The sequence below is a fragment of the Dicentrarchus labrax genome, unplaced genomic scaffold (assembly GCF_905237075.1).
Source record: "Dicentrarchus labrax unplaced genomic scaffold, dlabrax2021, whole genome shotgun sequence".
NCBI lineage: Eukaryota > Metazoa > Chordata > Actinopteri > Moronidae > Dicentrarchus > Dicentrarchus labrax.
Window position 1 is genome coordinate 19,873,919 of NW_026136707.1, and position 144,179 is coordinate 20,018,097.

The following is a 144,179-nucleotide window of genomic DNA, read 5'->3' on the forward strand; positions in this document are numbered from 1 at the left end:
ATCATAGATGGTGTCTCTACTATAGAAGACAGCGAAGTCCTTGGTCCCTCGCTGAAGCGCAGCGCTACAAACCCCCCTGAGGATGTGGGCAGCGACCAGGTGACCCAGGAACAGCAGTGTGATACACCTGCAGAGGGAGGAGCAGACTCTGCCGCGGTTGCTGCCATCTCTCTCAGCAAGACCCCCATCATGAGGATGAAGACCAAATCTGAGCCCAAGAGGATCGCTGTGTCCCTGAAATCAGCAGACGAGGCGGTGGAGGGTTTTGGAGGGGGTGGTGAAGGAGAGGTGGGAGGAGAGCAGGAGCCCATCGAAGCTCCTCTGGGGCCGATGACACCTGTGGAGATGCTGCTGCATGACTCCATGAAGCTCGGGGGAGGAGGCTTGCTGGTCGGCCCGCCCTCAGAGCAGCAGAGGAAATCATCCACTTTAAACCCCACAGTTCTCCCCGCTGGCCTGGCACAGGTAGGAGGTCTCGATCATCAGGATATAGTGGATGCATTGCAACAGCAGTGACATTTTTTTTTTTCAGACTCAGCAGCAGCACGGACACTTAAAAACGTCTTGCTGTAATGTTAAATATCCCCAACAGAGAGGTTAGATGTCAACTTCAGCTACAGAACAGCAGCCCTGCAGCTCATAGATATTCACTGTCTTGTTCAGAGACACTTTGACAAGACAACAGCTTACCAAACAGGGCTCTAGCAGTGTCTCACCTTTGCCCCCATGTAGCATTATCAGTCCAGACCTGTCATATCTCCTCTCTCTGTCTTTCTCTCTTTCAGGTGCTTTCTGCTTTCCAAGCCCAGCACAGTGCAGCAGCAGCAGCAGCAGCAGCAGCTCAGCCTCAGCTACTGATTCCCCTCAGCAGCATCCCCTCCTACAGTGCAGCTATGGACACCAACCCTCTGCTGGGCAGCACATACAAGAAGTTTCCTTACCCCTCCATGGCTGAGATCAGCAGCCTGGCAGCACAGACACAGTTCACAGAGGAGCAGATCAAGGTAGGTGAAAGTTGTTCCGGTTAATTGCCTGTGCTCACAAAGTCTGTTCTAAGATAAGATGCTTCAAACAGATACGATATAAGTATATGCTCCTTATTCTGTATATTTTGTCAAAAGCCACCTCAAATCTGAATTCAAAGTTTAAGTCTGAAATATACTAAATTTTACCTTTGCCTTGCATATTTTGGAAATGGTGGAGTCAAATGTACTTTGTACACCAGGTGTGGTTCTCAGCCCAGCGGCTGAAGCACGGTGTGAGCTGGACTCCAGAGGAAGTGGAGGAGGCCAGGAGGAAACAGTTTAACGGAACGGTGCACACGGTGCCTCAGACCATCACTGTGATTCCTGCTCACCAACTCTCAGCAGCTGCCAATGGCCTACAGTCCATTCTTCAGACCTGCCAGATAGTGGGCCAGCCCGGCCTGGTGTTCACACAGGTAGGTAAGGAAATAAAACACGACATATCTAACAAGACTTGGCTTTGACCTGCCCTGCCTTGAGCTTAAGACTGGTTGGACCTTGAAGTGCTTTAGTTTAATTAAATTTTTGATGATGCAGATGATCACAACAGTCTCACAGACCATGCTCTAAATGCTGTGTTCGCTTATAGCCCAGCAGGCAGTATGTATGTTACAGCTGTGAAACAACATCTATGGAGTTAACATTAATAACATATCACACACACAGGTCTTGTGAAAGGAATAAGTGAATTGTTAAACTCGATTTGCTGTGTGAAATCTTTGTCACTTAGCTGGATGTTCTGATCTGTGTTGATTTTGGTCTCTGGCCAGACTCTTACAGATTAGAAGAGAGTCAATAATAATCTTGCCCAAAAAGTGACACAAGTACTACACATCCAAAAACCAGTTTTAAGGACCGTTTCAAACAGTAAAGTGTTAATGACTAAATAACGACTTTAAACAACCAATACGTCTATGTCTGGCTATATGTCTCATCTTCATATTCTGTGCGTCATTATTCTCTGAATGTGTGTAGGTCGGCCCAGGAGGGAACCTTCCGGTGACCAGTCCCATCACCCTGACAGTGGCAGGGCTGCCCAGCCAATCCCAAAGCTCCAGCAGAGTTTCCTGCCAGCCCACCCCAACAAACAGTGAGCTGAAAAGGGCCACCACTGTCCAGCCTCCCTCTCTTTCCCCACAGGTAAGGACAGCACCTGTTGCTGCCTTTTTTTTTTGCTCTTGTGCTCTCAATTGCTGTCAACAAGCAAGTTTCTAATTTCTAACCCAGTCAGTCGACAGAATTACCACATGGTGTTTTTCATCAGTTGTATGTAATGTATCCACGTACATTCACAAAAGTTGCACACATCTCATCTGTAGCCATGTTGTCTTTCTCCTAGCAGGTATTTAGTACTTCTGTATGCCTGTAGAAACCCTTGTTTAATCTATAACTCTCCGCTTCCATTTCTAAGGAGAACTCGGCCCTCAGTGCTGACACATTCAGTTTGCGGCCTAAGAAGTCCAAAGAGCAGCTGGCAGAGCTTAAAGCCAGCTACCTGAAGAACCACTTTGTCACTGATGCAGAAATTGCCCGGCTGATGAAGCTCACCAACCTGACAAAGGGAGAGATCAAGAAGTGGTTCAGTGACACCAGGTACAACCAGCGCAACTCTAAGAACAGCCATGTCATTGTTTTCCATGACGGTGGGGGCAGGGGAAGTGGCAGCTGTAGTAGCAGTGCTAGCACCACCATTGTTATTGACTCGAGCGACGAGACCCCCACATCTCCCCTTCCTCCACGTACTCCTCCTGTGAAGGAGAGGGAGACGCGGCCCAAAACATGGAATCCGTTCCCCGATTTTACCCTGCAGAAGTTTAAGGAGAAGACTCCGGAGCAGCTGGTGGTGCTGGAGGAAAGTTTTGAGAAGAGCAACAGCCCTTCAGATGAAGAACTGAGCCGCCTGAGGTCAGAGACTAAACTGACACGGAGGGAGATTGATGCCTGGTTCACCGAGAGACGAAAAATGCCTTCTGTTAGCACTTCTTCCCCAGATTCTTCAGAAGGAGGAAAGTTGGAGACAGACGGAGCAAAAGCAGGAGAAGGAGGAATAGGAGCGAGCGCTTCTTCTCCTTCTGCTTCCTCGTCTCGTAAAGGTAGTCAAACTCCTCCTGGCGGTCGCATTAAGCAGCTGCCCACCAGCAGCAGCAGCAGCATCAAAGACATGAAAGATAAGAGTAAAAAGACTCCAGAGCAGCTCCATATTCTGAAAAGTGCCTTTGTGCGGACCCAGTGGCCCACACCAGAGGAGTACGACCAGCTGGCAGAAGACAGCGGCCTTCCCCGGTCCTACATCGTCAGCTGGTTTGGGGACTCTCGGTACTCATGGAAGAACAGTAACCTGAAGTGGTTCTTCCAGTACCAAAGTGGCAACATCGAAGGGCCAAATGGTGGAGGAGGCAATAAAATGGGAAGCAGCAGCAGCACCGGCCGGAAAAGACGCGCCCGAAATCGTGGTTGGGGGCGGTCACGAACCAGAAAGCAGCCAAGAAGGTCCGCCTCCTTCAGCGCAGATGTCGATAGAGCGCCCCCGTCAAAGAAATTCAAGAGTGGGAGGGAGATTCTGAAGGAGTACTACCTAAAGCACCGTTTTCTCAATGAGCAAGACCTGGATGAGCTTGTCACCAAGACCAACATGAGCTATGAACAGGTAATGAAACAATGTTTTTTAACTGGGATGTGAGAGAACTTGCATATGTGTCACTGTATTCTGTTATAATCAGCTTCTGACCTGTCAGCCAGGACCTTGTTTCCCAAAAGCTTCTTTTCAATTGTAAGATCCAACTCAGTCCAAAAGCATTGTAATTTAAGATGCTCTTTACCCACTCGTAGAAAGCTAAGAATGTCTTTAACATGCATAGACTAACAAGTCAGTCTCTAAATGCTTCCCTCAATAGAGACTGAGCCCTGCATAAAAAAAACCTGCATTGTAGAACCAATTCAAGTCTTCAGGGCGGTGGCGTGGAAGTCGTGTGCTTGTAAACACTGTCGTACTATATAACATTGCTCAGGACATCCATTTTCCATTGTTTTAAAAAGTGGTTTGATGTATCTCCAGTTTGTTTCCCTACGTAGTTCTCACCGCTGTTCAAGCAACTCATTTGCATTTAGAAATCCCCAGACATTTGGTAGGCACTGAGATCTATGTTCTCTCTTCTTTTCATTTGAGGTGCAAATGTTATTTTCTCAACTCCTTATACTGTATAATCAAGTCAGTATTATTTATACAGCAAAATATACAAATTTGGTCTCTAAACATTTACAGGGCTTTATATTATACAGTAGTTCTAATACAGAAATTATGCCAGAATTACATTCCCAATATATGACATATATATTCATGAAAACTTATACGAACCATCACTGCTTGATTAACATGAATTATAAAGGAAAACTGTGGAATGACTACTGCAAATGAAGCTTCGCTGAAAACTGGGATTTTATGTATTACTGACATTATTATATAGCATGGGTAACAAAGACTTTTGTGTATTTAAATTTAAACAGATTTATTGAACCACTCAATTATATTTCCATGCATCTAAAGGTTATGTAAACGTCTGATCTAAAACAACCAGCTATCTAATTCTGATAGAGAATACTAAATCCATTTTATTTTGATTCATTCATTTTTTCTGCCTAAAACAGCCACATTTTAATATATTTTGTCCTAAAAAATGTGTCTAACGGCATAATGCAAACTCATCTTCATGTCATAAAGACATGTTAACAACATGTTAAGTGTTAACAGCCACTACTGAGTTTTTTTTTCCCTCCAGAAACTCTTGTGTATTGGTGGTTTGGATTGAAAGCTCTGACTGTGAAAGATGAATCGGTCCCTCCTATCTAAATTCCCAGAAATATCACAAAGGACATGACCTTGGTATCCTCACACTAGTAGCTGCAGCTCTGCTCTCAACACACAGTTGAAGTGTTTCTCTCTCCGTCAATAGGTGAGGGAATGGTTCGCCGAGGTCCAGCGACGCTTGGAGACCGGGTCAGATCCCTTCGAGGAGCCGGCGTTAGGAAGGACAGATGGAGACAAGGGAGGAGAGGAAGAGGGAGCAGAGACACGGGGAGAGGCGTCGACGGCCACCGAGGAGCAGACCGGCGCAGGGATGGGAGACGAAGATGATGACGATGAAGGAGACGAGGATGGCGACGGCGATGATACGGACGACAGTGAGGTTTGGGAGCCGTCACGTAGCGTCAGGAAGTCCTTGTCAGTTTCTGAAGACTAATGATTGTGGGAGGCAAAGTGAAACATTGCAGAATGTCACAAGAGAAATACTGTTGAACCAAGTCTTTTTACCACTGATGTGCATGTGTACTCATTTGCAACATTAATTCACTGTATTTTCAAACAATTTCTGAAACACATGAGACTAACAGATGGACTATTAGCTTTAGCTCACCCTCTTAATCTTATTTACTGTAAGTAATGTGTAACAGTTTAGACAAGAGTCATGGTAAAGAAGGAAAACCTTAAGTGGCATACCAAACTTTGGTAAAGCTTAAGATTCAATACACAATATTTTGTGAAAAGGAAATACCATGAAGTGCTTCAAGCTGAGATGAAGATGGAAACTGTGGAAATAGTTACCCAAAAAGGTGATGTATCCAGACACATCCATACATCATTATTTTTTAGGAACAACCGACGAATGCCGACTGTTGTAGATGAGAGATTTTAGGAGGAATTAACAGTTTTAATGTCCGCCATGCCCCTTGTTAAATTTGCACTCTTTGCTTGCTTGAATGAAGTCAGCAAAGGCAGACTTATTTACACATAATGCTGCATTTCCTTGAGAAAGAGTGTTTGTTATAAGCACAGGCCTAATTTCAAACTTCTATCTCCAATGTTATGAATGTTTCACCCCTGGTCCCAAACTATGAGCGCGCACAGAGAAAAAAAAAAAGACTTATCTGACGTGTTTACAAAGGTGCTTAAAAATGTATCACAGCTAGATGTCACTTCTGAGCAACGTCCCCAATGAAACTGACATACATCTATTTGAGGAACTGGTTGGTTTATGTTATACAGTATCTTTGTTTTTTCCTAACACCAGTGAAGGTCGTAAGGACCAGATACGAATCAGCAGGTTGTTTGCGCTCACATGGATTGATAATGACTCTGAAAGTCAGGCATTTTATCTCAATATGAGACAAAGTACCTTAATGCTGAATGAATGCCAATGCCACGATGCTTTTAAACAACACAGGATGTCTACTCAAGTCTTCCCTTTATAGTGGCTTGTTGTTTTATGAGTATTATTAGTATTATAGATTTTTAACTGAACACCTACAGATCTGATGGAAAAATGCCACAGTATGTGTTTAATATGCACTGCTATCAATGTTTTTAAACTAATTTTCACCTTTTGATAGAAATCCTGTGCTATTATGACCTTTTTTAAAGTTTTTTTTGTTATGTAGATTCAGACAGTGTGATGCTGTTGTCCTAAAGTTGAATGTGTTGGCTCCTGAACAGTGAGCTACAGTTTGAGGCAGAGGCGCTGTGAGACACACATGTGGGTCCTCTGAAATAATCATAGAAACAGAAGTATTTAGCTTAGAATTTACTGATGGTGGGCCTCTGATGACTGAATTTTAAGATGGGGATGCAGCATTGCAGAGTTTTCTTTAAACCATGTAAACGTAAGCACCAGCTGCAGCTCCCGTGTAGATTTAGATCAAGTCAATCCACAGGTTATCACCTTTACAAGACTGCGATCACCACCAAATCACCAACACCTTGCCTTTAGGTTTGGGCTCATCTGCTCATGTCAAAAACAAGGCCTGTGAATCATTTTGGGTCTCGACCCGTACTTTAAAGAAAGACTGTTTAACAGCATTTCAAATAATAATTTGAGTCCAGTCTGCACTGAAGAGAAAAACGTGAAGCACCTAAACTAAACTTTTTTAAAAATGCACTTTGTCCACTTGTGTACATTGTGGACTGAATCCTGATTAGGCACCTTAATCTCTTATTATACCATAAAATGGCTCTGAGAGACCAAATCTGTTTTGTATGACTACAAACTGAACCAGTGTTTTGCCTTTTTTTATCCTCAGTGTGTTTTCAGGAGGAGGAATAAATTGATCCACTTTTTCTAATAATATGTGTTGTTTCATAGTTGGATGTTTATGAGGCTCATAAAACTAGTAGAACAATCACACGCAATGCTTTCTTTCGCTAAATTGCACAATTTGAGCCCCATTTTGAATCCTTTCTCCTTTAGAAAATGCACATGTTATATTTGTTGTGTTTTTTATTGTTGCTTTAAATTGTGGGAATTGTCTCCCATCTCCCCTCTCTGCTCCCACATACCCCTGTCAGACTCTATACCCCCCTCCTCCAGTCCACTTTTGGAAAATGAATGCCTAGACTCTTGATGTGCACTTCCCAAGACATGTTTCTGTAAACGTTAGCGGCGTCCTATTGGTTCTCTGTCTCATTCAATTGTCTACAACACAGGCAGACAGACAGGCAGACAGACAGGGCTATAGGAACATCTTCAAAAGACTGAAACTGTTCAGAAAAATTTTCTTGGAAAATTCACTTTCTCTGTCAAAGGGATTGTTGTGATGCCTGAAGAAACAGCATAGCATTCCCTCTGTGGCGGGAAGCCTACCAAATAACGCTCCTCTTTCTAACTGTTTTCCTCAGACTTTACCGCGGTAAATCGACAGGACAATAGACTGACAACTGTCTTGACTACAGTTCTTCACAAATAGGGGGAGAGACTCTGATGAAGCTTTGCAGATAAACCTATGTGCCTACACGGCTCGTACGCTTGTTTGAACAGAATTTCACCAACTCTCGACAGAAGGTGATGGGAGAGAACTTGTCAGTGCTTTGAAAAATCCCACACTGTTGGGGGATTCTTAAGGGAGGCTTGTTCAAACTAAGTTGTGATGCATGACCGAGCTCTGCTTTCTGCTGACGCTAAAAGATGCCTAGTTACTCTGAAGTTGACGTTGGAAACTTCTGTTGTAAGTCCTTAAACAGATACCTTGGTGTTCAGAATTGTATTGTGTTTTTCCACCAGGCACTTGTCACACATCATGTTGTCACTTCGATTTTAATGAAACCAGTGTTGTCTGCTAGACGTAAGCTAACTAAGATAGCTAGTTCACAGCAACTGAAGGACAAATCTGAAACTGAAATCTTGATACATTTTGCATAATGTGACAAGTGCCTGGTCATGAAAAATAAATTCAAAATGTTAAGGTATACCTTTTGTCTAATACTGCATGCAATAACCAAGACGAACAACCGCTCATTTGTACATACAATATTCTGGGTTGGTATACTTGGCACAGTAGAAGCTTAATCTGGGATTAATTCTTTGTGTAGCTTTAATAATAACGGTTACCTTGCATCACCAAGTTAACTGCAACTATGGACCTGTTTTCTTCCGTTCATGGACTCTGGAAATATTTATTGAAGTCTTGTCACTGTTAGCTTGGACAGGCTTACTTCAGTTAGCCAGCTCCTTTTACAGCAGCATTTTAAGCAAAGAGTCCTTTGCTCCAAACCGGCCATTATGCCCAGCCATTTTGTGCCCTTTTGCGACCATTTGAATCCCGGTACTTCACGTGCTAATTTCTACATGTGCTAAAAACTGGCTGTGTCCACAGTTAGCTTGTTTTAGTCCACAGGTTAGGCTTATACCTGCCTCCAGGTATCCAACCCACAGTCTTTTACAGTGTGCTCATTCTTTACTATAGTCAGTCTGTTTTGAATGGTTTTATATGTTTCTATCTATGAAAACTGTGTCATTACAACTCTTTCCAGACATTAGTGGATTGTTTGTTAACAAGACAGACTCATACAATATGTACAATAGAGTAGTGTTTTTGAAATAGAATCAGTTTAAGAGTTCAGCCAGTGTTGCCCAAGTGGCTTTTTGGTACTTTGGTTGCAAAAATATAGAATCAGAACTCAATAGAAAAGACACACTATTGTCTTGTTAGCACTGGGAAAACATTTTTCTTCTTAATAATGTGTCAAAAAAGTTAAAGCTTTACAACTAAGCTGTTTCATAAACATACATTAAATGTTACAGTAAAATGATTTAACATCACAGTTACTTAAAGGGGCCCTCCATTGATTTTACACATGAACTAGGAGGGCGCTGTTTTGTTTCTGCAGTGATGTTTGAGGTGGCTGTTGTTGATGTTTTGTTGTAGACATTGCACACCATTCACTTGAAATACAACAGGTTTACACATGCTTTACAAATTCAGTTCATTTCACCATAGACTGCTATAATTGACCTTGATCTCGCAATGTAAACAAAAGTTAAAAATAACACGTGTATCTGCCTCGTGATTCGGATCCCGTCTGAAATTTAATGGGTTCTTCCTCAGCCCACTCCACTAAATTGATGATTGAAATCATGAAAATCAGAAACGTTTTTATGTAAACCTACTGACAGACAGACAAACAAACAAATAAACGAAACATAACCTCCTTGGTGGAGGGATGTTATGATACTTGTCGTTGAAGAGTACTACTCAGCCTATGAAAACACAGCTGGAAAAGACTTTTCTCGTACGAGTCCCCCTACTTTATGAAATGGCAGTACTAATTCACTAGAGTACCCCTTTAAAGATTTCCCTTCCATTACACTTAATATTAGCCCCATATTAGGGGAATGATAAGAGCATTGGTAGAAACGGAACCAGCCTGGCTCCACTTTAATATAATGGTCTAGTAAAGCTGTAAGATCTAGAAAACTCTACCTTAAATATCAATCGTGTATTTAAAGTTTTCCCAGGTTGCTGAGGTGCTGTGTCTGCTCCCTGAGTCATGATTTTATATTCAACAGTCATCATGTATCCCAGTTAACTTTGTGCAGTAGAGCTAAGAGCTAACATTGTGATCTGAGTAGTTTACCTGCTGTCCTATTGTGCACATAATGTCATATCTGTATCCTTCGCTATACTTCTGCTATTTAGTCCTCACTTGTTTTCTGTATTTAGACAGGTAGTTGGTTGAATGTTTCTTACAGCAATCAGAGATTAAAATGTTTTCACTATACAGTAGCCAACTTTTTTTGGCCAAAAAATACACCTTGTCAGAATTGTAATATACTGTACGTATAAATGGAAATGTGTTTTTTTAACTCATTGACAGTGGAATTTTCACTTTCTGTTTTTTCTGATCTCATTTTTTTTAATCTGTTGACAGTTTTTACCCCAAGCTATTACTTTTGAAGAGCTTGCTTTGCTTTTAAACGTAAAATGGACTTTTTTTTTTCTTGTTACTGCTTCAATACATACCTGTTTTACTGGATGTGTCAGTGATTTCTCAGTTCTTGTATTAAGATACAGTTGGCTCCGTAGACACAGAGTGTGGGAAGAACACAATGAGAGTGTACTCTACCTTAATAAATCAGTTGGTGCTCATTTAAAGGCAACAAACATTTACTGTGCCGTTTTAAAATGTTACTCCTGACTAACCTAAATTTAGGTTTTTAAAAATAAGCTGTGATCTCTGTCCTGTTAGAAAATCCACCATGAACTGGTACGCATTATCCCGTACTCCTGATCGACGACTATTGTGAGAACAAAACTGACTTACTTGATGTTGGACTTTTTGCGCAGGATGCGAGCAAAGATGACAACGTTCATTCCTAAAACTGCTCAACAAAAAAGGTCAAACTGTTATTCTGTGTCTACGGAACTGACATTTCCACCTACATTAAGTTATTTCTACACTCTGCCTGTACGTCTGAAATCTGTTAAAAACTGAGAGTATCTGTCATAAAGTTTGATTAAACACGGTATGTATGTGCGTCTGCCTCTGCAGGTTTGCTTCAGAAAGCTATAAATTCCTTTAGTGGCCCCTGCGACCATCAGCTTGTAGCTACCAGCTGTGAGGCAGACAATATGTGCAATGTTAATTTAAAATCATGGCTGTTTGGAGGCTCTGGCTTGATTTAGAAAAGATTTATATTTTATACTTGTTTGAGGACAAAACCCAATAAATTTTGATCAAAAGATGTGCACTTGCAAGCAACATTTTGCGTGTTTTGCTTTGAATAAATGTGATGTGAAGCAGTCATGCAGAGAGGGAAGTAGTGCATTGTGTCCCATTAAAACCTACACCCTGCCAGTCATTCACCATTGATTACTTTTGAGGTTTAACTATTCATCCCCATAGCTACTTATTAGTTATTTGATGAATGATTGTTTTGGTGTGGCAGTTTGCGACACACTTCTTCACACAGATACATTTATCGTCACTGTTAATAGGATATATTGTAATAGTGTTTTAACTAAACTCTCAGTGGTGCAGTGCCATATACTAAAAATACATTAAATCAAATCTAATGTATTTATAAAGCACATTTAAAAACAACCCCTAAAAAGGGCTGTACAGACCAGACCAGTCACATTGTTCTTTTGTATGGAAAAGATAATGAAATTATTTTGCCAGTAAACCTACAAACTAAAGCACTTTTCCCTGAAGCAGGGGGTTTAGATTTGAATTTGAATATGAAAATAAAATGTATTTTATACACACAACTTCCTCTGTTTAAGACAGAAGACCATGAGATATTTGCATGAGCTGGAACTTATAGAGGCAGCAGTCAGGAAATGGAGATGAATACAGAAACAGTCAGAGGGGGCCCTCATATAAAAACCACTGTGGAGAGACAAAGGTGAGTGAGGTGAGTACAACCTAACTGGACAATTTCTCCACTTTTGTAATGTGACAGAGTCCTCTTTTAGATGCAGGTAGATACACATATGCCATTTAAAAGAAACTGAAAGCTTTATTTTCTGATCTCACTGTATCTGTCTGTGTACAACATTCAACTTGTCCACAGTGATATTTTCTCTTCCACAGTAAAGATGCTGTGTGGTCTATTGATCATCTCTCTGTCAGTGGTCTTTTAAAGGATCAAAACATAGAATGAGACCTAGGGCAAGTACACAAAAATGTGAATCATGGATAAAATACTTGTCGTGTTTTACTGTAAACTGGATTTGACTCTTTAGACATTTCATCCCATAGAACCACAAACATGACTCCTGCCCTTCCTGTTCTCTCCCACTTTTTGCAGGTTTATCTATTTCTGTCCTTTCTGTTAAAAACATCACAAACTAAAAACTTTGACTTTCAGTGTCAAAGCACAATGTCAGGGTGCTACATCACTGTGTTCTCACCTAAAGCCATTCCTTTAGTTCTGTGTGAAGTGTGGATCTACAGCACAACACAAGGTAAAATAAATGTTCTCATTAACAAAGTGAGTTGCTTAGTCAGTGCAATGCTCATATACAGTAACTGATGGATAGCCAGAGAGGAGGTAATGATGATCAGGTAAACTGAAAGGTCTCCTTTACAGTTAAATGTGGACAAAAAGTGTATTAATACAAGAGCAGATACCATTATGACAGTAAGATATTTTACATATTAACAAAACTTCCCTCATTTAAACAAACTGACATCTGTAAATTGACATAATGTATGTAGAGTAGACAAATTGTTCAAGCTAACTATTGGGGGGACAGAAACATGGACCTGGTCTCCATCCTTGACGAAGAGACCCAGGCCTGGGCTGAGCTGGAGGCCAATAGGGACGACAGTGCCTTTGTGTGGCTGGCCCTTCACTACACCTGCACCCAGGAGTTCTGGTTCTGGGTCGATAATCATCACGTATAATTTAGTCGCTGGGCTCCAAACATTAAAACAGAGTGGATGGAGACACAGGAGGACCATCTCTGGTTCAGCATGTCTGACTACAGGAAGTTTAATTTCATCTGTGCAAAGTAAGAGCGTAAGTCACTGTTGTGCTGTGACAAGTTCTCCTCTAATATTAGGGTGAAGGGATCAGGCCCAGTGCACAGAGAGAGGAAACAGAGCATTTTCACTCTCATCTGAAGCATAAACATGGCTGACAACAGATATTACCTGTTTTGAACTAACAGTTTATTTAATGTGAGATTGAAGTTGTCTCAGTGTATTCTTCATTTGTAACTCATGATACTGTAATATGATTATATTATACAATCATATAAAAACATTTGATTTAGATTTGTACTGATGGATTTTGGGATATTTAGAAAATGTTTTAACCTTTGTTGAAAGTGGATGCTTGGCATTTTAACGGGCCGTCACTAATTTTCTGTTGTTTGTAGCTCTGCTGTGAAATATGATGAATATATCAGACATTTTTGGGATGTCTGAAATGTACAGAAATTGAAAGAATGCATTTGTGTTACATTCATATGAATTAATGCCATTCATATTAAAGACGTTTCATGTTGCCACATTCATTGTGTATGTCTTTGCTGATAGAAAACACGTGCACTGGCAGCCTGAGGTGTGTATTACTGACTGAATGGCATTTATTAGTTATTTCCTCAGAAAGCAGAAAAATACATGAAAGTACTGATTAGGCTATATTCATGTATGGCTTCACTTTTTTCTATTTAGTGTCGAGTCTTCATAAAAGTTTAGATATATTTGAACAATTGTTTTCATACTGATGTGTGCTGCCTGCTGCACTCCCCCGCCGTGATCATAGGTCGGAACCTTTCTGCCCGGAACTATTATCCCCGAATACTGTTTTAGTCGTGTGCTCTGCATATAAACACCGGGTAACCACGAGGGTGTAAACAAACAGTACATGCGTACCATTTGCAGTTTTTCCAGACACAGGTACATATTGAAATCTGGTGCTTGATCGTGTTTTCGGGGCCGGATGGAGATATTAGGAAGCACGTTTGACGACTCTGTGTTTTCGGAGGCGAGGGACCGAGTGTCGGTGGCTCTGTCGTCTTATAACGCCAAACTGTGTGAGCCAGAGGTGAGCTCAGTGGTTATCGTTACACACAGCTGGTCATCGTTACACACAGCTGGATGTGGACGAGGGGAGACCGTCCTGGAGGCTTTGAGACGGGAGAGGCTGTGGAGAAAAACACGCTGCTAGCTAGCTTGCTAGGTTGGATTTGACCAGAAAGGAAGAAAAAAATAAAAAATAAAAATACGCACAGATTCAATTCATCACAGGAAATACAAAAGACAAGAAATAAATAGTGTACTGTACGATTAAATAAAATAAACCAAACGGTAAATAGCATGTAACACCACAAATAGGATTAAAACATTACACATTTATATCTTGTATGTTAATAAACTGACTCATGGGTAAGTAGCTCTCTTTAGCTGGAAGATAAAATACCTAAAACCTCTTCTTGTATCTAAATACTAACTACGGTGACCTTTAACATGTGGAGAAACACTGTTAGCCACTGTTTAATTGACACTTGGTTGATATGTGATATGCTTCAGTTTGTAATATTGCTGATATCTGTGGCACTGAGTGCATTGTGCATCAGGGAGCGGACTGAAATGAAGTGTTTTTAAAGATGGTGTCTTCTTGTCTGTCCTCTGGTTTCTCTCTGCAGTGGTTCTGTGAGAGTGCAGCTCTGGACACTGAGGATCCTCTGGAGAAGCAGAAAGTCTATAAGTTTCGAGCTGACTTGGCTTTGAGACAGGGGGACTATCAGGTAATTAAATGAGTCAGTCCTCTCTCATTTATGACACTTATTAAGGACCATTGTGATGTTTCTGTACAGTGAAGTTGGAGGAAAGTCAAAGAAATGAATGTGCTCAGTTCAGTGTCATGAGCCAGTCTTTTAATGTTTCTGTAAATCTACGATTGAGATACAAACATACAGGACTTGAAGCCAACAGGCCTATTCCTGTAATAGACACAATAACATCTTCCACCCAACTAAAGACATGTGATTAATAGCAGAAAATTAATGTATTTATAATCATAATCAGTGTGTTTTAAAGCAACGTTTCTAGAAAACTTGAAAAAAGGTTTCCTTGCTATGTAATTATACACACACTTGACTCAGTATACATATAAATAAGTCAGTTGTTTTCTTCAGTACTCTTAGGGTAATAGTTCTAAAAGAAGCTGCTTGAGGCTCATAACCTTTTTGCCTGCTTTCATTCACCACTCTGCATTGCCCACTATGTGTGTCTCTCTTCTCGTGGTGCGGTGGGTATAGAAAGCTTTGGATGCGTACAGCAGCTGCCTGGAGTGGATCGCTGACAACAACCTGACAATCAGAAGAGATGTACTGGAGGGAATGGCCCGCTGCTGCACCAAACTGGGACAGCGAGACAGGGCGCTGGACTTGGCTGACTTACTGGTAATTCTTCTATGAGCTTTTCCTGAAAGATTGTCCACGCAGAACAGTGTCCCATACAAGTGACAGTGACGGGAACAACGTGTTGTCATTGTGAAATCCTTTATATATATATATCACACAGTGTTGAAGATGTGTCATGAAAGTCATGAAACTGATATGTGTGTCACCATTTTTAAAACAAAAAATCCTACAAAATGTACTCAACTCCTGATCATTTCTCAGAGTACAGCGTTGTTTTATTCCTACCGTCGTTGGTTGTGCTGTAAAATCCAACTTGCCAAATCTTAAAGCCTCCTTCTGGCAGCCTTTATTTTTGTCATTTGCTTCAGCTTTATGAGCTAATAAAGATGAACATGTCAGTGCTTTAGTGTGCCCTAGGAAGCTTGAATAGTGAAATATAAGGAATATTGTTAATACACAAATAATCACATTTGCTTATTGTTGGTCTTGTGGTTTAAATTGATTTAAATTGTCCACCAGCATAGCTCATTTGTGTAGTTGGTTAAATCGTGGCTGTTAAGAGTCCCACTAGCACATGAACGCACCACCACTGAAGACATGAATAGAAGTAGATGAAATGTTCTCTGATAGATGACCTATGTGAAGCTGCATTAGTTTACCTAAAGGACAGTAAGAAATCAGTGTAAAAGGTTATGCTTAGAAAATGACCAGCACTCTGTAGTAATGTGCATTCAATCTTTCTCCAGAGCAAAGATGCCTCCAACACCTGTCACCTGACCAGCCTCCTCCTGCTCAAGGTCAGCATTACCCACACACAGAGTGTTGGTTCCAAATCATTCTATGGAAATGTAATGCCATTATTATTTAATTGATCTTTAAACTTTTACTAAAGGTCAGCATCTACCAGCATTTTGGAGGCGTAGGATCCAAGATGTCCTCTCTGCAGCAGCTGTGTAACCTGCTGCCCTTCAACCCCTGGCACTGGTACAACCTCGGGCAGACGTGTCTGCAGCTGCTGGAGAGCGACAGAACCACGGGTAGGCTGGCCTTCATTCATTTAAAATGTCAAGATGAAAGGTGAAAAGTAGCTGCTTTAACGCAAAAGACAAACTTCTGATGAAAAAAAAACATGTTTTCAAAGTCAAAACTGTAACTATTATTAAGGGAGGCATATTGGTACTCGGTATCGGCAAGTACCCAAATGTAAGTACTTTACTTAAAGTGGTATTCTGCATTCCTGATGATGAATGAAAACTCTAGCTCTTTTTAAGTTTTATTTTTAGCCAGCCTTGTGGTCTGATGTGATCTGCTATATTCACCTTCACTAGGACCGTGTTCCCCACAGAGGTGTGAATCAGCAGAGCAGCAGCATGATGAAGTGACTGAGGAGCAGCAGGAGGAGGCAGCAGAGCTTGATGAGGACAGAATCTGGCTGAAAGCTTGCTCCTGTTTCATCAGGACGAGGTACGGCACAGTGATGATTGTAATGATATTTCTTACTAATGATGTAAAACATGAACTCAGTGTAAGGGTAACTTGTGATACCACAGTTGAATGTGTGCCATTTGTGTATTTACAAAGAGCTGAAATCATAGTCTCTTCTGTCTCCGTCAGACTCCTGTTGAGAATCCTTCGGCAGCAGCAGTCCTCCTTTGTGCTGCAGCGCAGTGAAAAAACCCTACAGACTTTAGATGAGGTGTTGCAGCGGCTAAATCCCAAAGAAACAACCCTGCAGGCTCTCACTGAGGTGAGGACTCATTCCTGATTTTACATAAAGTGTTAAGGCATGAAGTTCAGCCAGTTTAGTGTTAGCCAAGGTTTGGGGCTGAGTTAAAGTCAGCAGATAGTTCTTACACTGTGAGACGCTTTCAGTTTCTTTCTTCTCCATCTCCCAGGTGGTGTCAGAGGACCTGATCCCGGAGAAGATGAGAGAGGACTATCAGGACGGGGAGAGTTTGGCTAGTGTGTGTCTGCAGAACTTCAGGGACCGCTGGTGGAACAAGATCTTACTGACTGGCGTGCTAGAGACTGATGGCCCCCAGCGTCAGACAGACACAAATTATTGATGCTCCAGTGATTCCTGGCTGTTTGCAGAAAGAAAGGACTGAAGATGGTTCTGTCACTGTGTTGATCCAATCATAGAGCAAAAGAAATGGACCGAATGAACCGAGTCAGACCCAACTCCTAAGACAGAAGTGGAGACATTAGGTCTGCTGGGCCTCACAACACAAGTCCCCATACATGTGAAAGTACACAAGTCACAAAAGCAAGTTAAATGTTTACTTTTAACACTGACAAACAAAAAAAAATATTCAAATATATTCAAAAGTATAAATCACACGTGTTTCATGTTCGCCTCTGAACTGCACAGTGAATGTAGTCGGTAATAACTTACTATATCCAACAAACCAGACAGACACAGATAATGTTTCATCCACTTTATACACTGTGTGTTATATAATGTATGGCAGTGATTCTGTTCTGCATTGAGACTTTTTAAATGTTCTGCCTAAAATGTAACATATGCCTTAACATTAAAATAATTTTATTTTGTATCTGAAATATTGTTGCTGAAGTAGCTGAAGACATTTTTAACATGTATTATTGTTAGCTCCATATGTGAGTCTGTTCCGGTGCCTTGCTATTGTGCATGCTAGCATAGGTCACTTAAATTCAGCAGAGCCGTTGTTCACATTATTACCACCTGTGCTTCTGTCAAATCAAAATGTCTGCTGTGGGAAAAAGGCCCATTAGTAGCTGTTCACAGAATTAGGAACTGGCACCCTTTTTATTCACCTCTCAGTCTTTGGACAGTTTCCACTGTAACTGAAGCCAGGTAATAAAACAGTATGTCTTAAATTTGAATGTAAACTATGAATCTAATAGTTTAAAGAGCAGCTGGTAAAGAGAGACTATTCTCTTTACATGGGTAATAAAAGGCTTCAGACATGGTACACCTACAGTAGTGTAGGTGTGTACAGACAGCTCTGTTGTTTCTGTGGTGGCGGCCCAATTAACACCTTGGTGACGTCACGCAGCTCCCAGTGTATCTCACCCAGCGGCAACTTGAACTCAAAACACCTTGACAAAGGAAAACCACAAAATGACCTGAATACATTTGATAAAACTCTACAGTGTTTGCTTAATTAAATTTATATCTTTTAAGAAAATAAAGATTTTTTTTATGCTATGCTACACACATGAAAATCATCTAAAAATAGTTCACACTTCTGTCTTAACTCATAATTTTGTAGAAATAAAGTAGTAGTTTAATCATTTCATAAGTGTTGCACAGTAGAATATACACAGCATTTCATATGAACAGATGAGTACACTGTCTCATTCCGTTCCTCTGCAGTCTGTATATTTCTCTCAGGTCTTGGTTATGTTTGGGTGAAGAGCTGCTCCTTTGAAGCCTGCAGGGTGTCTGTCAGTCATGCTCTAGCTCCTTCCCAACGAAGTATTTATGGTGCTGTAAAACGGCCTCCAGCCTGTCTGATGTCCCGTCCCGTAGGTGGCGTTAAAGGAGCTGTAGCGAGCCAAAGGTCTGGGTCTTGCACTGTGACCCTGGGGTGTCCAGTTCATTGTTGGAGGGGGCTTCACCTGCTGGGAGGTGTGGGGCTGTACGTGAAGTTTAGCTCCTGTAGTCGGTGCTGACTTTGAACCTGGGGCCTCTGTGGTTGGGTGTGACTGTTGGTGCCTCTGGGGCTGAGCTTGCCTCATGGATCCCATAAAGGACACTTTTGTTTGCAGTCCAGATGTGTGTCCTCTTGGATGTGTTAAAGGGAACAACAGGCCTGTATTTGCTTGTTTTTGCTGTGATGTGGAAGGAGAACGGCCATTGGGATAATCAGGTGGAAAGTCCATCTTTGGTTTAAAGTTCAGGGAGCAGTGCCATTGTCGTCTTTGTGTGTTTAGACCTGCAGCAGCCCCCAAAGGCTTTGTCAGTCTGTCTCTATTCTTCTGCTGAAACACAGGACCTTCAGGACCCACATCATGGTGCTCCACATTTAAATTTGTCTTGAAAGGTGATTGGTAATGGACAGTCCTGTGCTGTCCTTGTGGGGGGGAAGCAGCGTGTACAGGGTTTGACTCTTGAACCCTCACATTATTTTTAGCTGTAGTGGTGACGGTGAGCTGAGACTGAACGTGTGAGACATGGGTCTGACTGAGAGGGTTTGAGTGGCTCTGGATCTGGTTTTGATTCTTCTCCAGAGGTTCCACATTTGTTTGTGCACCATGCTGGGTGCAGACAGCTCCCACTGTATGCTTTGGCTTCCCCACACACACGCTCTGCAGTGCTCCTGGTTGAACCAGAGGTTTTGGGTGCATTTGTGTACCAGTGCCTGCTCTGTGTAGTTCTGGGCTACGTGGATTGGATAAAACACGCTTTTCTGCTTTTGTCTGGGTGTTTTGAGCATCTTCATTCCAAGACCCGTGGCAAGCTGTTTTGGTCCGGGTTGATTTGGACTTAATGACGTCAACGTTATCTTTTTGAGCTGCATGGGACGTGGTGTGACGACGGAGAGTGTGAGGCACAGTGATATAAGTGACAAAGCCAGGGACTGGTTTGGAGCCAGAGTACAGCCTGTGGAATTCCTGATGGAAAGGTATGACCGCGCTGCCCTTTAAAAGAACAGCGAGACTGCGATGGACCTGCCAGGACAGCCAGGAGAAACTGAGGAGACAACGTACGCACGCACGCACATACGCACACACAACAGCATTAATGATAGAACTGAAAACCAAACAGAGAACAGACAAATAGACATACACTGAAAAGAACATAAACAATCAAATAACAAGATTTGCTATTTGAAAGTTTGTTAATTTGCATACATTCTGTGTGTGTGTGTATGTGTGTGTGTGTGTGTTTGCATCTGTGTGTGTCTACCTGTATGAGCCAACCAGCACTTCAGTCCAGTCAGCGACGATAAAACTCTCAGCAATCTGACCAGTCAGCTTCCTGCCTGTCTTGGCGCAGTAGGTCTGTCCATCCACACTGCGTACTGACAGTTTCTACACACAAACAGACAGTCGTTATTCAGTATGTATAATTTGTTGTCGTTTTTCACTTGTAGAAGCAGTGTGGTCCGTTAGTTAACTGAGAAGTTGTGATGGTCTGTCAATTGTCTTTATCACCCAGTTATTAGTTATAGTCATTTTGCACTAAACTGTAGATGTTTGAAAAAAAAGCTAGTGACTGCAGCAGCCAATGAAAAACATATATAAGTGTAAGTATAGCATACAAGTGCAAAATATATATAAATATATTAAATATGATGGTATTGAAGATAAACTACTGCAGTGTAACTCAATAGTCATAACCAATAGTCCTAAGTCCAATAACATCTTGCACTGATTTAAAATCAAATTGTCCCCGTGTTCAGCACACATTAAGGCCCAGCTGAATGTCATCAGTCATTTAGGCTACACACGTCAGTGGCTGCATTGTATTCTCAAAAATCCCCTGATTTTCCAAGAGCAGACTCTTCATCAGCATGCCGAAGATCGAAGGCCAGCTTGTGAGAGAGAGATAAAAACGGAGACGTCAGGAGACAGCACTTACAGTCTGCCTTGTACGGTGTCTGCGTGCTGCTGCAGCAGGGATTAACTGGGTTAGTGGTGGGAGAGGAAGGGGGTGTGTTGCTAATGATCTTGGGTGTTTGGAGGGTTCTGGCTGACATCACATCCGCCCCAAAAACCAAAGCCTTGACGCACTTTCTTGTTTTCTGCAGTGAGTTTATGCAGTTAAAGCAGCTAAAATTTTACCTTTTTAGTCTGTAAGACAGTGAGGCTTTGGATTTGAGTATTTTTAAAGTGGTGTGTGCTTGTATGGGTGTTTTTTGGAAGGCGAGGCATGTTCTGTAGCTGAATGACCTCCGGGAGAAGTGTGACGCAAAGGAAAACCTAGCTTGATTAATTTATAGAGGGATAGAAGTTGAAATAGGAAAAAAGGAAGGAAACAAACTCACTGGGAAGTTCTTGCTGTTGAGTTTGAGGTCCTGCCACATGCTGACAAACAGGTTCAGGTTGAGATGATCCAGCAGCAGATGAACTGACACGTTTCTCTTCCTGCTCGCCTCCAGAAGGTCACACAGCAGCTCTACGTCACTGAAGTTGTCCATCACTATGGCTAAGACCTGCACAGACAGATATCACTCACTGTGTAGCTGACTTTCCAGCACATAAGATCAAATAGCAACATTTTCCATCATCTCTCACATGTACAGGCAAGCGTGTCATGTTCCTTTTTATATAACACATGCATGTGCAGGCGCATGAAGAAACACACACACACTGCACTCACACACACCTACCATTGTAGGCTTCCTGATGAACTCTCTGACCAGGTCTTTAATGCCAGCTGCCCTGCTATCAGTCTGGAAATAAACCTCAATGCTGGGCTTGTCCAGGATACAATCAGTCCTCTTCACATCTGGAATTAACAAAAACATGATCAGAGATGGCGGCAAATGAGAACGGAAAAGATCAAAAACTGATTTGCCAATAAAGTGCATTCTGCAGGATTTTAACTCCACAAATATCAAGAGTTAACCACCAGAACGATTGTACTTAAGCACATGTATCAGAGAAGTTTTTTGTAATGTAATAGTTGTCTTCCATAAAAGTTTCCTTCTCCCAAACTACCTTTTAGGTTGCTAAGGTCCAAACCTGCCACGGTAGGATCACTGTCTGTGGACATCCCAGGACATCGTGTGGCAGACTGTGAGCCAGCAGACAAGCTGTCTAACTCTTCGTCATCATCTTCAGATACACCAGGATCAGCTGCGTAAAGCACAAAACCCTGCATAAAGCTATGGCAAATACAAAGCAATACAACCAATCATTCTTTCTTATACAATGAATCAAACTGATGTCTTTTCTGTGTTTTTAAAGACAACAGGCTCCAAAGAGCAGAGCCCTGTTTCAGAAAGCAGGTTTAGTGAAAACTAATCTCCAGTCCAGGGTTAAGCTCAGAATCTGTTAAACCTACTTTCTGAGACAGGCCCCAGGACAATGTGTAAAAACAAACATTTACAACCTGTGCTGCCATCCCTGCTATTTTCCAGGATGTAAACTTTCTCCAGCTCTGACAGAAAGTCCACTTCTCCCTCTGCGTTCAACACCTCGTGGTATTCCTCCAAGCCCCAGCTGAGCAGGGAGTCCACTGCCAGCCGAATGCTCTCGTTGTGGCTCAGGTCCAACGTGGGTCTGCTGGCTCTGAAGTCATAGTAAGAGGAGGAAGGGATGCGAAGGTCTTGAACACGTCGTCTTACCTTCCCCTTGGGATCTGACCTCATGTACCCAGCCATGGATAAAGGACTGAAATGCACGTCTTGTTTACTTCAGACAACGAGTTGTTGATGTTGCCACGGTGCATGAGCCTCAGAGCCTGAATGAGTCGGTTACCTGCACGTCTCTGACATTAAAGAACTACTGGTTGGAGAGACCAACAAACCCCACCCCCGCTTAGGGCCAGATAGTGATGAGTGATGAGAGTTGACAGGTGATAGTTGAGAGCAAAGGTCAGGCAATTAGATGTTGATGAGACCATCTAATGCAGGGTGAAAAGAAGAGAGAATACAAGAAATGTCCATGTATAAATGTAGCAAATATATATTTAAAGTCATTTAGTGTAATTTGGCTTTAAGACGTTTAAGATGTTCCTTTACGTCTGTGAGGCACCAGGTATGTTTCTGGTTGTTGATTAATCAGGTCAAGAACAAAAAAATATTTTCCAGAGACGGAGTGATTCAGAGCCGGTGAGCAAACATAAAAGGTGGGCGGAGGGAAAGAAAAGAGTGAGTGACAGGAATGAGAATGGCTGTCATTTCAGCACATGTCAAACAACACCTGGATGCTTAAAGGACCTTAAGCAGGCAGATAGTTGCAGGCACACCTAGACAGACCAGAAGCACACAGGTCCTCATCTGTTGTACACCAATTACATAAACCAAAATGTCTTGACATAAACAGAAACACAGAACATGAACACCCTGAACTAGATTTGTATATTGCAAGTTGTTCAATTTGAAATACACTCTACTCTGTTTATAGGAAATGGCACCTGGAGCTGTAAACAGAGCAAACATTTGAATGCCAGGAGTTTGAAGAGCTGCATCACAAATCAATTACTGCTACAATCACTGTTCTGTTGCTCACCAACAACAACAGATAAGAAGTAATGCATGTAAATATTCAAGAAAACAATGAAACACAAGGTTTTTTAAAAACATTTTATCTAAAACTGGTTTTAAATAAGACAAATCATATACAGTTCATTCAAATACAAATTCAAAATGGAGCATCAGTGCAAACATTTAAAAATATATATAGTGTACAGCTGAACAATAACTGGAAGATGGTATAATAAAAAAAAGTTGGATCCTGTAGGACTGACACAGGCTACACAGCACAAAACACAGAAGATGAACCTGTTTCTATCCTTACAGAGAACCAGTCAGAGTGCTGCTGTTTTGATGGAAGAGATGGGTTTTCATGAGACTGTGGTTGATGGTAAACAGTTAACTTGTTGATTCTGGTTGCATTAATAATATGTAGTTTTAGATGGAGGTAAGGTATAATGAAAGCGGTGAACAGATAGCAGCTAGCCGGTATGCTCCTCAGTCTGAGTCATTGTTTCTGTTGTTCTAGCTCGCTTGAGACAAGAAGATGTTTTTCTGACAATATGACGACAGAGATGTGGTCACTGGGACACGGAGGATAGTGTTTGGACAGACTGTGAGGAGGCAGAGCTGCCCTCTCTGGCTCTGGCCGCCAGCTTCTGCCTCAGTTCTCTGATGTCCTTCAGCAGTTCTCTCTCGCTGCTGTCTAGCTGGGTCCGACCTCGGTCCAAGGAAACTGACAGAGGACAAAGACAGAAGGAAATGTAGAAAGATTATTCAAACAAAAACTCAAAATAATGATCATATTACGTAGAGCTCCAACAATAAAACAAGTTGATTGACAGAACATTACATGGCAATTGATTATTAATTAAGTACATTTTCAAGCAACAGTCTTCTAATCTTTATCTCTTACATGAAGCTTTTAGAAAACACTAATCTAAAAAGACTCACAGTTGGTGGAGGTGCTCTCTGAAGGTGAACTGCTGTTCAGACACACCATGTTGGTTCCTGCCTGCTTTAGGGAAGTGGCAGAGTTGGGTCTGACTGCTGGACCGGTAGTACTGGTTCCAACAGAAACAGCAGTGGTGGCACTGGGTCTCTGAAGAAGGCCTCTGGTCTGACACGGCGACCTTATCCTCCTCTGTCTCATCCCATCTGGCAGAAAGCAAACACTGTAATGTTAGATCCCCGTCTGGATAATGGACAGTTCACAGACAAACTAAACTGGTGTGTGTGTGTGTGTAGTAATACCTGTGTCTGAAGACAGGGGTTGTCTCTGCTCCTGTAATTGGGCTCTGGTACTCATCACTTCATCCCACTGTGTACAATTACAAGGAACAGTTAGTGTTTCATACACTCAGATGGTAGGATGTTGTGTTTCTTAGTGAGAAACACAAATATAAACCTTTTTTTTATCTTAAAGGTTATTTGGTAGTACATATTTTAATGGCAACGGAAAAGCTCATGAATTCAGTCAACTGTACACAGACGAGCCAATACAACGTGTAAATTGATGTGTTGACAAACACACTTGTTTCTCTCACCTTCTTTCCTGCCACATCTATCATGGTGTCAGCCAGTCTCTCCTCCTCTGCCAGGGTTTGCCTGTGAAGCTCTGCCAGTCTCTCCCTCTTCCTCTCCTGCTCAGTATCCACCTGCTGCAGGCGCTCCGCCACCTCTCTCTGCCAGTCCGACTCCAAGCCCAGCTGGCACGCGTCCGCCAGGGACTCCTCTAGGGCCTGCATGTGTGGAGAGAGAAAGTTAAAGGACCACAGGTACCTTTGCCAAAATCAGTGTTTGGATGACTGCGTGGCTTTGATGGTTTCTTGTAAAGCCAGATGGACGTATGAGTGCATCAAGATTGTTTGCTGTCAATATTACTGCACTGGCTCCGCACTAGGTGTCACTCACCTGCATGTTTGTTTCTGTGTTGTGTAGCAGCTCTGTGTAACTCTCTTCCTCTCTTTCTGCCTTCCTCATCCTCATCTCTACCTCCTCTTCAACTTCCCGTCCCATACGATCCTGCTCCTTCAACAGGTGCTGAGGGAAATCATGGAAAAACAACAAACCTGTGAGTGACTTTGCTTCCAAAAACTCTGAACAGACAGACCCATGATTTTTATCAAATGTCGATCAATTCAATGTCAGTGGTAACATTTTATGCTTCCGGGTATTTCAACTGCAAACATCTAGGTTTAGGAGAGTCATTATTGGAGAAATAAGTCACAGAGAGAGAGAAAGAGGGAGAGGAAGGGAGGTAGAAATCAATCCAAAGAGGAAGCTAGGAGAGAGGAAGGAAGGCTGAATGCAACGTGTTTGTCACCTGTTCAAATCGTCTCCTCTGAGCCTCCAGCTCCATCTGTCTGACTTCTAAATCCTGGACTGCTGCAGCTGTTTCTCTCTCTCTGAGATCCATCTGTAGCACAACATAAAGGTTACAGTTGGGGTAGTACTCAAACATGAAGGTTATTCAGTCCATGTCCATTTAGCGTGATAAACTTGTTTTCATTTTGGGAAAAACAGTAATTTGCTGTTGCTTAAACCTAAAAACACTGTTCATCAGCTTGAAATAAAAATGCATTGAAAAATATTTCAGTGTTTCTGGCAAAAAGAAGAGAATGATAGGTTGTGTAATAGACAAGCCTCTCTTGCTTATGTGGACTCTTTATATGAAAAGACGTTATCAGGTTGAGTTTACCTTTCTGCTGATCTCCTGATCTAGCCCTTGGATCTGTGTGGCTCTCAGGTCCTGCTGGTGACTGAGGAAACGTCTTCTAGTTGCGTCCAGCAGCTGTAACTCCTTCACCTTCAGCTCTCTCTTCATGGCTCCCAACCTGGAGAGGACAGAGCGTTGTCAGCAGCCAACTCTGCTAAATCACATCATAGATAAACTATGGAGGAGTGAAGTGTCTTGTGCTTTTTACTTCGCCCTCTGCTGTGTTAGTTTTTCTTCTTCTTGTGCCAGGATGTTTCTACGCTGTTCCTCGGCCTTCTGCAGCAGCTCCTGTGTTCAAAGTCCAAGGATTCAGTTCACTATATTTCCATTTCAGGTTTTCATGTATAATTAAACTATATGTGGAAGCCAAGCTTACATTAAAATCTATTTCCTAAAACAAATTTTGAAAACCACATCTACCTGTTGTGCATAATAGGCCTCCTCTTCAGCTTGGCGACGCACAAAATCTGCACGCAGGGCTGACACCTCCTGCCTGATGAGACAAACACGCACACACATTTCATCTGTTGCTTCTTTTCTGTCTGTCTACCTTATTAACACGGTCAATACACTCTTTGTAATCTCACCTCTCGCGGAGATACTCCATCTCCTGCAGTCGTATCTTCTCCCTCTCCCGGCTCTGGTATTCCACTATGAATTCTGGGTAGTGGTTGAACACGGGGTACTGGCCTTTGGTCAGTGGTGTGAAGTCAGAAAGCATAGTCCTTGGATGGAGGTCAGCTGGTGTGTTGCCCATTAGCCGGTAGGCCTCCTTTATCATGGCTCCCACATCCAAGTTGTTCCGGTGGTGGAAGAAATACTGAACGGAAACGAAAAAGATTGATGGAGGAGGAGAAATGGAAAAGTTAACTGACTGACTACAGGGCTGACTTTATTTTCAGAGGAGAAGGTAGTTACCTCAAAGTCCTGTTTCTGGGAGCAAAGCAACAGAGGCTCACGGCAGCAGGTGATGTAGGCCACACAGGCCATGAGCAGGAATGATGGATGGTTGGAGAAGATCGAGTCAAAGAGTCGGAGCCACTCATCACGAGTCAAAACCTCTGAGAACAAGGTCTCCAGCAGGGGCCACACATAGAGCTGCCACAGATACAGAGAGACGTGATAACACGTGTAAACGTAAACAGGGCAGAGACATGTGATCACATGTTTCAGGACAGCTTCTCTGACCACTTGTGTACCCTTCTCCCCCAGTTGTGTGCAGCTGTGTACTGCTACTGTTACCTGTGAGGTGATGCCACAGTCCACCAGGTGCTGCAGCAGTTCCTTGTCGTGATGAGCCAGAACGTTCTCTGCCATGCTCAGGATGTTCAGAGGAGGGTTGGGGAAATACTCGAACCAATGCTGACACCAATTCACTGGACAAACAAACATCAGTATTCAGCAGACTGATACCTTGACTTTGCCTTAAGACATTTAGATAACTGATAAACAGCGCCACAATTGGAAAACTTCAATTAAGTTTAGACTTAAAATAGTTTGAAATCCTTTTCTTAGACGTTATGCTTATTAATTTAAAAGTAGCAGAAACATTCTCTACACATAAAATTGCACAAACCTTGAAGTAATTAAAGGTATTTTAAAAGTTTTAAAGAACCATGGCTGTTGTTTTAATGTTGGTGTATAATTGCAACCATTAAGTACCTATAACTGTGGCCACCACCTCGAAGCAGAGCATTGGGTTGTTCTGGAAGAGCTTGACGAAAGGGAAGGCTATCAGGGGAAGGTACTCCACCTCCCCAAATATGGCGGCCCAGTGAGCTAAGGCAGACAAAACCCTGTGGAGCAGAGGAAAGGACCAAATAATAATAAATAAATAATAAAAATCCTTTAACTTCCAAATCCTGCAGTTACAATGTGTTTTTTTTATAAAAAAAAGCTTTATTATAAGGAGTTGCAAGTGTGTGTGTGTGCGTGCGTGAGTGAGAGAGGGTACCTCTGCAATCCCCTCTGTAGCTTGTGACTTTTGATGGGGTATTTATCATGCAGAGTGAGGTAGGCTGAATGCAGGCCTTTATCAGTCAGACTACTGTATGCCGCGTGGTTCTCTGGGAGACACAACAAAGACCGCCATACAAACATCCTGCAACATGGATGCACAAATTAATCATGTAAATATTTAACACCAACAAGTGTTAAAAAGTTGTCATGATGATACTCCTATGAAAGAAATCTTCACCTGTACTTAGCAGGATATTCTCCAAACGCCTTGAGCAGAGCCACCAGTCTCTTCTTATTCAGACCAGCAGGTAGTTCATTCTAATGACAGACACACAAAAACGTAAAACAACAGAGGTAAATTAAGCACTTATCACACCCAGTCAGATGGAGGTAAATGCTTTGTGTGTATTTCTGGTTAAACATCTCTATGATAAACTGTAAACTTTTCATCAATTTCAATCACTCTACATTACAGAAACTCCAGGAAAACTCAATTTGTATCAGGACATAGGTGTGCATTGTTCCCACCTCTTTATCCTCCGCTGTAGACCCAGCAGGGGGTCTAAGTGTCTTCACCTGTGTCCGCCTACCAGAGCTCTTGGCTGGTCTCTGAACGACCTCCGACCTAACTTTGACCTTTAGGTTAGACAATTCCTGATCAGCTTCACCGCCAGAGACTACTGCTACCCGGGAGGGAGGAGGCTGGGAGATGGCGAGAGAGACACACACGCAATATGAATACACGTACAGATCAATATCTTTTTATCAACACATCAACAAATAATAATACTCGACTGTCACCTTGTTTAATTCCTGTGTGAGACTCTGAACGCTGTACACATTGATGCTGCCGTTATCCATAATGGCCACTACATGTCGGCCGTTGGGGCTGACTGCCACTGTGGTGATGGCGTCGTCATGGGAACCCATGTGGAAAAGCAGTTTGCAGGTGTGAATGTTAATGAAGCGCATCACGCCGTCCTGGCTCAGTACGCCTAGGGTCTGCAGAGAAAAAAAAAATAACACACAGAGAACACAAGCTTATTGTGGAGAAAAAGTTAACATGTTAAACATAAACATGGTAAAAATTTGAAATCAAACAAAACGAGACTCCGGAGCAGGAGAACAGAGGTGTTTGAGTACCTGGCTGGCTCCTCCGTCAAAGCTGTCGGGCAGGAATTCCAGCTGTCGGACGGTTCGGACCTGCGTGGGCATCTGAATCACCCTTACCAGCTGTTTGCTCTCCAGACACCACAGGTGCAGCAGGTTGGAGCGTCCACCAGCAGCAAGGCTCTTACCATCACTGCCAACGCAAATCAGGTATATTAGTGTTTGATGAAGCCCTCTGATCCGTATTTATTTTATCTTTCATTGTGCTTATGAACTGTTTAGAGGTTAAAAAGGGTTGGGAATGTAGTCATGAAGAATTCAACTGAGAAGCTACATAATTAGTGGGTTAGTGGGTGTGACGTGAGAGACCCACCGTGTGACAGCAAAGGCCTTGTAGGAGATTTTAGGTCCGCAGTCGGGGACAGGGAGCTGGTATTTGCAGAACAGTGTGTCGCTCTCCCAAGCAAAGATGGAGTCATCACTGAAACAGCTGAGGATGGTGTTACTGAGAGGCAGAAAAAACACCTGCAACACAAACAAGAGTGTGCCGTGACGACAATGAAAAGGGGGAACAAATTTAGTGCATACCATAAATGTACTGGCTATATGGTATTAACAAAAAACCTAAATCCTAATTTAAAAAAAAAAAAAAACAACATGACTCAATCCTCAGATAAACTGCTACTATTTGTAAATGTGGTGTGTCTGAATGTTTACCCTCTGAATGCCAACAGACTGTCTGATGTTAAGCTTCCTCTTCCTCTGGAAGGAGTCCAGGTCCCAAAGCTGAGCCGTGTCTGAGGACGTGCTGATGGCGTAACGACCTGAGCTGTGGACAGAGATGGATGAAACTGCTCCCTCATGACCCCGCATCCAACTGACCAGCTGCTTTGTGTCTGAAAGAGAGAAAATGATACAATAGCGAGTTTCATTAAAAATGTGAACCCAAAAACAGAATACACCCATAGAATGACTATTAAAAGACCTGTGTGAATCCTACCTTTGTCAAAGCACTTGATGGTGTAGTCAGCCAGGGCCACAAGGAACTCTGTGGTCCTGCGGAGGCTGAATGCCAGAGCAGTGCAAGCCTGACCTGTCTTCTGCACCAGACGAAATCTGCCCAAAGAAATAAGCAGTGAAAAACACAAGTTCAGATAAAGGTGAAAGCATGCTGGTATTAAGGGTAAGGAAAACAGAAACAGAAAGGAAGACCATTCATGATTGAATCATGGTCATGTCCTTGTAGATGAAAAGAAGATGGATGTATTTTTCCTCTTTTCTGCTCTAAATAGAGCATTCAGGTTAGAGAAGAGATATATAAACATTAAATGGGTAGGACTAGCATTAATAGGAAATGTGGACACAATGGAGACAGTAAGTGGACCATAATATTTGTGAATATGTCATAATTCCCATGTAACTAATTCTTGTATTAGTAATAAAATATAATACAAGTTATAAACAAAAAACACTGTATTATTTTGGGGCTTTTGATCCTACTCAATCACCTGTTTCTACTGATGTCAAAGACATAGATGTTGCCATGGTGATCACCAGCCAGGAAGGAGTCTCCTGTGGTGTCAAAGGCCACATGGAGGAAACGCACCGTCTTGGCCTGCTGAGCAGTGCGGATCACCGTCACTAACACTCTGAGGAACACAAACAACACACATTAAAGGGGAAGCGCACACACTGAGAGAGTTCATATGAACAGCATAACATGTCAGTGAATCATGGCTGCTCTCTAGTGGTTGTAATACACCCCGAAATAGATGGCTGAACAATTAAATGCAGCTTTCCTGCAACAACCAAATCCACTTTGAGGCTGCTGTTACTCTCTCATGCCCCAAATAGTTATTGGGATCTGGCACTAATGGCATTTTTGACAATTATCAAATAAAATGTTATGTTAATTGCATTGTTGTCTGTTATAACTTTATTCTTGTTGTCACTTGTGAGTTGATTTGCCGAGTACTTTTATATTTTAAGTTGTTTGTATTTTCTAACTGCATGTTTGTACTGTATTTTTGATGTTCAGCACCCCAAGAAGATAAGAGGCACATACATGTGTTTTTAATTGGGATCTTTACATAAACAATAATCAAAATTATTGCAAATGAATTTTCTTTTTAGATCAACTAATTAATTAATTGAGTAATTGTTTCAGCTCTACAACAACTTCCTGATTACTTACCAAGCAAGCTATGAGAAATATTAAATAATAATCTGGTGTTAGACGACTTATCAGCTGTGATTTGCTTTGCTTTAAATTTTTCTTGCTCTTAAAACAGCGAATTGATATGATTTCCTGGACTCGATTTTACTCTTATAGCTTTAATACAGATTTTATCCCCAGCCACAACCTTAGATTAGACTGAACCCTACCTGCAAACACTGACAGGTAATACAAATAAAGAATATATCTCTACTCAACAGACATCTTACATCTTTATCCTCCAACCTAATACACTGAGTTATCTAGGTGGGATACATAATCGTATTAAGAAGAAGAACAACATTAAAAATCTAAAGTGGCATCCTTTGGGAGAGTACAGTATTACAGTAGTAACATTGTATTGGTGTTTATTTAGAGTTGGTACTTGTATGAATGTACAAGAGAGCAACAAGTGTGACTGAACATAAGATCAATGTTATGTTGAGGCTGTTCAGTGCATGTTACAGATAAATCTTACTGCATTCAATCTATCAGGTTCACAGGAGAACTAATAGAGCATCATCGAGATACTTCAGACAACTTACCCTTTGCCTGCTGTTGGTTTTCGATGCCAGACTTTCCCCTCTTCTTTGTTTCCAATGTCCGTCACCTCCATTTTAAAGACGTCGGTAGAAACTCGGAATGAATTGAGGAAAACAGAAGAATATCCCCCTTTTACGTTACTTGCGTTAAAGTTACTGACCCAGCTTACAGTAACATGGCTAGTTACCGGGCTAGCCAGCTAATCTCTTCACAGGCGGAGCAAACAGCGCGAAATTTGAAAGAGCAACATTGAGTATATTTAGTTTGAAGTTACGAGCAGAGAGGCCACACAGCTCAGCACCATGTAGTGTTAGTCAGAGTTCAACAGGCACAGTTTAACAGACACTACGATAACACTTTCCTTCAACTTGTCCCAGGAGTTTTTTTTGTTTGCTTGCTCGGAGAGGACGGTTATTTTGTCGCTCAAGGTTGACGTAAAAGGTAAACAGACGCGTGCATTCTGGGAGTTGTAGTTCAAAACACGAGTAATGTTTCAGCGACGGCGCAAACCAAAGTCTGCCACTCGAGAAAATATACAATATTAAACTGTTTCATGTAGCTTTTTATATATTTGTTTGTACACAGTAGGCTAAATTATTATTCCTCCGTTTTAAAGTGTTACTTTGCTGAAGGAAGCTTCTATTTTCCATAAATTTTACTTCCCAGCATGAAAGCTTTAATGCTGTTACAAATCTTTATTTGCACTACTATGAATGCAGCTCTGGATATTAAATGAATCTTTCATTTACATTTTATCCACAGGTTTCCCAATTATATATAAAAAAATATGAGGTTGTGCCAATAAAATACCCAACACAAAACCACCAAATATCCAGAAGAAACCCTTTTGATAAAATGAATATATAAGATAGTAAATTTACTTTAACCTCACCATGTACATTTTCTGAAGTGTGTTTGTATTATATAAAGTGTCCTAATAAAAGGCCTCATTTTCAAGTTTATGAAACCCAGATTCCAGACCATAAAAAGCTATTGAACAGGCTCTCTGGCCTTCAGTGATTATGGGGAGCAGTTACGTCTGGAGGAAGCAGACAGTGGAGCCTCACAGACTCGACACAGCAATCATTTAAAGTGGTGTGAATGGTAGAAGTGCACAGCTAGGTGAACCACTGGGGCCCCGGAAAGTAGGGTGCCAGCTTATGGGTGTAGACCATTGGTGGACAGTCACACACTTCCTGGAACATGCTGTGCAATACCAGTCAGAGTGCATTAGCCTCGTCCCCTCTCTAGGTGAACCAATCACCTGCCCAAAGAAATAAGCAGTGAAAAACACAAGATCAGATAAAGGTGAAAGCATGCTGGTATTAAGGGTAAGGAAAACAGAAACAGAAAGGAAGACCATTCATGATTGAATCATGGTCATGTCCTTGTAGATGAAAAGAAGATGGATGTATTTTTCCTCTTTTCTGCTCTAAATAGAGCATTCAGGTGAGAGAAGAGATATATAAACATTAAATGGGTAGGACTAGCATTAATAGGAAATGTGGACACAATGGAGACAGTAAGTGGACCATGATATTTGTGAATATGTCATCATTCCCATGTAACTAATTCTTGTATTATTAATAAAATATAATACAAGTTATAAACAAAAAACACTGTATTATTTTGGGGTCATAATATGTGAATATGTCATAATATGTCAAATGTGTAAAAAAATATGATGCAGGCTTTTATACAATTAAGTACTGTATAAAAGCCTGCAGTACAAGCCTTTTTTTTTAGTGGACTCAAATGGGGTGGGTGATAATACTCATAAAGTGTTTGTCACTATGACTGATCCCTTTACACAAAGTAATAGTTGTAATATTGATATTAATTAGAAAAGCTTTAAATTAATAGCTAATGTCTGAAATGTTGTGACCCTCTTCCTGGCAATCACAACCCAGAGTTGGGCTTCTATTGCCTTTAATTGTTAGAGACAGCTGAAGGTAGACAGGAAGGGGGGCAGAGAGAGAGGATGACACGCAGCAAAGGGCTGCAGGTCGGACTGGAACCCTGGGCCACTGCAGCAAGGACTCAGCCTCGGTACATGGGTCGCCAGTTCTAACTTACCAGACGCCCTAATTTTTGTATTTTTAACTATATATTATTTACTCTGAACACAAAGAACTAACCTAATATCTAAATCTGCCAGATTTACAAAACAACATCTGAGATGAGTATCTTCATTTTAAATGAAAATAATAATTCAAATTATCTAGGTATATGTGTCTGCTCTCATTCACACTTCCTCTTTATTCTCTCTTTTCTGTCATTGCAGGTCATCTGTTTCTTATTTATTCTGATCGGACAGCTGACAACAGTGCTCTAAATGTCTACTTTAGAGAGCTGTCATTTAACATTAAAATATAAAAAGTAGCAATGATCCCTCAGTGGTGATTTACAGAAGTCACTCTTCGGTAATTTCTCCCAATCAAGTTGGTTCCAACCAAAAATAAGGGCACTATAGAGAGTAAACCTTCGCCCAGACGCACTGTATATTGTATGGAAGCCTATTTCTGCCAATGTGACAAAATAAAAAGATTCATTATATTGAGAAACCTTCTTAATATTTTGACTTAGTATCTCAAAATAATGTGAGATATTAACACATCTCTTCATTCAAAATGGGTCCCAAAACCTGAAACCTAAAACATTTGGGTTATGAAGTGATGTGAGAACATGAAATTTCATAAAAATGTATAATTTGCCTCAGTATTGTTTGTCAGAAATCCATCTCCTACTCCTTATATTAACTCCTTCCCCCTATGCCTTCCAAACACTATTTCAGAGGCTTGACTCTCCACTGTAAGACAAGTAATCTCTGGCATGCCTCTTTCATTTGCTTGCTGCCTCTGCATGGTCAACACAGTTGCTTTTGCAAAATTCACAGGAAGTACTAAAATAATTCACAGCAAAACCAAAAGGTGTTTTTCTTCAAACTAAGAGCATATTATAAAACAAAACAAAAAACACCTTCAAAATAAATAAAAAAATAATGAGGTAAATAAATAAATAAATGAACAACACAGCTAAGACGTAGATGGGCCTTCATTGGTGTTGCCTGCAGCTATTGTCAAGTGTCCATTGTCAAAATCCTTGATTATTATTATGATGTGTGTAATAATGTCTGATAAGAATAAGGCAAAAAGCCCCAAAAGGGCACCAGAAAAGTTAAGCATACAAAATTTTACCAGAAATGTTTGTAAGATTTCTCTAACAAACAATCAACACTGGGTGCATCATAAAAGTATTAGCTTTCTCAGAAACAAACAATTTGAACTAATTTTAGAATTTGAGTGATGACACCACTTATTTACCTTATAAATGGAATATCTTTCATTTCCTAACAACCATTGCTTATTTCCCTAAAATATCCAATATGTGTTAATTACCAATGCCTTCCATTTTTATTCTTTGTCAACACACAACTTTTATTATCTTTATTATTATTATTATTATTATTATTATTATTATTATTATTATTATTATATGTTGGCTTATTCTTCTTATCTGTAGTAATACCAGTAGTAGCAGTAGTCCGTTTGCTTTTACTTTGAAAAGCTGAACCGGATGTGTCAGTAACCTATGCAAAGCTAGCTCCCTCTGATTAGCCACGTCATGTAAACTTAGCAGCGGAGCAGCTCTGAAATAAAGACAGTGAGGGGTCGCAGTTTTTTGGGGGGGATATCGGTTAATTTTGAAAGAGGAGTTGTTTTTTCAGGGTTGTAATTCGTCAGTAATTGTATGGAAACATGTCGGACATTGGGGACTGGTTCAGAAGCATCCCTTTTGTCACCCGGTACTGGTTTGCTGCCTCGGTTGCTGTTCCCCTTATTGGGAAACTAGGACTGATTAATTTCAGGAACCTCCTGCTGTTTCCCGAGCTGGTCTTTAGCAGATTTCATGTAAGTCTTCGTTAACTCTGTTCTACTGTGTGTGTCGGAGGAGCTGATAAACGCCACTGTTGTTGTGTTTTCGATGTAGTTTGTTGTTAGTTAGCAGGTGGCTAGCAAGGCTCACTCAGGAGGCCTGCGCTGCGTCACAGCCAATGAGAGGGCGAGACGCACGAGGTTACGACTTCCGGATGCTGTCAAAATGCTACTTAATTTAGCAACAGTGAAATAAGGTGTAATACGAGTACAAAGGTCCGTGTATCTTTTGGTCATTGGATTTTCCTTTCAGAAACGGGTATTAAAAAACAGAAAACGAGTGGTTATTTGATTTTCGTTTTAAAATACAAAAATTAAAATTGAAATACAAGGCGTTTTTCTTTTTCATGGTCAAAGGGGGATGAGCGAAATTTAAAAAATGATTCGATTTTCATTTTCTATTTCATATAACAAAAAATAAAATCACTAGAAAACAGAAACGGAAAAAAGACCTGTTGTTTCATATTCTGAGACCGGATGTTGTCATTTACAGGACGGTGCTGTGTAGAAGAAACAGTAGGCTAGTAGACTGCGGTCAATCCAGCCGTGAGTCCGATCTCCGTGGTCAAATCAGCCGCACTTAAATTTAGAGTGTACAAGTATTCTCAGCATTATGGTAAATGCGGAGAAACAGTGTGTTTACTTCTGGTTTTCAAAATAAAGGTATTTAGAACAGTAAGCTATAATTCGAACCTACATTTAATATAAAATATGTTACATTAAAGTGTTTTATGCGCCCCTGATGAATAAAAAACACTTTATATCAAGTATCTTTACTGCACCAGTGTGGAGAAATGCCAAAATAAAAGTCTCATATTTATGCCTCCAGAGATTGCATATTTGACCATATTTGAGGTACTGTAAAAACATATTGCTCAGTGTTTCCTGGCTACTGATGGTATATTTGACTTTTGCACATATGAGACTACAAGTATACTTAATATCAAGCATTTTTATTTTACCAATTTGGAGAAATTCAACAATAAAAGTCCATATTTGTATCTCCAAGTGGTATTTTCATATATTTTGAGCTACTTTAAAAACAATAATTCCTGGCTATGGATGGTATATCTTACTTCTACACATCTAAGACTACAAGCATACTTAATATCAAGCATTTCTACTGCACCAATGTGGAGAAATTTAAGAATAAAAGGTAGTTCCACTGTATGTGGAACCAACTGCAACAGCTGTCACGCGAATCTGTAAAAGGGAAAAATAATATATGAGGAAGAGACAGTAGGTACAATGGTGTTTTGAAGTTAAAACTAATTATTTTTCCCTTTTACAGATTCAGTGTGACAGCTGTAGAGCTGCAAAATAAGACGATTTTTGTCATGATTACTGCATCATTATTGAAGTAACGTTATAATGAAAATGCTTCACCCATAGCCTGGAAATACTGAGCACTGGTGCAGTAAAGATACTTGATATAACGTGTTTTTTATCCATCAGAGGCGCATGAAACACTTTAATGTAACATATTTTATTTTAAATGTAGGTTCGAATGATAGCTTACTGTTCTTAATACCTTTATTTTGAAAACCGGGAGTAAATACGCTGTTTCTCCGCATTTACCATAATGCTGAGAATACTCTAAATTTAAGTGCGGCTGATTTGACCACGGAGATCGGACTCACGGCTGGATTGACCGCAGTCTACTAGTCTACTGTTTCTTCTCCACAGCACCGTCCTGTAAATGACAACATCCGGTCTCAGAATATGAAACAACAGGCCTTTTTTCCGTTTCTGTTTTCTAGTGATTTTATTTTTTATTATATGAAATAGAAAATGAAAATCGAATATTTTTTTTTATTTCTCTCATCCCTTTTTGACCATGAAAAAGAAAAACGCCTTGTATTTCAATTTTAATTTTTGTATTTTAAAACGAAAATCAAATAACCACTCGTTTTCTGTTTTTTAATACCCGTTTCTGAAAGGAAAATCCAATGACCAAAACATACACGGACCACAAAACATAGTATTTCAACTGCCAGCGTTACCTTTGAGCTGTTTAATGGAAGTGCAGTCACTGTGGTGCGTCCCACAAGGTGGAGAAAGTATTTTGGACTAATTGTAAAGGGAATTTCTTGCTCTGATGAGCAGCTCAAGCAGCGTTTTTTCCTTTATATCCCTCCATCACTGTGAGGTCAACAGTGAGGTTATACAAGGTTAGGAGGCAGGATGTGAATATGTATCCTAAAAGACCTAGCTCAGGGCAAAATATCCCCTCAACCTAGATACTTGCAGTGGAAGTACACTCAAGTACTGCAAATAAGTCTAAGATACTTTTTTAAGGGGGGAATATATAGCTGTTTTACTAGATTCAATTTTAAATGTATTTTGCAGGTACCAAGAGTTTGTTATTACCTAAAAATGTGTTGCAAGTTTATAAAATATGATGCATTGTTTTAGACTAAAATTCCTAACAATATATGAAGTAGTTAAAATGAGCCCCACCTTCACCAGCCACATCAGTAAAATGCTACTGCTTTTATTTTGATACCTTTAAGTACATTTGTCTCTTAATACTTAGGTGGGCTACTCTTACTAAGGTCATATTTTGAGGGCAATATTTATTGTATATGTATTAGACTAATTTTATGCTGTGGCATTGCCTCTTTTACACAAGTAAAGGCTTTGAATAATTCTTCCACCACACTGGTTATTTAAGCAATCATTACACTCTTTGTAGTGTGATATTATATGACAGACTGCCTACTGTTTAACCTGCCAGAGAGCAAGCTGGTGTGACAGCCACAGTAGGTTACTGATATCTTGGAGAAACACAGGCAGTGCTGCAGCTGAATAGATTATTATTGTATTACTCTATTTACTTGGAAATGTTTTGTTGCCCGGCAACTGAATAAGAATTCGACCTTGTGACATACTGTGGGCTATTAATCTTAATCGAAGATATAGATGAAAACCATGATTAATTTCATTATTACCAAATGGCTCTTCAGTCAGTACCATATTATAAGCTGCTTGAAGTTTCAGTATCTGGCTAGTCCTGCACAGTTAGCGACATTTGAACTATTATGCTGTCTTATGGCTTCAGAGGGCAGCTGGTGGACACAGAAATCAATTTTTTTAGACTAACCATGGGTGGAAGTTTAATCCAAATTCAAATGCTCCAAAGCTGAAGACATATGTTATAAAGAGTTCGGTCTAGACCTACTCTATTTGAAAAGTGTCCTGAGATAACTTCTGTTATGAATTGGCGCTATACAAATAAAATTGAATTGAATATCCACATGCACCTATTATGTACAATTTCAACAAATGATAAGGACCACTCAGTTAGTAGATATTTTGAATAGGGCTGCAATTGATGATTATTTTAATAATAGATTAATCTGTTCTGATGAATCCATAAATATTTTGTTGATTAATCGTTCAGTCTATGACAACAGAGTGAAAATATCCATCACAAGGTGTAGGAGCCCGGTCAGATTAGAAAGGCTAGAATCAGACATTTTGTCTTGATTAAACAGATTAGTTGAATATCAAGATTGTATATAAAAGTAAAATGGTGAATCCTATCTGGTTAGAATCTAGGCCCAGCTACAATTTGTTCCACTTAAGAATTGTAGGTTGCAATTGTATTCTGTCATTTTCCCCTTGAATACAATTAAAATGCTCATCACCTTGCAAGTCACCTCATAAATGCTGTATTGATCTGATGTCTGTTGCCATCAAACAAAAAATCTCTGAAACAAATTGTGAGCGAACACACTCTGCAGAGGAGCACCGGCTGTCTGTCTTTTAGAAGTTATCATTTACAATCCACACGAGACTTCATGTGTGTTACAAGCACAGCCTTGAAAGTCTGGATCTGGGAACAAACGCAGCTATGTGGATTACTTACTACATTTCTATTATGTCTCTGTTTGTTTCAGCTCTGGAGACCAGTGACAGCCACCTTGTATTTCCCAGTAACCCCTTCTACTGGGTTTCTGTACCTGGTCAACCTCTATTTCCTCTACCAGTACTCTTCTCGGCTAGAGACAGGTGAAGCTGCTGGCCTCAGTGGCTTACACACACACACACACACACACACACACACACACGCTGAGTGCTGTTTATTGTCATGCTAATCTTTTTCTTGGTATTTTTTTTCCAGGGGTGTTTGATGGCAGACCTGCAGACTATATCTTCATGCTCTTCTTCAACTGGATCTGCATTGTTGTATCCTTTGACTGGCATCACAAACCCTTTAAAACCTTCTGATTAAATGATAAATTACTATCTACCTACAGCATCTGAGAGTCCTCTCCACCATTGATTCTAGCTCTCTGCTGCTTTCTTTTCCCCTCTGCATTACTCTTTCATCTGTCTTTTCTGTACCTCCCTCTCTCTCTGCAGCACTGTGCCATGTCAGGGTGGCTCTGTGCCAGTGGCCCAGTGTCAGTCTACCCCTGCAGAGCAGAGAAACCTAATCTAGGTCACATGCAGCACCAGCAGTACAGCCCGGCCCACATCTCAACACTGTGTCGTTTTGTCAGGAGTTCAGCTCTGATTGTCAGCTCGTCTGACTGTTCAGACACTTCCTGTTTATAAGACACATTTGGGCAAAATCATGTTCCCTCTAAACCTGAAGTGTTCAGTTTGTGTTACCACAAGCAAACGGGGAATGGGTGAAAAAAGAAAAAAAGTGAGTTGTGGGAGGTTAGGCGAGGACTGATCTGCCGATGTTAGACGCCTTGCTTTAGGGGAAGAGGTAGAAATGGCTGCTCTAATCTTAAGGCTCTAGCTGTGATTGTATTGAGCCATGAGGTTGTTGTCCTTGACTTGAGCTGTAGATAACTGGGTTGCTGATGAACATGCAGGTGAGAATGCTCCTCTCTCTCTCTCTCTCTCTGTATTTATAACACAACATGAAATTATGACCAGTGTATACTGTATATAAAGCATGTAGCATTTGTTTGCAATTTACACTTGAGATCTAAGGAGTGCTTCATAATGCAAGAAGACCACAAGAACCAGGCTTACTCAAAGGAAAAGTTTGACATTTTGTGGAATATGTGTGTTTGCTTTCTTGCTGACAGTTAGATGAGAAGATTGATAAATCTCTCACACCAGCACCATTAAACCTCACTAGCTTACACACCTGTTTTCTGGGGCGGGTTATGTACCACACTGTTTCTTGGTTGGGACCAGTAACTACTGGAGTCTCCACTGGTTGCCTGGAAATGGTCCGGTGTTTGTAGGGATTAAACAAATAAGATACAGCCTGTTAAGGTGCTAGAAAGTGTATTTTACCGTACCTTGCTAGCTGTTTTGCACTTTTCCCGGTCTTTATGCTAGGCTAACTTAACTTAGCTAGCATACATTAGTGCGGTAATGGTGTCAATCTTCTCATTTGGTGTTAGCGAACGTTAACTTTAGAAAGCAAATAAGCATTTTTCACTTTCAGAGCTTACAATAAAAAACTGTTCATATTACTATACATATTACAGTTCTTAAACCCAGCTCAGCTCTGAGTTGGTTTTATGAAACCACTTAATCTTGATTAAGTTTATTAGGCTCATTGAAGAGGCTTTTCACAATAAACCCTCCTTTGCAGAGTCCCCTGTATAAAACACTCGCAATATTGCACTTGCTAAAATTCAAGACTAGTCCCTGATGTGACCAAAACTTAAAGCTTTTTTACACAGCTGTCTTGTTGATGCAGTATCATTGGACTCATATATTGTTGTTTATGTTGTTGTTTTCAGCTGCTGATGATCCCACTGATCATGTCAGTGCTCTACGTCTGGGCTCAGTTCAACAAAGACACGATTGTGTCCTTCTGGTTCGGGACACGATTCAAGGTACCTCATGTTTTATCACCAGCTTATTACATCACAGATACAATTGTATCGAGGAAACTTAGTCTTAATAAAAGTATCTCACATTTTACAGTAATGTCAGAACACATAAAACATTTATTACCTGAATGTGAAGCCTTCTTATTATTACTTATTAATACTCATATTAATGATATGACTATTGATTATGATATTTTCTGTTGCTCTGTCCCAGGCACATTATCTACCTTGGGTCATCCTGGGCTTCAACTTCATCATTGGAGGCTCGTAAGTAACTAATTCTAATGAATTGAATCAGAGACAATAGAGAGTTTAATAGTCTGTGGTACCATAAAGGTACATTCAGTGTCTTTAAAGTAACAAGGAATGGTCTCTGTTTCTGTATTCCAAAGTATGATACGCCTACAGTATGTTTAAGTGTTTAAACTTAATATTTCTGTTATTTCACTCTGCTGTTATTGTGCAGGTTTGTAGATGAACTGACAGGGAACCTGGTGGGTCACCTCTACTTCTTCCTCATGTTCAAATACCCTGTGGACCTGGGAGGACGCTCCTTCCTCTCTACACCAGAGTTCTTGTAAGTTTCTTTTCCAGCCTGGGTTTGATTTTGGAGTTATGGTCTCAACTCTTTTTAGTTAGAACAATTTCCTCACTTGCTGAGGTTGTGCTATACATAGCTTTAAAGCAAAACTATGGAACTTTTGTAACAAATTTTTCCTCTTACATAAGGAATGAAATGCACCTATACTTATTTCAGCACACTTTTGGCTTTTGCTGCTACAGCTTCACTTGGACTGGTAGACCAGTAGACCAGGAACTTATTGTGACTAAAAATAAACAAATGTAAGATAGATTTAGAAATGCAGTGCATTAGGCAACCAGAAAAGTTATTGGATAGGGTTTAAACATGTCCAGAGCTCGTCTGTATTACCTAAACCACTTGTTTGTAAAAGAAAAACAAAAATCAAAGTGAAGATTTTTAGTCAAACACACTGTTGTAAATGTTCATCTGGAGTTCAGCTTGAACCAAATATACTTAGTGCAGTGGTTCCTGCAGTCACCTTCACAAAGAAATGAATAATGATTTGCATTCACTTTTGGTTTCACTTCCAAACAAGTATTTTAGATATTTGAGTGAGCTTTATTAATCCCAAGAGCATAGACTTGTTTGGCCACCCATTCACAGTGATGCATAACGAGAGAGAGCAGAGAATATGTGAAAAACATCCTGCCCCAACTGACTAACAGCTATACCAAGAGGACATTGCTCACATGGCCACAAAATGAACATGTGTATTCGTGTGACTGCTTGTGTTATTTAAGACTTATTTGTTACTTGGCTGTGGGTACGTGCTTTGCTATTTTACCAGATCACAGGATTAATTTAAAAAAACAAACACTACTACTAGTTTTTTTTTTTTTTTTAAACAGGATTTGTTGCTTGATCACCTGCTTGCAAAGTACCGTTAAATAGATTCCAATGTTGTCTGTTTTACAGATCATATTTTAACACTTCTCATCCCTTTGCACATCTCTCTCCAGGTATCGGTTTTTCCCTAACAGGAGGGGAGGGGTGTCCGGCTTTGGAGTCCCTCCCACCAGGAGACCAGCTGCCCAGGAGCATGCGGGGGCAGGCGGGGGAGGAGGAGGACGTCACAACTGGGGCCAAGGCTTCCGTCTGGGGGATGATTGAGAGGAGAGGAGAGAGCAGAGAGAGCCAACCCCCCCCTTTGCTCCCAATAACAAACGGCTGTGCAGTTGATGTATCGGGTTAAAATGCTTGCTTTTTCCAATTTTTCAAAAAAAGAAAAAAAACCACATCTTATGTCATGTTAAGTTTAGTTTATAAAGAAGACACCAGGAAGAAATTTGAAGAAGCACACATTTTAAGCAAGACAGTGGCGCACAGCAGGACAGACAGACTCTGGCTATAGGCTCAAATTAAAGCCAGCACTACTATTACTGCTACTGCAGGTTTGTCCATGTGAAGCAGATAAAAGAAAATATGAATAAACTTAATTTTTTTTTTTTTAAATGATGATTCTTCTTGCCTCCCCTTTTCTTCTTCCTTTCTGTCCTCTTCTTTTTACCCCCCCTCCCCTCTGCCTTCTCTCCACACCCTGCCACCGGACTGTCAAGACAAGAGATGTTGCAGCTGCACACCAGCATGCTGTTGATTTTGATTCTTGTGTTCCCGTCCTTTCTCTCTCTGTGATGCCATATCGGATTACATTGTAATTACCTACACACTGGGAGTGTGCTCTCAACCACCCCTCCGCAGAACATGGGCAAAGCTATTTAGAGAGCGCTGTTTCCATGTCTGAATTTACATGGGTGTAAAATGTTTTTTTAAGCACAGACTTGATCTTCCTCTGTCTTAAGATCCGATCTTAACCAAAATGAGGTGAAGATGGGATTTTGCTCCTTTTTTTTGTAAATATAACTTGTTTATTGAAAGGATGAGCGAGTCTGAGTGTGTAATTATTGTATTATCCATGTTTCAAGGCAACGCTTGGATGAAACCTTTTTATCCACTTGCGCAGGAGAGCTCAGCCAATTATGTGCCAGTGTCCCTGCTGGTTGAGAATCATTAACTGTATGTACAATATACAATTGGGGCAGACGCTATTATTCTCATTTTCAATTCATCTGCCAGTTATTTTTGTGATTAATCACTTGTTCTATAAATATCAGAAAACAGTGAAAATCGCTTTGTTTGTTTGGTCCAAAACCCAGAGATTTACATCGACATACAACAAAGAGAAGCTGCAACTCATCACACTTTATAGGTCTGAACTAGGTAATGTTTTGCATTTGAGCATGAAAATGACTTGATCAATTATATATATATATATATATATTTTTTTTTAATTATTATTACTATTATACTATATCTTTTTGTCAGTGGACGAATTGATTTTCTGACTAATTGTTTCAGCTTCATATATAAGATACATAGTTTTACTCTCCACTTTATTGCTGCTCAGTTTTTTTTTTATGCAAATGCTATGATACAAATGTGCCTTGACTGAATTTGTTAATTGCATTTGAACAATGTGCACATAAAGCTGAATTTATGCTTCTCCGAAGATGCACCTAAATGCCTCTGCATAGCAGGGTTTTATGGGTAATCGTAGATTGAGAGAAGAGAAGAGGAGCTCAAGTTTATTGGCTGAGTCACCTCCTGCTGGGAGTTGGGTTCAAAATGAAGATCAAGACAAACGTAAAATATATACGAGTATAAAAGAAACTGCCACACAAACGTATATGAGTGACCTCCGTTTGCCTACGTGCAGCAGAACAGACCTGAAATCTGAGATAAACCGCTTTAAACTGTCAATGTCCTCCATGAATCCAGCATAGTGAAACCTATAAAAACTACTGTGGACCTCTTGAGGCACTTTCCATACAAATATTTACCGTAATAGCTCCTCAAGCTATATTAGTGTCAGAGGCTTGAAAGAGCCGGCAGTCAAAAGCTAATATTTGTGCCTCAAAAAGAAGTTAATGTTGTATTACGCAAACTGCAACAGTTTATACAGTCAGTGGGTTGATGGCGGCAAGGTTTTACTCATTATTTTCACATTGTTCTGCTGGCAGTTCTGGAGTTGCCACTTAATCTGCAAATGGCCACAGACTAAAAGGTTTACTATGACCCCAAACATGTACGGTGTTTTGTGTAGCACCGACACATTCGGTCAAATTCAAGTCCTATTAAAAGCCTCCTATTAAGGACTCTCAACAGTTTGTTAGCTGCAGTAATTGGTGCTGCTGACGTGTGTTTGATTACAAATGGGCTTGAACAAATGCATAATTTCAAACTGATACAAGCAAGTATAAATGTATAACATTTAAAATAAGCTGACAGTAGGCCAGTCTACAAGAGATTTTTCTCAGATTCTGTTTAACTCCTCACTGGGTTTCTGTCTGTTTAACTTTAAATAATTCTGCACTGAAGTAAACAAGTAATGTTTATCAGTCTCCCTGTACCTCGTCCAAACTCAGGTTTCTGATACATACACTTCACACTTTACATTGGAAGACAGACGGTTTTACAGTTGGTTCTGTATTTATTGAGTTACAGCAGACTTAAAGTAGAAAATGAAAATGCAAGCGGTTTTCCATTCTAGCCAACCAAAAGTACAGTATCCCAGATACTCGTCTGAACATGAAACTAAAGCATCAGCAGCAGCAACAGACAGTCAGTCAGGAAACAGCCATACACCTGCTGTTCAAACCACTTTAAAATGACGGTTCAACTGAACTGTTTTCACTCACAATTTGACCACTAAATCACAGATATCCCTTTAAATCAGTTTTGAAAATGAGTCGTTTAAAATGAAAATTGTTGAAGCACATGCAAGCGGTTCATGACAATTTCGGCTGTTGTGATGATCCAAATGCTTTTTGCTGTTTTTCAGAAACTCGGCACAGGTTTTATCATTCATCTCTTGTGAACCACTGTTTCAGGTGTTCTGAACTGACTGTACATAAATCAACTAAACCCAATCCAGCTCTGATATAGAAGGACCTTCCTAAAGCCAGAGAGCGCAGAGCGACGACAAATAAATGCGTTCACAGATCACAGCTGAGCAAAGTGGATATCTGACATGGCTCAAATGAAAGGAGCTTCAGATATTTTATCATGCGTGAAACACTTTCACCAAAATGTTCTTGGAAAGTTCAGCTAAGAATATTTCAAGTTTTTCAAAACAAAGAAGTGAAAATGCTGAAGTCATCATCAGTCTGTACTGTACCCGGGTTCTGCAGCAGACAGCTAATGTCAGATAAGAGCGCTGAGAAGGCAGCATGGTGCGATCACACAGACATTCCACTCTCTTCTCTGTGAAATTAATCGTTTCTATATCAGGAAAAGGAACATTCTGTGCTGTTAAAGCCTCTTAAACATGCCTCGGGTACTGATGCAAGAGCCAGCTGATTAGAAAAAATACTGGATGTTGGGACGTACAGTGCATTCATTCATCCATCCATCCATCCATCCATTCATTCATTTGCCCTAATGCGTCTTTTTCTTGGTCTGCCCATGTGGCTGTTCATTCTCTGGCCTCTCGGCGGTGAGGTTGTAGCTGTGTTCATATTGCCCAGAACACTGTCACGCCTTCTAAATGCCCCCCCCTCTAGCACTTTTGAGTCAAGGTGACGCTGCAGGAGAAAAAAAGGAAGGTGCCGTTCCCTAACAGTTTGAGATGAAGTGGCCTAGCATGAAGATATCTATCACTACCACGGGGATATATGCAAGTGCCATCAAAGACTACTCATAATGAGTGGTTCGCAGGTATGATTTATGAAAAAGAAATAGGACTGATTTTCAGCAAATAACTATTATACACTTTGATCTTAAAACAACAACAACAGAAAAACATTCCAGGTTTTGGGGCACCAATCACTTTTTTTTTAAAATGTAACAAAACCTGCCCTCCCAGTAAAACTGTACAAACCTTTTTTTTTTGTAATACAGAAAAATATTTACAAGGGTGCTTCTTCTTTTTAAAAAAAAAAAAAAAAAAAAGAAAGAAAGTGTAGTAGTAAGAACAATGCATCAAGTCCAGCTTTGGCACTCCTCTTAATGTCAGCATCTGCATCACACATCAGTGCTTCAACTGTGGAACTCCAAAGTCTCTGGCGCTTTGTGATGACATCACAGGCAGACAGTTACATCACTGGTTCCACGTTTGGTCATCTTGAGTCGTTGCATGGTGGTCGGTGACTCAGCAGTCAATGATTTACTCGACCTGGAACACAATCAGACAGAAACAGGGACTGGAATTAACACCGATTCCTCTTTACACAAAAAACACCGCTCTGCCTTCAAAAGAAGTGCATTTCATTGTTTCCAGATTATAATTTAAAATACTGGTTTGACTGCTATGGTCACTATGGAGACATTTAGAAATCGTCAACTGACAAAAATATGTTATTATGCACTTCAAGTGTAAACAAAACTCGGGCTACAAAAGGAATATTTTTATAAAAGAACTGGAAATCTAGCCCCACTTGCACCCTTCGTTCTGCCTTCCTGTGACAATATCTTCAATGCTAATGATGGTGTGGTCCAAATATCATCCTGCCACCCCACTATGCCATCTTTTTGAAGGACCAATCAGAGGTAATTGCACCCTAATAACTTCCTGGGTAACTGGAGGCTGCAGCTGTGGCTTCTTAAAAGGAACAGTTCACCACCTATTTATCTATTTAGTCAAGTCACAAAATCCATCTCCATCCATCCATTCTCTACCGCCAATTATTCCCTTTCAGGGTCAAAGAGGGCTGGAGCACATCCCAGCATGCATTGAGTGAAAGTCAGGGAAACGCTGCAGCCTACACAGCAGCAGCCATGTCCTACTTGTTTTCACCTATAATTAACCCTTTATTGATTGGTATAGATGTAGTAAATTCTTCATTACAGACTTTAAAGCTGCGCTAATAAATATTTTATAAGTGCAGTTATTAGTTTCAGCCACAGCAGGCAACTTTGTTCAGCCAAAAAGCTTTGATAAACCCACTGTATGCTTCCTGCCCAGCACCAAACTGCAGACAGATAAAGCTAGGGACCAGAGTGAAGTGACAAGCAAGCTAAAGAGCCAGATATTTTTCTCTGGACATTCATCAGGTGGCCAGAGACACAACTTTGAATGAATGCTATATGAATAAACAGGCAATAGATTGCTAATGTGTTAGCCCAACCGAGGTTTATAAGGTTTAAAAAGGCCATACTATGTTGATGATTCATCTTATCAGTGCTCTCGGTCTGACACTTTTCTTAGTTTCTCAACACTTCCTGTAATAATCTCACAGTAGTTTCCTTCTGAAGGATATTCTACCAGTCCAACCTACCATCAACCAGTGACCCTCCCAGGTTGCTCCAAGGTCAGAACGTCGGTGTCTGTTGCCAACCTCTGTCTTTCCTCTCCTCCTTCACTCTCCTCCCCCACTGCCACAGTCACCTTTACCCACCTGGCAAGGAAACAGACAAAGTTTAAAACACAAATAGACTCCTTCTAGGAACTAGAAACACTTTTTGCACACTTCATGGTTCCGTGAGAAATACCATGAACCCTGCATGAAAACCTAGTTGATGCAACAAATAAGTGCAAAGAACGGAACATAATGAAGCACCCACAACTTGCGATGCCCATACGGTGCTGTATTTTTAGACCGTTTTCACAAAAAATCTTAAAATAACTCCTCAGATAGTACTTTTAAAAAATCTAATATTGGCAGCGAGCTGATCTTTCTTTGTTTTTATAACATGGATTTCACAGGAAATAAATATAGGATAAAAGATCTGTTTCCATCTCTCCACCCACCTTCCTTTGTCGGCAGCGCTAGAGCTGGTCTGGTCCGGTCTGGTCCGGCTCAGGTCCGACACACTGTGGGCTAATCTGTCAGTCAACCACTGGACTTTGTCTTGGTCGGACAGCTTAGAGTGCTCTGCAGCTGCTGTGTTCTCACCAGCCTCCTCCACTGCAGATTTAAACAACAGAGAAAACACAAAGTCAAACAAGAGTGTAGAACACTTTGCAAAATGATATTGAGAGGAGAAAAAAAATGAAATTCACCTTTCATAGTGTTGACTTCCAAGGAAACACTCTGGTTTTTGTCAGAACTCTGGCCGTTTTGTTCCTGGCCTGCTTTCTGCTGCTCTACAGGGTTTGGGTTTTGGAAACTTTCCATCCAGTCCAGAGTTTCACCGTTCTTCAGTGCCGAGCGGTGGTCCTTGAACCAGCGGACAATGTCTGTACGTCCAAGGCTTGTTTGGACCTCCAGCTGGCTATACTCCTCAGGAGATGGCCACTGAGTCCGACAGAACATCTGTCAAGACAAATCATGTGACCAACAGAAAACGTTACACCATACAAAATATATTTGTCACTGTTACATAGCAGAAACTAAACGCTTTCCTGGGCCTGTGTGATAAACAACGCTAGCTTAGCTATTGAGGAAAGAAAGATAGTTTGTGTGTATAATTTATTATTAAATACTAAGTACAACACCCAAATTTACACTCACTGGGTTTTTTTTCTGAATTAAGAGTACCTTTACGTTTGATACTTAAAGTGCATTTTGATAATACTTACATACTTTTAATGAAGACTTTTACTTGTTATGTAGTATTTTTATATATTTCAGTACATTTACTTAAACCTACTATAAAGGGGTTTTAACTGGCTATGAAACAATTTAACACTGATGCCTCTATACGACCTACAGAAATAAACAAGACTATCACTGAGAAGATGGCTATTCTTTTTATTCCCCTTGAAATCAATGAAACGAGGCAGTTGAAACTCTACCACCTTTGTCCACAGGGGCTGCCAGAATCAACAAAGAGTGAAAGTTCCTTGTTGCTGCTTTAAGTGAAGGATCTAAATACTTCCTCCACCACTGAACAACTAAATTAATACAGTAAACATTGCACTTGCGAAACATTAGCATGTAAGCATTGTCACTGTGAGCACGTTGCTGTTAGCATTTAGCACCACTATGCCTAAATGCATGTTAGCATTGCTGTAGACTCTTAGTGTTGTTTTAAAAAAGTGCTTTATGACATTTATTAATTGATGGAAACACAACGTAACTACAACAGTTATAAGCAGGGCCTCTTTTTCTTTCATTTGCTTTGCTGCATTGGGTCAATTCTTGGCAAACTGTCTCTAGCAGTGAAACACAGAACCAGCTCACAGGAGAGTAGTTGACATTGTTTTCATTTTTAAAGCAAGTTTAGAATTGTTTAAAATCCTCTATGCACTACATGGGTTTGGGTAATACCATAAATACATTAGCTATTGTAGATAAGCTTAATATTTGGCTGATGGATTTAAAACTCTGCAAACATTAGTTAGCCAACATATATGGGTCATCATTAACTGACAGCCTGTGGCCCGTGCGTCCTGTTACTGGGAATATCTCATGGATATATGTTCCATTTACAGGCTTTGTAATCCCATGAGGATACTGCTGTGTTTTTAGACACAACACTTCTCCAGCAGCTTCTCTTTAGTTTGTCAGATCTGACCTTGAAGTCTCCTGCTGTCATATCTCACTTCTAATATCAAAGTATCAGCAAATCTCATCATGTAGTCTCAATCACAGCTTTTCCTCAAGTACCGGAACAATACCTTCTCAAGATGAATCAATTTCACACATCTCACTTCAGATTGTATTAAAAAAGGTGTGATCTCATTAACTAAGCTCTTTAAAGTCACAACTCATTAATGTCTTGATACCTTTAGCAGCCCAGCAGCAATTTATATCAGTATAGCTTGCATTTAAGTTCTAACTTGTGTCATTTTTCAATACGTTGTCATCTAATCAGTGTTGGTGTTGACATGTTTTCATCTGATTTTCGTACCTCTCTGAGCAGGGCGAGGGAGCGGCTGGAGATGGGAGCCGGGCTCGTGGAGGCTGACAGGATGGGAGGATGGGGAGAAGAGGAGGATGATGAAGTGAGGATGGGAGGTGATGCAGAGGAGGAGAGGGTTGGTGGATGAGGGGAGGAGGCTGCGAGGACAGGAGGGGAGGATGAGGAGGAGGAAGAGGAGAGGACAGGGGGGTGAGGAGAGGAGCGAAGAGATTTTCCGTCCTGCTCCCGATGATGAGATGCCCCGTTCAGCAGCGCTCCCGGCCGGTCTACTCTGTCCTCTGTGTTCTTTGAAGCCATGGTGAGTAAAGCCTTCTCCATGTTGTCCCTCAGACCCCTGCGCTCTGAAAACCAGCAGTCCACCTCCGTCTTGGATAGTCTGGTCTCCTGGGCCAGCTGGTCTGCAGCAGAACAGAGTTCAGTGGATCAGATGAGCCGTTTTACCTTGAAGTGGAAGGGTTTTTTTGGGAACCTGGGAATTAAGTCTCTCTCCAGGGGACTTAAAATGGGCTCATTAAAAACATTTCTGCTATTCCTGTCATGCAGGCACCCACCAGAGATGGGTCTGCAGCTCCTTTGGGGTGAAAGAAAATGAAGTCACATGCTGTGAACCAGTATAAATAGACCAAAACACTACTGGACTTCTTTAAGTAATTCTAACATCCAAGTTAGAGAGTGGGTATATTAAACTTGACAAGAACACTACCCCACTGCTAATTTGACCAACTGATTCTCACCCAATGTACCCTACATCAGTCTCAAAGTTTTAATAAGTAGTTGAAAAGTTCTGCCATAAATTTTGTTAGGAACTATGCTACGTAAATGGATCCTAAAAATAAACAGAGCTGGATGCCGATTTTGTGCTTCCAACCTAGCTACCTACCTGCAGGAGGGCTGTTTTGTGTTTCTGTAGACAAATGTAACATGCTCACATCAAGCATCGGAATTTATGACTCGGGCTGCGACCACCGGGAAATAAGTAAGTAAAATAACAAAAGTTTAACTGCACTTCTTCCTCTTCACTGTTCACAGTCCACTCTCAGTGTAACAATAAGCTAAACACGTTTGAGCGGAGGGGGATTGATGCATTTCCCCTTCTTTTCCACCTTTCTTGCCTGTTGTACGTTATACACTATGAACCAAAGAAGGAATGAGTTAACACCCAATCGGCTGGTGGAAGATTTTACCGAGATCTGCCTCTGTTGGAGAGCTGCTTCTCTGAAAACTCTCCTCCAGTGCCTTCAGCTGCTCTGATGATTTCCCCTTCACCCTCTCCAGCAGGGGAAACTGACTGGGGACCGCTTTCTTTACAGGGCCATCTTTGGGTGTTGGCGTCACTTCTGCTTTCACCAACACTGGAGGTGGTGGAACACCTTCAATAAAGACACACAGAGCGAGATGTTAAGGAGCAAAATATGCGAGCGAATTTTCCAAGATAACACAGGGAACATATTATTACATATTAAATGAGAGAACACAAACAGTACGTTTTTAATTGTTTAGGAATTAAACCTCTGAGAGTCAAAACTAACTTGTTTAAACTCTACAGAAAGATGTATGATTAATCACAGTCAGGTTGGTTCATCGTTTTATCTGTGCGGCACTGATCATACCACATACCTTTGAGATTAAGAAGCCTCTGTTCACTGAACCACTTCTTTATCTCTCCTCTGGACAGCCCTGTGGTCTCTATCAGCCTGTAGATCTATCACATGACAAGATAAAAACATAAAATCAAACAATAAGTGTGGGTGTTTATCAGTGACAGTACTTTTTTTTTTTTTTTTTTTAAAAGCCAGTAGCACTAAATTAGCCAAAGCTAAAAGCAGCTACAAAAATCTCAAAGCCAAAAATCCTTATGGCACAAAAAATGTCATTTCACTCACTTATTCTTACCTCATCTTCCTCAGGGAAAGGACACTGTGTGTAGCTGGACCTCAGTACTGATAGCTGCTCCGCTGTTTTATTGGGGTCAACAGTGAAACTCAGCACTTTGGGCGATACCAGTTTGGATGTGACCATGGGCGCCGAGATGGTTTGAATGATGGAGGGTCGTTTACTCTCTGTGGCGATCACAGGGGAGGCCAGGGGTCGTTTGAGCGACTGTGCCACCTGTGGTGAACATGGTGGAAGGTTTGACTACCTCAAATCATATGTCTGTCAAGTTAAATCAAGCATGGTACATGTATATATTTTTCTATGTTTCTTTAATAATTTATAGATTTTTTAATTCAATACATTCATACAATCCTTTTCTTTTGTGTTAAATTCACAGTTTTACATCAGTTTTCACTTGAGGAGATGTGAAATGTGTTCAGTTTAGTTTATACTAGATGGGAGGAGATTTTTAATGCAGTGGCCCATGATTACATAAATATGTTTGAAAATGATGTTTTGTACCTGGTTAGCCACGGTGAGTGCCAGTGGTGCACAAGTGACAGTGGAGCCGTTGGCTACAGGCGTCAGCACCAGGCTGGTCTGTCCCAGGAGCTGACAGGGGAGGGACTGCAGGACAGAGGCTCCCGGCTGCATGGATTTGGAGGCTTGGTTTGACGGGTTGGTGAATGATTGGGAGTTGAGGTGAGGAGTTACGACGGTGAAGGTCTGAGGCACGGAGGAGATTGTACCATTGAACATTTTCTTCCTGGCTTCTTCCACCTGTCATGAAAGGAAAGTACTTGTTAAAAAAAAACTTTAAACTCATATCTCTTATCTGTATGTATGACTGCCAAGCTGAAAAGTTTTGGATTAAATTATACCATTATTCTAGTTATTATCTGCAGCCATTAGTGTGGCAGAATTATTTTACTCCCGCCTCGTTTTAACAACTTAACTATTTTCAATTATACTAGAAAATAAAAGCCTGGTGAAATGGCATGTTTCAAAATGGAGAATGTGGTATAATTTGTTTAATTAATTTATTACCCAAAATAGAAATGTACACTGTAATCTGGCAGGTCTGTAAGATTGTTAGTTAGCTGTTTGTTAATGTAAAAAGTGAAAATTATGTATAAGTTAACAACGTGGATTAGTAACAAAACAAAAGCCACCAACCTGATCAGTGGTTAATACAGACAGTTAGTGCAGCTTTGCTTTGAACTATAATTTGCTTTAGAGTGATATAACATGGGCCAAGGCTAATTATTCTCATTATTTGGAATCTGATAATAATTAAGACAATTTCAAACATGAGGTACTTATACAGTTTCTATCACCATTATTAATTTTACTCTATCTCAGCTTCTGAATTTTGAAAAAGACCTGGCAAAATACACTAAACCACACTTGAGGGATTTTGGTGCAATAAAAATGTTTTTATTGTCGTAATTCCTACCTCCTCAGGAGACCAGCTAATGCCTTGTTTGAGCCTCTGTGTGGTGAACCAGACTTTGATTTGCTCCTCTGGATGTTTTGAGGCTGCGGTGAGCCAGGAGAGCTCAGCCTGTGTCGGGTAGGGGAACTTGTTGAAGGATGAGATGAGTGTCAGGTTGTCGTCCAGCGAAGGGTTGTATTTGGTTGTGTTGAGGGGCACTGCGATCTTCGGCACCTGAAATAATATGGTAGGCAATGGCGACTGAATGACTTTCACATGATATTTAGCATGGTGGATATTAAAAACAGAAGAAACCAAAAAGGAACACTTGATTTTCCTATAATTTCCTAATAACGACACTGGAAAATCCTGAAACTATGTAATTTGGTACCAATTATGGAAAAGAATGTAATTAGGTTTATTATTAGCAACTTTATTCTCCACATATATTCAACTGAATGCTTGCCTTGTAGGAAAATTTGACATTTTTGCATGTTTAGCCGTTCTGCTGTGCAAGGACTAATAGACTCTCTAGGTTACACTAGCAATTAATTGGAATTAATTGATTGAAGTGCACCAAGTGAGCCTTATCTCCTTTTTCCTTATAGCTATCACTAGATCACATAGCCTTTCCAGTAAACGTTCATGGAAATTATTATGAAAGACAGATAAAATAAAGCACTACCAGCAAAACATTAAAATGTTAATTTGACTCTCTCAAACTTTTCCCTTTTATAAGCCAACTTTCAAAGCATTGCCAAAATTTAAAAGGAATGCTGACATTTAGGGTATTTGCTTTTGTTGTTGTAAGAGAAAAAGATCCAGTCTCATGTTTGCAGGCTAAATATGGAGCTACGCCAAGAGACAGCTTATCATAAAGACTGGAAGCAGGTGGAAACACCTAGCTTTTCTCTGTCCAAAGATTAAAAAACCCTGCCTACTACCCTCATCTGAAGCTCATTAATGAACATGATATATCTTGTTTAAAAACATGAATATAGATAGATAGATATATTTTATTGATCCCAAGCTGGGAAATTGCAGAAACATGTCTGTTTGTGAGCTTTGCAGGTCCTGGTAGGGTTCTTGTTTTTTTTCAGACCTTGAAGCTAAGCTATTTTAGCTTAAATAGTTTAACATTTTGTGAAATACGTGTACTAATTAAAAAAAACATGATTTAATGTGTTATTGAAGTGTGATTTTGTGACCTTTGAAGAGATCCAGGCTAACTGTTTGCCTGCATCCTTTATGCAAAGGTAAGCTGACTGCCCACTGGCTGTAGCTTTATATTTAATGCACAGACATGAGAGTGGTCTCAATTTTCACATCTAACTCTTTGCAAAAAAACAAGAAACCAAGAAAAGTGTATTTTCCAAACTGTCCAAACTTGCTTTAAGTGTACAGGAATAGTACATAAAAGAAAAGGAGAATCCTCCCTCCACTGAGTCCTACCTGGGTGTAGTTTAGAGGCCGCTGTAGGGAAGGCATGATGTGAGAAAGGCCGTCTGCTTTGAGTAGAGTCGACTCAGGGATGATGACTGTTCCGTTCACGTTGAGGGCTGTGATTGGTTTCTTGCCCAGATCTGGGGTCAGTTTGCCCAACTGAGACTCTGTCCGTTTATTATCCGACGACATTATTTTTGGTTTACCGATCTTGACTGTGGTGGGTTTGCTGAGGGGAACAGTGCCTAGTTCGTGTCCTTTGCCAGAAATGGCACTGGAAGTGTTGTAAATGACCGCACTGTTACTGAACCCCTCTATTGTCTGTTCTAAGATTGTCTGATTGTTCATTTTGATGCGTTTGAATTTGAAGTTGCTCTCCCCTGGGTGACACCTCTCATTATGTTCTGTCAGGGTGTCAAACTTCTTTGTGTTGAAGTTACAGACGGCACACAGGTACAGGGGGTTGAGGATGACGTTAGGGTGGTTGGCGTCAACGTGTTCTTTGAAAGTGTTGAGGTTCTGTGTGGAGAAGGGGCAGTATTTACACTCGTAGCCCCCCTGCTGCCTACGCTGAGGCTTGGAAAGGTCTGGTGGCTCGGTTGCTGGTTTGTCTGGAGCTGTGGGAGGGTTTAACTCCACGGAAGGCTCTGCCTCTGTTGAGGGATCTGTTTCCATAGGTGCCTCCTCAGTATGGTTTTCCGCTGGTGTCTGATAGAGGAAGATGGCGGTATTCAGATTAAAAGGGAAATGGCATTTACAATGCAGTTGTGTTTGCATCGTCTCATAGATTTATGAATTTAATCTTTCTGGAATCCGTACACAAGCAATGAAATACACAGAAAACAGAAAAACAAGAAAATGCATTCGGATGAATAAAAATGACAAAATAAAGTGCAGTGTATTACACAAGACCATTTTAAATCACAAGTTAAAACCCGTTTTTATGTTCAAACATTAATTCATGAATTGGATCCAAAGGATTTCATATATCAATGGGGGCCAAAAATAATAAAAACAACTCTAAAAATAAGCTATGAAATAAATTAAATAGTTAATTTCCCTCAAATGGAACTATGAAACCTTTTATCGGTGTGCTTTTGCCAGGCATTTTAAAAGTGTACCTCCATGTCGTGTGATTCCTCTGCCTCATCATCCAGCTCCACCATGGTCTGGTCGGCTCGGATCATACAGGGAGTGGAGGCCTTCCGTCGACTGGACATGATGATGGTAGATCCTGGGTTCGTCTGGGTGGACCGCTGCCCTCACTTTGTGCCTGTGCTTGGCCAGTGGTGATATAAAAGGAGGCTGAGGTGCCCAGGATGCAGGATACAGGACTACTGTCACAGAGTGGTGGCTGGATAGACAGTCTAAATAGCCAGGAGGACTGGCTTGTACTAGGACCCAGATGCAGGCCTGGGTTCTCTCTTATATCAAGAAAGGCACGGAGCGCAAGACAGTCTCTGGGATGGGAGCGAGCAGCCAAGGAGTCTGGAGAACAGTCTTTCCCTGGGGTGAGATTAGTGGCTGGAGAGAGAGGAGGGCAGTGGAAGGTGAAGGTCTGGTAGAGATGGGCTGTTGTAGTGTAGTGGAGGCTGGGCTCGCTGACAGTGTCAGCTCCAGTGCTGGCCGACCTCCTGGAACTGCATGACAGGATGCTGCCTGGATGGAAAAAGAAGAAAAGAGCCAGAGTAGGAAAACTGATTATTATAAACATTAGACAACTTCATTTAACCCATGTTCTTCATTTCCTCTATTCCTGCTATTTATGACTCAAGTGCATTTAAGTCACAGAGCCCATCTGGATAGACATGGTCACTCAATACAAGTCACAGTAATAAAAGATAGTGGAATTAGTTTGAATCAGTGTCTGTACAATAATCAATATAATAGCTATTATTCTTATTCGCCACATAAAATCAACTTTATGTGGAGAAACTGGTTAATACAACAACTGAGACACTGGATTATACGCAAAGGGAGAATAAACAAAAATGAAACGCGGGTAAGAAAATACTATAGACAACCTTTTCAAGGACACCAAACTGGCTGGTTTGAGCGTGGCAAGAAATATGCAACATGCTGAGTTATTTAAGCTCAGCAGTGTCACTTGTGGACCTGCAGCGAGCCGCCACCTGAAAGAGGTAGAGTCAACAGTCAGCCAGAGGGCTAAAGTGGCTCAAAACGAAAAAGGTCAAAGGAAGCTGACAAACAAACAGTGCAGCAGAGCAGACGGTCTACAGGTGGTCGGTTGCCAGACGAGTACAACACAGAAAATAAAACTTGAAAGGCTAAGTTCAGATCCAAACTGACCCTTTAAAACACCAAAGTCACAATAACAAACGAAGCGACTACAGCTTCACTTCCCAGTCGGAATGGGCTGGCTGATGGCAAAGTAAAGTGGTGAAAATATTCTAAATATAGCGTACACTTAAACTGATATTGATTTGTTAGGTGGCTAAAACATATTTGGTTGCTGCCCCTGTCTACAGCAGTACATTGCTTAGCTTCCGTGCTAGCGTCTGCTGCTTCGGACTTCATTGTACTGTGGGTGATACACTGACTATTGGTAAGTACCTCATACAACCCCCACAAGCAGAAACTAAGGTGGCTGCGAAACGCGCAAAAAAGTAAATGGCCAGTGTATGGTTTGTCCATTGTGGGCTACTGTAGAAACCTGACGGTTCAACATGGCAGCCTCCACGGAAGGCGACCTGTGGCATCTGTAGATAAAAAACGGCTCCTTCTATGGTGACAAAAGCATAACGATTTCATGAATGAAAATATACCTATAAATATTATATTCCATTTCTAATTCAAACAAAAGAGGCTCCTAAATGTTACACACCGGACCTTTAAGAAGAATTAGAAACTAATTGTAGTAGGCTAAGGAGCTAAATCACTGGACACTAGAGGTCTGAAAAAGACCTCATCAAACCCCCACAAGGCAAATCTGAAAAAGGAGTAAAAGGCAACGTGTAGTAATTAAATGGTAAAAATAATCTTTATATGAATTGATTGTGAAAGTAATTGTTAGTTGGAGTGCTAGTTCAGGCTCTTTAATTTCCTGTGTTGTGATTGTTGTTGTTATTTCAGCTTTTCTAATACATTAAAAACAAGTGGTTGCACAATCAGAGCAACAATATGACCACACGAACTCTGCCGACTCCCAACACACACGGTATAATTAAAGTTTGTCAGAGACAAGAAGAGTTGAGGTGGCAGCTGTATTTTGCAGCATCACCTGGACTGAAAATGACAACATACCTCACAACCAGCTTTTCTAGACAAGTTTTACAAAGGACTCCCCTTGCGTCTATTTATGTAGACACTTTAATCATCAGTTTGATAACAGTGGTTTGATAACACAGCGATCACATGCAAATATATGCAGTTGACAAGTCTGTGGCTGTCAGTAAGACCTGAGAAATATTGACTAATCATAAATCACGTCGTGCTGTGGAGTGCGAACAGAGTGAGAAACTGGAGACAAAGCGGCTTCGGATACGTATCTTAAAAAGCCGAGAGCAGCTTTATTTGGGTTCTGTGAAATGACACCTCCATCAAGAAAAAGCAGTTACCGAAGTGTGAGCAGAGGAACTTTCCTAGGGTAATATTATAATGAGAGTAGAGAGGGAGAAGCTTATCGGAGTGAAAAAGTCTATTGATATTCTGGAGGCCTCGTGCAGAAGCTTCGTACTCATATTCACATGAGTAAAAATCAAATGAGTCGATGCAGCAGCGGGGCTCTTCTATCAGGACATAATGAGGTTCCATAAAACCAAGTCAGCACAGAGGACAAGGGAAAGTGTAAATTAAAATCTCCTGTACACAATGCTACTCAAATATGTGATGAATATGAGTAAATGTTGACGTAAGAAATGGGTTTAACCTCACCAAACAAAGCACCTGTTTACAAGTATACATATAAGCCTGTGTAGTTACATTGCAAAAGGATAGGGCAGCAAAAAATAGGTGAAAAGAAAGACTTTAGAGTCAGCTCAGCAGGTTAGGCCTGTACTCTGTAATCACGCTTTAGTGTAACATATTTAATTTGGGCCCTTTACGCATGAATCACATGGCACTGCACCCTTCAAGGCTTGAAGGCTGTCATTCGCTAGTCGACTCATTGTCCCGAGATATCTCAACTCCTCAAACAACCCACTGAGGCATCATTAGGATGCAGACTCATTACCATGGTGTCGCTATAGCAACCATGGACGTAGAGCTGTAGTCAAGTAGCTGCTGCATCCATGTCACTGACAGAGACTGTGAATACGGGGATGACCGGGCTGCGTGAGGGACTGCGTTTGGCATCTTAAGAGACAGAATCACCAACCCCACGGAGATCCTCGGAATAACACAAATCTTGCAGAAATAACTGATAAGGCCATGTGTCTTGAAAGCATTGGAAAATCCCATTCCTGCAGGACGCAGAGAGGTGTGGTGCATTTGTGAGGTTTCTTCGGCTTCACTCACTGCAAGGCAATGTGGAAGATCAAGGAACAGTCACAAGTGGAAGAAAAGACTTCCCAGACTTATCAGAGCTAGTCATAAACAGCTCATAGAGAATATTTCTCAGGCAGCAGATAAAGGTTAGAAGCTTCCTGATTTTCCTACTAACCCTGATTTGGGAGCTGAACGACCCTCTAAGAGCGCACACACTGCAGTGTCCATATTTAGTCTTCCACCCACTATCACTCTGTCCCTCAAAGTCTGCCCGAAATCCAGCAATGTGGCCAACATCTGGTGATAAGAAGCTGGAGATGCATCTGTCAGCTGCATGTGAAGTGCCACTCCATGCGACCTGCTGAACTTCTGCTGCCTTGCTGCTGCTGACACATGACTGGATGTTCAGGCTGGACGAGGAGCAGGCTTTTAACGGAACGGAAGAGAGAAAGCACCAAGCTGTAGCTGGACCATGTTACCTCCCACTGGTGTGTTGAACCCACACAGGCAGAGGGAGAGAGGATGAACAGTTCCATTTATGCAACATCTATATTAGTAATCTATAAACATTACTTCTATAAAGCTTAATAATGCCAGTGGCTCCTCACACATTGGCTACAAGTCACTGGATGACATCAGACGCTGGTTTGCATGTTAAATAAGTGCCTATTGAGTCATTTAAGTGTTCACAACATGACAGGATTTGAGCAGAGGCTGACTCAGAAAAAGGAACATTATCTTACACAATATAAACACAAACAGCTCCGCAGTTTGAGATGTTGCAGGCGAGTTAAACTTGTGTGCACTGACTGTCTCAAACAAAGAGAACAGCCTGTGTAAAGAGTGCTAAACACTGAGGATACACTGGCACCAAAACCCTCTTCCTCTCTCTACTCCATCATTTACAGTGGAGGAGGGAAGAGCAGCTTTCTTACTGGTTTAACTGGCTACAAGGGAGCACTGAATGCCACCTTGGAATAGATAATTGGTATAGTGTGTAATTATTAAAGGTCCAGTGTGTAAGATTTAGGAGGATCGTTGTGTTGTGTTTTTGTTACCTTAGAATGAGAGGCTTTTCTCTGCTGTCCATGGAGTCTGCAATATTTGTACTATGAATGTCATAAGAACCGATATTTCGGTACTAAGTCGATGCTAAAGTTCTGAAAACGTGACGGTTTTCTACAGTACTGCAGATAAGGGGGTTTAAATTCCTGACAGAGCACCTCCTGTAAAGTCTAGCGACAATTGCACATGCTCTGCAGAGAAACACAAAGACAGACGCTCTCTCTTTACACACTTGATAGCCCGTCCTCATTCCAAGGTCGTCAGAAACAGATGCGAGAGGTGGCCAGTTAGTTGCAATCTGCAACTTCACCACAAGATGCCGCTATATTCTACACACTGGTCCTTAAACCGTTGCAATCTATAACTAATTAAATGTTCACTGAAACAAGTTATGAAACCAACTTGTATAATACATTTAGAACAACCTAACAACTAACAACTAATGGGCTCCAGTCTCATGGAATATAATAAAAGTAGAAAAGACTCATTTGGTGTCCTTGAAAGAAGGATTTTACTCTCTGAGCTGTTTGTTTGTTTGTTTGGCTGCAAACATCTCAGCTGTGGAGGTGAAAAAAATCCCTGTTTCAGACTGCTAGTCAGCCATCTGAGCTTTTCACATAATTACTTTCGCTTTGTTTCCAGCCCAAAAACGTACTAACTAACAAATTGTGGACTGCTTTTGTAACCTGGGTCAAACCGTTACTCCCCCACCTTTTCGTTAGTGTGTCGAAACCTAGTCAGCCAGTTAGCTTCTGTGTGCAGAGTGAGATCCGTGCTGGAGCCACAAACTCCCTACTGTCTGGATGCTCATTAAACTTGTATGAATACTCAGGCTGGCAGCCCCTTGCCAGCCCGTCTGTCTGTACTTGCCTCTTGTCTGGCTGTCTGTCTCATTGGTGCATTATATTAGTGGAGCCATCTTTCCGAAGGAGTTACCTTTAATGCTGCCAGGCAGCAAATACATTTATCAGCCCTGGCAGTAATCAGTTTAGGCTACACACTGGCATACATACTGGAGAGAACGCAGGGGAAATCAATACAAATGCTCCGTACCACTGAGCCTGTCTAATGTATGAAGACAGACAGATGATCTAATACAGCAGAAATAGAGTGGTGCTATAGGAAGGATATCTATCTAAACAGCAGTGAGAAGAGAATGACACTGAACAGATGAGTCACAGCAGCACACTAGACTCAGCTTCTATTTCTGTGTATCATTAATGTAATCTCAAAGTTTAGTAGGGGGGACAGTTCAGACTGTGCTCCCAGAAACTGGAATTTTGGAAAAACAGTGTGGCCTTCTGTTAAATCCACCCATCTGAACCAAATTACCCCCATTCCAACTTCTCAATATATACGTTCCTGGCTAAACTTGTCATGACTGATGCCTATAATGAAGTTATTATTGGGGGAAAAAATGTGTATGGATCCTTGCAACTATACTTTCAGTGAGACAAGGTTAAAGGCTTGCCTGTGTGTCATAGAGAAATGTAAGGCAACAAGTGAGTGCATACTACTGACAACACACACACACACACACACACACACACACACACACACACACACACACACACAGAATATAAAATCATACAATGCAGCCAGGCTGATCAGGTGCACTGTTTCGAGGCCATACACTGTGTGAAATGTGGAAAAAATGTGTCTTGTGCCACAGCTCTCCCTCTCTTCAACGGGCTTAACAAAGATCCAGCTGAACAACTGGCAGACTGTGGTGGGGTTCATTGTTGTTGCTGAAGAAATAAGGAGGCTGGAGAGACGAATCTAGAGACACAGCCAACCGAGTGCCAGAGTTTTCAGGCATGCAGTCATCACAAACACAAAAGGCATATGAACGGCAACCTCTGCGGCTCCCGCACTTGAAGCCATGCATGAAGTACAAACCAGCCAGTTACACTAGAGCTCTGAAATAACAAGCACAAGCACAAGGCCAGAAAGCAGAAACTGCAGAAAGACTGACATGACTTTGCTGTTGCATTAACTAAAACTTTGAAACACCACCGCACATTTCATACCACAAGTTAACAAAAACATATTGCACAGAGGGAGTGCACACATGGCCTTGTTGGCATTGCTGTATGGGGTGTGTTTCTCTCTCTCGGTCTGTTGTGAGTGTGTTTTCCCTCCTGACTGCTTGTTCCACAAGTCAGCCACTGCAGTGAGGAGGACAAAGTGTGTGTTTAAATTGTGTGGGTGAGGAGAAGCACCACCACCATTATTACAAAGTGTCCCAGCAGGGGTGGTAGAAGCAGAATTTCGGACCGTCGCAGAATTAATTTAAATCTCATCACGCGGCTCCTCTACAGCAAAGCAGTGCTGCACTGTGTTTGAGTGCTGGATTTGTTCTGCATAGCAACAGAGCAGCACTACTTTTGCTGGGCTGGGAAAAAGACTAAATGGGGATAAATGATGGAGACTGTTACTTTGTCACTAGAGCCCAACATATAAAGAATTTTTAAGGCCAATGCTGATATTGAGTATATTAGATGGCATTTAAAGAGGAATATTTTGACCTTTTGGGTAATACAGTCATTTGCTTTCTTGCCAAGAGTTAGATAGATTGATACTGCTGTCACATATGTATGGTCAACATTTAGCTGGAGCCAGTAGCAGCAATAGCAAAATCTGCCTACCAGCACCTCTAAAGCTCGCTTATTAACATGTCCCCCCAAAAAAATAAGCATAAAACTGTACCAGACTAGAACTTGCTTCACTCCATAGAACCCCCCATAATATTGTAAAGAATAAGCACATTTCCTAAAATGTCAAACTACTCCTTTAAATTTGGGCTATTAAAGAATTGTGTCCAAGATATTCATTGACTTTTTTTCCCCCCCACACAAAAATCAGGTGGACAAACCAGCATCTCTGAATTACCTGAATCATATCTGACACGTACACTGATACCGTATCACAGTAACACAGCAGCTTTTACTACACGCTCTCTCAATTTTTTTGTTTTAGATTTAGAAGATTTAGTCACATCAGCAAATTTTAGCTCCTGTAAATTGTTTATATTGCACATTTTCCCACTTTTTCCCTCTACAGTATTTCACTCAATCTTCTTAAGCTGCAGGGAGTGCTTTTGCAATGTCACATACCCATCAGAACTTTGACATGGAAGTTGCAGAAAGCTGGACTGGTCATTGCTGCTGCGACCATATTCAATCTACAAACATTGTGAGAGACACTGTGGCCTATATACGGTGTGATGGATACACAGTGCAGTCAGCTTCGTTGGATTTGAGGAAGAATCCACTCTTCCGTTTATTCTGCTTCACGTAACATTGAACACATACAACTAGTCTCACATTGCCAGACCTGTCTCCTCATGGAACACACACACAGAGGCGCACCGTCACACACACAAAGGGCAAGCTATAAAAATATCCAAGTGTCACCCACTCTGCGGATGATGGTTGTGTTACTATGGTAACACTGTAACCAACAGAGAGCGTGTGCGAGTGCGTGCTTGCATCCAGGAGCAGAAACCCAGCAGAGGTCAATCAGTCACGACAGCTGCGTTGTTTCAAATCCAGCTAAACTTCACCTTTTTCTGCATGACGGCAAGGTTTACACCATATGAGTAATTCCATATTAACAAATCTTTGACATTATTAGTATGCGAGAATGACATATTCAGAGCTACGAAACCTTGCGTCTTACCTTGTATAAGTCAGTGTACACGTAAAACATGGGGGACTGCATCATCTGAATGCAACTGTTCACTGCTACGGTCCAGCAATGGACCCAAAATGAGCTGAGAGTCAAACTATGGTGGGCTTATGTGTATCCTACGCACATATTCTCGTGGAACACGTAAGGCTGTCTCAATTCAGTTTGTTGCTGCAACCTCATATAAACTCACACAAAGTGACCCCAATGACGAGGCCAATACGTCAGCGAGCATTCACTTGATCCGAGGGCTGTGAGTGGGAATGAAAAGCAGATGGGGTGCAGCCCAGGGCAGAGTTTCATTACAGCAATGGAGTAATACAGGGGTAAACTCCTGGACGTTTTTATTTAGCTTCCACGATAATGGCCCCCCTTGACTTGATTTTGCTGTCCTATTTGCACTCCCCCTGTCCAGCTCTATGCTCCTTTAATTCACTCTCCCTAATGGCCTTGTGCACAGACAGCCCGCTACACTGATAACGGTGCATTACTCTCCCACGGAAACACTGTACTCCACAATGTCAACTTTTAAGAGCTGAAACCACAGTTAAAATGCTCTTGAATTTTTTTGGTTTTGCCAGGGTAAAGATTTGAGTTTCTACTTACAGTAAATGCACTATGGGACACAAGTGGAGTAGGGCAAGGGTCATCTTGCACCCAACCAGCAGCCTGAAAATTAGGTCAACAATGACAAGGGACATGGGAGGAGTTTTGCAATACTTACAGTCCAACAGTTACGACACTGTAATCACTGCAAATTATATTATATTATAATTCAATGTAATGTTTATGGGAAATATTTATATTGCTGTATACAGCGCGCCCTTTATTTGTATGCATGCATGAGAGGGAGGAGGATTTATGCTTTTGCGGAGTCCAAATGAGAAAGCCTGGATACTTTGGCACTCTTTATTTTGTATTTGTTAGAGTCTCAGCGAGCATTTAGTGCTCCTGTGCGGCCAGATTTCCAACCTGTCAATCTCTGCCTTCCCTGCAGTGGGTGTGGCCTGCGAATTGTCTTCAGCCTCTCCTCATTGGTCTCACCCTGGCAGGAGGGGTGTGTCTATGCTCTGCCAGCAGCTGACGTGGTGCAGTGCAGAAAGCCTTTCAGTAAGCCCCCCCCGCCACCCACCTTTCCTTTATTTCCAAACTTGAAATTGGGAGGACACCGTGGGATGGGAGAAGGGGAGCTACTCCACACACACACACACACACACACACACACACACACACACACACACACACACACACACACACACACACACACACACACACACACACACACACACACACACACACACACACACACACACACACACACACACACACGCTCACAGAGGCCTGAGTGGCCTACATGACATACGTGACACTCAAGGGTAAGGCGTTAACTTTTTCGACAGTTGCACGCAGTGGTTGCTATGTTCATTTCACCAGAGGATTTCATTTGTCAACCGCAGAAGCTACTTTTAAGTTCTGAAAGACTGCAGCGGCAAGGAGAAATGAGCCCTCTGACTGGTAGATGATGTACACGGGGTAGTTTAATACATGCTTACACATGCAGAAGCCCACCTCTGCACAAACTGCTGTGCACCCATAGACTTAAATAATAATCAATGCAGCAATGAAGCAGTGAAGTCCCTAATAAAACACACAGCTTATAAAATGACTGACTGACTGGGAGAAAGAGCAGGTACACCAGACCTTATCTTGCAGTCTCTCACTCCAAGCCTGTCTCTTGTTTCTCATTCACACCGCTTAGACATTCTGTCTCTCATGTCGTCTTTCTTCGCTTTGTCACTCTCTGGCTCGCTCGGCATCACCTATAGTTTGAGTTCCGACATGTTAAGTACCGCAGAAGTACCATCAGTTCTTTATACTCTACTGTAATTTATTTTTTTGTTAAGGTTTTCAAGGACACAGACTGGGGACATGACCTCCAGTGGCATACCAGAGAAGGGGATTGCCTTAATGGACACATAAAACCATCACATGTATGAGCTCTGTGGCTTTTTGTGTGCTTTACCTGGAAATAGCTAGCAAATCACTGCGTTTTACACCAAAAACTGACTTGACACCAACATAGAAAACCGCTTTTTACAGGTTAAGGTGCATGTGGGGCTTTAGTCTCTGTTGGCTTTTCACTCCTCTCCTGTGCAGTGTCACTCAATTGTCTCTTCCCATGTATCACTCTGTCTCTCTCAGACATCACACGTACACACACTCTCATACAGTGTTGATTTCATGCTCCCTCTCCTTCTGTCCTCACGTAACTCTTCAGCTCTGCCTCTCTAATTGTCTCCTTCCTTCCATCACGATCTCCCTCTCAGCCCCACCTACAGGTGATGAGCTCATCTCTGTGGTTGCCTTAGTCACCTAACAACATGTCTGAGGAGCCGGCGGAGGCACAGCGAGATGACTTGAACTGAAAAACACTGGAACAAAGCACAACATAGATGTTGATGATCTCATCACAGAGCCAAGCTGAGCACGACAGGCCGTGATGACAACAACCTCCGTCCTCTAACCCATGATGACTCATTCCAGTGTTTCACCAAGAGAATGGACAGTCATTATACAGCTCGGGATTGGATGTGGAAGTGTGATGTGCAGTCAGGAAATGCTGGGCGTTCCTGATGAATGTGAAAAACAAAAACGTGTTGAAACCCAACACAGGTCAGCTAGCACGACTCTAAAAATAACATCCACATATCATGGAATAAATAGGTGTGAAGTCAAAAGCATCCATTTATTGGTTCTATAGTTCTGTGTTTGTCTTAGCTTACATGCAGCATACTGTATTTGTCAGCAATGCCTAAACAAGTAGTGAAAGTTAAAGAAAAGGCACACAGGCTTCTGGTTCACTGCAGTATACTGCTATACAAATCCACAAACCCATTATCATCAGCCAGGGTTTGAGCAAGAACATGCCACAGCAACACTGACTCCTGTAAATCATTAAATGTCCCATCACTACAACCTACAAGCAAGATCAATTCTGCTCGCGTGCTCCAGATTTTGAAAGCTGTATGAACATTTATTTTTTTTTGTTGTCCGGTAGGCCTGCATGGCAAGCCAGTAGCTGTTAGCGCACATCATTTTCTAGCTAGATAGCTGCTGGTCAGTGCAGACAGAAAACAATAATCGGACAACTGTACAGTTTAATGTCACATTGATATTCGTATGACAGTCAGAGCTGAGCAGCAGCTTGTCCTGTCAGTCAGTGAAACTGTAATGTTAGCTAAGGTAACGTTAGCTCAGCAGCTACAGGGGAGACTGAGAGCTGTCAACAGGATCAATTTAAATGATATCTGATATTGTGACTTACTAGCGGTTTATCATTATTACCATGCATGGAAAACTACATAGCATGCATTTTCACTTATCACTAAATGTGAACTATAGAAAACTGGTCTGGTTCGACACAGATGAACTAAATCTGAGGTTGACAGGACAGGACTACCTGTCACCACTTTAACTCAACAACAAACATAATAGTGTGTGTGTGTGTGTGTGTGTGTGTGTGTGTGTGTGTGTGTGTGTGTGTGTGTGTGTGTTTTACTGTCAATCTCCTGCTCAAGGGTTATTTTCAGTTAGCAATCTGTAACTGCTCTTCCTATTATAACTGGCGCATGCAACATCTGGTGGCATGATGACTGTCAACAATTAGATCTCACAAATCATCTATACAAATGATATTTGACTACACTACACTTTCTTCACCGTCAAGAGCATACCAATGGTTTCTATTTAAATGAATGAGACAGACTGAGTCTTTTTCATTTTCCACCATCTGACTACAGTAAACGAATAAACACCTCTAGGAACAAATAGAGCGGATCACTTCACAGCTGGATGTTTTGACTGTGACATTCTATGAGGTCACAGTACATTGAGGAACGCCGCATGGTTGGGTACGACTGGAAAAATAGGCAATTCAATGAGGGTAGATTTATTTTTTTATGCCACTCCTCAAAAATAATAGCTGCCAAACTCCTCGCTGTAAATAAACCAAATGATTTTTTCCGGGTGTGCATAAAATCCCTCTTTACGAAGACGCTCTCTGTCTCCCTACTGCCGCCAGAGTGTCGTGATGATGGGACAATCACTGATGTTATGGACAACAAGATAGGTCTGTGACATCTGTGCATTTCTCTAATCCCTTGAGTAATACTGAGAATAACAATTTCCCCCCCAAAAAATATTCAAACAGACTTAATCTTGCATCTGTCAAACTGTAAAAACAATTCCGTAATGTCCTATATACGTAACACTGAACAACAATAGGGATTTTAAATTGTCATCCTTTATATTCACCCCTTTTTTCTAGTGCACTGACTTGGTAAAACAGGTCTCATTTTTATTTAAGTGTGTTATTCATTTCTTAGACTTTACTAACACATATTTCCGGTTGTATTCCCTTGCGTTGATCTGCAGGAAAGCTTGGCTACACAATACGCTAAGCAACTGTCTGTGTGTGATTTGAAAATTACTTTTATCAACAGAAGCGCTTTGATTGTTCAGCCACCAATAAAAATGAGCCGGTTGTCATTCCAAATTATATAACATTATCTGTGATTTGGCAGATCACAAGTGGAACCCATGAGAAGAACAAACATGAGCCACATTTTTATTCACATGGAAAGAGCAAGAGTGCATGGCTTAGTGAGCGAAGCCAAGTTTATACCCAGAGGAATCACTGGTAACGGGTATGACGGGGGGGGGTTAAATGCACTGTGATCAAACTCACTTACATCTTCTACGGATTGGGCTCCGCTGTAGATCAAGGAATGTTTAGAAATACAACGTAACAGGTCATGCCAGTGTGAAGGGAATATTGTCTAATGAACAAGATATTTTTTCAGACGCACACTAAGAATGTGAACACAGACTATGACATGACAGCTTTACTCGGCAAAGAAGTATACAGAACAGTCTAAATGCCTTTCAATTAATTGGCCCAGTTTGTAGACCTGTCAGAGGTCTGAGAGGGAACACTGGCTAACAGGTGCGTGGAATTACAGCACAGTAAAAACTGCGTCAAGGACTGTTTATCATAACCAGTCATATATGCGAGATATGAAATGCTGCTTTAATCTCAACCTACGTGCTCTCAGTGTCCATAACTGAATGTAACTGGCACTGGGAGCCAGCTGGTGTTACTGTGCCTGATTGTCTCCAGTCTTGGAAATGTCATAGTCAAGTGTTCATTTTTTCCCCCTTACTCATCATTTATTATTAACAACATCATCACCAATACTCGTGGTGACTCATATCAAACCAGTATTATGTCACATCACAATACAGAAGAGAATCTCGTAATACCTCAACTTAGGGCATCAATACCACGTACTCATCTCATACCAATCAACACAAATGTCTTGACAAATGTCAAATGTCTTTTATGCGGATCAGTAAAGTCATGGCTGATGCCAAAGAGTTTAAAAAGCTCAGCATCAGCACCGATATCCATCCAGGGTATTGATAGTGTTTAGTACTACTGTAGATACGATGCCCAAATTACGTCATAGGTCCAAAAATCAATAAGACAAATTATGTAAGGCTTGAATCTAATGCACTCTGGTCTGATGGAAACATGCAGCTCCCAGCTTATGGTAAAGTTAGTGAGTTGAGAGTGACTTTAAAGTAACTTTATGGCATGGTCTCACAATAATTAACCTATATGACACCAGTATACCAGTGTTGTATGAGATTTATTGTTATATGACGCAATTATGGAAAAAATGGTTTGGAGATACGTTTTACTACATTTTAAGCCGAGCTGTTTGAACTATGGCACTGGAGTATCTGACTGTTTATAACTACAGCATGTGCCATGTTTGATCCCCATACTGTGTGTTTGTGTGTCTTCCTCATATCTTGTGCAGTGCAGGACAACAAGCAACACAATGACATAAATCAAACAACCACTATCCCTCCAAAATGTCTCACTGGGTGAACTGGGGACACCCCCCCCCCCCCTGTTTACAGCACAGTGTGTTGACTGGCACAGACTGCTTTACTGTCCGAGAGCACTGGGTTTATAACTAAAGTTAATATTCTGAATAAGAGCAACCACGCCTGACTTCTTTTTTATTTTTATTTTTTTTCACAGCACTTACAGGCCTACAGCAACGAATATAAGTCAGCTCCTGTGCTACAGTGCTGTGTCTGTATGCAGTGGAAGAGCCGTGATCTCGGAGGGGAGGAGGCATCACCAGGGGTAACGTTACGCCTACATCACAGAGTCGCGCAAATCAAAGTGTATAAACAACGTCGGGGGAAAAAAGTTGCTCCTCAAACCTGAGTCCCGCTGAATGTGAGCGGGTACACCGGCGGCGGTGAGGAGTTTAACGGCGGTTTCCACCGGCCAACCCGAGATGTGACAGAGGGGCGCAGAAAAACACTCTCCCCAAATGTTCCCCCTCTCGCCATCGACGTAACAACATGTCGGCAAAGGACGGCCATGTTTTGCTGGTTATGTCGACACACGGGGAGGAGGAAAAGTAGACACGATGTTTCTCCCCTCTGCCTTCTCCCTCCACGGTCACAACATATCAAAGTGAAACTTAAACGCGGGGGAGAAAACGTCCAATTAAACAAGTTGGCGGACACATTTGTGTGAGCACGCAGGTGTAAACGGCGGGGCAGGCAAAGTTCATGCGGCTAGACAAGTTAAAATATTTATACAGAGGCGTGTGGGTGTTTGGGAGCCGCGCGAAAGACAGACAGGCGCATAAAAACAACTAACATGCAGTTTTAACTTGAGGGACTTTTGAAGGAGGAGGAGGAGGGGAGATAGAGAGAGAGCCGTGGCGAGCCGTGTGGAAAAACAGAGCCAGAGTTTATCCATTTCTTACCTGCACACCGATTTGGCGCGATGCTCAGGTGGTTGCGGTACAATCCCCAAAGCGACTGCCGGACGAAAAACGAGACAAATGTGCTTCAAACACTCTCGCGGCGGTCCAATAGCCGAGCAGACAACAGGCGACAGGAAAGAAAAAATTGGCGATCACAAGGAGGATCTACGCCAAAAGCCACATGATCGCCGACGTCAGAGTACGTATTTGCATGCCGTACCGGAGCGCCGGTGTCCGTCCATAGCGGGTCCATAGTGTTACAGCCGTGAAAAGTTCAGAAACAGGCGGCGGAAAGTGAAGCAACTCTCTGCCCGGGCTGCAGGAGGAGTGCTGGCGGCTCCACGGAGCGTGCCTGCTGCTGTAACAATGAATGAACTGCGTCTTGTTGCCGTCAACTTGTCCCCGTGCTGATGCCTGCCTGCCTCTCTGCCTGGACCTAATTGAATATTACAGTATCAGAGAGAGAGGGGAGGGGGTGTTGTTACCCTAAAAGTCCCACCCTCCCTCTTTCACCCCGCCCCCCCCCCCCCCTCTCTCTCTCTCTCTCTCTCTCGCCCCCCATCTCCCAGTGTGAGGTGTTGAGTTGCTGCAGTGCTTTCTATAGTGGAAGATGTTCTGCAGTGTGTTAGGCCTACATCCCCGGCTTTCATCACACACACACACCCACACACACACCCACCCACCACACACACACACACACACACACACACACACACACTCAAAACACACTCACATCTGGAACCACAAAGGTTAGTCTGAGGTCAGCTGATATTCACAGTTTATGTTGGTGAGAGAAATTGCCCTGAAGTGACACAGACAGCTCAGTGAGCTCTAACGCAACAGTGACCTCCACTGGATCCCTTCTCGAATTGATCCTGACCTTGGTCCCAGGCATCACAGCCTTCATGTGTGGTATTTAAACCTAACTCATATGGCAGTCACGAGTATAAAACATTAGAGGATCAGAGATAAACTGTTATTTTAATAAAGTGAGAGGTCGGAGTGCCGGTTCAATTACAGCACTGTGATCCTCTTTATTTATTCTTGCTGAGGGACTCTTGAGCGGGACCTGAACTTTGGCTGAAGCTTTTTGTTGACATAGTCTTTCTCTAACAACATAAGCAAATGTATCAATATTGCTTTGCAAATGCAGGAATGTTAGTTTAAAACAAACAAATGAGCTGATCTTCATTTGTTTCTGAGGCAGGGATTTGGTTTCTGGAAATACAAGAGCACAAAGCGTGATTGTTTTATCTTAAACAGGCTCCATAGTTATTTACAGTAATATTGCACTTTAATAGGCCATAGTTGGGGAGATTTTTTAAAATGAATAAAGATAACCCCGATCACATCCAGAGGGTTAACCTGACCGTGAAGTTCAGTTGGATCCTTATTCAGGAGAATTAAATGTTCTACTGTCTGTAGGCATTTTAAGAACATGTGGGGCCTTTTGTCAAGATTACATGTTTCCTCTGGGTGCACCAGTTTCTGACAAAACCAAAGCACATGCATGTCAGGTATTGAAGATACTCCTTCAAGGCACTGGCCTCAGGTATAATTAATTGTATATCATCAGAAAACAAACAGAGAATCAGTAATGTGTGTAAACATAGAGTCATATTATGTCAACTATACATATTCTCAAACAAAACAAAAATAGTTTCCTAATTGATAAAAAAGATAATAATTTATTTTCAGTGTCTGTGCAAGAACAGCATGTCTTTATATAATTGTAGCCATTATTGATCTGGTATTACTTGTTCAGTTTCTGATTGATTAGATGTAGTGCAGCTCTCCCTGATGCATAAGTCAAGCTGTATGCTGTTATTGATATTCTGCGGGGGTATTTTTAATGCTGTTACTTGCTATCAGACCAGAACATCAAGACAAATTCCCCTGGCTGGATGGAAACAAATATAAAAGGAAAGCTTTTTATAAATTGCGTGTCTCCAAAAATATTACGAAAGGAAAATACTGAAACATTTGAAGATGGTTATCGAGGGCCGTGTATTTTTGTGTCCACCTGCCCGCTCTGATCCTCTCTCACAAAGTTCCTTTACAAGCTATTTGAATGAGTCAGAGTGATCAATTTATCTCTGAAAGCTAGATGTCGGTTCACTGGTATTTCCTGCTAACTTAATCCTTCCTTGATACCTTATCTCCGATAGATATTTTTATCCACAAAGGCGTCTGCTTTGATGATCACATGGCCAGGGCTCTGTAGAATGTAGGCCTATCTTCTTCTCCTTTTAAAACTTCAGGTACCCCATATGTGACTTTTCTCTAAAGGAAGATGAAAGCCAAAATAGTTGAGACTAGTTAGGACAAAACAACCGCCTCACGATCAGATTTCACCTCCACAGGTCAGAGCAAGTCAGTGTATACAGTATATTACACACGCACACACACACACACACACACACACACACACACACACACACACACACAGTGCTATTTCAGTAATGGTCCGATATTGCGCTGACAGTATTATTACACCTGCAAACACTAGAATAGATTTTTTTTGGATGAAATTGCTTATTTGTGGCTTAACATGTATCACCAAAGAATAACATGGCAAGCAACAGAAAAGCTGCGCATTCAACCAATTGTGTCCCCAGTTCACATTGTGGGAAATACAGAAAACAGTGGCCCCTCTCCTGTTTACATCGGAAACAACAGCAGGACTGTTCTACTCAAAACATTTTTTTGTTTTGTTCAGATAATATAAAATGCTGAGCTGCAAGCAGTTTTTCTACTTTACAAAGTAAGAAAAAAAAAAACATAAAAAAAAACAAAACACAAGACCAAAAAACACTTGGATCGGTACGGTTCTCTCCAGGATAAATCAACAGAAAAAAAAAAAAAGAGCAACTGTGTTAGAAAATCTTAACGTCTTTCATAAAAAGTCAAAGATACAAGCCCGTGTAAATAGAAAGATTAGGAGAGAAATAAACAATGACTCCTGAGGTGCATTTTGGTCTGAAACCTCCCTCTCACAGAGCTTTGAATTCTATTATGCGCGCTGCCAGCTGCGAACCAAATCTGAAGGTTATGTTTTGTAGAGACCCCAGAATTCATTCAGCAGCACAAATCAGTTCACTTTCATATTCTGTATTCATATATTGAGGAACACTGATAGCTGTTGTTATACATCAGAACGAACTGCCACACACAGTAAAATATACTGTGGCTGAATGATTGCTGTGACAAAACAAAGGCTCACTGCAGTTTTGCCTTTTAATAATGAAACAATTTAAAACAGTATTCATAACTTGAACTGAACAAAGGTGCAGACAGTGAAGTTGTAGAACATGATTCAGATTTCAGGCTACTTTAAATTCCCTTAATGAAACATACTTACAGTGAATTCTGTATAAAAACTGACTGAACTCTTTTATTTTCAAATAATAACCATAATCTTTTAATTTGAAATATGTGATGGTCACACTAGTGTGACTTTTCAGTTCTTCCTCTGTAAATGGTAAATGGACCTGTACTTGTATAGCGCCTTTCTAGTCTCCTGACCACTCAAAGCGCTTTTACACTTTCAGTGATGCACAGCATTGGGAGCAATTAGTGGACGACCCACTCTTCCTCTGAGCCACAGCCGCCCTCTGTCATTTCTCTTCACGCCTAACATTGTCGTTTAGGGGCATACGTTATTTTTAAGTTCACATCCAGTTCACAAGTTGATACAAGTTGATTACCTGAAAACACTCTTCAAGATAAATAACTTACTAACTATTAATTTCTGACAGACTGTGTCATTTTTTATGTTCAACTCCTTAACCTGTATTTTCCCTTGAAATTTCATGTGAGAAGCAATAAAGGTAGAAAAACATATTTTAGTAAATCACACAGACAGTAAAATCTGTATCTAGATCTAAAGAGCATGACCTTTGTGAGGATAAATGTGATTAAAATAAAAGGTCACTAGATGGTGCCATATGGCTACATAATCACTCCTGTGTAGAAATCCTAAACCTCCTGTAAAGACTGAACTAGTTGTTACTCTTCTTGTTTTGAAGTGAATATATGGTGGAAGTGCTACCAACATTGCGTGCATCTAGTAATAACTTTCCTTATATTTATCATCATCTTGGAACAGAATTATCTCTGCTGTCACTGAGGTCATTCAGATCATTTACAACAAAGTGCTTCAACTGCTATTGTTTGCTTTAGTAAAAAAAACACTGTATGGTAATTCTTCATTATATTTTGACTTACTAACAGCTTGAAACAATGTTGCAGGAAATAAAGACATCGTCACAATAGTTTATTAGGAGTTAAAGTGTCCGTGTGTGGTCAGCAGGAAGCTGCTGTGGTCCATAATGGGTGGCGTGCACGTGAACACACACAGGGAATACCCGACTTGGACAACCACTCCTTTCCTCTTCCCTCCATTTATTTGATGATATCAGTGGAGGGAGAATCTGTTCACTTGTTGATTTATTTGTTTGTCCATCATGTGATTTTTTTTAAGACACTACTGATTGCCAGTTGACTGTTACCCAAACCCCTCCTGCGAACCGTGAACGTTGAGCAACTCATCCAAGCACTTCTGTTAAACTTTGGATTTCCCAACATGCCGAAGTGGAGTGCATTGAGCACTATTAGGAATATTACTCAGTATGCAAACAGTGTGGTTGGTCAGGTTTTTTCCACCTTTTTCAAAACCAGACCAAAGAAATTGATTAAACTGTGTGTCTCTGTGCAAACATAAAGTGCAAACGTTAGCATTAACCTACAGTTAACCTACAGGTACTAACAACACGAAGGGTAGAATAACATTAGCTAACTACATTACGTCATAAAAAACAGGTGAACACATGTTTACTGTAGCAGACTTTTGGGCAATTAGTGGTGCTTTTTATTTAATTGTAATTATTCAGAGATTCTTTTTCCAGACTCATCAGTTGTCGTCATCCTCAAATTGTTTGAGAAAACTAACAATAAATATGTTTTTCCATTGAACTGAAATCTAAATGGGCTTGGTAGAAAGAAATTACTCTTTGATTTAACAGTTTTCCTTACAATACTAACAAAACTATAACACTGGCGCTAACTTTACCTTGCAGGACATAATCACAAGCTAAAATGTGTAGCAACAGTAACTAAGGGGGTGGGGCTTAGCAAATGGTCAACTGACCAATTATAACATATGGTTGAATATTTAGTATAATTGGCCCATTGTGGTGTTTTACTGTTTTTACTACCTTGTTCACCTGAGATTAATGGAGGTGCTGTAGTTCAAATGAGTTTTGGCGAGTTAGTGTGCAAGTGTGCATTTGTGAATGTGTTTTAATGTGCCTGTGTGTGTGTGTGTGTGTGTGTGTGTGTGTGTGTGTGTGTGTGTGTGTGTGTGTGTGTGTGTGTGTGTGTGTGTGTGTGTGTCTGCAGGTTGCGCGTGTACTTCCCCGGCGAGCAGTTTTGGCTCATTCAGACAGTAGACAGCTGGAATGTAGTCAAGAGCTTGTTTGGTAACGATGCATTCACAAACAGCTCATCCAGTGGGAGTTTATAAATCCTGTTATCACCACTGCAACCTCAAACCGACTTCCCTTCCCACGTTCAGGTTCAACCATGACACAGCTGCTGATTAAGCCATGATACAGCAAATGAAGAGGAGGAGAAAGACCGAGCGGGGGAACTGCTGGGAGGGAAGGAAGAAGAGCAACAGGAGAGAAGGAGAGGAGAATCACTGAGGGAAGAGAGGATCTCTAGCATCAAGGACCCCGATACAAATGATTGTGACTTTTCTATTTTCGTACTGTACACAAGGCTACAAGGAGAAGGAGGGAATGACCTCCTGGCTAAAGAGACCTGCCATAGCAAAGGACATTGATGAAGAGCTAGACACCAAAATGTATGAAGAATTGAGTAGAACAGTACAGCAGACTACATTTTTTGCAGACTGTTGAACAAACCCTCTCTCAGTCACAGGGAAGGAGGGTGTAATCAAGTACAGCGATTCTGGAGGTCAATTAAGTTCACTGTGCCGGTAGATTTAGTAAATACCCAGAATCACTGAAGGCTAGTTTTACCGAAAAGGACCAAGCCCTGTGTTGGATTAAGCTCTTTTATAGTGGAGTTCTGCTTTTTTAACAATACTGAAAATTATCTTGTTGGCTCAGGTTGAATCCAACTCCAAACTCTTTGGCTTGTCTCCCTACTGTACACCCTTCAAAAGAACAGGGGTTCTCAGATGATTTCCCTGGTTCGCAAAAGGATTTTATATAATGTGAGAATATACAAATACAAAATTAGACTGTGTTTTTGAAGCATCTCATCTCCTTCCATTAACTTGATGAAGAATAATGTGTTGTTTAGCCTGAAAATCCTACAAATCATTGCGAGGAAGAAACCAGATCACTGTTCTTCCTGTTCTCTCACTGCCTCCACTCTTACCTCTCTTTTCTGTTTAACTCAGCTTTCTTTGATTTTAAATCTACGTAATTCTTTTGTTTTGCAAGACAAAAACAGCATTCTTTCTAATTGAGCAAGGCAGCACAACACAATGCACAAAGCAGTATTATGTTTCCCAAGGCACACGAAAAAAAGGAAGAAGGCCATCTACCAGACAATTTATCACCCCATTTCAATTTCTGTGAAACACTTATCCTTGTGGTTTACGGTATTGTCACTTCACAAAACCAGATGAAAATATTTACCAAAATGACATGAATTGGGAGGAGATTCTTTGAAATTGCTTCCTCTTTCTGGCCTGATGCAAGTGTATGTATGTCTGTGCCACTTCTATGTGTTATGGTAAAGTTTCTCAGAGTCTGACAGAGCTACCACTCTAATCATCAAACGCACACATGGATACAATTCAAACACATGGCTTCAAGTAACAGGGGAGACAAAGGAAAGCAAAGACAGAGATAGTGGAGGCCAAACAAATAGGGGGGAGTTAGAGAGAGAGAGAGAGAGAGAGAGAGAGGAGAGAGAGAGAGAGAGGTAAATCGAGGGAGATGAAGAGGAGAGGGGAGACAGGGAAAGAAAGGAAAAAGGTAGAGATAAAGACATTGGAGTTGAGATGAGAAGATAAAATGAAAGTCAGATGGGGACAAGCAGAGAACCAAAATAAGAGGGATAGGGGAAGTTGGAGAGAAAAAAGGGGCACAAAGAGTTAAAGAGTTCCAGACAGCTTCTATTTTAAATCCTCTATTTGCTTTCAGGTATGGGCAATAAAGTGTAAAGATCTGCTCCATTTACTCATCATCTTTTGTGGTGTGTGTGTGTGTGTGTGTGTGTGTGTGTGTGTGTGTGTGTGTGTGTGTGTGTGTGTGTGTGTGTGTGTGTGTGTGTGTGTGTGTGTGCGTGTGCGCGCATTGATATCTGGCTAGGTTTAAGATTTTGTCCATTGCTTCTGCTATACTTACCTGGATATATTGCTGTCATATCATAATCTGTATTAGCAGTAAATCAAGCACCTTTTTGAGTGGCGCTAGGCTCCACCAAGATTATGCCTTGCAACTAATTATATTTGTGATGGACAGAATCTCTATAAACAGCGTGGTGAATGATGGCCTCAGGATTGCATGTCTGCTTTTTGCAGATGATGTGGTTTTGCTCCTTTAATGAAACCTTGACAAGCTTGGAGTCAGTGCCCCAAGTGAACGAGTTTAACCCCTTTGTGGGTCTTGTTCACAAGTGATGGTAAAATGGTATGTGAGACTGACCTGTGGATTGGTGGCTCATCAGCAGTAATGCAGACATTGGACACTGGACTGTTGCGGTAAAGAGCCAGCAGAACCTCAAGATGAAGCTCTTGACGGAACAGTTGATCTCCTCTCCAATCCCCACCCACGGTCATGACCAAGCAATTGAGATTAAGAAGAGAGCCTGAGAGTTCCAATCCTGCCTGCCTTCTCACCTTCATGAATGTATAATTATCGTATTGTCAGTTTTGGTAAGTTACAGAAGTTGTTGGATGCAGTCAAGGCTTATTCTGAGTCACCAAGGTGTGGGTTTCGGGGTTATCAGACTGTGTTAAGCCATCTGACAAATACTTAGGCTGGAGCATACTGGCGCCTAAGATGGAACATGAGCAGTGGATTGGTGCTTCGTCAGCGATGCAGACACTGTACAGGCTTGCCTTGGTGAGAAGGAAGCTGATCCTGAAGTTGAAGCTCTTGAGTAATCAGTTGATCTATGTTCCAATCCTAACCTGTAGTCATGAGCTCTGGGCAATACCTGAAGGAATGTGAATACCAGAGACCTCCACAGGGTGGCTGGGCTTACCCTTCGAGACAGAGTTAGGAGATTTGACAATCTGAAGAAGAATTCATGCTCCTTTACGTAGAAAGGAGCCAGTTGAGGTGACACGCCTCTGATTAGGATGCCTCCTGGACACCTGGTATTTCAGGCATGTCCAACTGAAAGGAAACCCTGTGGCAGACCATGCTGGGAGTGTTACACATCTCTTCTGGGCTAGGGATGTCTAAGGATCCCTCAGGAGGAAATGGAGGACATGGCTAGGGACCTACTGCCACCAAGAACAGATAGTGGTAGTGTAAACAACATTAACACAGACCAAAGAAAGATGATGAAGGAATGCAAAGAACAGTACAGTATGATAATAAATAATGTAATATACAGATGACTATCAAGACCTCAGTCATTTTTTAATATACAATTTATTGAACAGCATTCAACTTAAAAATGCATAAAGCCAAAGGAGGCAGTACATTTATCTCAGTATGGTTCCAAGTGCAGGGGGAAAACAACCTGCACACAGTAACAATGCTCTCTTTGTGGATTATTCAGTGGAGCAGTACTGACATGCCTGACATAGACAGTTACTGGTAAAAGCACAGCGTTATATCATATCATAATGGCCATTATTCTGTTGTGCAACTATCCACTTTGTCACTGATACTTTGTTTCCTACCACTAGTCGTTTGTGAGTGCATAAGTACATCTTTCCCCTTGGTTTCAGTGTATATCTGCCAGGTTTACATATGCATGATGCACTCGGGCTGTTGGTCTGTAATCAAAGTATACCAAGACCAACAGCATGTTATCTGTAGCAATGTGCTGGCTATTATGGGGTATGTTTCCCCTTTCATTTCTGTGTATATAGAATTTCAGAAAGCCTCTTCTTGCTTGTCTGGTGCTTAACATGCATCCAGCAGTAGAATTAAGACAGGGCAATAAACAGTGCTGTGGATACATTTAGTAAATAGTTTAGATTAAGTTTTTATTGCAAGGCTTGGGAGTAAGGCTATAATCTCCTCAAGAACACTACGTCTTCACAGCATTTCACCATTTCTCTGTCTGGCTGTTTCTGCCTGTTCTTGTATATATTTCTCAGCAAGTCATTAAAGTGTTTCCCTCACTCACTCTGTCTGCCATCCTCTCTGCTCTGTTATTCGGAAGCCACATCATTTTTTTAGTACTTTACCTGTTTGTCTGTGTTATAATTTTGGTCCCTGATTACAGATTTCGACTGTTTTACAGTTTCAACTTTCACATACTGTTTCAGTGATGAAGAGAATATCCCACAATGTTACTGGGAGGATCTATCAGAAAATACCATCTATATATCTCTCTGACGCCTCTTATTTCTAAACTTTCTTTGTTTTGCTTTTCAATTCCCCTTGTGTCTTGTGGATATTGAATGAACAATGCCAGTACACATTTAGTCAGTTTAGGCATGTCAGGATGCTGAAAGATCCTTCAGTAAGACTGAAAATATTGCAAATTATCGTGGGATACAGAATGAAAACAACACCAAAGTTCTATTTCACTGCCTCACTTCCTCTCCTCTTCCTTTCCCACTCCTCCCTAACTTGCTTTTGATCTTACCTCAACTGACCTGACTGCTTCTCTGTTCCTTCTTTTCCTATATTCCCTATTTCCCTATCCTGCCTTTCACTCCTTATGTCTTTCTCATCCCAACCATAGCACTAACAGTGGTATCCTCTGCACCAACAGCTGGTCATGTCAGTCTTTAATTAGTTCACAAGCACCACACAATAATAAACTTTGTGCTGAATGCAAGATGAAGGGATTATATATGTTAAATATTTCCACATCTTGTCCTCATGTCTGTCTTCCTCTCCTTTTCTCTTTCCACAAACCCAAACATGCGACTTCCAGCTGGGTGTGTTGCGTGTAAAGGAAAGTTAATTGGCCTAAAGTGGCTTAACAACCCTACCAGCTAATGGTGTCCGTTTACAGCCAAGCGAACCAAACCCAGCAAACGAGTGAATGGGGGCACTGCTGTGACTGCAGCCTGAGCCGGTCAACTTGAATTGGACTCACCTGGGAAGCAGGATTTATTCCAGTTTGATTCACTCAGATTTACTGGTTTAATTGAATGACTGACCCATGGTCACGGACATGGGTTAAACAGCTTCCTTGCATAATGGACGGGAACAGGAGTGAATGGATATGTGTTCGCTGAAGGGGAAAATTGTTTGAACTCTGAGAACATTGTTTGATGTCCAGTATGGGATCTGGAGTGCTACCTGATTTCATGCTGTTTCCCCTTGGTGTTTTGTAACAGGTTCAGCTTTGGCTGGTGATTTAGGAGGTTGCCACAATGCTTAGAGGGATGGATACTGTACTGTTCACCTGTATTATAGTTGGACTTAAAGGAGTGCACTCTCTGAATGTGACAAGTATACCTGTGTAGTTAAACCATTGCCACCTTACTGTGTGTGATGGTTCAGGCTTTAAATCTTTCTTTTGATCCTGTAGAGCAGTCATAATAAAATGTGCTTGATCTTTTTAGACAACTTGATGATATCATAATGTACACCTGTGATATCTATGTAAGGCACACTGGTTCTAACCAATATGAGCAAAGTAGCATAAAAGCAGGCTAGCTTCTGTGATATGTTCAAAAGCGTCAGAACAAGCGACAAAGTGGACCTTAATTGGAGACTGTTTTGTCCACTACTGTTTCAAAGGTCAAGAATGAACTGTCAAACCTAACTAAAAGTGCTCAGAATGATGAAAGATTTCAACATCCACAGTCTTATGACAACTGAGCAACTGATGAAGGCTGTGTGATACAATTAAAAGCTCCCAAACAAGCAGTCCTTGAGTGGAGTGTTTTGTCAGTATTTTTCTAGTTTCCTTCATGCGTGATTAATAGTCTATTTCTGCCCAAACAGCCCAAGCATACATAATGTATTTGGATAATTCATTTGAGAACAGTTTTTCATTTGTTTTTGATATGCCATAATCATTTTATGTGCTTTTTGACATGAACTGCCATAACTGCACCGTGCAGTTGCAGTCAAATTTAGATTTTCTAAAACATCTTGTAAACATATCTCTTACATATTTACTCTGACTGCTACTAAAAAACTGCTACTAAAAAAATTACCAGTATGTGGGACCTCTGCAACATAGTTACATAATCTTTGCAACAAAATGTGCAAAATTCGTCCCTGTGCAGAGCCCCATTCCAGGACTTAGGACTGCATTTTTATCTGATCTTTTATTTTGATGTTAATTGGGATCTGTGTTATTTGGCTCATATGCTGATACATTTTGGCCAAACTCAGGGATGGTGTGAGGAATCTTGGGCTCCCTGAAAACATCTCAACAACACTTGTGACTTGTTACATAATGTCAAAAAATAATGTCATTAATCTTTGACACATTTCAGAACCCCTTTCCAGTTCTGGGCCCCTTGACTGATTGGAGGTCCCCTACCAACAGCGCCCCTGACCAAAACACATTACTGTCACAGGCAGCTCCTCGTCTTTTATTTATATTTTCTTAGATAACATAATCACATATCTGTGTCAGGAGCTGATAAGATCAGAGTAGTGGTGCTTTTAAAGTTATTCACTAACCCAAAAGTGAAATATAATCCCTATAAATATGCCTGGGAAACTGAAACTGTAGTCTGCTGTTGAGTAGAGTCTTCTTGTAAATGTGACCGCAGTCAGTCCCCTCCTCATCACTTTTTAGTGGCATGTATGTGAGCAACTGTGTGTGTGTGTGTGTGTGTGTGTGTGTGTGTGTGTGTGTGTGGTGGCGAGAGGAAGTTGAGTGGCACTCTGGTTTCCTTTCTCCAGCTCTATAAAAGCTGGGAGACCATTTGTTAACTGTCAGTTGGTTAGCCTCTGTCCCCACTCTAACCCGAAATAAAAACCACTGGACATCTGTACCAGCTTTGAGAAGGTGAACCACACTGCCGTACCTTCATCATCTGCAGGCGGGAGCATTTAATGCCATTTGGTGGTTTCTTTTCCAAAGTGCTTTCTCAACACTGTGTTAACCTTGTCTACAGGCGATTGTGCAGTTTCTGAATGTTGAAACAGAGACTGAGCATCACAATGAAGAGTGATTCACATCCGTATCTGGTAGGGAAAAAAAAACCATAATGGTCACTGTGCTCATTACCAAACACATGTGTTTCAGACGTATTTATGGTGAAATCCAGATTATGTCAGTGGACAGCAAAATGGACATAACATTCCTTGCATGAATGTTAATAGCTTCCTGTTGTAGTGCTGTTTATGTCCAATTTTTGCTGGGCCATCATGGTCTGTGGTCTTGGACCGACATCATTTAAAACAGCCTGTACAACACATGATTGACAGTTTTCTGCTTTACTCCACGACCACTATGAACTCTTCCTACACCTGACTAGATTGTTGCTGGGATGTTATCTTTGCTTCCATTTTTCAAACTGAAAATTCATAGCCACTGTTCTACAAATGTCAGATTTTCTCATACACAAGATTATTTTCATACTGTATTGAAATAGATGGAAACCACTAGCTTCCTGGAGTCTAAAAACTTCAAGGAATTTAAAGTAGACATGATTTGCTGTGTATGAGCTAAATCATACAAAACCAACCCTGTGACCCTTGATGACACTCAAAAATTGTGTAAATCACTAAATTGAGTGTGCAAAATAAATCAGCTGGACTCGTGCCCAGCTTTCTTTCCAGTACAAATATCAGAACTATGGATACAACTGTATGGTTCATCACTCATGACTCACCAAAACCTAGTGAGACTATTAAGTCCCACCTGTGTCAAACCAACTAAAACTTGGTTTTGTTTAGCGACTGTTCATCTTGTGTTTGGATACTGCTGACCTCCTTACCTTCCTCCACAGCTGTTTGGTCCCAAACAAGAGATAAGTAAAGACATTATTAGTCTCAAATCCCCAAAGTAGAAACACCAACACTTTGTAACTCTGGGTAATAACACATAGTGACTACACACATTACAAGCATTAGAACTGAGGGAAGCTCTGCAGTTCTAGAAAAGTCCTACAGTGTACAGTGTATTATTAAAAACACACTACACTATGCAATTAACCTCATCTGTATCATATTATCAAGTTCAATAGAGGAATCCACATCACATCCTGTACAGAGAGGGTTTGATGTGATATGAATGCATTAAAGACACTTCTAAAAGCCCATAAAGAAATCCAGGGAAAAAAGGAAAACGTTTGTACACTTAAGGAAGACATTGAGCTGGATGAAGGTGAGTGGGGAGAAAATGTTCTCACAGTACATCTGCACAGTATACTGCAACATCCTGTTCTGCCTTGAGGCCCGATATTGTCACAAACTGCTTTAATCTGATCAATCTAAGATCAACAGCTACCAAAACCAGGGAGGTTAAGCATAATCTACTTCTACTCTTCTATTCTAGCTGAAGTACAAAAAACAATAGCTTTTTTCAAGTTGCTAAGTTTATTAGCTCATGAGTTTTAGCTACCTGCTCGGTCCTAGGGACGGCAATGTCGGTCTGTTGGCTGCTTCACCAATTTGGTATAGACCGAAATATCTTAAACTACTGGATGGATTGCCATGAAAGTTTTGTTCAAAACATTCATGTACATAAGTTAAGAGACCCCTCACCCTTAGCGCCACAGTGAGGTTGACATTTTAGTTTTTTAGTTATTCCACAATTATTGGATGGAATGCCATGAAAATTGGTAGAGATGTACATGGTGTCCAATCTATACTTTTAATCCAGAATCAGCAGCAGGTAAAAAATTTAACTTCAAGTATTTTGTTTTATGAACAAATACCTGCTAAACTGATGGCATCAGCATTAAGCATTTAGCTCTGTGCCTAAATACAGCCTCACAGAGCCTCTAGCATGCTAGACTCTGACTCTCGGTCTGGTGTACATTTTCTGAGGTTCTACAAAGTGACTCCCCTTTACCTCAACAGAAATAGCAAGCAGATTTAGCAACCAAATATCTCAGTTTATTTATTACATTATTCTTTCTTTTCCGTGACCTTTTCTGTTGATGTTAAATATTTATTGAGGAAGAGATACCAGAGAGAGAAAGGGCGTGATGTGCAGCAGGAGTTAGAGGTCATATGCAGTATTCATCATTGGGTGGTGGATTCCAAATGACTCAATAAGAGCTCATCCTGAGGGGACCCCAGACCAATCAGAGTAAGTGCAAACATCAGCAACCAGGAGAGAATCTGAATTAATAACTTGACCATGGATGTGCATGTATGTGTGTGCAAGGTGATGTCATCTTGATATGTAAGGTCACAGCAGTTAAAACAACCAATTAACGTGTCACTTATAGAGCCACGTTCTGTAACACATTCCCTTACACTCACATGGCGGAAGGTATTTAATATATATCTGAGTATGGTAACATGCCGACTGACCACGTGCATAAACATGTGACATTATACTGAAACTGCCAACCTTTTGACTTGCACACAACTGTAGTGGTTTCAAAAGAAGAAAAGTGCCATTGAAACACATTTCTGTTTGAGATATTCACAGACTAAGTATGATGTTGTTTCTTTCACATGAAAATGGATCACCATTGGGCTATCTTTTGATCTAACATGTTGAAATCCCCATAAGTGCTCATTATGCCCATGCAGCTTAGGGAATATGTAACCATTTACAAACCCCAACCCCTGTGCAGCTCAGTGGACTGTGGGGGCTTTGTTCAGCCTGTGAGTCTGTGCTTATGTCTTAAAACAGGCAGGGGGGGGTCTGCCTTGGTGGTGGCCTGTTACGGAAAAAGGCAGCAGGAGACTAGGTACACACACACACACACACACACACACACACACACACACACACACACACGTGCATCCATGCACATACTCACTTTTCTCTCTTACACACAGACAGCCTGATCAGAAAGGCTACTGGAGGTAATTGTGTCAGAGATGTATGGTGTTGGAAGCAGAGTGAATAGGGCAGCAAAGAGAAAACAGAGGAGGCAGAGAAGGAGGGAGGTAGAGAAAGAGAACCGGAGCAAGAGGGGGCTGCATGCTAATTGGAGCCAAATGGGCAGCAGATGAACTGAAGTGGTTAGCTATGTAGCTCGGACACTCACTCTCTCACACAGTCTGTCTTCATTGCTCCTTTTCTGTTGTTTACAATATACTCATAGTATATCTTATTATTTTGTGCTTTATATCTACATTTCCTCTTTTGTTCTCTCTGCATATGTGATATAGTTACTTATATTTCACAGCAACATTAAAGAACTTCAACCTGGGCTCAGCTTAATTGAAATTTTTGTCCACTTGGATGCAGGGCACCAACCTTTAAACACAACTTGACATATTATCATCCTATAAAGTTGCTTGAAGAATGAAGACTATTTCAGCAGACACGCAGCTACATTAGCATTTGGAGGGTTTTGGCCACCCGACAAATGTATGAGTCCAACATTACTTAACTTTTAGCCCTATTTTGGTCTCCACTTACTCAAAATATCGGTCTCTTTAGCTGCTAAATGCTGTACAACCAAAAGAAACAAAAACTATGTAGCGCTGACGAAAACTGTAGAGTTGGTTGATAAGTCAATGTGGGTTTGTCTGAATGACACCTTTCACACTACACATAGTCTTTTGATCCGTCGCTGATTTAAAAATAGTGATTACTGCACCTTTAACTACAGTTGTGACGAGTTGCTGTGAATATTGTGACTTGACCTAAAACTTTGTTAGGATTTTTGTTCGTTGAAAGTATAAATCTTAGTATTATCTTAGCCACTATATTCTTTATATATCCTTTTTTCTTAATTTAGGTTTAAAGTGGTACGTTTAAAGTCACTTTTTACGTTATATTGTATATATTAAATTGTTATATTATATTCCAAGATACAGAGCAAGTAGATTAGGATCCTAAAATATATTTCATATCAGTAAAAAGGTTTGCAAACTACTAATAAAAAGAGAGAAAACAGCAGCTGAAATATTTGAAGGTTACAGGAAGTAACATCTAAATGTCTCTCCCAGTCACTGGATTTGCTTTACAAATGATCATCTATTTTCTGCATTTATAATGAGAATTCCTAAAACACTGAACAAGCAGATGGAGCAAATGTAGTGCCAAAAATAGTTTTGAGTAAAAACAAAACATGAAAATGTACAAAAGGGAGCTGGGGGGAAAGACTGTTAAATGCAAGAAATAAGGGGTTGTAAAAACATGAAACTGGAGGTGAAACAGGACTTCCTATAAGCTCTGGCTGTCAGTAAAGTACTTAGCTCAATCTTTATCTTAATACCCCTTAAATATCTACTTACAAAACATATGAAATTACAACTTTCTGCAAACTGGTTACAGTACCTTATCATCAACCAAAACTATGGCCAACAGTGTGAGAATGGGATATAGGTCAGAGATTACTATAGCATTTGTGTATGTGCGTATGTATAGGTTGTGTAGAAGTGTTTGATTGCATGTCTGTGTTTGTGTGTTTTCATGAAGAAAAACCCTCAACATGGTAAGAATGTAAGTAATTGTGTTGATCCAATTAGCTGCTGACCTGCAGTGTCAGAGCCAATCAGGACACAGAACGCCATGGGGTTGCTAGATAAAAACCAAAGGAAAAATACTAATTAGCCTGCTAGCTTTTATTTCTAACAGGCTCTGTGTGATTGTGTGATGAGGAAGAACAGGCAGCAATACACGCACACAATCAAATAAGAGACACACTTCCTCTTGCACAGACGCACTGGAAGAAATAAGTGTGCACACACAGCAGGTGAATACTGTGTGATCTCTGAGAAGCACGCATAATCCACCTAACGCTTGATTTGATGATCAAGGGGAACAGTGGAGTGCAGCCACTAAATCAAACAGAACATCTATACAAAATACCCCACTGTGCCTAAATGGAAAATGTCAAAACTGTATAAAAGAAACTTGATTCTAAATGTTTTAATCAAGTTACAGCCTCATGTCAGGCGATGTTTGTTTTCATTCTATTGAAACCAGTATAAGAAGTTATTTAACAATGTGATACATCTTTATATGAGAGCTAAACCACACCAAATCACATGACTGAATTTAGCTACTGCCTCAGCCTATGTGAATTAAAATTAATTACCATGTCATTAATAAAAATAGATATTTACCTTCTCTGTCTGTATATATAAAGGATCATTTGAAGGTAATGAAAATGAATATTATAATATTATATAGAACAATGCATTTTGAATCTTGCACTCCTTTAAGCTTGGTTTTATAGTTACTGTATTGTACATTTTCGAGATACAAGGTTCTTGCCAAAGTGTACTCCCTTGTAGCTGGTCTATCTCTAATATAAATACCTATACATACTGTGAATAGGCTCAGCACTCCAACAGTTGGATTAAAGTTCAACATATGGGATAAATTCCTTACCTTTGCTCTGACATAAATGACTAAATATTAGCAAAAGTGATAACAAAAAATGGTGATTTATGGACTTTCTAGCACTAAATATTTCACTGATCTGATTTGGGTTTCGTGAAACAGAGTATCTTTTTTTCCCCCAGCTGCTACCCTCCTGAATGCTGAGGTCATGACAGACTTTGTCATATAAATCAGAAATAAAATGTGTGATCATTCAGACAGCGAGGCCAAGTTAGATATTGAATGTTTCTGGTAGGATCGTATGGGAAAACTTCCAAAACAGCTTTAAGTTCATTGTGATTGGTCAGTGCTGAAAACTATCCTAACCAGATATAATAATAATATTAATAATAGCTAGCATTTTTATAGCGCCTTTCATGACAGAGACTATGTGAGAATGACACCCAAACGGAAAATGATAAGATGATTTGATCTTGGAATAGTTTTGGCTCATAACAAACTAATAACAGCTTTCAGCAGATGGATTATTTCAGTCAAGGTGTAGCTGCACATTATTAGGTCATCACCTGATAGACCAGCAGTCCCAAATATTCTGGGATGTAAGAACCTGAAAATCAAGTTTGAATACTCCTTAAATCTTCCTTAATCTTGTACAGCATATATGACTGTTACCTGGTAATGTTTAGCAGCTCTAACACTGCTAGTTATGTCCTGAACTCTGACCTCTGACCTCACACTTCCAACTTCTCAGCAGGCAGGTGGTAGCAGTGAGACGCCAGGGTTATTAACTCTGAAGCAAGTTCTGTTTAATTTAAAGGATCCTTTTGCCTGAATCACAACTAAACCCATACATTTACCCTCTCACCTCTTGTGGTATCTCAATACAATGGAGACAAGTGGAATTTCATGAGAGTTGCTCAAAGCACTGACAAATACCATTTAAATAACTGTAATGTTTCTTTCCAGAAACAATATCCCAGTTACTCTGGATCATCAACAGACCTCGCTGTCAACAGTTTTTATTGGAACTATTTTCAACTTAAGAAATAGTCCCTGAAACAATGTGTATGGCCAAATACTAGGGAGGGATATGGATAAGTGAAAATATATTTTTTGGGGTGATTTGGGAGAACTGACCCTGTTCAATACTTGCACTTGTGTGCTTCACTTGGCTGAAACTTCCCTCCAAGTTCACTGAGGCCACATTGTCTCTACAGGGAGATCATTAGTGATGGTGCCAGTCCTTTAGTGGATACATTTTCACTTTGAGCATTTATGAAACAATATATATCACATTAGTTCAGCTGTTCGCAGATGGCGCTGGTTTTCAGTGGTTAAAGAATGCATGGCGCTGACTGAAACCATAATGAAATCCCTCTGCAGAAGTAGCAAAAATAAAACCCCATCTCACTCTAAATTCTTTGAAGTTCAGTATTTTAACTATTCTTCCTGTCATCACCTATACTCCAACACTTCTACATAGTCATTTGAGTTGACAAAACCATGACTGTGCACAGTTGTGTTTTGTGTATTTGATGAGTAAGTCCCACAGCGGTCATTGTTTGTGTTGTCAGCCCTAAGCTTCACACGCAATATCAATTATGGCTGGACACCATCAAGACATTTTACCACTTAAAAATAATTATCTAAATGATGATGAATCCACAGGCTTCTCCATGTCTCCCTCTCTATCTCTTTTTTATTGTCTCCTTTGATGTGAAAGGATGCATGACTGGCTTTCTTCCCCAGTTTCTTTAAGAAAACATCCAGGACACTTAAGCCAATTACATGCTCCCTGACTCTGACACAGAGATGCAGCCAATGGAGGAAGTGTAATAAGTCGAGTTAAATGCTCAAAACTCTCAGTCTCTGGCCACTAAATGCTTTGATTCAAAAGGGAAGTGAATTGCAGTGACATTATATGATTAGCGGTAATATGAATATGTATCGCCCACTGAGATAGATTTGACTCCGATTTTTCAGAACCTGTGAGGCTCACAATTGTTTTAAGGCTGACCGTCCCGTCAGCTTATGGGCATCAGGGTAAGATGGGGAGAGGTCATAAACAAACAGCAAAAAGCTCCATCTGCTACCAATTTACATCTATAGTCCTGACCTTATCTAAGTGTTTGTATGTAACACTGAGGTTGGTTGTTCAGTCAGTCAGTCTATCACTTTGGTCCAGACTGAAATATCTCAAAACAATTTTTGGATGGATTTAAGAACTATGTTTTGGACCATTATATCTGACAAAGTTTTTGACCACTGCAAATATTGAGCATAGCGTTAGTTCAGGCAGGGCACGAAGTCAGGCTTAGCTTTCAGTACAGCTATATCATACGATCACAGCTAGTCATAAACATACGTCAGCTGATTCCTCTAAGCTTCCCATTGGATACCATACACAGTCAGCTGACAGCTCACCTGATTTCCTCAAGCATCCAATTGGCAAACATCTACATGGCGCCTTATTTAAGCTGCTTTAGCCTGCCTGCCTATCTCTGCTGCTCCTCTACAAGCCTTTTTGCACCCACCTCCACCCCAACTCCTCCTTTTTTTATGTTGTTTCTAATTAATCAATGTCATTTTCTGATTGCCATTGATGCTTGCTCTGTTCTGTACCCTGGGGGGTCTCTGCTGCCGCTCTCCTTGTCTTAAACTTTTCCATGTATGCACATGGAAGGGCAGGGAGGTGTGCTCTCCCTGCCTTAAGGTTTTCCACGTAGGCACGCGGAAGGACAAGGAGGTCCCAGAACAGAGCCATACTGCCAAATGTAAAATTCTGCTTGGAATATAAGATATTTTGACAAAAGTGGTCCTGACTGAAGTGTCATTGACAAGGGTGTGTCCAAATGAAACTGTTACTGAATGATATCGGCCCTCTGTACATATTAACACCCTGGAGCTGTCTGCTGCAAAGTCTTAGTTAACAAAGAAGAGAAAAGTCATAACTCTAATGTGTTGCTAGGCTTTGTTTTGCGATTTCCCACTTTCAGCTAAAAAAAACTTTAGTTTGAACTCTATCCTCTTCTTCAACTCTGTTCTAAAAAAAAGCTAATTTTCAACATTGATCTCTTGTCTAGATAACAATGTAGTTTGGCAACCCTTAAAGTTAGGTAAGTTAAGAGCATCTGTAATGATATTTAATACGCATTTTTTACTAGTATAAAATCACCTGAAAATAAGAATCCATTTTTATCTGCAGACACTGCTGGTTGCCTTGGAAGCTGCCATGTTTCTACAGTAGAAGAAACCCCTTTGTCCAGAACAGACAAACCTTGAAATTATTACACGACTATAATACAGCCTCTCTAATTCATTTAATTAAGCACTCAACTCCCTTGTATTCCTCAAACTATTTGTTTTTAACAAGGTTCTGGTGTCATGGCTGCAGAAAAGGAGAGAGGGGCCATGACTTCCTAAAGCTGATGGATGCTTTAGGTCTTGGGATTTCTAATCACTGGGGAAGTTTTCCTACAGTGTAAACGTGGCTTAAGAGAAGTTACAGGAGGCTATGTGTAAAATAGAATAGTATAAACAGGAAATATAACAGACTATGCTGAAATTGAAAGAAGTGATTGCATGGATCTTTTGTAGATATATTATAGTTACCCACACCTAGTATCTCCTTAAAAACTTAATCATAAATGTTATCATAAATAGATTTTTGGATTTTGTAATTGAAAATGTGAAATGGTCTGAATTTTCTTTTTGATACATGACTCTGTGTTATATAAGTGCCAGGTCGGTGCACTTTCAGGATACATAATGGGTGAAAAGATGTACTTAAATGTGCTGACTTTGATTTCTTCCATTTCCCCATGATGGGTGAGATGAGGGATGTTGTGGGAATATGTTAATGTGCACAGGCACCAAAGTCAGTCTAGTGGTGAGACAGTGATGCACAATTTAAGACAGATGCCATTGTGTTGGAGACTTTTAGAAACATCATTGACCACTGCCTGCACACCATCAGTGCACTTCAACAATCAGAAGAATTTCCAAGGAATGAGAAATTCAGTGAATTTGAACAAAAAAAGCTTTTTTGCACGCCTTAAAATGCACTTTTAAGATTTCATGCATAAACAATGCTGTTTGAAAAACCACTTTAGTTTAAATTGCAATTCCTTTCCAGCATTGTTTAGTTGGAATAAAAAAAAAAAAAGCCATTTGTTCTATGTTCTAATTTTTAAACTAGTCTTCGTTATAGCAAGTCTCACTACGCCCTACTGTGGATACGCCACTAATGATCACAGTTAATGATGCAGCTAGGGCTGGGGGGTCAGATAATTCCTAGATGCCAGTAAATTGCTGCTGAGTAGTTGGACAGGCAAACGAACTGCTAAAAGGCAGAAACAGGAGCGTGAGGTTTCGGAAGAGGGGGTACACCGGCTGTGTTTACATCACCATCAAGTCTGACCGACGGATTAGTAACTTCCTGCAGAGATCAGGGGAGTGCGGGTGGTCACAGACAGAGACAGAGAGGACTGTGTGAAAGTTTGTGCGTGTGTGTATGTGGGCATCTGTGTTTGTGATAGAGGGAGTGGGGGTCTGGGTACTTGCTGTTATCACTAGCAGGATATCATTCCAAATAATGCCATGGATTAAATCTAAAATTAAGTCTTGCTAAAAAGTTCTACTGATTGTTTGCAAATCTCCACCCCCCCTTAGTTATTGTACAGAGATTTCTCCAATGAAGTGAGCCCTGATTATTAACAGAGGTGTTACATTTTAAATGTCTATGGATGATTAGACCCCACAATGGGTTAATAAGAAAGTGTGAGCTAACCATTTAAATAGTCGTAGGGTAGGAGAGAGGCAGCAGTGTATTTGAGGAGAAAAAAGTTCATCTCTGTGCAGCATGAAATCCCAAAACGCAATAACATCCCAAATAATTAATATTCATCACCACAAACATGCCGTCTGTATTCTTGACAATATACTTTTATTAGTTAAATCTATGATTTTCTAAACAATTCCTGCACATACCTAATGATGATTTATCTAACTGTAGCAACTTATGAAAGAACTAAATCCTCATTTGCTGATTTGCTGTTAAATCCTGACCCATATAGTCTCTGTGTCGGGGATAATTATAATTATTAATAATTAATTAAGTTACTGCTGTTGTGCCAAATGCTTAAATATACACAGCATCTCTCTCCCTTTGGAAACTTTCCTGGCTCCTGCTGCTGTGGGATAGCTACTGATACACAATAAAAATAAAATCTACTCAGTAAAGTGCTGGGCAGCAAATACCTGGTGCAGCAAGAGAACCACCCTCCATCCTACATGACAATAGCATGGCTCCTAGAGCATCTTGTCATGCAATTACTGCCCTGAACAGGCTCAAGATGCAGGAGTATCAAAAGACCATCACCTTCCTCCAGGATATCGTCCAGACAGTAACTTTTTGCCAGACTTCTTCTACACAGTGGAAATAAATATCACTCAGTCATAGTGGAACAGCTAATGGCCATGAGCAGCGCAGCACCTGACTTCACAAAAACTGAGAGATGATTCTTTCATCTTGCAGGCTATATCGCCCACAAAGTTAGTAGGTTTGCCAGCATCTGTGAAAAATGCTAAATTGCAACAGAGCATAATTATAACAGTCCTGCTGGAGAAAACAACATCTTAGTGAATTTTAAAGAGTTCCAGGCAGATGCTCTTTGTCTTTGATTTCATTTTCCTAACTGAGGAACTATTTTGGACCAAGGCTGGTTCTTCCCTCATGGAGCTCCGCAAGCACAGTGTGTGTTTTGGAGAAAGTAGCTCAGGCACTTTGTAGCAGGCTCCCATCATGCTGTGGAGTACATGAAAAAATCATGAAAAGATTCATATGGCTGAGGTTGAGAATTGAAGGAAAAAACCCAGAACTAAATGACAGAAAGAAAGAACACTTAAAAGATGGCCATCTTGGAAGAGCCAAACCAAAAAGGTGAAAAGAAACAGCTGCCAAGCTCCAGCATCTATCCAAACTCCAAATGTGCTGTCAAACCTGTTAGCAGTTGCAATGGAAACATTTGGACAAACCATTGCCCCAATTAAGTACTCCAGTACCCAGCAGCCATTGAACATCACTGCTCCTCCACCTACCAGCACTGTGTTCCAGCTGCGCCGCGGCTGCTGGAGCTGATTGCGCCCGTCAAATCAATTAGTCAGGGGCAGATTTGACACCACAGACAACAATACAATTTTTCTTGGAAGTGGAGAAAGCACTGACAGTATAGCTTCATGAAAGATTTGAGATCTTGCCTATTTTTACTGCGATCTGCATGCGTTTCCCATCAGCAGACACACAGCTGACGCGTTCTCGGTAGAAACACGGCGTGCATAGGAGACGCAGCTGCCACATGCTGCTCATGCGGCCTATGTGAACAGGGTGTTACAGTTGCCAAGTTATGATCGGACACTCACTCGCAATCGGTCAATTACCTGTGTTACTTTCCCAGAAGTAAATTGGTTGTGGTAAAATGTCACTAATCTCTACCATTTGGTTTGCTTTTTTCCCTCTGAGCATTTTTATGTGAGTTTATTTGTGTGTGTGTGTGTGTGTGTGTGTGTGTGTGTGTGTGTGTGTGTGTGTGTGTGTGTGTGTGTGTGGGTCTACGTTCTTGGTCCCAAAAGAACACTTCCAGACTGCAGAGGTTAACAGCAGTAAGACAATCAGCCCTTGTAAAGCGATTTCTGGTAATAATAATTATTTCTTGTTAAATAAATTAATAAATGAATAACAGAATATAATTAAAAGTGATATAAAGCAAAATGTATGTAAATAACTGCATAATACATTCATAGGAACCATTACTTCTTAAAGGGTTCTGTCATCTTAAATTCCTTTGCACAAGAGGGAAATAAAAAATGTCAGTGTGTCAACCTAACATACTCAGATAATAACAATAAAGGCATTGTAACAAAATTGACATGCAACTGCAGTTGTATAAACTTATAATGTCAGTGGGAATGATTTTAATACAGAGGTAAATAGGTGCATTTGCAACATATAAACAACCTACTTGGCAGAAAGCATGAACATTTTCTGTTTTTCTCTCTTGCTATCTGTTTTTATGTTTGTGTGTTTGGTGCAGCATTGTGGACCATTAAATAGATTTGGATGAAAGCCTAGTCCACTGTATGCAGCCATGAGAGGGACAGAAAGGGCGGACATGGTGGGAGGGGTAAGGAGAGCAGACAAAGTTTTGGTAACATTTGGCTTCTTAACAACATTTTAGGTTATAACTCTGTGGAGAAGCCTGACAACAGTGGCTATGAAGTAGATTTATTTAGTTGTTTTATTTACCAAGAAAAACCTACTTGGCAAAAACTGAACAAAACCTAATTCATAGAATGTAACTTATATTAACATGAGGTACACCCAACTACACAAAGATATGCAAACCTACATCCGGTGTACATATCTTAAAGCCATGTCCACACTGCAGTGTGTGTGCATGGTGGAACATCTTGTTTTTTATTCCAGTGTCCATGTTAACAGGTTAGAGCAGCCACACATATGTTATTATAATACATTTTGGTGGCCGCACAACCCTTTTTGTAAATTCACATGATTTTAAATCAACCTAAATTAACAACAAATTAGGTTTACTGTCCCTTTGACATCAAAGGAATGATTCAACATTACGGGAAAATATTCTTCAACGCCCTCTTGTTGAGCATTAGATGTTTGTCATTAATTGTTGGTGTCAGGATGAGTTAGGAGCTAGTTCCCCCCTCTGTTTCTCCCTCTCTGTAACATAACTGCTGGCCCAGGCTTATAATGAAGGAAAAAGAAAACATATTCCCCAAAATGTCAAACTATTCCATTGAAGCAGAAGTAACTATTTTCTTTATCGTCTATCATTTCAATCTCCCAGTTAGCTTGTTTAATTCAAATTTCTAATTTAATTTCTAATTTCTTATTCCATGTCATTTAATCCATGTTCACACATTTGTGTGAGATGTTATGGCACTGAACAGACACTGGCACTCTGCTGTGGATTACTCTTACATTGTCCATCAGCCAAGCATTTCCTCACTCCATGGAATTGAGACAAAAAGTGTCTCTTTTGGGCATTTTTTTGCAGCCACAATCTGTCAGCTGGTTGTTTAATCAAATTTGCATTAACAGTTACAGCTCTGGAGAGTCTGCTTTTAGTCAGCGTTCATAAAAACTGTTTTATTATTGTGAACTGCACAAATTGTTAGGCTGTGTGTAATACATGCAGGCATACAACATACAGTCTTTTCTTTCTTTTTTCATTTGTGACAGCAGAATATAGTGTGTTATGATGTATAACAAACACATATATTCTCTTTATTTCTAAATATGTTTCATTGTGTGAATTATTAGTTTCATAGGTTTAGGTTCCTAAATAAATTCACTAACACATTAACCCTTATCATTGCAAGTGCTACCATAACCATTATATATCACTGCAGATCAAAACATGCTCACATGCACTTTTTCTTCCTGGCTGCTCCTCTCTTCCTAGAGTGCTCTGTCATGATAGCCTAATGGTGATGAATTTGTGCAATAACACACAACAAGGCCCTCAGAGGACTGGCCTTCGCTACCAACAATACAGGGACTCACAATGGTTCTATACGGTTTAATGGGCTGAGGAGACTGTAACCACACTGTGTATACAACCCACTCAGAGAGACGAATGTGGGGGTAGTGAGGGGGTGGGAAAAATGTGTGTGTGTGTGTGTGTGTGTGTGTGTAAAAGAGAGTTTAATGGCTACAATAACAGAATTAAAGGACGTGTTTCTCTGTCACTCAGCCAAATAAGGCAAAGGTGCTTTTACATTGTAACATACAAGAAACCATCTATTTACTGCCAACATATACATAACATTTAATCTGCAACACCTCAGGGGGGAGATCATATTGCATACTTGCACCAATTACTTACATTACAACTCCACAGTTAACTTAATCTGCTTCATGACTTTTAAGTTTTGTATAGTGTTCATTCCTCATGCTCATTTTAAAATGAATTTGCTTGTCTAAGGCCAGAATAGAGACTTATTTGCAGAAAGCTGCTTCATTTTGCGGCTGGAACCCCCCCTCCCCCAGTAATAATCACAGCCACAATTATTGAGAGTTCCTCTTTTGAGCCCAGATTTTGCAAAAAGGCACCAATAATGTATGCTGAAAACACTACTAGATGTAAAGACAATGATCACTGGAACACTTTCATACTGAAGAACACTTAAAAACCAGTGTTTTACAGAATATACATTCCAACAAAAGTACCTTTACAATATACAATTTCCTCTAATTTCAGAGTGTTCTGAAAAAAACTCTCTTGAGGAATTTAAGGTTGAATGAGACAGAGCAAGGGAGGTGTAGCAATAAAAATGCTCCATGAACAGGGACAGCAAAGTTGATCCTGTCGGTGGTACTGAGTGATGGCACACCCTCCTTAGTGACAACTGGAACCTCTGTACCGTTAGATACAAGCAGAGTAAATGTTTATTAAAGTAGAGTAACTTTACTCCGTCTCTTTCTCGCTCTCTTTCTGCTCCTCCCTGGTAATTCAATCAGAGGATTAAATGTTGCAACATCAGCTCTGGATTTGGACAATATCCCCTTTATCACTATGGAGATGGTTGGTTGATAAACAAAGAGAGAAAGTTTGCACCTCCCTAAAATGTCAAACAAGAGCACAACCACCTCATTTGCTGACATTAAATAAGAAGGATGAATTCTGCAATACCACTATTTGTGCATGTGTCTTTTAAAGATATCAAAACTGAACATACGATCAATATAAAGTTTGGCAATTTTTATGCAACACTGCTGTCTCATTCAGTGATAAAGTCATTATCTGGGCAACTTATATTGAAGTATTTTTTTGGAGGGGCTTTTATTGGCTTTATGATAGTGACAGCTGAAGACAGACAGGAAAGGGGGGCAGAGAGAGGGGATGACACGCAGCAAAGGCCACAGGTCGGATTCAAACCCTGGGCCGCTGCAGCAAGGACTCAGCCTCGGTACATGGGTCGCCAGCTTTACCCACTGAGCTAACCGGGTGCCGGTGGGAAACTTATATTTAACTTTGTTGTGAGCTGCACAGTAATTGTAGTTAAAGTGCCATTTTGAATGCTGGAACTCAGTAGAGAAATTCATTATTTCAATAGAACAACTGCTTTAGATGTCCCAAGAGACACATACCACATAGCATACTGAGGCCTTAAAAGTCCAATGATATATATGTTTCGTATGTAATGGACAGATAGACGTACAAAGTGACTAGGTCCAATCCAGAGTCAATGACCCAATCCATTGTGGATGTATTCCACTTTACAGTAATTGCAACTTGCAAAATAGAGCTGGAGAGTTCCTCAACTGAGCCCTTTATAACAGGAACTCCTCACTAGAGAAACAACATTGCTCATCTGTTGAAAAGCGTAAATTGATCTATGTTTGTGTTTTCCTGAGAAGTGACCTCTTGAGGTTGTGCAAATACTGACTTCTTCTCTCAGTAGCAAATTTGTCTCTCAGTTTCATTTGTTATCCTGTTGCAAAGGCTCTCATAGAGGAAGTCGGGCTGGCTTTGATTTAAACACAGTGGATTATCCATTAGTTTAATAACATATTACACTAATGAATCTTTGTCACAACCTCCACATAATGTATGATACCCGTTTGAGATGAATGGGTGGGGTTGTTTGGAAATTTGCAAGACTCACAAGGAGGAGGAGGCTCTAACTTAATCAGTGTAGTAGCAATGGAACTGGTGTGTAAATATGATGGCCTTGTGGTGTGATGTCACTCACAGTGTGAAGCATCCTGTCAACATCTGGGTTTAGTTAGAAAGTGCTGAGTGAGCATTGCACCTTGGGACTGACCTGAGAGACAAACTGACGTCAAACACATTTAGGACGATAGACATAGTGTTGCGTTGTGTTGAATGCAGTCTGCGTCAATAGCAATACATTTAATACTAATAATATTACTATAACACATCAACATCAACATAGCTTATTAGGCTGTCACTGTCCAAAGATCCTTTGCCTTTGTCATTGTTGGTCATGGGGGAGCTGGGGTTTGAGCCAGGAGCTTTCTGCGAGCTACAAGACCAAAGCTCTGTCTACTGAGCTATTAATTTAACATTACCAAGCCGATTACTTTACCATTCACTCATTTATCTAGTTGATTACCTAACTTCAGTTACCTGGCTGAGGGAGTCAGGGTTTGAACCATGAATCTTTTGAAGCCGGGGTTTGAGCCAGGAGCTTTCTGCGAGCTACAAGACCAAAACTCTGTCTACTGAGCTATGCCGCCCCTTTCCACCTCCTAGCTCAACTTCTTTACTATTACCAAGCCACTTACCTAAATAGCTAGCCCTTCACTCAGTTACAGAGTTACCTAGCTATTTACCCAATTATATTACAGAGTTATTTATTACATTACCTAACCATTTATTCAATTACTTATCGAGTCATTTACTCCAATTACTTTGCCCTTCAGTCATTTACCTGGTTTCAACTACTAAGCCTTTTGCTCGGCTTGGGCGTGAACCTTCTGACTATGAGACCACATCTCTACTGACTGAGCCATTTATTCTATTACCTAGCCAATTATTATTATTATTAATTATCATTAGTCTTTGAACAGTTGTCCATGATCTGGGGTTTTTGTCAGCAATCTCCAAAAAAGTTAGTTAGTTAGTGGCAAATCAGGGCTATAATGTAGTGTATCAAATTAGTCAATGGTGACATCAGTAGCAGCAACCATGGCTGAATGTAGTCCCAAAGATGCTATTCCTCTAATGGCAGCTAGATGGTTCAAATAAAATCCAAAATATTTCTATGTAATATGTTTTTCTCTCAACAAGATAAGCCCTTTTTGCTATTTTTACCTATTGTCAGCACATCATTGTTTGTTTCACACTTTATCTCGATATCCAAGATGCACAAAAGCACACCCATAGCAATGTAGAACAGGTTCCCATGATAAATGTGGAACAAGTGCTTTGTGTAAAGCAATAGGCTGCAGGCCAGCTGCTCTACAAACTGCTTCATATAAAGTGACAGCTTGCTGGAACGCAGTCTATATTGAGGCCACATTGGATCAACTAGTGATTTACAGTAAATGGCTGAACTACAATGGAGGATGTTACGTTAACTTCATTTGTTGCAAAGTGTTAACTGTAATTATTGATAAACTAGCCTTATTATTTTGTATGTTGTTTTGACTAACATGTAATTACTGCAGTTACACAAAGTGTCTCACAATTCTAACATTAAAGGAACATGGTTCAGTGTTTGTGATTGAAAATAATAGCCGAAAGGGTATTTTATGGCAAGTTTAAATCATTGCTAATTGCTTTCAATATATTCAAGTGACTCTTGATTTGACACTAAGAGAGAGCTCCCTGGCCTGTGTAATTAGTGGTATGTGTTGCACAACTCATACAAAACAGTTATCAGATGCTGTGTTAGGATTGCTCAAACAAAAAGCTCAAAACTGGATGTTTTTTCACAGGATTATAGCAATGGTGTAATCAAGCACCTGGGAACAGCCCTGTGATGAGAGGTGTTTTGGGTGTATTAGCCAAAGGTGGCACTGAGAATGGCTTACTACCACACAAATCCATTCCTCAATCCTACTGTTCATAGATAGAAAGTAAGGGCTAAAATACATCTGTGGAAGAACTGCTTTTCCAATCTAAAGATATAAAAGTGAAAAATCTAAAATGATTGAGGTGCAAAGTGCAACATAAAAGAAGTAAGTTCATATAAAACCGGTTGAAATTTAAGTAAAAGGAGATAACCATATGCACTGTATAAACAAATAAAATGCAATTATAAGAGGTGATCTCACATAGGGCAGATAGATGCCAATAAAGGAAATTATTGAATTTAAAACAATAATTGGATTTAAAAATACTAAACTGGTGATACAGAAAAGCACAATTCAAATACAGTATGTGATGACATTAAACACCATAAAATAATGGATTGGTAAAACATTCTTAAATGTAGGCCATCTTGCAAAGGTCCAATTTGTCTAGTACAACTGCAAATCTAACAACATACCCATCAGCCTCGGCTGTCCTTTTGTGTTTTGTGCTAATTAGCAAATGTTGGCATGCTAGAACCAAGGTGGTGAACAATGTAAAACAGTATAGCTGCTGAACACCAGCTTGTTAGCATTGTCTATGTAAGCATGATGCCATGCATGGCTGCATAATTAACGGTCCTATGTTAATTAGACTGAAGGGATACCGTAAGTCATAGCACTGTATACTTGGTGTGGAACATATCTGGTGATTCACAATCGCTTGGCTTTGGTAATTAAGGACTGGGTTCTTAGTGGACCCCTTGGAATTTAAAACGCTTTATATCCACCACAAATATTCAGCCGTGACTCTTTAGTCTCTAACAGTCTTCTTCAACAGCATCAGTCATTGTCACTGTATTAGTTATGGGAATGTTCTTTGATGCTTGATGATTGTTAACTGCAACTAAAGTGCTGGAAGTAACGTCAGAGAGTCTGTGGTTGCAAGTAACTTCACAAGAATGATGTGCATTTGGCCCACCTGTGAGAGTACACACACACACCATCACACCATGGACACACACACACACACACGGTTTTACAGTTTTTCTGTCTTTTCCTTTGCATATCTTTCCTCTTTCTCTCATTTTCTCCCTCGCTTGTCTCTTGAATATGAACCAGTTAAAGCTGAAATTCTTGTCAAACAGCTAATCCTACTCTCCATCACAGACACACACACACACACACACACACACACACACACACACACACACACACACACACACACACACTGGGTCATGGAAACTAGGGCAATGGAAAGCCCCTTTTCTCCCTTCGCTCTCTCTTTCTGTCTGTGTCATTGAGTGGACTGTAGCACTATCACTCTTGTGCATCAGAGCTGTTCATGGTAATGCTTTAGTTACACACTGGCAGCATGGTGGTACTTCTCCAGCCTCCATCAGTGAAGCAGAGACCACTGCAGCCTGCTGCTTGTGTCTCTCACAATCTTATTTTCTGAAGAATGCCTTTGTGAGTTTGGAGAAGTTCATCAGAGACAATAAAAAAAGTTAAATCTGCATAAAGAAGTGCATGAGTAATGCTTTGGACACTTCTGCACAGTTGTGTAACATACAGAGCCACACAACAGTATGGACATGTGGTTGCTCAAGAGTTCATTTCAGAAATCAAATCATAGAGATTTTGAACAGAATAGTTAGATTAGTTAGCATTGGATGTGTTTACTGCAAACGCGAGCAGGGCTCAGCACTTCAACATACATCAGCATGATGAGAACTATCTGAAATGCCAGAAACCATCTTAGAGAAGAATGTATGACGTGTAATTTGACTTTTTAGGTCCATGTCCCATCTACTACCATGGCGGCAACATGGCGGCAACATGCTTATAACTATACTGCAGTCAGCCAGCAGGGGTGCGACAGGAATCCTTTGGCTTCACCTTTGGAGAGCTGTCATGTCATCCGTCTTTACGTATGTTGATGGTTGTGACCAAAGGATAACCTCTGTGGTTGTCAAATGAAGCCTCTGCGAAATTGCAATAAATATTGCCCTTCCTCCAATGACCACTTGAGGCTGGCAACAGAAGTGAGTCAGTTTCCCAACTTTACAACAGAAATGTTTACAACCTGGTACAAAAAAATGTTTTGGTCTCTATAGCTTATATCTTCGTTCAGAATAGCTGTACGGGGCTTGATTTTACATAACTAACCTGTTTAAATTATACCAAGGCTTAAAATTTTGCATAATAAAGGGAACGTCTGCTCTGAGTTACCTGTGGGTGCCGTGAATGTGTTGTACTATTATTTCTGGGTATTCACTTTCTGTTTCTATAGAGAAGTGACAAAATGTTTATGCCTGTATCTCCTGTAACGGCTTTCACTCACAGTATGCTTTTGAATCATCCCATATGCTAATATTGAACAAATGTTTTTTGACAGAGTTTTGTGGTTAGTTCTGTTACTTTTAACAGATGTTGAGCAACATAAACACGCAGGGAGAACGCAGCAGTTCCATATGTGCGTCCAACCCAGCTTTGGGCTTCTCTCTGATGAAGACCAGAGTGACAAAACAAAAGATGCCAATCCTTAAAACAACAAACCACACTGCACTACTGTCCAAGTTTTAATGCCCCTGCTGCTCGTGGATTTGACTTATGATATAACATCACTTAATGAACCTTATAGCACTTTGCCTTTTCCTGTCTGTAACAAACTTCAGGTCATTGTTTTATGTCACGTACCAAACTTCATCACAGTTTATAATTTTATTTAGCAACTCTACTGTAATTACTGATGAAAACCGAAGTGTTTTTTGGAGAAATGAAACAATAAATCTTTCTTCTTAAACTGCAAATTTTCAAACAAGATCATGATGTCATTACCATAATTTTGACATGAGATTGCACAGAACCTGTATTTTTTATTCAGTGATGCCAAAGAGTAGAAATACTTACTGTGTTATTCACTCACTGTTTAATAGCCTGTAGCTGGGCTGGCAAAAGCACACAACCCAAATGTTTAAACAGTTGAACCACATTCTACACAAACACGTCTTTGTTGCCCAATGGACTCTTCTTCTATATTCTTCCTTGTATTCAAAACTTCCCTTTTCATTTAGTTGACAGAATTAAAACACATTTTTCTTGGATATACCTAGTCTCTTTCTTGTAAGGTGGTCCTTATGACTTGTGCAGTCAGTGTAGTTAGTCAGCAGATCTGGCTTGAATCACTGATATGTTTGTTATACTTTCATGGCTGTTTAACTGGACACTTTATCGCACCACTTCCTGTGACGCAGCATTAGGGGTTGGAGGTCAGGAAGTTCTGATTAACAGCAGAATAGTTAATAGTTATGCTAGAATGAATAATGATGCGTCTAGACCTCATTCATATCCGCAGATCGATATCTGATGTTAGCTTTGAGATGCGTAAGAGTCTGAGACTTGCATGACTTGACTCATATAGTACAAGTTCACCTCCTCACCAGTAGTTATGGGTTGTCTCCCAGAGAAGCTCTTGAACTGTGATATTTTCTTTGTATGTTAAACTATGGTTGATGAAGTCTCATCAAGCACCACCATGAGAAAGACTTCTAAAACCAAAGTCTACAATAGGAATGATAATTGAAAAACTGTCATTAAGTTCCATTCAATAGATTCAGCATATGGATAAGGCATTATTACATCCAAAATCTCAAACCACTGATCTAAATAAAACACAATTTTTAGAGAAAATGTAATCTGCCCAATCTGCTGTTCCTGTTTCAAAGTACAATTCAACTGGGAATCATCTGCTAGTTGAAAGTTTTAAACATGTTTCTGACCTCACTTCAGTGACATCACAGCAGGTGTTTTCCCTTTAACAGCTGATGGGAAACACCTGTAGCCCAACACTGAACTAGGTGTGGTCAGACATCAACATTTCTGCCCTCTGTGATTCAGTGTTGATTTACCATTTAAAGAGGACATTGTTGCTTATGAGTCTGGTTTGTTTTCCTGGCAAGAATAGAGCCAGGGAGAAGGTTACCTTCCATACATTTCCACTGCATTAATCTTCAGGAGAGGAGACATATTATTTCGAGGTACACAACAAACCCCTGTCGCTGGTAAACACTGTGAACCCAAAACCTGGCAACATGTGTGACAAATAAACTGCATATACCTTCACTGTAAACTAAACCAATGTGAAAGTCCAAGTAAACATGCATGTTTTCTGTGAACCTTGTAAGTCTACAGCTCACAAAGACAAATTACCCTTCATTTTTTGGCAGCCTTTCACCCTCATATGACGGCTGCAACCTGCCATACATTTGGATGGTTGACACAATAGAGTATTGTTGTAGCGGAGCACTTGGGGGTGTTGGGAGAGAGAAAATACGATTGGCAGAAGGAAAGAGAGGAGAGAAGACCTTTTCCACAACTGCACTCTGCACTAACATGCTTTTATTTATTAAGATATGCACACTGACTGCTGTAGTTCTGTGCCTCTTCAGTTTCTATAGTTCACTGAACTCAGTGACTCAGACGCATACAGTATACACACAGAGATTTCAGGGTTGAAGGTAAATTAAACACAAATGCTTTCATACACCATTTTTAAATCACTGGTGTCTCACATGAGAAGACTCTAAACCCACTCCGGTCATAAATCATACATTCGTCTGTATTTCTGACCCTTTCTTAGATTAGAGGAAGCCAAATGGACCTTTTCAGTATTCCAGGACAGGCAGTGTAAGAGCTGTGGTCTAAAAATCCCCAATATTACACCAACATTTCATCATTCCACTGACTTTCACTAGAGAAAGGAAATTCACTAACAACTTAATCCCTTTTTAGCCATGTGCGCGACATGGCTCAAGGAATGTCAACCTGCTGCTCAGTTGGATGGATTGCCGATGAAATTTGACGTATTCATTCAAGGTCCCCAAACCTGAATCCTTTGACTTTTCATGTTGCACCACCAGTAGGCCAAAGTTTTCACTTATTTAGTGAAATATCTCATATCTACTAGATGGATTGGCACAGTTGTTTGAGTGAAATGTCTCTACAGCCATTGGGTGGATTGTGCACACATTTATACTTAATTAGACCTAGCTAAAACTAATACAACAGCCCTGCAATAAATCCTACCTTAATGAAGGTTGTAATTTTCAGTGTTTGTCGAACCTTTATGATCATTTTGGGGGCTATAGTTTATTATGCTTTTGAGCTGTGTTACACATGCTAACATGCTAAGCTAAGATGGTAACATGATTCAATTTATTCCTGCTTAACATTGGCATGTTGTGTTTTTAATTTTGCTACATGTTTGCATCCTGATGATGATGTTAGCATTTAGTTCAAAGCACCATTGGCGCCTAAATACAGCCTCACAGAGCTGCTAGCATGGTTGTATGACTTTTCTAGGTCACTGAAGGTGATGGGTACCTCCTTTCTGTCAGTATCACTTATCTTATAGATATCTTATGTTACGACTCACTGACCCACAAAAAGCACCCGTGGCACCTGCAGAGGATCACAGGAACCTCTGCAGGTTTGAACTGGGGGAGCGTTGAAGACAAGACTTGACAAGAAAATAGGAAACAACATCAGTTTTATTACATACGAGTGGACACAAAGCCAAATCCAACATCCAAATCAAGCCCAAATCAATGATTTCCCAGCACTCAGCCCATGTGAATATTGGCCAAAGAGGTCAAAAACCAGATAAAGCAGAAGCAGAGTTATTTACATCAAAATGGTTGCATACTGGAGTGTATTATATTCTGGGGTTTTCCACCACTGTGGGGTTCCCAAATCACACACATGTTGAATCATTAAAATCAATCAAAATGTTTTTCATCTTGTGCATTTTTTCTCTCTCAAACTCCATAAAGAGCTGTACAGCCAGTTGTGACTGATCTGCTCACTTCTGATCTGGGCAGAGAAATGTATGTGACTGTAAATACAATACATACAATGTTACCATTTAATTTAGCAGATGTGTTCCATAAAAATGATTCTTCAAGGTTGATATTTGCAGAAAATTAGGTTATTCATCACATTGAAGCATTACATTATTGTCTCATCTCCTTGTGTTGAGACAGAGCTAATGTCGAAACAACACACAATACTGCATTCAGGGATTCATCCGCCCTTCATTAAACCTTGTGTGTGCATGTGTGTGCACGACCAAGAGTGTGTGTCTGTGTATGTACATGCTTTTTGATCAGAAAGATAAAACCCCTCTTTGATACCTTTTAAAATGTACCACATTTGCCCTCTAGAACTTTTCATAGATGTCTCCCAATGATTAAACCAAACCATTGCAAATTGCAGTATAATTTAGAAATACATAGGATTTGCCCAAATCCTATAAACAAAATATTTCTGCTGAACAAGGGCCATGTTGTATCATTTACGGATCCCAACAACAAACGGAAATAATCCTTACTATGATCAGAAAAAGCATGCTATTGTTAGTATGAACCAAAAAAAGGACTACGATGATTTATAATTATTCTCAGTTTGTTTAACTTCCTCATGAATGAAATATCTAATTTCCCCCCTTAAAGGTCCAGTGTGTAGGATTTAGTGGCATCTAGCGGTGAAGTTGCAAATTGCAGCCAACTAAATACTGCTCGACTTTCAAGTGTGTAGGAGAAACTACGGTGGCTGTGTACAAAAACCTAAAAGACCCTAAATGTAGAGCTAGTGGTTTGTCATGTTATTGTAGCACTTGCTGTGTACCGGTGTCACAATCAGTAAAACCAAGACGAATGTAAATTGTTAACTTATATATATATATACACACATACATACAGAATATAAAGGGAAACATAGACCATAATGTTTGCTCTTGGTTTCATGACACTAACACATGTGTCTATATCAATATGCACAAATGCACTCTTGCTAATCAATGGCAGATACAGTGATTATGTGCAAACGCACTACACACACACATTAAATAAACTTCTGGCCTCTCCTCATCTTTTTCCCTCCTGCTCTTGATGAATTTAAGCTTTGCTCACAATCCTTCAGTTGGACAGGTCAAACAGGGTCCCAAACCATACGAGCATATTTCAAAACAACACACTCACTTATTCACATATAAGTACATACACAGGCACTCATGTCGCTCATGTGAGTCTGAGTGAAGTGGGCCCAGGGTGTGTTTTAAAGCCCCATAAAGTGGAATTGTGGAATCATGTCTACATTGTGAAATTTGACAAAAAATGTTTCTTTGTAATGAGTGATCCAATATAAAATCCTGTTTGTGTACATTGACATACATTATCTTTATTGGGGCACACTGGGCTGTATACTGGCAGGTCCTTGAGGCAGAATGTTACTCTTATGGAACTAAACCCCTCAATGCCAGTAGATCAGGGCTGATTAAGACTAATAGTTTACTCTGTGCTGACCCTGTTTCTTTCAGAATTTTCCCAGAGTAAAAACAGTGCATATTATAAAATTCTAAATCACTTAATCATTTCCAGCCACTAAGTATGCTCCACATACCCTCGAGGAAGTGTGCTCTTTCTTTTTAAAAATCCTTCTCTTCCACACTGTTTGCTCTCTATTCTCTAGTCTCCATTCTCTTGCTTCACCTGATATTAATATAATGTTGGTCTGTGTGTCCTGTGACTTTACAGAAGCAAAGCCGGTGATTGACAGTGCACAGCTGTAATTATTGTAGCTACCACTGTTTCCACTGCTCTCGCTCCCTGCCCCCTGCAGAGCCAGGACTGGTACTGATGGGAACCACATTGTGGGATCTACCAGTTTAGACAAGGACTTCAAAGACACTTTAACTTTCTACTTCTGTGTTGTATGCAATTATCCACACACACACACACATACACATCAAAATTAAACACTGGATGCCTTACAATAGATTCATTGTGGTGACAAAGCTTGGCAGGGATTAAGAAATTAAAGGACGAAACTAACTCAAAGCCCTGCACACTGTGCACAGTGTCTGGACAAACAAACTGAAAACTTTGAATATCAATCATCACTGCATGACTGGTCTAAAATATCACTTAAAGCTTCTCATTTTCCTGTTCATTGCCTTTCTTTACATCTCAATGTGTGTCATTTTCTGGCTTGGTTATTTCTTCTGATTTTTAATGAACCAGTGCAAAATACACAAAAATTATTTAAACTTTTTTATTTCTCAGAGGTTTTCCTCCTAGCATTCCTAGGTTGTGGTTACCTGGGTCATTGAACTCGGTAGACAAAAACATTGATATCTGACGATTCTGCAAAACCTGAAGATAGCGTTCAGTTACAATGGGTTTTTTTTTAGATTCATTGTCAACATTTCTTACTTTCTGTTCATGCCAATGAAGGTGAAGGTTAGGGAACTAAAACACTTGGTTAAAGTGAAAAACCAAAGCCTTTGAGCCTTGCTACATAAAGGTCCGATTAGTCCCAATTAATTTGTTTTGAGGAGGACGGCGGCTGAGGAAGAGCCAGTTAGGGAAGAAGCGACAGGTGAGATTGACAGCATGCACCCCCCCCAATAGAATGTAATTCCCATAGAATTAGATTAGGGAAACACTGCATATAGAGACTCTTCTGTGCACAATGGCCTTCAGAGCAGGATGAGAGCCTTTCCAGGGTCGGTACTCTCTCATGCACACATATCCACAGGGTTCCATCCCCTCAAAGAGGAGTAGTGGGTAGCTGTGTGGAAATCATTTCACTGTGTAGAGGAACAATGTAATAATTCATTGGAGGGTGGAATCAAACCCTTATGTCATCTTTGAATATGGTCTGTCCCTCCATTCTCTCTGTCTGGCTCTTTATCTTTATATGGCTATTATCCATATGTCATAACTTGTAAGTCCTCTGTCTATGAAACCCTTTTCTTTCTGTCTCCTCCTCTCTTTCTAACCATATATACATACATACGTTCTCTGGCAGGGGCACAAGTAAAAACAAATCTGAATGCTACGTTTTGAAAGCTGCAAATCAAATTTTATCATGGCTGTCGACACACACACACACACACACACACACACACACACACAAACATTACACCACCCCTTCTCTGAGTTGCGTTCACTGCCGAGAAGACAGGAAGTTTGGATGTAAACCAAAGTGGGAATATGGGCCACATCTTAGCATGAGGTCACCCTATGGTTTCACTCACTTTTGCGGTGATAAGGGGCACTGAAGGTTAACATTGCGTTTGATGATCAAAGCACAGAGCTGTTCCTGTTGTGCTGTGGAACGTAAATGTAGGAACCCAGATGACAGCTTTGCAAATGTGTATACTGTGTGTGGACGTACGGTGTGTTTTATATGTTTGTCATTTGCATTTGTTCTGGGAAAAAGAGGCAAAATGTTTTGCTTTTGTTTATGCAAAGACTGGTTTTGTTTTACCATTCACAATTTTTATGTTACTGACTGCCTTTTTTAGGGTTTTTAGGTTGTATATGTTTAAAAATAGATTAATTTAAGGAAATTTATAGTTTATATAAATAAATGAATATGTAGGAGGTAGGTAGGAATAATGTCTTCAAATCTTTTATTCATCATTAATGTGATCATAAATTACAACTGAAATAATTCGATACCATCAAAGCAGTTGCAGAAACAACTACATGCCTCATGGGCAGTTAATGAAGAAGTCTCCTGCAGCAATAATAAAAGTAGAACAGACCCTATAGACTGCTTGGAGTGCTAAGTACACATGTATGCCATGAGGCTCTGTGGATTTTCTCTCTCTCTCTCTCTCTCTGTATATATATATATATATATATATATATATATATGAAAAAGATGAGCCACATGCTCATTACATACATGTCAAACTACAGGAAATGTGTTCAGATGCCCTTACAGCAATGTGGATGTCTGCCTAAGAAACATTTTTCAATTCAGTTTTGCACTGTTTTGGAAACAGCTGCTTTGGATTTGATTTGCGTAGAAAATGTTTCTCAGCCCTTTACAGTTATTCATTATTCACTTTACAGAATGCAACTGTCAAAAGGGAAAACTGAAAAGTGTTCTGGTCGCAGATACAAGTGCCTCTAGGACACACCATATTCCTGTTTGGGATTATGTTCTGGTCTCAGTGTTGAATTTGCCAAATTCAAGACCAAAGAACTGGCTACCAAGGGAATATTGCATCATACCATGGCCAATTTAGTACAGAAAAAAGAAGAGTATTAAGTGACTTTTCTACACATACACACATACACACACACACACACACACACACACACACACACACACACACACACACACACACACACACACACACAAACAGTGTGAGATACACACTGTTATCATTGTTTATATGCATATGTTTTTTTTGCCCATGTCAACATGAACGAATCAGAGCAGTTGGCCTTCATTAGCACATGGGAAAAAGGACCACTTGAGCTAACAGACTGTTTTGGGCTTTGCAGCCTCAAGGCCTTGTTTTAGAACATTACCAACTTCATGGTTACCATAATTGATAAGCCAAGTCTTACATCTCATAAATATTAAGGTAAAAGTTCAGGAAAGATTTCAGGAGAATGATTTAAAGAAAACTTCTTCAATGAAGCCTGCGGCTCTAGCACAATGTCCTGACTAATGCCTAATTTTTCTTTATATTTGTTCAGTATAAGTTGCTCGATTGGTACACTAGATCCTTTATGATAATTCATCCATGGTGCCCTCATCCGGTTCAGCGTGACAGGGCTCTTGTGTGTCAAAGTCTGATCACCAGGCGCCCATCTTCTAGCTCCCCTACTGGGCCCGGAGCAGGAGGAGGGCTGGGAAGGCTTTATTAACATTACACTGTAAGGAGACCCTCAAAGGTATGCTGTCTTTGTGGGAGATTCGGGTGTCTGCAAAGTGAATTCTAGTATCAGCAGATGCCTCATATAGACAGGGGATATTTTAGACTCATACATATACATATACATATACATACACATACACATACTTTTCCATTATTGTTTGTCTCTATAATCTTTTGTGTATCATCACAAGACATCATTTTAAAATTTTGGCCACTGAAATAAAAATTGTTCACAATTCAGTGACCTTCCAAACAACATTTCGCCTCTTTAAGGTGCGGCTTCCTATCATTTGACTGTGATTTGAGCTTACCGTTTGACCCAGTCATGTCTTCCAAGACTAAACATGGTTAATGAGTCTCTCATGACTCATCCTTTTGATTTCTCCATCCTTGTAGGTTAATGAGAACAGCAGTCTGACCCCCAAAATGTGTTATGCTTTGTGGACAAGTAACAAAAATCTATAAATCCCAGTTATAAAAAAAAAGTAATTAGATCATAGTTGATCAGAGACTAGATTGATACAGATAAAGCCGTAGGACCCCTAGTTGATAAGATATAGTCTTATGATGAGATTTAGTAATTTAATAACTGTAAATACTGTAGTCCAAGTCAGTAATTCTCAACCTGGTGTACTGAAAAACTACAGATATAATATGCTCCTATAAATTCTTCCCTAGAATCATCCCTCTGCGTAAGTGTATCAAGAGAGAAACAGCACAAGCCAGAAAGACAGAGTAAGACAGAAAGAGAGACCGAGTGAGAAAGAGTCAGAGGTGGGCAGACAGTCTGCCAAGCAGCCAGCCATGCGATCATCCATCCAGACAGACAACATGCCCTGTTACTGTTCACCCTCCAGGTGAAAGAGGTCAGCGGCCCACTCCTATTAGTGTGTGCTTCACGTAGACTCTGCTGAAGAGAAACAATTACTGAGCGAGAGCATCTGGAGGATTGTGCTGCTGACTGAGCAACAGACGCTGCAATATTGTGACAGGGGTCCATGTTGTCTGTCTGAAGATCTGTCCCCCACATAGACCAAAATAATTTTGTTAGCATTCTCTGAGCCAAAAATTCTCTGACTTAAAAACTATTTGGTTTGTGGACCTGAAGTATTTCACACGTGTTAAACTCTGTCTATCCCAGGGCCTGTAAAAACACTGGTGTTATTTCTCCTAAGCTAAGTATTTAGAAGGTGTGTCTGTGTGACCCAGGCATGCCTTTATTCTCAAAGCAACAGGCTGTGAAAGTAAATAACTTTAAGCAATGAACTTTTAAAAGCTTTTGACGTGTTATAGCAGCAGCAGAAGCCACATCCCGCTCTTCACTCCAGCAGATGTTGATTGCTTTAAGCTAAAGCGTGCTTGGTGGATGAAGACATACTTTGAGGAGAAAGTATTTTTGAAGGGTTTGTGGTCATAGAACTTGTGGCTCATGACTAAAATGTTGACGGTATGTGTCTTCTCAAAGGAAACACCTGTGTGGTGTCTATGACGGCCTCAGGGGCAGCAGACAGCCTTTGAAGTATTGGAAACTCACACACAGCCACAGACAGAAACAAAAACAGACAATAATTCAATGCTCATCCTAACACTAACCCCAAATCAGTTTGTATCATTCATTTCATTCCTGAAAGGAAGTACGTAAAGGTTGTATTTGTATTGTCCTACTGAGAACTCTTGGACCTCACAAATTCAAGTTAAACTGGGGAAGCATCATGAGAACACATGCACACATAACACATACACTACTGTATATAATTCTGTGGAGGTGGGCGTGGTTCGCGCTCAGCTGCAGGAGGGAGAGGTGTGGGGAAGGCCTGGGAGAGTGGCACCAGGTGAGTTGATTACCTCACCTGCCAATGATTGTCTGATGACTCTACCTTTTATCTTGGCAGTAGTGTGCTGGATCCGGGAAGACACACACCGAGAGACAGGCCTCTGGGCGGAAGCTGCCGAGCAGCGGTGCAGCTGCATTTTGTGCCTTAAATAAAGAGTTGTGTGAGCCGACAGTCTGGTCCGGGAGTTTTGTGTGCTGGGGAACCCCGTCTGTAGCACGGCTTGCTACACTGGCGCCCAACGTGGGGCAGCACACGGAAATGTCCGATCCACTACCGCCCATGCAGCAGCCTCCACAGCAGCCACCTCCGCAGCCGGCCCCGCAGCCGCCTACGGAGCAGCCATCACAGCTGATCACACTGCTGGGAGAGATGCTGGGGCAGATCACGGCAATACACAGCCAGCAGACGGCAACAAATAGACGGCATCTGGAGGCACTCCAGAACCAGGCGGGGAAGCAGAACCAGCTGCTGGAGGGACTGCTGGCCCGGTCGGGGGCACAGTCTCCATCCCCTCCATGCTCCTCCTTTTCCGGCATCACCATGCACCGGATGGCAGCGGCGGATGACCCCCAAACCTTCCTCGAAATGTTTGAGGCGACGGCGGAGGCCTGTGGCTGGCCGGCGGCGGAGTGGGCCGTGCGCCTGCTTCCCCTGCTGTCGGGAGAGTCCCAGACTGCGGCGCTCGGCCTGCCAGCTTCTGCTCGGGGGGAGTTCCGGAACGTCAAAAGAGCCATCCTAGACAGGATGGGTTTCTCCCCCGAGGATCACCGCCGCCGGTTCCGGTCCGCCACACTGGGATCCTCTGACCGTCCATTCGTCTTTGCGCAGCAGCTGAAGGACGCTGCCACCAGGTGGCTGCAGCCGGGGGGATCCAGCGGCGAGAGGCTGATGCTGGAGCAGGTGGTGCTGGAGCAGTTTGTGGAGGGGCTCCCGACCGGGACCGCGGAGTGGGTGCGGTGCCACCGACCGGCGGGTTTGGAGGCCGCCATCACCCTCGCAGAGGATCATCTGGCTGTCCACGGTGGGGACCGAGCTCCGGAGAGGCGGCCCTCTGCACCCGCCCGACCCGTGCCGGCGCCCCGCAGGGAGACCCCCCACCCCCGCTTACCCCCCGACTGGAAACTGTTGCCCGGCCTCTCCCTCTGCCACGCAGTAACCAACCCTCTTCTCTCTCTCCTTCCCAGGGTCCAGCCGCTACGGGTGCCGCTCTCGGCCCACAGGGGGTTCCTCAGGCGTCAGGGCAGGAGTGTTGGCGGTGCGGGCAGCCCGGGCATTTCCGCAGGGAGTGCCCTCTCATGGAGGTCGGGCAGGTGATCCGGGTTGCTGGCCCACCAACACCCTCCCCGGTCCAGGAGGGACATACAGCGTCCCGGTAAGGATCCAAGGGGGTATACATCAGGCAATGGTGGATTCGGGCTGCACGCAGTCTATAATTCATCAGCACCTGGTTCGGCCCGGGGCTTTGGTAGAGGCATCGTGGGTGGACATTAGATGTGTACATGGGGATATTCACAGATACCTGGTTGTACCCGTGGAAATTAGATATATGGGTAAAAAGCATATTGTTAAGGCTGCGGTTAGTTCCCGCCTGACGCACCCCCTGATTTTGGGCACGGATTGGCCTGGGTTTAATCGATTAGTGGGGCAGTGTGCGGGGGGTGCGTTCACGGCCGGTAGGGACATGGGATATGTGCGCTGTGCTCAGTGGTGACGCGAGGTTGTCCGACGCTGCAGAGGGGGAGGAGGGATCGGTGGTGCCTCCGCCAGAGGCTCCACAGGTCCCCATGTTGCGCTCCACGGAAGATTTTCCACTCGAGCAGTCTCGCGACAATACTCTACGCTTTGCCTTTGACCAAGTGATAAAAATTGATGGTCAGTTGGTGCACCCTGACGCAGCGCAGACATATCCGCATTTTGCATTGGTTAGGGACAGGTTATACAGAGTGAGTCGTGACACTCAGTCAGGAGAGGAAATCACCCAGTTGTTGGTGCCGGAAAGCCGCCGGGAAACAGTTTTCCAGGCGGCTCATTATAACCCAATGGCGGGGCATATGGGGTATGAGAAGACACTTAACCGGATAATGGCCCGATTCTATTGGCCTGGCATTAGGGCAGATGTACGCCGCTGGTGTGCATCTTGCCCGGAATGTCAGTTGGTTAACCAACCGGCCATCCCGAGAGCGCCTTTGCGCCCATTACCACTCATGGAGGTTCCATTTGAGCGTATTGGCATGGACCTCATCGGGCCATTTCACCGGAGCGCACGAGGATATCGCTTTGTATTAGTCCTAGTGGATTATGCAACTCTGCAAAGAGTGTGGCACAGGCACTGTTCCAGGTCATCTCCCGAGTTGGGATCCCAAAAGAAATCCTAACGGACCAGGGCACCTCGTTTATGTCACGTACACTCCGGGAACTTTATGGGTTATTGGGCATCAGGTCAATTCGGACTAGTGTGTACCACCCTCAGACCGACGGCCTTGTCGAGCGTCTGAACAAAACCCTGAAGTCCATGATCCGTAAGTTTGTGCACGATGACGGCCGTAATTGGGATAGGTGGCTAGATCCTCTGTTGTTTGCAGTGCGTGAGGTGCCCCAGGCCTCAACGGGATTTTCTCCCTTTGAACTGCTGTTTGGCAGGACACCACGGGGGGTTCTGGACCTTGTTAAAGAAAGCTGGGAGGAGGGTCCGAGCCCAAGTAAAAATGAGGTTCAGTACGTCCTGGACCTGAGAGCAAAACTCCACACATTGGGCCGGTTGTCACGGGAGAATTTGCTCAGGGCCCAGGAGCGTCAACAGCGCCTGTACAACAGAGGAACTAGGCTCAGACAATTTGCACCGGGAGACAAAGTACTTGTATTACTCCCTTCTTCCAGCTCTAAATTACTCGCCAAGTGGCAAGGGCCCTTCGTGGTCACACGGCGAGTGGGTGATGTCGATTATGAGGTTGGGCGTTCTGACAGGGGAGGTGCAGCACAGATTTACCATCTCAATCTCCTTAAAGCGTGGAGAGAGGCGGAGCCTGTTTCTCTGGTGACCACGGTGAAAGAGAGAGATGAGTTGGGGCCTGAGGTCCCAAATTCCACCAATCCTGCCTCACTCCATTGTGATGACCATCTCACACCGTCCCAGAGAGCAGACGTTGCCGCGTTGCAACAGCGTTTTGCTGACGTGTTCTCCCCCCCTGCCAGGACGCACAAATCTCATACAGCATCATGTTGAGACTCACCCGGGCGTGACAGTGCGTTCACGGCCCTATCGGTTACCTGAACACAAAAGAAAGGTGGTTCAGAAGGAATTGAAGGCCATGCTGGAGATGGGGGTAATAGAAGAGTCCAACAGTGCCTGGTGTAGCCCCATTGTTCTGGTACTTAAGAAGGATGGGTCTATTCGGTTCTGTGTGGACTATCGCAAGGTGAATGATGTGTCACGGTTTGATGCTTATCCGATGCCTCGGGTCGACGAGCTCCTGGATCGGTTAGGCACTGCTCGCTTTTTCACGACACTGGATTTAACCAAGGGCTATTGGCAGATTCCCTTGTCTCCAGAGTCTAAGGAAAAAACGGTCTTCTCCACTCCGTATGGATTGTACCAATTTGTCACACTTCCTTTCGGGTTGTTTGGGGCCCCAGCCACTTTCCAGCATCTCATGGACCGGGTCCTGCGTCCGCACTCTGCGTATGCGGCCGCCTACTTGGATGACGTTATCATCCATAGTAACAGCTGGCGGGAGCATGTGCAGAGTGTGGCGGCGGTGCTCGAGTCACTGAGGCAGGCGGGGCTCACTGCCAACCCGAGGAAGTGTGCAGTTGGACGGAGGGAGGTACGGTATTTGGGGTACCACTTGGGCAGTGGGCAGGTGCGTCCTCAGGTAGACAAGACAGCAGCAATTGCAGCCAGCCCACGGCCCAAGACCAAAAAGGAGGTGAGGCGGTTCCTGGGGCTGGCAGGTTATTACCGGCGGTTCATTCCGCACTTTGCAGACTTGACCAGCCCCCTGACCGACCTCACTCGAAAGGGTGCCTCAGATCCGGTCCAGTGGACGGAGCAGTGTCAGCTGGCGTTTGAGAAGGTAAAACAAACCCTCTGTGGGAAGCCTCTTCTTCACACACCTAACTTCTCTCTCCCCTTTATCCTGCAGACTGACGCTTCGAACAGAGGGCTGGGGGCCGTTCTGTCCCAGCAGGTGCAGGGTGTCGACCGCCCGGTGTTATACATCAGCCGGAAGCTGTCGGAGAGGGAGTCTCGGTATAGCACGATCGAGAAGGAGTGCTTGGCGATCCGGTGGGCGGTCGAGGCTCTGCGTTATTACCTGCTGGGGCGCTCGTTCACCCTCTGTTCGGACCATGCCCCCCTCCAGTGGCTCCACCGCATGAAAGATGCCAACGCCCGGATCACTCGGTGGTATCTGGCCTTACAGCCGTTTAAATTCAGGGTGGTCCATAGACTGGGGCGCAGATGGCCGTGGCCGACTTTCTCTCCCGCTCCTATGGGGGGGGGAGTAGGTTAGGCCGGATGGCGCCCGGCCTAAATCGGGCGGTGGGGGTATGTGGAGGTGGGCGTGGTTCGCGCTCAGCTGCAGGAGGGAGAGGTGTGGGGAAGGCCTGGGAGAGTGGCACCAGGTGAGTTGATTACCTCACCTGCCAATGATTGTCTGATGACTCTACCTTTTATCTTGGCAGTAGTGTGCTGGATCCGGGAAGACACACACCGAGAGACAGGCCTCTGGGCGGAAGCTGCCGAGCAGCGGTGCAGCTGCATTTTGTGCCTTAAATAAAGAGTTGTGTGAGCCGACAGTCTGGTCCGGGAGTTTTGTGTGCTGGGGAACCCCGTCTGTAGCACGGCTTGCTACAAATTCTTTTGTTGAGATGAAGATAATGAAAATATGAATGCATATATTTTTGTTTTCTTTGCCAAGAGTTAGAGAAGCTAGCTTAGCTTAGCTTAGCGTAAAGACTGGAAACTGAGGGAAACAGCTAGCCTGGCTCTTTCCAAAGGTGACAAAATCCACCTACCAGAACCGCTGAAGCTCACTAATTAAAATATCGTGTTGGTTTAATTAACAAGCATTTTTTTCCCAAAATGTTCAACCATTCTTGAAGAAAATTCCTTCAAGAATGGTTGAACATGGACCCACACTTTCAGGAAAAACTTAAACCCAAATTTCATATTTTTTTTTTTTTTTAGATTTCCTACTAACAAACTAACAAACAAGGAGAATAAACAACAACCTCTCAATCATGTAGCAACAGAAAATTAGATAGTTGTAATGTACTAAAATCACTGCCTGGTTCGCCTTCAAACACCTTTTCATATCTCATTAAGTCTCTCTTCATCACTCCTCTCTTCCTCTTCTCATGTCCTCTCCTCTGGGTCATTGGGTCAGGGCCCCAAATTGTGCTGAGCAGTAAACACTCTCTTTAATTTGTCTTCAAAACTACCAAAACATACTTCAACGCTCATGACAAACGATAAGAACTCAGTAAACACTTCTCCTCCATTTGTCTAAGTTCAAAAACAGCAGACTTCCTCAAATATAAATCTGAAGAAGAGCTAATAAATACTTTGAGTTTGCCTTTTTGACCTCATAAGCAGAGGACCTTTCCAAGAAGAGATACGACAGACAATTCTTCTCTTTTTGACACTATGGCCTCTCTAAAGAGTTTATGCAATGATAGTGATGCTAAACACACGCCTTTTTTACTTTTAAGTGCAAATTGATAAAACAGTGATTACAAGCTTATCACAATTGCTTTCTGAAAGCTTGGAAAGAATAATCTGGATTTATTGACACTCTCAGAGCAACAATAAAGACATTTGCAGCAGCATCTTGGTGTCTAAGGTATTATTCTGAGGGACCATAATTAGAAATAGTTAATACAAATTGTGTCTTTAACATGAAAGCACTGCAGATGGATGTTTATATTTGCCCTAAACTCTCAATACCCGGAATCAGCAGTGTTTTCTATTCTAAGTTACAGCTGCACAAATAGATATTTTTATATTAACATATTATATATATATATATTTTAACTGCACAACATACTTCAGGTCATTGTTTTGTTTTCCTGGCCCACAGATTAATTTAATTTTTAACTTTTAATTTTGGTTCACTCTCACCACCTTCATCATCCTTGTTTCCTGTTGCATCGGGCAGCTGGCTTCATTAAAAAAAAGCTATAAAATGCCAATGTGCACTACTTGCTGAGCACCAAACATCAGACCAACAAAGTTAGCAAATAGCTGGTGAAGATCGTGCAGCTATTGAGCCAGATATTTACCTCAGGAGTTGGTGGAGACCAAAACAGAACTAAAAGAGAATTAATACTGGACTTAAATTTGCTAGGTTGTCAAATTACCTTAAACTGAATCACATAATTTTTTTGGCCAGAATCAATCGTAACTCAAGTAAAGGTATTGCCTTTTTCACAAAATGAGAAATTTTCTTGAGTCTTGATCCAGAACACCATTGCTTGCTGAATATACAGAAACCCTTTAATTTATCTAATTTGGACTTAATAACAAAAGTAACCAGAGCGGTATTTACTTTGGAATGTAAAGGATATGAAAAATAAGAAAACAGTGTCTTCTCATATAGTGACCTTGAGTTTAATAAATGTCAGCCATGAGGGCTATTTTCTATTAATTCATGGTCCATTACTCCGTGGCACATTCAGAGCTGGAGAACGTTAAAACCCTTATTTGCCAATTTGCCAACAAAGTATTGATCTCTTTGGGGTTAGTTGTTAAGTGCATTGCTGATGGGTACTCTAGCAGGTCTTCTTAAGGGGGAAGAAAGGTCTTTGTGTTCAGTCACACCTACCACAAACACACTTTTCCAGCCTTTCCTTGAATTTAAGTCAGCTACATTCCACGTAAATGTCTCTTCTACTAATCATCTGGCTACTGCCCTGATAAGCATTTCAGTAGTTTGTTGCCAGCCCGTGATTCAGCCATTAAAGGGAAGCCAGAAAACCAGCTGGGATCTGCAGACTTTTAGTAAAAGATCAGGGTTTTCCATGAGCTCACCAACCTTTCCAGGATATGTCTGAAGCAAAAGCAATTACATACAGGACCTCATGTCAACCTTCTTTTAACACCACACAAGTTAAATTTCCAATGTCCTCCTTTCAGCCATTATATTGGCATTTTAAAATTGAGATTAGGATAACACAACTTAGTAATTGAACCCTCATTCAACAATAAGGCTAGTAGTTTGTGCTCTGTTGTTATTGAGTAACACAAAAACTGAGAGCCGGTCTTTGATGAGGCTCGAGCCGTCCACAGTGTTACCTCTGGTGTTGAAATAGGTTAATAATTTAAACCGTTCCACGACTGCAGTAAAAACTTTATTTAAACCCCGGTGGAAACACAGCTTTTGACTGTCTATGTTTAATACAGCTTTAGCTGAGTGTGTTAAAGGCCATATCACATTTTATAGGTTTGACCAGAGAGGAGATTTGGGGTGTGCAGTATTTGTATGCTTTAACTTACATCATTTTCACTGGCTTAAGACAGGGTGCATGTGCGCTTTCACAGTATCCTCGAGAGAGCCAAACGTCCATATGCTCTTTGAGATATGCGTTACCACACTTGTGCTTATGTGTGTGAGTGTATGTGTTTGTATCTGAACATGGCTGTGTGTATATGTGTGTTTTTAAACCTGGATAGCCTCACACAGAGGAGTCCTAAGAAGGAACTCTTGGGAAAAACATGGGTGGAGACAAAGGCTTCATGTTTTCCCACCACTTTGGTTCACTTTTGGACTATTCCACTCAATCTAAATGTGATTATGCATTAGAGGTTAGGCTTGATTAGTCAACTACACTCTTACAAGTACTCAGTCTTACATCGCAGTGCAAATGCTCAAAGTGGCACTTTCTTTCCACTGGGGTACCACAAGGATTGGTAAACCTGAGTTCTGACCATCGCTCTGCTGATGATACCCACTTCTATCTGTCATTCTCGCAAGATGGCTGTACTGTCTCAGAGTGGAGCTCTGCCTGCTTCACTGATGTATCAAAATGTTTGAATGGCGCCTTCAACTCATCCTCTTTAAGACTGAACGCCTGGTGGTTTCAATTCTTAATCCAAACTTTTCGACTCTACCTCAGAGGTGGAATGAGTTACTGAACTCACTTCAAAAATCCCTTTCTGCCTTTGAAATTCACTTGAAGACCTATTTCTTCTCAGAGAACTTACTCATATATTATGCTCTTTCGTTTTCTTGTTCTTGCACTTCAATGACTTCTCCTTTTTCTACTGTGGCTCAGATTGTAACCCTTTTGTATGTCACTTGATGTAAAATGATGTCATCTATAAGGTCTAAATGTGATAGAAAATAGCATTTGTGATGGAATCAAATTAACATTGTTGCCTGTTATTGCTTAACAACTTATCTTAGGAAAACTATTTATAGTGTACTGTATATTGAAGTGGTTTCCATGATGATGTCCTGGCTTTGATAAGGTCAAATCTGACAGGTCACCCTTTCTATATACTGTATAAAAAAAGTAAAACTATAATTTTCTATGGACCAAAATGCCGGTTTTAAAACCACGGTAGTCCAAGCTTCAAAATGACCAATCACTCTTTCTGAGCCAAACACACGTAAAATGTTTGTATATGTGCCCTGCATGAAACATGGACCGAAAAGAGTGAGCCTTAAGTACCAGCACTTTTACGACCATACACACATACACGTGTGTTGACACTCAACACATGAGAAGTTAACCTTCACCGCGCGAAAACAGTGGGCTGAAGTGCTGCTACGTAATGCTGTAATCAGTAGGATGGAATTTGACACAAGGTTATGTAAACTACTCAAAAACGCCAGCAGCATGCAAGGCGGTGAGTTTTCTTCTAATGACCAAACTAGGCTTTAGCAGAGACGTTATGGAAGTGCAGTGACAGTGAGAATGCAAGGCTACAATTTTTCTATTATTCATCTCAAAGGATGAATCTGTGGGAACTCCAAACTTCAGAAGAGAAAGGGGGACCTCAACACAAAATACTGCGCTTAGATGAGTGAGAAAAAACTGCCTGAAAAATCAAGAGTAAAGTATAAACTCTGTGGAACCCATTTTTTTGTTGGCTGAGCTACAGGCAAAAACCACTGTAGGAAGACACAGGAGACTTTGTCTTCACTGCTTAACTATAAATCCTTCATAAAATTTGGAGTATCCAAAAATAACACGTAGGTTAATCAATATAAAAATGGCTTTACATTAATATAATCTGCTTATTGAGTGCAGATCTGCAACCACAAACCTTTGGTGATGAATGTTGTAGCCATATACAGAAGCTACAGTTCAGTGATGTTACAGTAAAATGTAGAAAGACTGTTGAAATAACACTGTAAACTCATATTAAGCTCCTGCAGTCTGAAGTGTCACTGTAAGTAGATGCATGATGGGAAACAAGTCATACTGTAGCTGGCCAAAGCTTCACTTGTTTTTCTCATCTCAAGGGAAGGACCAGTGTCTCTAGAATATGACACCACCTTTAACCTCTTAACCCTGCCACACCTCAGTCCCTCAGCTCAGCAGACTCCCCACAGCATGATCACACACAGGCAGCACGCACACAGTTGCAATAAAGCCAAAAGGCATCACACGCTTATACACGGACAAATCACAATAACCTTTAGACACACACACGCGCACACACACACACACCCCTACAGCCCTCATACCCCTTGACATATGTTACGTTAGCCAGATGTCAGCCTCGGTCAGGTGGTGTCAGGGAGCACAAAGTAGGTGAGCTCATCTGGGAAAATCATACAGCGACAGCTTGACGTAACAGGAAAAACATTAAGGTTTCTGCTCCTGAAAAAAATCATTTTGTGGCACTTGACAGATGATTAACAGCACAAAACCATTACTTTCTAATCCTCTCCCCCACCAAAATCAAATACACCCCAATAAAATAAAAAATATCAGGTCCTTTAAACTGATTACTAAGACTCATATAACATTAAGCAACACTTGTAACCCAGGGATGTAAAGAGGTCCTCCTTCTCAGAAGTGATGCGCTGTTGTGTTTTCCTGGGACTTTGAGAAATGTAACCATGGCAACAATGTATTTGTTGTGGCAGTGCTGATCCAAACCATCAGGAAACCACTGAAAATGAAAAGAGACACGGGGAGAAAGAAAAAAGATAAAGAGGCGGTAAAATGGAGAGAGTGGCAGGGCAGAAGAGGGTCGCTGCAGTGTCAGCTGTGTTTCAAACACCCACAACAAGCCGAACTGGGTTGATGTTTTCACACTGACGGCGCGATACCGCCACATGACCTTACTGTAAAAATTAGATGAGAAGCATGAGCAGGTGTATTTTTCATTTTAGGATATTTTCAACCTGGACATGTGGATAAATGACAACAAACTGATAGAGGATAAAGGTTCACGCACTCATGTCATCATGAGGATATTTTGCCCGGTCTTGGCGATTGGGAGTATATTCTTTCTCATACAGCATAGGTGTGAACTCACATGAGTTGAGATATGAGTCACGAATATGTTGACCTTTGACTTGACTATATAAAAACAGACTCTTAATTTGAAATAACTTCGGATTACAAGCCCAAAGATAAAACATTTTGCCATTGGGCTATAAAATGTAGTTATATATACATGAATTAAAAATTATGCTCCTCATTCATGGCTTCATCAATCTTCTCTTAGCTCACAGTCAATGTTTTCAAATTCCATACAGTTCACAGCTGAGTTTCAAAACATTAGCAGTGACCTATTGGAGGAAACGTGGAGAGTGGGGAATTGGGGGGATTTGGGGGCACCATTACGTGTTCAGCAGGTTTATTTTTTCAAAGTAATGTGATCTCTTCTCTTGGTTTTACCTAAAAGTCTTGTTGCAGCATTTAAGACAAATTGGACTAAAAAGGACCATATTGAGTGTTAACGACCTATTCCTGAAAAGACAATTACAATAGTTAAGATCTAAATGAGGACATTCATAGTAATTTCAGATTCTCCCCCAAAAAATGTATCCAACTTTATTATTTCTGAGGTGATACAAGATAAATGGACTGTCAAAATTTAGGCCAGGATCAAAACGTATACAGCCAAGTTTTTCATAACAAATGACATTTAAGGCATAATCCCAGGTGCTGTGGTGAAGTCTTGCAACAAAAGGTAGACTATATAATCTAAGTAATGCTTTGTTATTTAAGTCTGGCTTTCCAACATATAAGTATGCTGCTGAAAAAAGCTTGTTTGGCTTGACTATGTTAGTATTTAGCTCAAAGTACAGCTGTGCCAAATTACAGCCTCACAGAGATTCTATCATGGCTGTAGGCTGTTAAGTCTTGATTAATATTCATGAACATGGCTGATCTTTGCTAAGCATCAACATTAAAGGGACTGTACAAAATGCAACACAAAAACATTTCTGCTTAATTCTCTTGTCAGGCTTAGTTGTAACTCTGCTCTGTTGTTATTGCTAAACCTGTCTGCATGCTCTCAAACAGTTGACAGGTAAACATGCTGTAATCTGATTAAAGGACCATAACAATGTTTTGGAAATTACATGCAGTTAAATATAAACATATATTGTACAGTTTTAATTAGTGCAAATTAATTGACCAAGCATTCAGAGGGGTATTAGATTTTACAGACATTACAGCAAGCAACAAGGCAGTGAGTGTAACATCCCCCATAAACACTAACTCATCATGACAGTCCAGTGTCCTGAGTCAACACAGCGTGGCTACACCTACACTCTGTTTTTGTTGTTCATGGTCTTGGATTTGCACACTGGTGTGTTTCACTTGTTTGTGGGTGTGTGTATTGACTTCAGGGGGTTTCAGAGAAGAAAGGGTGGGAATGTTATTGATCATTGTCATGGCAATAAATGAAGATGTGTGTTGGAAAGGTTCCGATGAACGTGTGTGTGTGTGTGTGTGTGTGTGTGTGTGTGTGTGTGTGTGTGTGTGTGTGTGTGTGTGTGTATGGATTGTATTTTGCAAGTAAATCAGCGTATCTGTATGATTTTATCACTGTCTATCTGCATTCAGCTTGCACTTGTGAATTTGTAGGCTGTTTCATATTTATGCATGTGCACACAGAGGTCCTGCTGAGGTCCAGATGTGAGCATTTGCTTGTTGGTGACACCCACCATAAATCAAAAAGCTTTAACTAATGAACAAATAGAAGAAACAGAGAGTCTAATAAACAGAATCACAGAGAGGAATAAATGGAGAGAAAAACAGATGAGTGTAGAGAAAGAGCACATAAACACGGAGAACTGGGTAGAAGAAGTGGAGGAGAAAGCTGAGAAGACATTGATAAAGAGACGATGGAAGGGTGAGAAAGTACCGTCATATGGTTTCCCTTGAGCCCTGTTTTAGATGTTTAATAAATGACTTATTGGATCAATAAAAAGTGAAAAAGGGCTTGAACAATAAGTGATGGCAATGAAGTTAAGCTGTGGACAATGGATGGATGGTCTGATTTGCACTAAAATCTGGTTTGCACAAAACCTAATTATATATTTTTCTTTTTGTGTATTGTTTTTATTATAGTTTTCTGATATTAAGTGTTGTAAACATTGCATTCAAGGGAAGGCAACTTTATTTACACAACACATTTCATACAGAGGGTAAAGTCAAAGCAGTAAATTCACTGACAAAGCATGTATGGGATATGGCATCAGCAATGTGTAATGTTTACAGTGCAGCTTGTTGACATAAGGCTAATGTGAGTAGGCCAATTTAGTGTGGCTAAACCTAAACCACACAAGCAAATTTAAATTATATTGATTAAGTTCGAATATGATCCAAATCATCCCCTATCAGTATCATAGTGATTATTTTGCAGATTAACCTAATAACTCCTGCCCCCTAAAAAAAACTATTTTTGGAAAGGACCATTAGAGAAGAAGAAGAAGAAGAAGAAGAAGAAGAAGAAGAAGAAGAAGAAGAAGAAGAAATACTTTATTGATCCCCTAGGGGAAATTCTTCTTTTCACTCTTTTTTATTCTCACACACTTCACACTTGTGGACATGCAACAGGGAGAGAGATGGTGGAGTGATGGGCTCGCCACGTTAGCGGTGCCCATGAGCAGTTTCTTGGGGTTAGGTGCCTTGCTCAAGGGCACCTCGGCAGTGCACAGGAGGTGAAACTGAGCCGTGATGCCCATCACTTGACCCTATCTCATTCATTCATTTCATTTAATTAACTCCCTGGTATTCAGCTATTTGATAGTATGATAAAAAGCATTGTTTTTCTTAAGATTTTCTAAAACAAAAAATATTTTATGGTGTTGCTGTAGACCCAAGGTATATAAGAGTGTTATGTGTTAAAATGTGTATTTTATTCAGGGTACGCTGGATGCAAGTGATAGTGGGTAATGTTGTGTTTTCTTGTTTGGCCTCACGTTGTCTCACTGTTACAATAAATACAGACTTTATTACAAAAAAGTTTACATTAGCTTTCTGTCACAGTAGCATGATGGTGCAGCACCTTGGTGACAGGTGTAGTGCATTTCCTTTGATATAGGAGGGTTTTGATGACTGCGGTTCTGGAAATCAAGATTTATCTACTCATGATGAGAAATTTGTTTTTGTGCCATTTATGAATAAGATCATTTAGAAGCAGAAGTGGAGCATGAGATTGACGAAACTAGCTCAGACGATATGAGCTCTCAATGTGACAATGGCCAATATTCCGTCCAAGTAGCAATCCTGAGAGAGGTTAGGACTGATGAGGGAACCTTATATAGTTACCTCAGCTGCCTCAACCCTGCTGCTGTAAACGCGCAAGTAGTTTTGCCAGCCAAATTTCCAACTTGGGAAGCCAGAAGACTCTCACAAGTGACACACTTTCCTGGAAAACCTTGGACTTCAGTTGTTGTGGATGCTCTAAACGTCTTTATCCATGAAGAGAACCACTATGTGTAGTAGAAGTAGAAGTAGTACAGTATAAACATGAACTATAACAGGCTACACATGAATTTAGATTTGTTCCCCTACATCTATAAATGATTGTAAAAAAATATATTTTGTTTATGTTAATATATTGTAAAAGCATTTACAAGCAGTATGATTCTAATAAAGGGCTTAATTTGCATTATATACAAGTGTTGCATTGCTAAAGACATTTGCGCTATAAGCAGATGTTAGCATGCTAGCATTCTCACAACAACATGCTGATGTATAGCAGGTAATGTTGGACATGTTCATTATCTTAGTTTAGCCTGTTTTTATCCTTGCTCTGCTATATTTCATTGACTCCGGGGGGACTAACCCCATCTCTCCTCTCTCCTCCCCATCAGAGTAAATGAACTCGGCTTACATGTGGGAACTACCCTATACATCTGCCACTGTGATTCAGCCTCTCTCCCTCTGTCTGTAAAATGTTCATGGTCTCTTTGTCAACTGGTAATATGAACTTTTGGAAACTTTGTGGTTTTGTTTGTGTTTGGAAGTGCAGGAATGTGCATGTTGACATCTCTGACACAGGAACTTATGAATTAATATGTATGATTTCCTCCGTTCACATGATAAATATGTATGTTTTTATGTTTTGGTGTCATGTTTGATGTAAGAGACACTAAGAGTCCAAAGAATGTGTGCCCATATTCCACCGCCATCATGACTATTTATATGATCACAGTTGGCTCAGGGGATTGGACTAATACATATGCCGACATTTGCGCACCTTTCTCAAACTATCAAGTTGAACATCTGGCCATGATCTTGGGGTATATCCATATCCTATTTTCAAAAACCTTACAGCTTGTTTACAACTAACACTACACATTGATTTCACTTCTATTTATTTACTACATTCAGTGACTACAGACTTAATATCTGATTTTTGTTTTATTCGAGTTTAAGCCCTATCCAATCATACAGGTATCAAACACAAAGACATCTTCAACAGTAAATACAGTCGAATTCTAACAGCTCAAGATGGAGGAGAGTGTGTGAAATATTATGTCTGAAAAAAGAAATGTACCCTCCCCATTTGCGTATGACTGTATATGAACACATCCCCACAGTCTCCCCATCAGTAGTTTTACATACATAAAATCTAATATTTTACCCATCTGAGGTGCTGTGAGAGTGATGTAAATTAGTTTTATTATTAATGACAGTTGTAAAAGACCCAAATCATCACTGTTGCAAAAAAGCAAGTTTCTGTGGAGACAGCATTATGTTCTCCTTGTTGACTTGTCCATTTGCATCTGTTACTAAATGGCATATCATGATTAATTTCTTGTATAATTAACTCCCAAAAACAGCATGCCTTGACCATTAGTGCCTAGTGTATTAGGAATTGGCTCAAAACAAAACAAAACTGTAAAGGTCTTGGGTTTTATCCTGTCTTTAGTCTGTGTGTTTTTCAGATCATTCCTCACAAGGCGTGCTGTACACCTGCGCCTCATTACCTCATCAGCACCTGTGACCTGCTGCCTGTCTTACCAGCTGTGCTACATTACCAATTAGTCTCTTTGGGGGCTCAAATTAAAACTTTCATCTTTGTTTTTCCCCCCAAAAATGATTTTCCTCCAAATGGGTTTTATTTAATGTACCCAGTCCTTGTGTTTTTAATAAACGACATCAACCCTTTTGTATTAGTCATGAACAAAATGATGAACAATTAAAATGATCAATGGTGATGCTGTCTACATTTCTTGAGGGGGACAGAATAATGAGTTCCATTTTCCCAAAGAGTCTCAATTTATAGCAGTTTGCATATTTTAGAGAGATAAAAGCAATTGACAGCACCCCAAGCTGAACCTGAGAGATCCATCCAGACAAATCAGAATCGGAATAATCCAGTGAATTAAACCTATTTTCTTGTTTTTTTTAGAGGCGGAGAGGTTTATTGTTAGTTACAGCATGTGAAATTATATTTACAGTCTCCAACCTTTTGGTGATTCTTGACTGAACTGAAGGTTGTGGTCATAAAGACAATTTATTTGCTGGAAAAGACATTCATTCTGAGCTGTTTACTATTCAGTTTTGGATATAACAACCTTTTATTTCCATTTTTTAATAATGGTAAAAATGCTTCAGGTATCTTTAGTATGAAGGGATGGACCATGAAGTGCTTATGTGGAAAGCACATGGAGAACATTTTCATTTTTCCTTTCCTATTTTATGCAAACCGTCAACGCGGAACTTCGACAAGCTTACCACATGATCTTTAGCATTATGCTGCATTCTTATGCTTGCCTGAGGGATTTCATTGTCTTTCAACCCGCGAAATCAATACATTATTCCTACCACTGGTATACAACACCATTCAACGGGATCTTGTGTTCCCAGGGTCCTATGTTCGAATCCAAGCCACATTTAGAAGGAGTTTGAAATGCGATTCCAATCAGATTTCTACATATGCATCTCAGTCAGAATTCTCTGGCCGCACGTATAGGATTTCAAAGTGTCTTTTCAGTCACGTGAACCGCAACACACAACAACAACGTCAAATCCAAATTGACGAAAGCACATGAGAGCAGCTGGGCAGAATCCTGCTGCTACGAGCAGAGCGCTAGAACAATAGTACATGGATAGACACTGGTAGTAATAACTTGTTTGCTGGCACTTTGGGGGGAGTCTTCTGTACAACCCAAGATGCTGAGTGTGTAGTTACTGGTGGCTACTTTGTTACAGTAGCAACCCATACAGATAGGTTTGTGATGTTTGGACACACAAATCAAATATCAGTGCAGACAGTCTGACAGTTTTTGAGGGGGCACTTAAATCGATCTTTACAGAATTGTCTTTGAAGATGGTGGTCATGAATTACAATGAGTCACATAAAGATGTTTTTTGGTCATTTTACCCCTCAAAATGAAATGAGCCAAATATGTTATTACAAAACCATTGACCATGGTCAGAAACCATTAAATTACAGGAGAAACACACATAAAGAATGACAATCTAACCAGTAACTCCCCAAACAAAATTAGACACTGCACAATAGCCATCAAAAACAATTCCTGCAAGTTATTTTTTCAAGAATTTCTCAGATGGAACATCGGAATTATTTTGAAAATCTGGGTCCTTTAATAAAAAAACATTACTCAACAGTATATAGGGCATTGTCATGGACTCTAACCTACATTTCTGCTAATAATTACCAAACATCACACACTTTTGACATGCTTATCATACAGACAGGATGTTGAGACTTTTTACTAACTAATGAAATCTGATTTCCTCTTAGAGGGTCCCTTGTCCGTCCACTGTGGCCCTCCATTTGCTGTAGCCCGCCACATGTTTCTGATGCATTGATTTTCACGGCCCCAGTTTAAGTCAGACATTTGTTTAGGAAATAACATAAGTTCCAAGGTACGCTGCATTATCAAATGGAGGAGGCTCGGGGCGTCCTGCCAGCTTGGTCCTAGGGCATGTACCACTGGGATCATCTAGAGTTGAAGTCTGGCTCCTTAATCACATCTTGCGCCACATCATGTGGAGATGCTATGAAGAACTGTCAAGCTGGTTTAACTCACATACAGAAATGTGCTTCACATGGATGACATTAAATGTCGTTCAGGAGCGAACCCATCTTTATTTTTTAGAATCAAAGTGTTGTAGCTGTTGGAATGATAAGTAAGTTGAATCTAAAAGAACTGCTGGACAAAATCCACTTTGGTTATATGTTCCCCTAGTACTATTACTAGGTGCAGGCAATTGGTTTCACTTCCAACTACTACTGCTTTTGCTTTAGACAAAACAGTCTAATATGATAACATGGACAGCAGCTTATAAGCCAGATGTCCTTAAAATTGTGATGCATTTTTGTGTATCTGTCCCATTTGACTGTGTATCAGTGGTTCCCTGTGGTTTTGAGCCCAGCCAATGGTTTCACACAATTCCACTAATCTACAGGTGACAGTAACACGTCAAGGAATGGGTGCTAACATGAATGTAAAAAATGGCTTTGAAAATGTTTTATGAAGAAAGAAATGCATTCACCACTTTTGCTAGGATGAACACAGTGCATCACAGTGAGTAATGCTGAATGTAAAGAGAAACTTTGTACACAAAGTGTACACTTTGTTTTTTTACTGACTTGTGAAGTCTTGCCATTCCAGTAGGGGGCAGCATGTTCAGTATTGAGACGGTCATTACTCTGACTCAAATGTTGCTAAATCTATTCAAACCAATTCAAACCATCATTCAAACCTGAGCACATGGGAAAAAAAGAAATAACCAAAACTGTTATAACTTCAGCAGAAGATTGTACGCTCATACACTATTTTCTTTATGAAGGGCGTTTAGGACTTTGCAACCACCTAGATGCCGAATACCCCGATACTCCAAACCTCAGGGAGTTGTGCATTGTAGTGAAAACAAACCAGTGCTGTTCCCAGAAAAAGAAACCTACCAGCTGCAGACTGTGAAAGGCCAAATGCATTCTCTGTCCACGGATGTGTGATCTGTTAAGAGTTGCTGATGGCACTGATGGAGTGATATGGTAATAATGAAGCCCAAGTCAAAGCCAGTAACATTTGCTCTCGGTTATATGATCCTGTGGTGATACGACATAAAAGCATCAAAGCCAAAAACATCATTAGATACAGTTTGTTTTTTCCTTTACAACACAACAATGGTAACAGCGGTACATGTAAATGTATCTATGAGTGAAATTGAATGAGGTTAAGTGTCCTCAACCAAGTGAGTAAAGAGAACCTACAGTACAGTGAATGAAACAGATGTGAGAACCCACAATAAACCCAAGGATTGTACAGAAAACATAAAGATGAATTACTGGATAATTTTACATTCTTCCATTTGTGTGGTTTCTATATTTACTTGCTGTGTGAGGTTTACCAAACAGTGTTAGCTTGTGGTTTCCTAAAGTGTGATTCAGGAAACCACAAGCCAACACGGCTTTGGTAAACTCTTCCTTTATCATAATGCAAGGGTAATGAAAAAAAGATCTGTGTGTGTGATGGAGCACAGTGGAACATGGACACTCTTGACACAACCTCTTATTAAAAGTATAAGCATAGATGAGAAGATGATTAATGAGTAAGCTGATGCTTAATGAATGGAGTGTATGGTGACACTGGATACCAAAGTACTGACAACAGTACTGAAGCAGTGACAACGTAATGAAATATGCGGTAGACAAATCCCTCGAACCTTCTAATTAAATATGGTGAACAAGTGGACTGTCACAGTCAGTCAGAAACACTGGTGGATTACCATCATTAGTGGCACTAGATATTCTTTTCAGGAGGATTTCAGACTAGAACTCCTTTCTATAGAACGTCAATGAGATAGAGAGTAGAGAAGTGCTATGAATCTGGACATATTTAGACTCTGTACCGTATGTAAAGCACTATACACATATTGCATGCTATCTCTTCTCATGTAAGTTATAAGCAATTAATAAGAAGTCATGTCAACAATCAGTCAGCTTAACAACTTCAGTTACATCAGGCTGTATGTCAACATCAAGCCTACCTTGCTAGAACAACATGGAACAATCACAATAATCATGTTACTCTACAGGAGAGCTGTCAGTCAGAAGAAAATATAGCAGGGAACAGCTGAAGAATCAACAATACGATTGCACAACTAGTTGAAAATATGTAAAATGGGATTAAGTCAAAAGTCAGAATCAAAACTAAACAAAACAACCAGCTGTCAACCCAACATTCAGACCATATCCAGTTTGAGAAAAAGGACAAAGACTGTTACGAGTAAGAGACAGAGAGCAACAAAGTGAAATAAGCTTCTCTCTATCACCGATCCCCCCTGAAGATCAGATTGCTCAACTGTTTGGGCAAGCCCTAAATCCCCCCACAGACTCACACACAAGGCTCCCTCACACAGACTGATACAGACTCCCAGGGCTCCCTCGAATGTGCGATGTGGGTGTTCTTGGTCACACTGACTCACAAGGTGACACACTTACCCAATGCTGATGACGACTGCTGACGTGTGTATTTTTGTGTGAGGGTGTGTGTCTGTGGGAGGCTACCCCAAAGACTCTGATGTAATGCCAGACAAAGGGCGGAATCAAGCTCTTCTGTAATTCCCCTGCTGCTAAGGTAGCTTTAAGAATAGAAAAACTGAATATAAGCTTAATGTGTGAACAAGCTTTGCAGTTTTATTATTTGTCTGGTGGGTGTAGAGTTAAATTTAAGTACAGAGGACATTGTATATGAGTTAACAAGATAAATGAAGAAGACAGTTAAGGCATGGAAGAGGGAATTTTGAGTAAATGTAGCCAAGAAAAAAAACCTTATACCTCATCATACTGATGGTGGGGACAAGCCAAGTCTGAAGGATAACTTTTGAACTTAATATACCAGACCGAAATATCTTAACAACTATTGAGTGCGATTGAATTTTGTACAGCTATTCATGGTGCCCAGAGGATGGATCCTAATGAAAGCAACTTAACCCCGTTGAGAAAACCCCATCTTGGACACAAGGTATGATATTTGCACAGTAACTGGCTTATTGCCATGAAATTTACAGAGTTCAATCATATTAATTTGCATTAAATCTTATTCATTTTATTGATGCAATGACCCTTCCTAGCACCACCGCCATGAGACCCAACTGAACTAGAAGAGCAATACTTATTTGCCAAACACCCAGCATAATACTGATGACTTCAAGTGGGCACTGAATACGTTAATCACATTATACACCGATTCACACTGTACAGACCGACAGGTTGGCAAGCCCTTCAGGATCTATGACGTCACTCTGGGACTGAAGGGAGTGCTCACCAACTGCAATGAATCTGTGTGACTCCATCATTAAAGTTATTTATTTAATGATTATTCGACTGAAACGACGCTGGCATAGCTGTTTCAAGCCGCACATTTATATCTTACAGTTCAGTCATTTAAAAAAAGCTAAAAAAAAAAACATTTATGCCAACTGCTGAAGCACTCAGGCAGTATGACTCCACTCTGTTTGATATCCATGGAGCTTTGTCTGTCCCAGTTCATTTCTGTGACGTTTAGTAATGTTTCACTCTGCTGAGTGGATTTCTGCCAGATGTAAGTCCAATCACTCTCGCTGTTGCCTAACATTGGTGTCTTTGGCATCGCCTTGCCTGCACTACACTATTAAGAGCTTAGGTGCCATGGGAGACGAGAAGTTTCTTTTTTTTATAGATCTAAATAGCAACATGTGGAATACAATACATGTATATAAAACCAACCCAACTCCATTACAACACACAGCGTAATAATCAACTCTACAGAGATGGAATTACAAAACATGAAGTTACATCCTATTTGGTCAGACAGCTTTTGTGGAGTGTGCTGCAACTGAAAGCTTTCTGCCTGACTCCCTGACCAGGGTTGACATCTGATGCATTGGAGTGTTTTAGTTTCCCCACGCATAGATTACGGATAAAGATTATTGCAGGGACATTTTTTTTGTAAATTCCCAATGCATACAATGTTGTGTGACTGAGCACAATGAACTGTCACAGATAATTGTTTTGACCTCAGTATAATCAAAGTCACTGCCACCACATCAGCCTATTTGTCAGCATGTTTCCACGACGATGATCAGTCCGTTACGATTGGCCCGTGCACTGGATGGGATGTGTGCCACTATTGGAAGTGAAACTGAAGGCGGGCTCATACTCTGCAGTGAAGTCATGTTGGTTGCAAAGTTGTTTTTAATTTCTCTCTACCGCTTCGCACACACATGTAAAAGCATGCACACACATCCACGTACACACACGTGCAATATGGAGCCAGGACAGTGACTTTAAAATTTGGCATCCAAGTGTTATATATATATATAACACTCGTAATTATGCGGCTGATTTGACCACGGAGATCGGAGTAACGGCTGGCTTGACCGCAGTTAATGAGCCTAGGGGCATACGCACAGGAAGCACAACTGCCTAAGGTTTCTCGTGAGCACGAGATACTTTCTACTTTCTTGTGCACATGAGAAACGTTTCATTTTTTTTTTTTTTCAATGTCCCTTTAGGGGACGACGCGTTCCTGGGAAAGAGACGTACTTCTTCAGTATGCCGATATGCAAATTATATGCAAACCACGCTCTACTTGCCCCGCCCCTCAGACCCCTCCTCTCAACGCCAAAACAGGGACAGAAAGTTGAAACTGAAAATCAGTGACACTGAAAAAAAACTGACATTGTTAAAAAATCTGTCACTGAAAAAATCTGAAGATTTTCATTGAAAAATAATAAAAAAATTCCAATAAAATAAAATAATAAGATTTTAAGATTTTAATTAGTTTCTTTTTCAGTGCCAATACTTGTTTCAATGCCAATACAACTGTTTTCAATACAAATGTTTCAATGCCAATGTTTCCTTTTTCAGTACTGGTTTTGTTTTCAATGCCATTATTTTTTTTTTTTGGATGCCAAATTTTAAAGTCACCGTCCTGGCTCCATAGTGCAACTGCAAGTTTACCAATTCAGTTAAGTTAAACAGATAAAAATACATACATACTCTAAACACAAACTCACACACATCCTAAAGAGCACCCTAAAGGTTTTACGTGTGGAACTGCGCTTAAAACCACACTATGCAAGATTTTTACCTTAATAAAACACCTTCGAAGTCATTTCAATGGTAAACAAACTCATAGTATAGCGAATCATCCCGATAGCAAAGCAGGAGAGGGATGCCGTTGGCAGAACCAGCAATGCAAGTCTGAAAGGTGGCGCCCCGCCAAATCTCGCAAGAATCACAAATTGCTTTACAGCGTGACGTCACATACATCAGCGACATAAGCAGCCTCAATGGAAGACACTAGCAGGCATTCACTCAGACGTTACCTGGTCAGTAGACATCTTTGGAGTCTATCTTTGCCTGTTCGATGTCCGACGCTTCCATCCTATTACCGGTATACAGGGTGCAGAGACGCAGGGCCGTATATAGAGACGGCTCTGGTGAGTGGTATTTACGACAGTTAACGTTAAATACAAGTACTCCACAGGGACTCTAGAGGTAGCTGTTTGACAAAACCGGAAAACTGCATAGTATGCCTTTAAACATCTGAGTGTTTTTTATTAATTATTCAATACAATAAAAAATGTTGCACAGCAGGAAATGTAGACTCATCTATTGACAAGGCTGTCCTGGGTGAAGCAGTGAATGGATGCTCCGCCAGGGAGCAGTGATTTATATGTCCATTACACAGCTGGGGAACTGTCAGCTGTGGATTTCTCCTATTCCTGTCCAATGGTCACAGCCTGCAGATCACATCTCACCCATTTGTTCTTTGTTCCACATGATTTCAGCTCACACAACTCAGCTTTGTGGAACTGACCACACAGGCTCCTTTTTAAAAAGCCTTTTGGACATTTGTAGTTGAGTTTGTGGAGTTGCTGATTTCCCTGTTGTATGTTTAAAGGAATAGTTTGTCATTTTTGGAAATAACATTTGCTTTCTTGCTGAGAGTGGTTGATGACTGTAAGTCAGTGCTCCTGTCCAATAAAGTGCTGCAACACGTGACTCCCCATAACACCACAACTTATTTTTACATTTTCGTTAATCAAATGTGATAATTGTTCATTAGTGAGCTTGAGGTGTTGCTAGGCAGATTGTATGTCTGGCAAGCAAGCTTGTTGCTAATCATCCACTGGTTTAATGGACGAATATCAATCTTCTCTCTTACTCTAAACATCTCCCCCACCCCCGCTCTCAAAAATGAACTTTTGTGACAAATGCCTTGGTAAGACAGAGCTTTTCAGTAATAACCAAAGTTTGTTTTTCAAATTCTGCTGTTGATGTTTTCTCACCTAGAAACAGCCTATATATCACTGATGATTATTTAATGACTCATGATTACATCATTTGTTGATTTAAGCTGGACTTGCATCATCTCAGGGTGCATGGGCGGCTGTGGCTCAGAGACAGAGCGGGTCGTTCCTTAATCGGAAGGTTGTGGGTTTCGATCCCATGTCGAAGTATCCTTGAGCAAGATACTGAACCCCAAATTGCTCCCGATGCCGTGCATTGGTGTGTGAATGTGAATGAATGTTAGTTTCTGTTCGATGGACTTTGCCATCCATCACTGAGTGAATGCACGTGAAAGGGTGAATGTCTCACGTAGTGTAAAAGCGCTTTGAGTGGTCGAAAGATTAGGAAGGCGCTATACAAGTACAGGTCCATTTACCTTTTAAACATGTGCAGAAAGTTGACTTCCTGTCAGTTTGTTAAAAGAATTAAAGTGGCCGCCTTACTTTAAGGCCACGCTTATCTAATTTTATTCTAACTCCATAAGAGGCTTTCAGTGTGTCCCCACCACAATCATATCCCTGTATACTGGAGAAATATAGCTCATGTTGTTGTTTATATATTGTAGAAAAACCCTATGCCTATCAGCTGTATCTCAGTGAGATAAGACAGGATGGTCTCTCTGTCTCCTCTAGTGGGACAGAAGTGATCATAGGGGCCTACACTTTGGTTGGAGATAAGAAGCCCAGTCAGACCAGTGGTAGCTGATGTCCACCAGTATAAACTATGTCAGTAATTGGTGTGCCATGGAGTGAGATCAGGTGTTCCTTAAAGATTGTAGTATACATTAAAAAGATTTTTGATATATATGAGAATGACCAGAGGCAGCCAAAACTTCTGCATTCACATAATTGAGAGGCTAGGGCTTGGAAATAGTGTGCGTGTAGGGGTGAGATGAAAACAGGTGGAGCTGGAGAAAGTAAGGAGATTAAGGTCAATGTTATTGGACTTAAAATGCAAGACATCAGGGGACTAATGTTCTTTTATCATCTCGATAAAAACAAGATAAAAACAGGAAACTCTACTTGTAAGTATGTGTGTCTGAGTGTGTGTGGTTGCAGGTGGGTGACTGAGGGAAACCATCCTGGCTCCTTCTAAAATTACATTGCAGACGGAAGTGGATAACACACAAACACACACAGACAGAGATAGGCAACCATTGTGACTCCATTCCAACTGGTGATTAGCAGAGGCGGAAACTTGCAAGTGTCTTTACGTACACACTCCATGTCTTGTGAGCTAATTTTCCAGTGGAAACACTTCCTTGTGTCTCTGACCCCTCCGGTACAGATCACAGGGAAAAATTAAGGGTGGACTACTACATCGGAAATAATGTTCTGTGTGTAGTACGTGTGTGTGAAAGTGTGTGAAAGAGAGAGAGCGCATGTGATTGTGAGAGGAGAGGAGGGTTGATTTTGACACATCGATCACGTCTTATGTGATAAATGTGTTTCGAGTTGTGATTTAACATTGATTTTGAGTAAACATAAATGCGATATAAACATGGCTGACTGATACAGTTGTTTCAACTCTGGCATGAATAATCCTGGGCAGGGAATCTCTGCTCTACACACAAACACACACCCACTTCTCATTCCCACTGCTTTATAGAGCATCTGGGCTCAATTTCACACTTCAAAAACATTGGAAACAGCACAACCAGTGTTGGCCAGCACTGTGTGTGCGCTGGACAACAGTTGACCGATTGGAGGGAGGACGTAACTGTTGATATTCTCATGGTGCAGCCAACAATGCCAGGGACAAGGGCTGGCACAGGATGTAGAGTGGCTGCTATGTAGGGGGTAGCCTTGCATGATGTAAATCTGTGTGTGTGTGTGTGTGTGTGTGTGTGTGTGTGTGTGTGTGTGTGTGTGTGTGTGTGTGTGTGTCAGAGCTGGAAAGTGTGGAGGCGAGGGTCGGCTGCCATTTTTGCGACCCACCAACTCTGACTCTGTGATACAAATGAACACAGGAACACACAGGTACACACAAAAATGGGATTCCTGCCTTTATCCTAGAAAAGCTGTAACAGACACACCTGGAGCATCCATGTGACTGGCGCCAATCTAATCTTAGCTTTAAGCAGAAATAGACAGACAGGTAGACTCATGTTGTTGACTTGCCTCAAGCTAATGTGCAGTATGTAAGTCTTAACATATGAGTCTAGCTCTGGGTCATGGGACTATTTACTTTAGGATCGACCTTGGCCTGATTTAGTCTTTGATCAGTGCGTCAGTGATCCTCATCATTATTTTTAATATTATCTTCATATCCACATCATCATCAGTGAAAGCCTCTCCCTGTTCGTCCTTTATGTTAAGCTGTTGTTCATGTTCATCTCCATCGTCTCTCCCTCCACCTCCGTGGTCGCTATCCAAACATCATCCTCTCTTACACTGTCAACATCAGTTTCATCACTGTCCTCTTCTCGTTCTCCTCAATCGCCCTTTAAAGTTTAAAGCCCTCCTGTAATCAGCTGTGTGGCTCAGAGGGGAAATCCCCTTAAAATTACTACAGGAACTACTCCAAAACTAATCTCACATTTAGTTACAGGAGCCCCCTCCCTTTCCTTCACTGTCTGTTTCTCAGCAGGTCTTCTTTTCTTTCTTTGCTCTCTTTTCATAATGATGAACAACTCTGTCTCGTTTTTCGAACCAATTTTTGCTTTTGTCACTCATACTTATTTGCGTGCACTTCAGCAAGAGATCTTGGTTCTCTTCAGCTGTTGAACCTTGGCTGAAACCTGCCTTTCAAAAATGTGGACATATCATATCACAAACTTGGCCAAAGTTTTGCTTAGCAGCAACATTAAAATGATACTCCACCTAAAATATGTCTTAGAGGGATCTTAGAGATGAGTTGACAACTCATCCCTCTAGGTCTAGAAGGTGCTTGTTTAGTCAAATTAAGATGAGCAGCAACATTTTGGGAAGTACACTTATGTTATCGCTGTGGCCGCAGCAGATTCCCCATTGTTTTCATGTGTTTCCCCCTTCCCTGTGTTCCCAGTGCTCCCCTGTTTGTCTCTCTCTCTGTCTGTGTCTGTGCGTTGACATGGATGTAGTTTCCCTTCCTCACTTTTCTGGCTCCCTGATCACCTGCACCTGCCTCCTATGATATACCATTGGTCTTCCATTCTTTGCCAGATCTTTTCGACCTCAGTGGATCATTTCATCCCTGCCTGTCCTTCTGCCTACCTTCCAAGCCAACACCTGTCAGCGCTGCTTCTCCATTATCCCCTCGCTACCTTTGCTACTGCCGGATCCCATTCCTTGCCATCAGACCTGAAACCAGTAACCGCCTGCAATAAACATTTTTTCTTAACCAACACTCCTGTCCTTGTACTGCATTTGGATTTCTCTTACTCTTCTTAGTTTACCACAGCATATTAGTTTTCTTGCTGAGAGTAAGACGAGAAGATGCCTGTCCGGTAAATATGAAGCTGGAGCCTGAAGCTTGTTGGAAGCAGGGGGAAACTGTTATGGCAACAGGAGAAAATGGCTGCTCGTGTGAAGTAAACGCAACATTTTTCAACTTTCTGCTAAGATATGTGACTTTTGCAACGAAAATGCATGGATTATGAAATCATGCAAGCCCCGCATATTTTGCACAGAAATCGGCAATTTATGCAGCGAAAGTGTGGCGTATTTGAAAAACTGTGGCCCCCAGCATATGTGGACTTTGGCTGATTATGCATTGAATTATGCGATCGCATAATTAAGTTTTTCTGGAGGGACTGTAATATCTGACATTCAGCACAAATCAGCAGGTATGTACCTCCAAAACCTGGCTAAATCTCACAGGCAGCATGGGTCAAGGCCTCAGAGTGTGCCAGAACTAAACTCTTTACATATAATCACACAATAGAGTTTTTCAAGAATACAGTACTGTATTATGTGTCTATTGTAAGGCAAGGATAAGAGTATACATGTATTTGTATTTAGCACCGTGCTGTGGAAGGAAACCAGCAGGGTACTTAATTTCTAGTCTTGTGCTCATTTTCAGAATATCAGTACAATACAATTGTGTTCATCTAGTATGAGCTTATGTTTTGACCTAGTACGAGCTTATATTTCTAAGGTAAAATAGACTGTAAATCAAATGTGTCAAATACCACCAGTCTCAACTGCACATAGTGAAAAGTGAAAAGTTTGAATGTTAACCTTGAAAGACACTTGACCCTGAATGAGCTGCAGTGCTTGAAGGCAGAGAGCTCCAACAGATGGATCTGAGAAGCAGCTGTTACACACACACACACACACACACACACACACACACACACACACACACACACACACACACACCAGGGCTCTCCAACCTGGGAGCTTTATTCTCCTAAAAATGAGATGGCAGAGATGTGTATGAAAACATGAAAACAATTTCTTTGTTCTTTAGACGGGAGGAAGCAATCACACAGAAAATTGCAGTCTTGGAAGTTAAAGGAAGGATCTGTAGAATTAGGCTGTAGTCATTATGGGTGTAGGATGCAGGATGTCTGCTCAGGGCTGAGATGTAACATTTAACGACTAATGTCAACGTAGTTCACAAGTCACTGAACCTAATGATATAATTTTGGGTGGGTTGCGTTTTGGGAAAGATTTTTCTTGGAAGAAGCAATTGAGTTCTCAGAAAATGTGCACAACACTACTCTACTGTCAGTGTAATTTAACTTCATAACAGCAATTGTGATAATAGTAACATCCTCTTTGTCATTGAGCATTACAGTCCACTAACCTAGAATTAGAGGGAGTAAGTGAGTTTATCCACTCTTCTATAGAGTCCACCATGTTGAACTGCCATGTTCCTACAGTAGCCCAGGATGGACAAACCAGACACTGGTTCTATAAAGGGTCATGTTTTAAGAGAGTGAGACCAAAGTTCTCCTATACGCTTGGAAGGCGTTAGGTTTAGTTAGTTGCAATCTGCAACTTCACTTCCAGCTGCCACTCAATCCTACAAAGTGGTCTGCATTTAGACTGATTACAAATAAAAAAATATTTGATGTGTTTATTGCTGTACAATCAGTTTAATCAATCAATTAATCAATAATCAATAATAATAATTAATGACTGTATTCACAAAGGCTACAAATTCCAGTGCAAATTTGAATCTAATCAAAGGAAAAATCTTCAAGCACATAGTACATTTTGCTCATAGCTCATGATTTATTGATCAGTTTGCTATATTTTAGGGTTTTAAGTATTGTCTTTTAATTGATAAAACAATTATCTACTGTTGTAAATGTTGTGTTACCTTCACCTAATTTTGCATTAGTTATTAAAAGGCTACTACCCCTGAGCATTTGGTGCACTTTTAAGTGCAGTTTTTTGTCTTATATGTATTCATCTCCTGAATTCTGAGGCATGAATGCATTTAAGGGTGCGATCATCCTAAATTGAAATCCCGAAAAACTTTCTCCGACCCATTTATTTATTAGGACCTGGAGCCTGATACTGTGTTACTGCCAAATGCTGCTTATTAACACAAGGTTAGTGTACAAGAACACCTTTGAGTTCAAGATTCACTTCTAAACCAACACTTCCTGTTGGTTTCATGGTTGTTTCATGTTAATTATGGAGAGGACATGGATTAAGACCTTCTCTTGCTTGAAGGGAAACACCAACAACAATGACACCACATGAATGTTGTTTCAGTCGGTGCTTTATTTATCACAGCTACCAGTCGTCTGGATCTCCGTGTACAGTAAATGTTTGTGTCTGTGTGTGTGGCAGACAGTGCAAGAGGTAAACAGACTGAGCGACCAGCCCAATGGAAAACTGACAGCTCTCTGTATCTCATGTCTCACAGAAGGAGATATGGGAATGTCTCTGTGTTTGTCCTTGAGCATCGCTCCCAGGGTGGTTATCAGGTGCAGTAGGCGGCAGGAACAGCTGCAGCGACCCTCAGCTGATATACCACTTCATTGCCA

At 41.1% G+C, this 144,179-nt stretch overlaps 7 protein-coding genes and 1 long non-coding RNA gene across 8 annotated transcripts in view; 5 read left to right on the top strand and 3 right to left on the bottom strand.

Moving 5' to 3' along the window:
- LOC127367600 (zinc fingers and homeoboxes protein 1) overlaps window positions 1–11,048 on the top strand; it is a 13,372-nt gene extending 2,324 nt beyond the window's left edge. The window contains exons 3-8 of the mRNA XM_051407602.1: window positions 8–465; window positions 786–1,004; window positions 1,226–1,441; window positions 2,001–2,165; window positions 2,437–3,672; window positions 4,976–11,048. Of these exons, the coding sequence (XP_051263562.1) occupies window positions 8–465; window positions 786–1,004; window positions 1,226–1,441; window positions 2,001–2,165; window positions 2,437–3,672; window positions 4,976–5,263 (2,582 nt within the window). The 3' untranslated portion in view covers window positions 5,264–11,048. The remainder of the gene's footprint in view (window positions 1–7; window positions 466–785; window positions 1,005–1,225; window positions 1,442–2,000; window positions 2,166–2,436; window positions 3,673–4,975) is intronic.
- Window positions 11,049–13,615: 2,567 nt separating this feature from the next.
- zgc:101716 (uncharacterized protein LOC492784 homolog) lies at window positions 13,616–17,732 on the top strand. Its single transcript, XM_051407605.1, has 8 exons — window positions 13,616–13,849; window positions 14,451–14,552; window positions 15,066–15,209; window positions 15,917–15,967; window positions 16,063–16,207; window positions 16,499–16,634; window positions 16,785–16,917; window positions 17,066–17,732. Exons 1-8 carry the CDS (start codon window positions 13,745–13,747, stop codon window positions 17,234–17,236), a joined length of 987 nt encoding a protein of 328 aa, XP_051263565.1. The 5' UTR covers window positions 13,616–13,744; the 3' UTR covers window positions 17,237–17,732.
- A 565-nt stretch (window positions 17,733–18,297) lies between these two features.
- LOC127367602 (protein FAM83A-like) lies at window positions 18,298–22,553 on the bottom strand. The gene is made up of 6 exons (XM_051407604.1): window positions 22,216–22,553; window positions 21,822–21,959; window positions 21,491–21,609; window positions 21,146–21,313; window positions 20,065–20,189; window positions 18,298–19,848 (listed from the first exon to the last, which is right to left on the bottom strand). Exons 1-6 carry the CDS (start codon window positions 22,484–22,486, stop codon window positions 18,612–18,614), a joined length of 2,058 nt encoding a protein of 685 aa, XP_051263564.1. The 5' UTR covers window positions 22,487–22,553; the 3' UTR covers window positions 18,298–18,611.
- Window positions 22,554–23,395: 842 nt separating this feature from the next.
- tbc1d31 (TBC1 domain family, member 31) lies at window positions 23,396–32,344 on the bottom strand. Its single transcript, XM_051407601.1, has 23 exons — window positions 31,848–32,344; window positions 30,596–30,736; window positions 30,088–30,203; window positions 29,805–29,983; window positions 29,461–29,612; window positions 29,121–29,280; window positions 28,779–28,979; window positions 28,506–28,679; window positions 28,216–28,295; window positions 27,973–28,119; window positions 27,681–27,814; window positions 27,261–27,394; window positions 26,937–27,116; window positions 26,606–26,838; window positions 26,439–26,511; window positions 26,227–26,306; window positions 26,001–26,136; window positions 25,626–25,718; window positions 25,214–25,342; window positions 24,847–25,041; window positions 24,554–24,620; window positions 24,254–24,457; window positions 23,396–24,035 (listed from the first exon to the last, which is right to left on the bottom strand). The coding sequence occupies exons 1-23, from the start codon at window positions 31,916–31,918 to the stop codon at window positions 23,881–23,883; spliced, it is 3,234 nt and encodes a 1,077-aa protein (XP_051263561.1). The 5' UTR covers window positions 31,919–32,344; the 3' UTR covers window positions 23,396–23,880.
- LOC127367606 (uncharacterized) lies at window positions 24,991–27,321 on the top strand. The gene is made up of 3 exons (XR_007885506.1): window positions 24,991–25,077; window positions 25,340–25,373; window positions 27,231–27,321. It is a non-coding gene; the product is annotated as an uncharacterized LOC127367606 (long non-coding RNA).
- A 3,076-nt stretch (window positions 32,345–35,420) lies between the features above and the next one.
- derl1 (derlin 1) lies at window positions 35,421–44,053 on the top strand. Its single transcript, XM_051407607.1, has 8 exons — window positions 35,421–35,756; window positions 39,683–39,794; window positions 39,907–39,971; window positions 40,586–40,612; window positions 41,501–41,596; window positions 41,808–41,860; window positions 42,060–42,170; window positions 43,136–44,053. Exons 1-8 carry the CDS (start codon window positions 35,604–35,606, stop codon window positions 43,284–43,286), a joined length of 768 nt encoding a protein of 255 aa, XP_051263567.1. The 5' UTR covers window positions 35,421–35,603; the 3' UTR covers window positions 43,287–44,053.
- A 1,590-nt stretch (window positions 44,054–45,643) lies between these two features.
- Window positions 45,644–72,234, bottom strand: zhx2a (zinc fingers and homeoboxes 2a). Its single transcript, XM_051407603.1, has 13 exons — window positions 71,790–72,234; window positions 56,853–57,390; window positions 55,741–56,439; window positions 54,310–54,522; window positions 53,376–53,633; window positions 52,872–53,087; window positions 52,596–52,680; window positions 52,163–52,348; window positions 50,967–51,376; window positions 49,174–49,426; window positions 48,922–49,078; window positions 48,449–48,568; window positions 45,644–47,346 (listed from the first exon to the last, which is right to left on the bottom strand). The coding sequence occupies exons 2-12, from the start codon at window positions 56,949–56,951 to the stop codon at window positions 48,451–48,453; spliced, it is 2,694 nt and encodes an 897-aa protein (XP_051263563.1). The 5' UTR covers window positions 56,952–57,390; window positions 71,790–72,234; the 3' UTR covers window positions 45,644–47,346; window positions 48,449–48,450.
- A 42,537-nt stretch (window positions 72,235–114,771) lies between these two features.
- Window positions 114,772–119,024, top strand: LOC127367351 (uncharacterized). The gene is made up of 3 exons (XM_051407113.1): window positions 114,772–115,534; window positions 115,698–115,885; window positions 118,656–119,024. Exons 1-3 carry the CDS (start codon window positions 114,772–114,774, stop codon window positions 119,022–119,024), a joined length of 1,320 nt encoding a protein of 439 aa, XP_051263073.1.
- The last annotated feature ends 25,155 nt before the right edge of the window (window positions 119,025–144,179 follow it).

Bases quoted from the DNA above. Each gene is read 5' to 3' on its own strand.
- zhx2a (XM_051407603.1), bottom strand. From the start codon at position 56,951: ATGTCCAGTCGACGGAAGGCCTCCACTCCCTGTATGATCCGAGCCGAC. The intron at 54,523-55,740 runs GTAGGACTCAGT...ATATTATTTCAG, and splicing joins GGCCTCTAAACTACACCCAG to GTGCCGAAGATCGCAGTGCC. The intron at 49,079-49,173 runs GTGAATTTCATT...TTAAATCTGCAG, and splicing joins GGAAGTCAACACTATGAAAG to TGGAGGAGGCTGGTGAGAAC.
- tbc1d31 (XM_051407601.1), bottom strand. From the start codon at position 31,918: ATGGAGGTGACGGACATTGGAAACAAAGAAGAGGGGAAAGTCTGGCAT. The intron at 28,980-29,120 runs GTACTCAAACAC...TTTTCTCTGCAG, and splicing joins TTGACGGAGGAGCCAGCCAG to ACCCTAGGCGTACTGAGCCA. The intron at 26,307-26,438 runs GTAGATGTGGTT...CTTTGAACACAG, and splicing joins AGGCCTATTATGCACAACAG to GAGCTGCTGCAGAAGGCCGA.
- LOC127367351 (XM_051407113.1), top strand. From the start codon at position 114,772: ATGTCCGATCCACTACCGCCCATGCAGCAGCCTCCACAGCAGCCACCT. The intron at 115,535-115,697 runs GTGGGGACCGAG...TCTCCTTCCCAG, and splicing joins GGATCATCTGGCTGTCCACG to GGTCCAGCCGCTACGGGTGC. The intron at 115,886-118,655 runs GTAAGGATCCAA...TTTATCCTGCAG, and splicing joins GAGGGACATACAGCGTCCCG to ACTGACGCTTCGAACAGAGG.
- derl1 (XM_051407607.1), top strand. From the start codon at position 35,604: ATGTCGGACATTGGGGACTGGTTCAGAAGCATCCCTTTTGTCACCCGG. The intron at 40,613-41,500 runs GTGAGAATGCTC...TGTTGTTTTCAG, and splicing joins GGTTGCTGATGAACATGCAG to CTGCTGATGATCCCACTGAT. The intron at 42,171-43,135 runs GTAAGTTTCTTT...ATCTCTCTCCAG, and splicing joins CTCTCTACACCAGAGTTCTT to GTATCGGTTTTTCCCTAACA.
- LOC127367602 (XM_051407604.1), bottom strand. From the start codon at position 22,486: ATGGCTGGGTACATGAGGTCAGATCCCAAGGGGAAGGTAAGACGACGT. The intron at 20,190-21,145 runs GTGAGTTTGTTT...GTTTGTGTGTAG, and splicing joins TCAACAGCAAGAACTTCCCA to AAACTGTCAGTACGCAGTGT. The intron at 19,849-20,064 runs GTAGACACACAC...TTGTCTCCTCAG, and splicing joins GTGCTGGTTGGCTCATACAG to TTTCTCCTGGCTGTCCTGGC.
- zgc:101716 (XM_051407605.1), top strand. From the start codon at position 13,745: ATGGAGATATTAGGAAGCACGTTTGACGACTCTGTGTTTTCGGAGGCG. The intron at 15,968-16,062 runs GTCAGCATTACC...CTTTTACTAAAG, and splicing joins CCAGCCTCCTCCTGCTCAAG to GTCAGCATCTACCAGCATTT. The intron at 16,918-17,065 runs GTGAGGACTCAT...TCCATCTCCCAG, and splicing joins CCCTGCAGGCTCTCACTGAG to GTGGTGTCAGAGGACCTGAT.